At 46.1% G+C, this 144,179-nt stretch overlaps 3 protein-coding genes across 3 annotated transcripts in view; all 3 read right to left on the bottom strand.

Annotated features, from left to right (window-relative positions):
* Positions 1–30,225: 30,225 nt before the first annotated feature.
* LOC137431836 (pleckstrin homology domain-containing family A member 3) lies at positions 30,226–53,484 on the bottom strand. Its single transcript, XM_068123579.2, has 8 exons — positions 53,369–53,484; positions 44,569–44,685; positions 44,272–44,427; positions 42,497–42,633; positions 39,488–39,664; positions 39,243–39,283; positions 37,139–37,296; positions 30,226–31,358 (listed from the first exon to the last, which is right to left on the bottom strand). Exons 1-8 carry the CDS (start codon positions 53,451–53,453, stop codon positions 31,228–31,230), a joined length of 1,002 nt encoding a protein of 333 aa, XP_067979680.1. The 5' UTR covers positions 53,454–53,484; the 3' UTR covers positions 30,226–31,227.
* A 35,747-nt stretch (positions 53,485–89,231) lies between these two features.
* Positions 89,232–133,165, bottom strand: LOC137431832 (1-phosphatidylinositol 4,5-bisphosphate phosphodiesterase delta-4). The gene is made up of 12 exons (XM_068123574.2): positions 133,060–133,165; positions 127,902–128,145; positions 123,063–123,264; positions 118,931–119,075; positions 117,342–117,485; positions 114,846–114,998; positions 114,325–114,466; positions 109,663–109,779; positions 109,372–109,544; positions 108,427–108,562; positions 91,856–92,005; positions 89,232–91,644 (listed from the first exon to the last, which is right to left on the bottom strand). The coding sequence occupies exons 1-12, from the start codon at positions 133,162–133,164 to the stop codon at positions 91,556–91,558; spliced, it is 1,800 nt and encodes a 599-aa protein (XP_067979675.2). The 5' UTR covers position 133,165; the 3' UTR covers positions 89,232–91,555.
* A 7,046-nt stretch (positions 133,166–140,211) lies between these two features.
* LOC137430913 (1-phosphatidylinositol 4,5-bisphosphate phosphodiesterase delta-1-like) overlaps positions 140,212–144,179 on the bottom strand; it is a 66,894-nt gene continuing 62,926 nt past the window's right edge. The window contains exons 2-3 of the mRNA XM_068121685.1: positions 141,262–141,426; positions 140,212–140,483 (exon numbers count right to left, since the gene is read on the bottom strand). Of these exons, the coding sequence (XP_067977786.1) occupies positions 140,212–140,483; positions 141,262–141,426 (437 nt within the window). The remainder of the gene's footprint in view (positions 140,484–141,261; positions 141,427–144,179) is intronic.

The following is a 144,179-nucleotide window of genomic DNA, read 5'->3' as shown; positions in this document are numbered from 1 at the left end:
CCCCAGAATTACAGATGGGACAATTTCCCCAGAATTACAGATGAGATGATTTCCCCAGAATTACAGATGAGATAATTTCCCCAGAATTACAGATGAGATAATTTCCCCAGAATTACAGACGAGATAATTCCCCCAGAATTACAGATGAGATAATTTCCCCAGAATTACAGAAGAGATAATTCCCCCAGGATTACAGATGAGATAATTCCCCCAGGATTACAGATGAGATAATTCCCCCAGGATTACAGATGAGATAATTCCCCCAGGATTACAGATGGGATAATTCCCCCAGGATTACAGATGGGATAATTCCCCCAGGATTACAGATGAGATAATTCCCCCAGGATTACAGATGAGATAATTCCCCCAAGATTACAGATGGGATAATTTCCCCAGGATTACAGATGGGATAATTCCCCCAGGATTAGAGATGAGATAATTCCCCCAGGATTACAGATGAGATAATTCCCCCAGGATTACAGATGAGATAATTCCCCCAGGATTACAGATGAGATAATTCCCCCAGGATTACAGATGGGATAATTCCCCCAGGATTACAGATGGGATAATTCCCCCAGGATTACAGATGGGATAATTTCCCCAGGATTACAGATGGGATAATTCCCACAGGATTACAGATGGGATAATTCCCCCAGGATTACAGATGGGATAATTCCCACAGGATTACAGATGGGATAATTCCCCCAGGATTACAGATGGGATAATTCCCACAGGATTACAGATGGGATAATTCCCCCAGGATTACAGATGGGATAATTCCCACAGGATTACAGATGGGATAATTCCCCCAGGATTACAGATGGGATAATTCCCGCAGGATTACAGATGGGATAATTTCCCCAGAATTACAGATGAGAAAATTTCCACAGGATTACAGATGGGATAATTCCCCCAGGATTACAGATGGGATAATTCCCCCAGAATTACAGATGGGATAATTCCCCCAGAATTACAGATGGGACAATTTCCCCAGAATTACAGATGAGATAATTCCCCCAGGATTACAGATGAGATAATTCCCCCAGGATTACAGATGAGATAATTCCCCCAGGATTACAGATGAGATAATTCCCCCAGGATTACAGATGAGATAATTCCCCCAGGATTACAGATGAGATAATTCCCCCAGGATTACAGATGGGATAATTCCCCCAGGATTACAGATGGGATAATTCCCCCAGGATTACAGATGGGATAATTTCCCCAGGATTACAGATGGGATAATTCCCACAGGATTACAGATGGGATAATTCCCCCAGGATTACAGATGGGATAATTCCCACAGGATTACAGATGGGATAATTCCCCCAGGATTACAGATGGGATAATTCCCACAGGATTACAGATGGGATAATTCCCCCAGGATTACAGATGGGATAATTCCCACAGGATTACAGATGGGATAATTCCCGCAGGATTACAGATGGGATAATTTCCCCAGAATTACAGATGAGAAAATTTCCACAGGATTACAGATGGGATAATTCCCCCAGGATTACAGATGGGATAATTCCCCCAGAATTACAGATGGGATAATTCCCCCAGAATTACAGATGGGACAATTTCCCCAGAATTACAGATGAGATAATTTCCCCAGAATTACAGATGAGTTAATTTCCCCAGAATTACAGATGAGATAATTCCCCCAGGATTACAGATGAGATAATTCCCCCAGGATTACAGATGAGATAATTCCCCCAGGATTACAGATGAGATAATTCCCCCAGGATTACAGATGAGATAATTCCCCCAGGATTACTGATGAGATAATTCCCCCAGGATTACAGATGAGATAATTCCCCCAGGATTACAGATGAGATAATTCCCCCAGGATTACAGATGAGATAATTCCCCCAGAATTACAGATGAGATAATTCCCCCAGGATTACAGATGAGATAATTCCCCCAGGATTACAGATGAGATAATTCCCCCAGGATTACAGATGAGATAATTCCCCCAGGATTACAGATGAGATAATTCCCCCAGGATTACAGATGAGATAATTCCCCCAGAATTACAGATGAGATAATTCCCCCAGGATTACAGATGAGATAATTCCCCCAGGATTACAGATGAGATAATTCCCCCAGGATTACAGATGAGATAATTCCCCCAGGATTACAGATGGGATAATTCCCCCAGAATTACAGATGGGACAATTTCCCCAGAATTACAGATGAGATGATTTCCCCAGAATTACAGATGAGATAATTTCCCCAGAATTACAGATGAGATAATTTCCCCAGAATTACAGATGAGATAATTCCCCCAGGATTACAGATGAGATAATTCACCCAGGATTACAGATGAGATAATTCCCCCAGGATTACAGATGAGATAATTCCCCCAGGATTACAGATGAGATAATTCCCCCAGGATTACAGATGAGATAATTCCCCCAGGATTACAGATGGGATAATTCCCCCAGGATTACAGATGGGATAATTCCCCCAGGATTACAGATGGGATAATTTCCCCAGGATTACAGATGGGATAATTTCCCCAGAATTACAGATGAGATATTTCCCGCAGGATTACAGATGGGATAATTCCCCCAGGATTACAGATGGGATAATTCCCGCAGGATTACAGATGAGATAATTCCCCCAGGATTACAGATGAGATAATTCCCCCAGGATTACAGATGAGATAATTCCCCCAGGATTACAGATGAGATAATTCCCCCAGGATTACAGATGAGATAATTCCCCCAGGATTACAGATGGGATAATTCCCCCAGGATTACAGATGGGATAATTCCCCCAGGATTACAGATGAGATAATTTCCCCAGAATTGCAGATGGGATAATTCCCCCAGGATTACAGATGGGATAATTCCCCCAGAATTACAGATTGGACAATTTCCCCAGGATTACAGATGGGATAATTCCCCCAGAATTACAGATGAGATAATTTCCCCAGAATTACAGATGAGATAATTCCCCCAGGATTACAGATGAGATAATTCCCCCAGGATTACAGATGAGATAATTCCCCCAGAATTACAGATGAGATAATTCCCCCAGGATTACAAATGAGATAATTCCCCCAGAATTACAGATGGGGCAATTTCCCCAGAATTACAGATGAGATAACTTACCCAGAATTACAGATGAGATAATTTCCCCAGAATTACAGATGATAATTCCCCCAGGATTACAGATGAGATAATTCCCCCAGGATTACAGATGGGATAATTCCCCCAGGATTACAGATGGGATAATTTCCCCAGGATTATAGATGGGATAATTCCCCCAGGATTACAGATGAGATAATTCCCCCAGGATTACAGATGGGATAATTTCCCCAGGATTATAGATGGGATAATTCCCCCAGGATTACAGATGAGATGATTCCCCCAGGATTACAGATGAGATAATTCCCCAGGATTACAGATGGGATAATTCCCCAGGATTACAGATGGGATAATTCCCCCAGGATTACAGATGGGATAATTCCCCCAGGATTACAGATGGGATAATTCCCCCAGAATTACAGATGGGATATTTCCCCCAGGATTACAGATGGGATAATTCCCCCAGGATTACAGATGAGATAATTCCCCCAGAATTACAGATGGGATAATTCCCCCAGGATTACAGATGAGATAATTCCCCAGGATTACAGATGGGATAATTCCCCCAGGATTACAGATGGGATAATTCCCCAGGATTACAGATGGGATAATTCCCCAGGATTACAGATGGGATAATTCCCCCAAGATTACAGATGGGATAATTCCCCCAGGATTACAAATGGGATAATTCCCCCAGGATTACAGATGAGATAATTTCCCCAGGATTACAGATGAGATAATTTCCCCAGAATTACAGATGAGATAATTCCCCCAGGATGACAGATGAGATAATTCCCCAGGATTACAAATGGGATAATTCCCCCAGGATTACAAATGGGATAATTCCCCCAGGATTACAGATGGGATAATTCCCCCAGGATTACAGATGGGATAATTCCCCCAGGATTACAAATGGGATAATTCCCCCAGGATTACAGATGGGATAATTCCCCCAGGATTACAGATGGGATAATTCCCCCTGGATTACAGATGATAATTTCCCCAGAATTACAGATGAGATAATTCCCCCAGGATTACAGATGAGATACTTCCCCCAGGATGACAGATGAGATAATTCCCCAGGATTACAGATGGGATAATTCCCCCAGGATTACAAATGGGATAATTCCCCCAGGATTACAGATGGGATAATTCCCCCAGGATTACAAATGGGATAATTATCCCAGGATTACAGATGGGATAATTCCCCCAGGATTACAGATGGGATAATTCCCCCTGGATTACAGATGATAATTTCCCCAGAATTACAGATGAGATAATTTCCCCAGAATTACAGATGAGATAATTTCCCCAGAATTACAGATGAGATAATTCCCCCAGAATTACAGATGAGATAATTCCCCCAGGATTACAGATGGGATAATTCCCCCAGGATTACAGATGGGATAATTCCCCCAGGACGACAGATGATAATTTCCCCAGAATTACAGATGAGATAATTCCCCCAGGATTACAGATGAGATAATTCCCCCAGGATTACAGATGGGATAATTTCCCCAGAATTACAGATGAGATAATTCCCCCAGGATTACAGATGGGATAATTCCCCCAGGATTACAGATGAGATAATTCCCCCAGAATTACAGATGAGATAATTCCCCCAGGATTACAGATGGGATAATTCCCCCAGGATTACAGATGAGATAATTCCCCCAGGATTACAGATGGGATAATTCCCCCAGGATTACAGATGAGATAATTCCCCCAGAATTACAGATGAGATAATTCCCCCAGGATTACAGATGGGATAATTCCCCCAGGATTACAGATGGGATAATTCCCCCAAATTACAGATGGGATAATTCCCCCAGAATTACAGATGAGATAATTCCCCCAGGATTACAGATGGGATAATTCCCCCAAGTTTACAGATGGGATAATTCCCCCAGGATTACAGATGGGATAATTTCCCCAGAATTACAGATGAGATAATTCCCCCAGGATTACAGATGAGATAATTCCCCCAGAATTACACATGAGATAATTCCCCCAGGATTACAGATGGGATAATTCCCCCAGGATTACAGACGGGATAATTCCCCCAGAATTACAGATGAGATAATTCCCCCAGGATTACAGATGGGATAATTCCCCCAGGATTACAGATGAGATAATTTCCCCAGAATTACAGATGGGATAATTCCCCCAGGATTACAGATGGGATAATTCCCCCAGAATTACAGATGGGACAATTTCCCCAGAATTACAGATGGGATAATTCCCCCAGGATTACAGATGGGATAATTCCCCCAGAATTACAGATGAGATAATTCCCCCAGGATTACAGATGGGATAATTCCCACAGAATTACAGATGGGACAATTTCCCCAGAATTACAGATGAGATGATTTCCCCAGAATTACAGATGAGATAATTTCCCCAGAATTACAGACGAGATAATTCCCCCAGGATTACAGATGAGATAATTCCCCCAGGATTACAGATGGGATAATTCCCCCAGGATTACAGATGGGATAATTTCCCCAGGATTACAGATGGGATAATTCCCCCAGGATTACAGATGGGATAATTCCCCCAGGATTACAGATGAGATAATTCCCCCAGGATTACAGATGAGATAATTCCCCCAGGATTACAGATGAGATAATTCCCCCAGGATTACAGATGGGATAATTCCCCCAGGATTACAGATGGGATAATTTCCCCAGGATTACAGATGGGATAATTCCCCCAGGATTACAGATGGGATAATTCCCCCAGGATTACAGATGGGATAATTTCCCCAGGATTACAGATGGGATAATTTCCCCAGGATTACAGATGGGATAATTTCCCCAGAATTACAGATTAGATATTTCCCGCAGGATTACAGATGGGATAATTCCCCCAGGATTACAGATGGGATAATTCCCCCAGGATTACAGATGGGATATTTCCTGCAGGATTACAGATGGGATAATTCCCCCAGGATTACAGATGGGATAATTCCCCCAGGATTACAGATGGGATAGTTCCCACAGGATTACAGATGGGATAATTTCCCCAGAATTACAGATGAGATAATTTCCCCAGGATTACAGATGGGATAATTCCCCCAGGATTACAGATGGGATAATTCCCCCAGAATTACAGATGGGAAAATTTCCCCAGAATTACAGATGAGATAATTTCCCCAGAATTACAGATGAGATAATTTCCCCAGAATTACAGATGAGATAATTCCCCCAGGATTACAGATGAGATAATTCCCCCAGGATTACAGATGAGATAATTCCCCCAAGATTACAGATGAGATCATTTCCCCAGAATTACAGATGAGATAATTTCCCCAAATTACAGATGGGATAATTCCCCCAGAATTACAGATGAGATAATTCCCCCAGGATTACAGATGGGATAATTCCCCCAAATTACAGATGGGATAATTCCCCCAGAATTACAGATGGGATAATTCCCCCAAATTACAGATGGGATAATTCCCCCAGAATTACAGATGAGATAATTCCCCCAGGATTACAGATGGGATAATTCCCCCAAGTTTACAGATGGGATAATTCCCCCAGGATTACAGATGGGATAATTTCCCCAGAATTACAGATGAGATAATTCCCCCAGGATTACAGATGAGATAATTCCCCCAGAATTACACATGAGATAATTCCCCCAGGATTACAGATGGGATAATTCCCCCAGGATTACAGACGGGATAATTCCCCCAGAATTACAGATGAGATAATTCCCCCAGGATTACAGATGGGATAATTCCCCCAGGATTACAGATGAGATAATTTCCCCAGAATTACAGATGGGATAATTCCCCCAGGATTACAGATGGGATAATTCCCCCAGAATTACAGATGGGACAATTTCCCCAGAATTACAGATGGGATAATTCCCCCAGGATTACAGATGGGATAATTCCCCCAGAATTACAGATGAGATAATTCCCCCAGGATTACAGATGGGATAATTCCCACAGAATTACAGATGGGACAATTTCCCCAGAATTACAGATGAGATGATTTCCCCAGAATTACAGATGAGATAATTTCCCCAGAATTACAGACGAGATAATTCCCCCAGGATTACAGATGAGATAATTCCCCCAGGATTACAGATGGGATAATTCCCCCAGGATTACAGATGGGATAATTTCCCCAGGATTACAGATGGGATAATTCCCCCAGGATTACAGATGGGATAATTCCCCCAGGATTACAGATGAGATAATTCCCCCAGGATTACAGATGAGATAATTCCCCCAGGATTACAGATGAGATAATTCCCCCAGGATTACAGATGGGATAATTCCCCCAGGATTACAGATGGGATAATTTCCCCAGGATTACAGATGGGATAATTCCCCCAGGATTACAGATGGGATAATTCCCCCAGGATTACAGATGGGATAATTTCCCCAGGATTACAGATGGGATAATTTCCCCAGGATTACAGATGGGATAATTTCCCCAGAATTACAGATTAGATATTTCCCGCAGGATTACAGATGGGATAATTCCCCCAGGATTACAGATGGGATAATTCCCCCAGGATTACAGATGGGATATTTCCTGCAGGATTACAGATGGGATAATTCCCCCAGGATTACAGATGGGATAATTCCCCCAGGATTACAGATGGGATAGTTCCCACAGGATTACAGATGGGATAATTTCCCCAGAATTACAGATGAGATAATTTCCCCAGGATTACAGATGGGATAATTCCCCCAGGATTACAGATGGGATAATTCCCCCAGAATTACAGATGGGAAAATTTCCCCAGAATTACAGATGAGATAATTTCCCCAGAATTACAGATGAGATAATTTCCCCAGAATTACAGATGAGATAATTCCCCCAGGATTACAGATGAGATAATTCCCCCAGGATTACAGATGAGATAATTCCCCCAAGATTACAGATGAGATCATTTCCCCAGAATTACAGATGAGATAATTTCCCCAGAATTGCAGATGGGATAATTCCCCCAGGATTACAGATGGGACAATTTCCCCAGGATTACAGATGGGATAATTTCCCCAGAATTACAGATGAGATAATTCCCCCAGGATTACAAATGAGATAATTCCCCCAGGATTACAGATGAGATAATTCCCCCAGGATTACAAATGAGATAATTTCCCCAGAATTACAGATGAGATAATTCCCCCAGGATTACAAATGAGATAATTCCCCCAGGATTACAAATGAGATAATTCCCCCAGGATTACAGATGAGATAATTTCCCCAGAATTACAGATGCTAATTCCCCCAGGATTACAGATGAGATAATTCCCCCAGAATTACAGATGAGATAATTCCCCCAGGATTGCAGATGAGATATTTCCCCCAAGATTACAGATGAGATAATTTCCCCAGAATTGCAGATGGGATAATTCCCCCAGGATTACAGATGGGACAATTTCCCCAGGATTACAGATGGGATAATTTCCCCAGAATTACAGATGAGATAATTCCCCCAGGATTACAGATGAGATAATTCCCCCAGGATTACAAATGAGATAATTCCCCCAGAATTACAGATGAGATAATTCCTCCAGGATTACAGATGGGATAATTTCCCCAGAATTACAGATGAGATAATTTCCCCAGAATTACAGATGAGATAATTTCCCCAGAATTACAGATGATAATTCCCCCAGGATTACAGATGAGATAATTCCCCCAGAATTACAGATGAGATAATTCCCCCAGAATTACAGATGAGATAATTTCCCCAGAATTACAGATGAGATAATTTCCCCAGAATTACAGATGATAATTCCCCCAGGATTACAGATGAGATAATTCCCCCAGGATTACAGATGGGATAATTCCCCCAGGATTACAGATGGGATAATTTCCCCAGGATTATAGATGGGATAATTCCCCCAGGATTACAGATGAGATAATTCCCCCAGGATTACAGATGGGATAATTTCCCCAGGATTATAGATGGGATAATTCCCCCAGGATTACAGATGAGATAATTCCCCCAGGATTACAGATGAGATAATTCCCCCAGGATTACAGATGAGATAATTCCCCAGGATTACAGATGGGATAATTCCCCAGGATTACAGATGGGATAATTCCCCCAGGATTACAGATGGGATAATTCCCCCAGGATTACAGATGGGATAATTCCCCCAGGATTACAGATGGGATAATTCCCCCAGAATTACAGATGGGATAATTCCCCCAGGATTACAGATGGGATAATTCCCCCAGGATTACAGATGAGATAATTCCCCCAGAATTACAGATGGGATAATTCCCCCAGGATTACAGATGAGATAATTCCCCAGGATTACAGATGGGATAATTCCCCCAGGATTACAGATGGGATAATTCCCCCAGGATTACAAATGGGATAATTCCCCCAGGATTACAGATAAGATAAATCCCCCAGGATTACAGATGAGATAATTTCCCCAGGATTACAGATGAGATAATTCCCCCAGGATTACAAATGGGATAATTCCCCCAGGATTACAGATGGGATAATTCCCCAGGATTACAGATGGGATAATTCCCCAGGATTACAGATGGGATAATTCCCCCAGGATTACAGATGGGATAATTCCCCCAGGATTACAGATGGGATAATTCCCCCAGGATTACAGATGGGATAATTCCCCCAGGATTACAGATGGGATAATTCCCCCAGGATTACAGATGGGATAATTCCCCCAGGATTACAGATAAGATAAATCCCCCAGGATTACAGATGAGATAATTCCCCCAGGATTACAGATGGGATAATTCCCCCAGGATTACAGATGGGATAATTCCCCAGGATTACAGATGGGATAATTCCCCCAGGATTACAGATGGGATAATTCCCCCAGGATTACAAATGGGATAATTCCCCCAGGATTACAGATAAGATAAATCCCCCAGGATTACAGATGAGATAATTTCCCCAGGATTACAGATGAGATAATTTCCCCAGAATTACAGATGAGATAATTCCCCAGGATTACAAATGGGATAATTCCCCCAGGATTACAAATGGGATAATTCCCCCAGGATTACAAATGGGATAATTCCCCCAGGATTACAGATGGGATAATTCTCCCAGGATTACAGATGGGATAATTCCCCCAGGATTACAAATGGGATAATTCCCCCAGGATTACAGATGGGATAATTCCCCCAGGATTACAGATGGGATAATTCCCCCTGGATTACAGATGATAATTTCCCCAGAATTACAGATGAGATAATTCCCCCAGGATTACAGATGAGATAATTCCCCCAGGATGACAGATGAGATAATTCCCCAGGATTACAGATGGGATAATTCCCCCAGGATTACAAATGGGATAATTCCCCCAGGATTACAGATGGGATAATTCCCCCAGGATTACAGATGAGATAATTCCCCCAGGATTACAGATGAGATAATTCCCCCAGGATTACAGATGGGATAATTTCCTCAGAATTACAGATGAGATAATTCCCCCAGGATTACAGATGGGATAATTCCCCCAGGATTACAGATGAGATAATTCCCCCAGAATTACAGATGAGATAATTCCCCCAGGATTACAGATGGGATAATTCCCCCAGGATTACAGATGAGATAATTCCCCCAGGATTACAGATGAGATAATTCCCCCAGAATTACAGATGAGATAATTTCCCCAGAATTACAGATGAGATAATTCCCCCAGGATTACAGATGGGATAATTCCCCCAGGATTACAGATGAGATAATTCCCCCAGAATTACAGATGAGATAATTCCCCCAGGATTACAGATGGGATAATTCCCCCAGGATTACAGATGGGATAATTCCCCCAAATTACAGATGGGATAATTCCCCCAGAATTACAGATGAGATAATTCCCCCAGGATTACAGATGGGATAATTCCCCCAGGATTACAGATGGGATAATTTCCCCAGAATTACAGATGAGATAATTCCCCCAGGATTACAGATGGGATAATTCCCCCAGGATTACAGATGAGATAATTTCCCCAGAATAACAGATGGGATAATTCCCCCAGGATTACAGATGAGATAATTTCCCCAGGATTACAGATGGGATAATTTCCCCAGAATTACAGATGAGATAATTTCCCCAGAATTACAGATGGGATAATTCCCCCAGGATTACAGATGAGATAATTCCCCCAGGATTACAGATGAGATAATTCCCCCAGGATTACAGATGAGAATTCCCCCAGGATTACAGATGGGATAATTCCCCCAGGATTACAGATGATAATTCCCCCAGGATTACAGATGGGATAATTCCCCCAGGATTACAGATGGGATAATTCCCCCAGAATTACAGAAGAGATAATTCCCCCAGGATTACAGATGGGATAATTCCCCCAGGATTACAGATGGGATAATTCCCCCGGGATTACAGATGAGATAATTCCCCCAGGATTACAGATGAGATAATTCCCCCAGGATTACAGATGAGATAATTCCCCCAAAATTACAGATGGGATAATTCCTCCAGGATTACAGATGAGATAATTCCCCAGGATTACAATGGGATAATTCCCCCAGGATTACAAATGGGATAATTCCCCAGGATTACAGATGGGATAATTCCCCCAGGATTACAGATGAGATGCTGTGGATTATGGGAGCCTCTATGCCTCGATTATCTCACGAGCCTCGATGAGATGCTTGGTGCTGTCTTTCCCTCGCGGTCCCCCTGTACTGTCTTTCCCTAGCGGTCCCCCTGTACTGTCTTTCCCTCGCGGCCCCCCTGTGCTGTTCTGTCCCTCGCGGTCCCCCTGTGCTGTCTTTCCCTCGCGGTCCCCCTGTACTGTCTTTCCCTCGCGGTCCCCCTGTACTGTCTTTCCCTCGTGGTCCCCCTGTACTGTCTTTCCCTCGCGGTCCCCCTGTGCTGTCTTTCCCTCGCGGTCCCCCTGTGCTGTCTTTCCCTCGCGGTCCCCCTGTACTGTCTTTCCCTCACGGTCCCCCTGTACTGTCTTTCCCTCGCGGTCCCCCTGTGCTGTCTTTCCCTCGCGGTCCCCCTGTGCTGTCTTTCCCTCGCGGTCCCCCTGTGCTGTCTTTCCCTCGCGGTCCCCCTGTACTGTCTTTCCCTCGCGGTCCCCCTGTACTGTCTTTCCCTCGCGGTCCCCCTGTGCTGTCTTTCCCTCGCGGTCCCCCTGTGCTGTCTTTCCCTCGCGGTCCCCCTGTGCTGTCTTTCCCTCGCGGTCCCCCTGTACTGTCTTTCCCTCGCGGTCCCCCTGTACTGTCTTTCCCTCGCGGTCCCCCTGTACTGTCTTTCCCTCGCGGTCCCCCTGTGCTGTCTTTCCCTCGCGGTCCCTCTGTACTGTCTTTCCCTCGCGGTTGTCAGCTCTTTCACGAGCCTCGATTCAGTGTACAAAAAAAGAAGAAGATAATTCCCCCAGGATTACAGATGGGATAATTCCCCCAGAATTACAGATGGGATAATTCCCCCAGGATTACAGATGGGATAATTCCCCCAGGATTAGAGACGAGATAATTCCCCCAGGATTACAGATGGGATAATTCCCCCAGGATTTCAGATGAGATCCCCCAGGATTACAGATGGGATAATTCCCCAGGATTACAGATGGGATAATTCTCCAGGATTACAGATGATAATTCCCCCAGGATTACAGATGAGATAATTCCCCCAGAATTACAGATGAGATAATTCCCCCAGAATTACAGATGAGATAATTTCCCCAGAATTACAGATGAGATAATTTCCCCAGAATTACAGATGAGATAATTTCCCCAGAATTACAGACGAGATAATTCCCCCAGGATTACAGATGAGATAATTCCCCCAGGATTACAGATGAGATAATTCCCCCAAGATTACAGATGAGATAATTCCCCCAGGATTACAGATGGGATAATTCCCCCAGGATTACAGATGGGATAATTTCCCCAGGATTACAGATGGGATAATTCCCCCAGGATTACAGATGGGATAATTTCCCCAGGATTACAGATGGGATAATTTCCCCAGAATTACAGATTAGATATTTCCCGCAGGATTACAGATGGGATAATTCCCCCAGGATTACAGATGGGATAATTCCCACAGGATTACAGATGGGATAATTCCCCCAGGATTACAGATGGGATAGTTCCCACAGGATTACAGATGGGATAATTTCCCCAGAATTACAGATGAGATAATTTCCCCAGGATTACAGATGGGATAATTCCCCAGGATTACAGATGGAATATTTCCTGCAGGATTACAGATGGGATAATTCCCCCAGGATTACAGATGGGATAATTCCCACAGGATTACAGATGGGATAATTCCCCCAGGATTACAGATGGGATAGTTCCCACAGGATTACAGATGGGATAATTTCCCCAGAATTACAGATGAGATAATTTCCCCAGGATTACAGATGGGATAATTCCCCCAGGATTACAGATGGGATAATTCCCCCAGAATTACAGATGGGAAAATTTCCCCAGAATTACAGATGAGATAATTTCCCCAGAATTACAGATGAGATAATTTCCCCAGAATTACAGATGAGATAATTTCCCCAGAATTACAGATGAGATAATTCCCCCAGGATTACAGATGAGATAATTCCCCCAGGATTACAGATGAGATATTTCCCCCAAGATTACAGATGAGATCATTTCCCCAGAATTACAGATGAGATAATTTCCCCAGAATTGCAGATGGGATAATTCCCCCAGGATTACAGATGGGACAATTTCCCCAGGATTACAGATGGGATAATTCCCCCAGGATTACAGATGGGATAATTCCCACAGGATTACAGATGGGATAATTCCCCCAGGATTACAGATGGGATAGTTCCCACAGGATTACAGATGGGATAATTTCCCCAGAATTACAGATGAGATAATTTCCCCAGGATTACAGATGGGATAATTCCCCCAGGATTACAGATGGGATAATTCCCCCAGAATTACAGATGGGAAAATTTCCCCAGAATTACAGATGAGATAATTTCCCCAGAATTACAGATGAGATAATTTCCCCAGAATTACAGATGAGATAATTTCCCCAGAATTACAGATGAGATAATTCCCCCAGGATTACAGATGAGATAATTCCCCCAGGATTACAGATGAGATATTTCCCCCAAGATTACAGATGAGATAATTCCCCCAGGATTACAGATGAGATAATTCCCCCAGGATTACAAATGAGATAATTTCCCCAGAATTACAGATGAGATAATTCCCCCAGGATTATAGATGGGATAATTCCTCCAGGATTACAGATGAGATAATTTCCCCAAATTACAGATGATAATTCCCCCAGGATTACAGATGAGATAATTCCCCCAGAATTACAGATGAGATATTTCCCCCAAGATTACAGATGAGATAATTTCCCCAGAATTGCAGATGGGATAATTCCCCCAGGATTACAGATGGGATAATTCCCCAGGATTACAGATGGGATAATTCCCCCAGGATTACAAATGAGATAATTCCCCCAGGATTACAAATGAGATAATTCCCCCAGAATTACAGATGAGATAATTCCTCCAGGATTACAGATGGGATAATTTCCCCAGAATTACAGATGAGATAATTTCCCCAGAATTACAGATGAGATAATTTCCCCAGAATTACAGATGATAATTCCCCCAGGATTACAGATGAGATAATTCCCCCAGAATTACAGATGAGATATTTCCCCCAAGATTACAGATGAGATAATTTCCCCAGAATTGCAGATGGGATAATTCCCCCAGGATTACAGATGGGATGATTCCCCAGGATTACAGATGGGATAATTCCCCCAGGATTACAAATGAGATAATTCCCCCAGGATTACAAATGAGATAATTCCCCCAGAATTACAGATGAGATAATTCCTCCAGGATTACAGATGGGATAATTTCCCCAGAATTACAGATGAGATAATTTCCCCAGAATTACAGATGAGATAATTTCCCCAGAATTACAGATGATAATTCCCCCAGGATTACAGATGAGATAATTCCCCCAGAATTACAGATGAGATAATTCCCCCAGGATTACAGATGAGATATTTCCCCCAAGATTACAGATGAGATAATTTCCCCAGAATTGCAGATGGGATAATTCCCCCAGGATTACAGATGGGACAATTTCCCCAGGATTACAGATGGGATAATTTCCCCAGAATTACAGATGAGATAATTCCCCCAGGATTACAGATGAGATAATTCCCCCAGGATTACAAATGAGATAATTCCCCCAGAATTACAGATGAGATAATTCCTCCAGGATTACAGATGAGATAATTCCCCCAGGATTACAGATGAGATAATTCCCCCAGGATTACAAATGAGATAATTCCCCCAGAATTACAGATGAGATAATTCCCCCAGGATTACAAATGAGATAATTCCCCCAGAATTACAGATGAGATAATTCCTCCAGGATTACAGATGGGATAATTTCCCCAGAATTACAGATGAGATAATTCCCCCAGGATTACAGATGAGATAATTCCCCCAGGATTACAAATGAGATAATTCCCCCAGAATTACAGATGAGATAATTCCTCCAGGATTACAGATGAGATAATTCCCCCAGGATTACAGATGAGATAATTCCCCCAGAATTACAGATGAGATAATTCCTCCAGGATTACAGATGAGATAATTCCCCCAGGATTACAGATGAGATAATTCCCCCAGGATTACAGATGAGATATTTCCCCCAAGATTACAGATGAGATAATTTCCCCAGAATTGCAGATGAGATAATTCCTCCAGGATTACAGATGAGATAATTCCCCCAGGATTACAGATGAGATATTTCCCCCAAGATTACAGATGAGATAATTTCCCCAGAATTGCAGATGAGATAATTCCCCCAGGATTACAGATGAGATATTTCCCCCAAGATTACAGATGAGATAATTTCCCCAGAATTGCAGATGAGATAATTCCTCCAGGATTACAGATGAGATAATTCCTCCAGGATTACAGATGAGATAATTCCTCCAGGATTACAGATGAGATAATTCCCCCAGGATTACAGATGAGATAATTTCCCCAGGATTACAGATGAGATATTTCCCCCAAGATTACAGATGAGATATTTCCCCCAAGATTACAGATGAGATAATTCCCCCAGAATTACAGATGAGATAATTCCTCCAGGATTACAGATGGGATAATTTACCCAGAATTACAGATGAGATAATTCCCCCAGGATTACAGATGAGATAATTCCCCCAGGATTACAAATGAGATAATTCCCCCAGAATTACAGATGAGATAATTCCTCCAGGATTACAGATGAGATAATTCCCCCAGGATTACAGATGAGATAATTCCTCCAGGATTACAGATGAGATAATTCCCCCAGGATTACAGATGAGATATTTCCCCCAAGATTACAGATGAGATAATTTCCCCAGAATTGCAGATGGGATAATTCCCCCAGGATTACAGATGGGACAATTTCCCCAGGATTACAGATGGGATAATTTCCCCAGAATTACAGATGAGATAATTCCCCCAGGATTACAGATGAGATAATTCCCCCAGGATTACAAATGAGATAATTCCCCCAGAATTACAGATGAGATAATTCCTCCAGGATTACAGATGGGATAATTTCCCCAGAATTACAGATGAGATAATTTCCCCAGAATTACAGATGAGATAATTTCCCCAGAATTACAGATGATAATTCCCCCAGGATTACAGATGAGATAATTCCCCCAGAATTACAGATGAGATAATTCCCCCAGAATTACAGATGAGATAATTTCCCCAGAATTACAGATGAGATAATTTCCCCAGAATTACAGATGAGATAATTCCCCCAGGATTACAGATGAGATAATTCCCCCAGGATTACAGATGGGATAATTCCCCCAGGATTACAGATGGGATAATTTCCCCAGGATTATAGATGGGATAATTCCCCCAGGATTACAGATGAGATAATTCCCCCAGGATTACAGATGGGATAATTTCCCCAGGATTATAGATGGGATAATTCCCCCAGGATTACAGATGAGATAATTCCCCCAGGATTACAGATGAGATAATTCCCCCAGGATTACAGATGAGATAATTCCCCAGGATTACAGATGGGATAATTCCCCAGGATTACAGATGGGATAATTCCCCCAGGATTACAGATGGGATAATTCCCCCAGGATTACAGATGGGATAATTCCCCCAGGATTACAGATGGGATAATTCCCCCAGAATTACAGATGGGATAATTCCCCCAGGATTACAGATGGGATAATTCCCCCAGGATTACAGATGAGATAATTCCCCCAGAATTACAGATGGGATAATTCCCCCAGGATTACAGATGAGATAATTCCCCAGGATTACAGATGGGATAATTCCCCCAGGATTACAGATGGGATAATTCCCCCAGGATTACAAATGGGATAATTCCCCCAGGATTACAGATAAGATAAATCCCCCAGGATTACAGATGAGATAATTTCCCCAGGATTACAGATGAGATAATTCCCCAGGATTACAGATGGGATAATTCCCCAGGATTACAGATGAGATAATTTCCCCAGGATTACAGATAAGATAAATCCCCCAGGATTACAAATGGGATAATTCCCCCAGGATTACAGATGGGATAATTCCCCAGGATTACAGATGGGATAATTCCCCAGGATTACAGATGGGATAATTCCCCAGGATTACAGATGGGATAATTCCCCCAGGATTACAGATGGGATAATTCCCCCAGGATTACAGATGGGATAATTCCCCCAGGATTACAGATAAGATAAATCCCCCAGGATTACAGATGAGATAATTCCCCCAGGATTACAGATGGGATAATTCCCCCAGGATTACAGATGGGATAATTCCCCAGGATTACAGATGGGATAATTCCCCAGGATTACAGATGGGATAATTCCCCCAGGATTACAGATGGGATAATTCCCCCAGGATTACAAATGGGATAATTCCCCCAGGATTACAGATAAGATAAATCCCCCAGGATTACAGATGAGATAATTTCCCCAGAATTACAGATGAGATAATTCCCCAGGATTACAAATGGGATAATTCCCCCAGGATTACAAATGGGATAATTCCCCCAGGATTACAAATGGGATAATTCCCCCAGGATTACAAATGGGATAATTCCCCCAGGATTACAGATGGGATAATTCCCCCAGGATTACAAATGGGATAATTCCCCCAGGATTACAGATGGGATAATTCCCCCAGGATTACAGATGGGATAATTCCCCCTGGATTACAGATGATAATTTCCCCAGAATTACAGATGAGATAATTCCCCCAGGATTACAGATGAGATAATTCCCCCAGGATGACAGATGAGATAATTCCCCAGGATTACAGATGGGATAATTCCCCCAGGATTACAAATGGGATAATTCCCCCAGGATTACAGATGGGATAATTCCCCCAGGATTACAGATGAGATAATTCCCCCAGGATTACAGATGAGATAATTCCCCCAGGATTACAGATGGGATAATTTCCTCAGAATTACAGATGAGATAATTCCCCCAGGATTACAGATGGGATAATTCCCCCAGGATTACAGATGAGATAATTCCCCCAGAATTACAGATGAGATAATTCCCCCAGGATTACAGATGAGATAATTCCCCCAGGATTACAGATGAGATAATTCCCCCAGAATTACAGATGAGATAATTCCCCCAGAATTACAGATGGGATAATTCCCCCAGTATTACAGATGAGATAATTCCCCCAGGATTACAGATGAGATAATTCCCCCAGAATTACAGATGAGATAATTTCCCCAGAATTACAGATGAGATAATTCCCCCAGGATTACAGATGGGATAATTCCCCCAGGATTACAGATGAGATAATTCCCCCAGAATTACAGATGAGATAATTCCCCCAGGATTACAGATGGGATAATTCCCCCAGGATTACAGATGGGATAATTCCCCCAAATTACAGATGGGATAATTCCCCCAGAATTACAGATGAGATAATTCCCCCAGGATTACAGATGGGATAATTCCCCCAGGATTACAGATGGGATAATTTCCCCAGAATTACAGATGAGATAATTCCCCCAGGATTACAAATGAGATAATTCCCCCAGAATTACAGATGAGATAATTCCCCCAGGATTACAGATGGGATAATTCCCCCAGGATTACAGATGGGATAATTCCCCCAGAATTACAGATGAGATAATTCCCCCAGGATTACAGATGGGATAATTCCCCCAGGATTACAGATGAGATAATTTCCCCAGAATAACAGATGGGATAATTCCCCCAGGATTACAGATGAGATAATTTCCCCAGGATTACAGATGGGATAATTTCCCCAGAATTACAGATGAGATAATTTCCCCAGAATTACAGATGGGATAATTCCCCCAGGATTACAGATGAGATAATTCCCCCAGGATTACAGATGAGATAATTCCCCCAGGATTACAGATGAGAATTCCCCCAGGATTACAGATGGGATAATTCCCCCAGGATTACAGATGATAATTCCCCCAGGATTACAGATGGGATAATTCCCCCAGGATTACAGATGGGATAATTCCCCCAGAATTACAGAAGAGATAATTCCCCCAGGATTACAGATGGGATAATTCCCCCAGGATTACAGATGGGATAATTCCCCCGGGATTACAGATGAGATAATTCCCCCAGGATTACAGATGAGATAATTCCCCCAGGATTACAGATGAGATAATTCCCCCAAAATTACAGATGGGATAATTCCTCCAGGATTACAGATGAGATAATTCCCCAGGATTACAATGGGATAATTCCCCCAGGATTACAAATGGGATAATTCCCCAGGATTACAGATGGGATAATTCCCCCAGGATTACAGATGAGATGCTGTGGATTATGGGAGCCTCTATGCCTCGATTATCTCACGAGCCTCGATGAGATGCTTGGTGCTGTCTTTCCCTCGCGGTCCCCCTGTACTGTCTTTCCCTAGCGGTCCCCCTGTACTGTCTTTCCCTCGCGGTCCCCCTGTGCTGTCTTTCCCTCGCGGCCCCCCTGTGCTGTTCTGTCCCTCGCGGCCCCCCTGTGCTGTCTTTCCCTCGCGGTCCCCCTGTACTGTCTTTCCCTCGCGGTCCCCCTGTACTGTCTTTCCCTCGCGGTCCCCCTGTGCTGTCTTTCCCTCGCGGTCCCCCTGTGCTGTCTTTCCCTCGCGGTCCCCCTGTGCTGTCTTTCCCTCGCGGTCCCCCTGTACTGTCTTTCCCTCACGGTCCCCCTGTACTGTCTTTCCCTCGCGGTCCCCCTGTACTGTCTTTCCCTCGCGGTCCCCCTGTGCTGTCTTTCCCTCGCGGTCCCCCTGTGCTGTCTTTCCCTCGCGGTCCCCCTGTGCTGTCTTTCCCTCGCGGTCCCCCTGTGCTGTCTTTCCCTCGCGGTCCCCCTGTGCTGTCTTTCCCTCGCGGTCCCCCTGTGCTGTCTTTCCCTCGCGGTCCCCCTGTACTGTCTTTCCCTCGCGGTCCCCCTGTACTGTCTTTCCCTCGCGGTCCCCCTGTACTGTCTTTCCCTCGCGGTCCCCCTGTGCTGTCTTTCCCTCGCGGTCCCCCTGTACTGTCTTTCCCTCACGGTCCCCCTGTACTGTCTTTCCCTCGCGGTCCCCCTGTACTGTCTTTCCCTCGCGGTCCCCCTGTGCTGTCTTTCCCTCGCGGTCCCCCTGTGCTGTCTTTCCCTCGCGGTCCCCCTGTACTGTCTTTCCCTCGCGGTCCCCCTGTACTGTCTTTCCCTCGCGGTCCCCCTGTACTGTCTTTCCCTCGCGGTCCCCCTGTGCTGTCTTTCCCTCGCGGTCCCTCTGTACTGTCTTTCCCTCGCGGTTGTCAGCTCTTTCACGAGCCTCGATTCAGTGTACAAAAAAAGAAGAAGATAATTCCCCCAGGATTACAGATGGGATAATTCCCCCAGAATTACAGATGGGATAATTCCCCCAGGATTACAGATGGGATAATTCCCCCAGGATTAGAGACGAGATAATTCCCCCAGGATTACAGATGGGATAATTCCCCCAGGATTTCAGATGAGATCCCCCAGGATTACAGATGGGATAATCCCCCCAGGATTACAGATGAGATAATTTCCCCAGGATTACAGATGGGATAATTTCCCCAGAATTACAGATGAGATAATTTCCCCAGAATTACAGATGGGATAATTCCCCCAGGATTAGAGATGAGATAATTCCCCCAGGATTACAGATGAGATAATTCCCCCAGGATTACAGATGAGAATTCCCCCAGGATTACAGATGGGATAATTCCCCCAGGATTACAGATGATAATTCCCCCAGGATTACAGATGGGATAATTCCCCCAGGATTACAGATGGGATAATTCCCCCAGAATTACAGAAGAGATAATTCCCCCAGGATTACAGATGGGATAATTCCCCCAGGATTACAGATGGGATAATTCCCCCGGGATTACAGATGAGATAATTCCCCCAGGATTACAGATGAGATAATTCCCCCAGGATTACAGATGAGATAATTCCCCCAAAATTACAGATGGGATAATTCCTCCAGGATTACAGATGAGATAATTCCCCAGGATTACAATGGGATAATTCCCCCAGGATTACAAATGGGATAATTCCCCAGGATTACAGATGGGATAATTCCCCCAGGATTACAGATGAGATGCTGTGGATTATGGGAGCCTCTATGCCTCGATTATCTCACGAGCCTCGATGAGATGCTTGGTGCTGTCTTTCCCTCGCGGTCCCCCTGTACTGTCTTTCCCTAGCGGTCCCCCTGTACTGTCTTTCCCTCGCGGTCCCCCTGTGCTGTCTTTCCCTCGCGGCCCCCCTGTGCTGTTCTGTCCCTCGCGGCCCCCCTGTGCTGTCTTTCCCTCGCGGTCCCCCTGTACTGTCTTTCCCTCGCGGTCCCCCTGTACTGTCTTTCCCTCGCGGTCCCCCTGTGCTGTCTTTCCCTCGCGGTCCCCCTGTGCTGTCTTTCCCTCGCGGTCCCCCTGTGCTGTCTTTCCCTCGCGGTCCCCCTGTACTGTCTTTCCCTCACGGTCCCCCTGTACTGTCTTTCCCTCGCGGTCCCCCTGTACTGTCTTTCCCTCGCGGTCCCCCTGTGCTGTCTTTCCCTCGCGGTCCCCCTGTGCTGTCTTTCCCTCGCGGTCCCCCTGTGCTGTCTTTCCCTCGCGGTCCCCCTGTGCTGTCTTTCCCTCGCGGTCCCCCTGTGCTGTCTTTCCCTCGCGGTCCCCCTGTACTGTCTTTCCCTCGCGGTCCCCCTGTACTGTCTTTCCCTCGCGGTCCCCCTGTACTGTCTTTCCCTCGCGGTCCCCCTGTGCTGTCTTTCCCTCGCGGTCCCCCTGTACTGTCTTTCCCTCACGGTCCCCCTGTACTGTCTTTCCCTCGCGGTCCCCCTGTACTGTCTTTCCCTCGCGGTCCCCCTGTGCTGTCTTTCCCTCGCGGTCCCCCTGTGCTGTCTTTCCCTCGCGGTCCCCCTGTACTGTCTTTCCCTCGCGGTCCCCCTGTACTGTCTTTCCCTCGCGGTCCCCCTGTACTGTCTTTCCCTCGCGGTCCCCCTGTGCTGTCTTTCCCTCGCGGTCCCTCTGTACTGTCTTTCCCTCGCGGTTGTCAGCTCTTTCACGAGCCTCGATTCAGTGTACAAAAAAAGAAGAAGATAATTCCCCCAGGATTACAGATGGGATAATTCCCCCAGAATTACAGATGGGATAATTCCCCCAGGATTACAGATGGGATAATTCCCCCAGGATTAGAGACGAGATAATTCCCCCAGGATTACAGATGGGATAATTCCCCCAGGATTTCAGATGAGATCCCCCAGGATTACAGATGGGATAATTCCCCAGGATTACAGATGGGATAATTCTCCAGGATTACAGATGGGATAATTCTCCAGGATTACAGATGGGATAATTCCCCCAGGATTACAGATGAGATAATTTCCCCAGAATTACAGATGGGATAATTCTCCCAAATTAAGGAAGGGATAATTCCCCCAGAATTGGTGAATTTTAATTTTAAAAAAAATCGAATATAAACACCCCCAGGATTCCTGGAGTTCCCCAAGGCAGTGTTCTGGGCCCCGTGCTTTTTCTGGTCTTCATCAATGATCTCTCTGACTCTCTGGAAAATCCTCTCTATCTCTTTGCTGATGACTCCACTCTCTGCCGCTCCATTCCTCATCCCTCAGATCGGCAGCCTGCAGCCTCCTCACTTTCTGCAGACCTGGACAAAATCACAGACTGGTCAAACAAGTAGAACATGTCTTTCAATCCTGACAAATCTCACACTCTTACTATTAGTCCTTGAGCCCAGACCCCAATTTGCACATATTGGTACCACCCAGAGGGACCAAACCAAATTGCTATTTTCAGCTTGCTAGATGTCCCTAGTTTACATTTTGGTATGATAGCCTTTGTAGATGAGTAGCTTAATGGTGGTTATCACCTCATATGTAAACATAACCTGCGCAAAAAAGACGAAACACACGTTTTTCCTTGTACTTTACTCTAAGAATAACAACTTTATTAAGATAGTTAGGAAAGAGTCAAAAGTACATTTTGAGTTATTTTTCAGTAGAAAACAATCTTAAAATGTGTCTTTTTATGAACTGGGATGTTTCACACACTTGAAGGTAAATTGAAATAAATGTGTTCATACACTCAATGTCGTTACTTCTGGCAATGTCATTTCAAAGAACTTTTTATATTTACATGGATTCACACCCTTATTCTGTTTAGAAAAGCCTAAATAATAAAATAAAACCAATATGTCACTTATCATGTCATCACTTAATAACCCAAGTCAAAATTGAAATTTCTGTTACCGTGATACACACTCTCATACATGACTGTACACTGCCAAGTTAATCAGTGTCATCATCAGTGTCCGAGTCCGACAACTCTACTTCCAGCTCTTTTTCTCTGGCTTGGTTGGTGCAGGTTTGTAGTTTGCACATGTCTGTGCACTTCAAGCTATATGCCAGGCAGGTACAGTCCGGTAGTTTGCATGAGCGCACACATTTGCAGGACAACAACTGGAGCACAGCTTCTGGTGCAGGTGATCCACGCATCCACTGCACAGCAAGCTTGCCCTCTTCATCTGTGGTCCAACCACAGTCCTTGGGGTCAGGGATGAATGGGTGACTCTGCAAACATCTCCTCCAGATGGCCGCTTGATAGTTCGCACGGAGGGTATGCAGGAAGAGACAGTCCTCACAGGGAGGCAGCTGGCTAGACTCCACTTCACCACGTCTCACACAGAACAGTTGGTAGCGAAGCTTGTTGACTGTGGCAGTCTGTGCAGAAGGCATGTAGAGATGGCAGGTGACCTTTTGGAGTTTAATGAACAGCTCCCCAGATACCTCCCATGACTGACCAAGTTCAGCAAAGGCCTCCAGATAGGTCTTGTCAGACTTCATTCACTTGAAGGCAGCCAACTTGCCACGTCCAGCAAATGCGCTGACTGTATCACAGCCTGTGTAGCCATGCATACCAATCAGTGCCTCACACACCTCACCTCCCAGAGCATGGCTCAGCTTCTGGATGTCAAGGTATCTTGTCCTGGCCTTGGTTCCGCACTTCATGTGCATGGGACATGGGATGGACTTGGCAACAGCCAGGCACAGCACGAGGACATCAGTGTCTTCTGCACTGATCACAACGGACCTGATGCCAGATTCTGCTGCATGAACACCATGTAGTAAGATGCGGGTGTCAGCTTCTTCCTGTGAGGACTTTAGCTCTGTGGCCTCCTCCCAGTGCTCTTTCGACAATTTGTAACATTGATGTCCACAGGTCACATACAGTAACATGTTTTCAAGCTTCTGCCTGTGTTCTGGCCCCTTCCACGTCTGCACAAGGAACTCGATCAAGCTGGTCTTGTTAGATGAACTGGAGATGAACTTTCTCCACTGTTGAATGTTGTGCCCAGGTGCTATGGTCTTGAACTGCAATGCTGTGTCTCCTCCCCTGTTTACCCTTTCCGCATTTTTGATGGATGTGTCTCTGTAGACATCGAAGACGACATCAATGCGGTGGCTCTTTCCACCTTCGTGGAGGACTTGAGACAGTGCTGATTCTGCCAGCTGTGAGAAGGTCTTTTCATTTCCTTTCAGTTTATGGACTAGGCTCATCCCATCAATGACTGTTGCTGAGGGCTCTGGGACGACTTCTGCTGGAGAAACATTCTTTCCAACTCCCTGGCAAGGGCAGCTTTGTTGGTCTTGCGGAGAGACCCATCACCATTGGCCAGAGCCCATGGCAGGGGCCCCAGTGGATGAGCCAGCACATCACTCATGTGTAGTTTCCTGCTTTCGGCAACAAGTATCATCTGGCCAAACAGTTTCCTGTCAGCTTTGATGACTACTTCTTTGGTAGAGCTTTTACTACATGACTTCTTTCTGATGTCTGAAAACGTCTTCAGATTCTTCTTTGACATCTTGTCATGAAACGTTGTAGCTGGGGCAGCTGCTTCCAAGCGCTCTTGTTTGAATGTTTGATATGCCTCCTCTCCTACCTTGCGGGCGTCGAGAAGGTCCTTGGCAACTTCTGCTGGGGCCACCGCACCAGTTGACAGACTGACAAGCTCTCCATGGTCAAGGTTGAATGGATTCAACCAGCTGGTTTCCATCAGTGGAACCATGGACTGGATGTCAGCCTCATCTCTTCTGATTCTTGGCATCTGTAGGTCAGGATGACTGAAGTTGTCATGTTGGCCTACATGAACCATGTCCCTTAGCTGTCTCATATAAGTGCTTCGGTACTCAGATGTCAGGTAGTATCTAGCCACAGCTCCAGGTTTCAGGCTGAACCCTTTTGTGCCTCCAGGTGTCTGGGTGTCCTTGTTGACAGTCTCTTCGATCGTCTGGTCCACAGGTATCTGCCCAAAGGGATTCTTGCAGCCGATCTGCACAGAAAACCCACCTTGCATAAAGTGGGCATGGATGTCAGGATGTTCGATGGGTAGCCGAGACATTGTGGCATAGTAGTAGGTCAGGAACCGGGCGTAGTTCACCTTGTCATAGGCAAAGCACCAGGGAATCATCTCTCGAATAGCTGCCAGGTGAAGCATCCAGTTACCTTCTCGAGATGCTCGGATGAGGCCCAGCATAATCTCAACCATGTCCAGGTAAGACATCCAGAAGGCTGCAAGGCTGTTCTCATCTCTGAGGGAGTTCAGGTAGGTTTCGAACAGCTCCAAGATACGTGTGCATGATTCATCCTGAAGCAGGTCCTGGAAGGGCAAACATTGTTGTGGAACTCTCCAATGCTCTTCAGGGCTTCTTCTAGGTGTTGGCTGTCTTCAGGATGAGTGTTCTCTATCCACAGAAGGAAGCCTTTCCAGGCAAGCCTCATCAGTGCTTCATATGCAGTCTTGTGTGCTCTAACTGCCCGGTTGTACCTGCGACCTTCCATCAGCCCAGCCACAGACCCTTCTGCAATGACACCTGATTCAACAAACACATCTCTGAGTCCTGCATCTTCAAATCTCTTCCCTAGGATGGACAGGAGGTTGCAGATTGTGTGGAAGACGCCCATCCTGATGATGATGTTCTTGAATTTGTCATGTTTCCACACTATCTCAGCAGCCTTGGCAAAGAGTGCTTGGTCAAACACACAGACGATCTTGTTGAGCTGTAAGGACTGCATAATGCCAAGTGTTTGCTCCAGTATGTCATTCACAGTTGACATCTCAGTTGCAGGAGCATTGATTGTGGGAAGGTAGCTCACAGTGTCCTGGATCATTGTCACATCATTGCGGATCTGGATGTTGAACCCTGTCCAGCTGCTTATGGTCTGGTTCTCAGGATCTGACATTCAAGTTAGGAGCCATACATGGTTCTTCTTCTTTGCATCTTGAACTTCTTTGTTTGTGTCGGCATCAAGGGTCTCGGTCTTAAGTGGCCCAGTTCGCTGTCCAACATTGTAGGTTGGTAGCATCAATGGGGCAGGACTGATGCTCCTCTTCTTGGATTTGCTGACTGCAGGCAGGACCTTCTGTGGCATGGGCCCTGCAACTTTGGGTTGGACAGCAATGCCATTGACCCTGTGAGAGGTGCCTTCTCCACTCAGTGTCTCTTCAAGACGGTCAATGTTATCCCAGGCCAGGGTGGTAAACACACCAGGATGCATGTCTTCTGGCAGTGGTATGTCCTCTGCTGAGCGTTCCAGCTTCTGGACACAAAGACCTGTGTCAATCTCCTCTACTTGGGAGTAGGAAATAGCATGGCCAAGATGATTCAGACTTCGTATCAGTTCTGTGTTTCCTGTCAGTGACTTCACAGCAAATGGGAGGAGTATGTGCTTTGGTGGCTTAGTCTTGCCACAGGTGACAGCAAAGACTAGATCACTGCCAAAAGAAGCAGCAAGACGCTGGACTCTTTCAGAGGGATTTGCACATTCAGTATCCCCAGTCAGCAGGGTATACAGGAACTTTGTGACAGCTTCAGGGATGACACTTTTCTGTGTATCAGGTGGCCATGACTGTTGACATCTTGTTTCTTGATCTGTTTCCTCAGCTGTATGGCTGCTTTGGTGAGGACATCCATGGATTTGATAGACTGTGCTTCACGTAGATCTTGCTTCATGTTGTGGGCTTCCTTGACAAGGTCATCCATTGACAGGCTGTCTGGATAGAGAAGCACCCTTCCTTTCTCATTTGAGACAAAGTGAAGTGACCCTTCCAGCTCACTTTCAAGCTTGCGACGAACATGCTTCTTTGTTGAGGGTTTGATCTTGGTGATGCCATGGGAGTTCATGGATCTCTCAAGCCTGGCTGCGAGGTCTGTTAAAGGCAATATTTCAGGGTTTGGGAGGAATTCAGTCCTCACATGCATGAACAGTTCCTCATAGGCTTGTCTCTCTGTCTCCTCATAATCTGCTGCCTCACTCTCTTCCTGTTGTACTTCTGAAGAGCTGGTAGAAGACACTCTTCTTGTGTACTCTTTGTAGCACGTCTTGTGGTAATTCCCCTCTGCGGCAACTAGGTCTCTGCTCAGCAATGCAAGCACTCTTAGATCACATTTCTTTATTGCCGCCTTGTGGATGGTGTCGTCTGCTCGTAACTCAAGACACTGCATAAGAGGTACCCTTGATTTTTGTCCTTTGATGTATTTCGGCTTCTGGCAGAAGATGCAGATCTTGTCGTACAGTCTTGAAGTAGGCCTACTTGGTGCATCCCTGGTCCTGGATGATGATGATCTTCTGGAAGCAGCTTCTGTGGGTTCAGCACTGGCACCTTTGGAGAGGATCGAGTCCAAAGACTTCTTCATGGTAAACATGCTGCGGCATTTGCAATGGTACTGTACCTGAGGTACTTCCCCTTCTTTTAGTCCTTTTGCCAAGTCAAGGACTGGGGCATGCTGTCTGATCTCTGCAGCCCGGAGCAAAGCCTTCCATGAATCCAGGTCCCTCAATGTCACCAGGGAATCAGAGTCATCGTCTGAGCAATGAATAAGACAGTTTGTGCACGGCCGCTTCTTCGGCAGGGTGGTACCTTGATCCATCGACATCACTCTGATCACTGTACAACACTATCTGCAACATACAAAAAGATAATATTGGTTAAGATATTAGTTTTGAAAGAAAAGATAATATAAGTATAATTGGTGAAAAAAACCGCTTAAATCTACCTGTAATTCAAAATGTTAAGTTTCCAGCTGAAGATAAATACAATTATTGCAGGCAGTAAACACAATACAATGTAAAAAATAGTGTGAATCACATTTATTTTGCATTTTAATCAAAAGGAAATAACCTTATTTGCATTGTTTTAATCCACATTGGTGGAGATAGAAATTTGACACTGGCGTATCTTTCATTTTTTGCAAATTACACAATGGCGCTAATGACAAAAAAATGAGTTTTAAAAATTATTGACAAAGCTACCTATCTCAAAAGGCTATCATATCTTATTATATTACACTCATATCAACCCTATAAACATTTTAGTACTACTTTGGTTTGGTCCCCCCAGGTGGTACCGATATCTGCTCTGGCCCATGGACTATATGTCTCTCCGAAAAGACCGACTGGAAAACCCTCCCATCTACTTTCTCAACAATCCTCTCCAAGAAGTTCTGTCGCTCAAGCTTTTGGGTCTCACTATCTGCCATGATCTTTCTTGGGGAAAACCACATTACCAAGCTGGCATCCAAAGCCAGTCGCCGACTGGGCATCCTCCGTCGTGCGAAGTCCTTCCTTGACACACCTGAGCTCCTCACCACATGCAAGGCTTTCATCCTCAGCTCAATGGAGTACTGTTCTCCCCTCTGGGCCGGTGATCCTGCCTCACACCGAGCCCGGCTTCACGCTGTTGAAGACAAAGCTTTCAGAATCATTGGAATCTCCTGCGATGAAGCTAATTCCGAGGGCCTTTCACTCACTCACCGCAGGCAGGTTGGTGGTCTTTCTGTCTTCTACCAACTCCTCTCCGGCCTTGCTCCCCCAGCTCTCTCTGTGCTCTGTCCCCCAAATGTTCCTACAGGTAGCACAAGATCTGCCAGCAACCCTCTTATGGTTAAACTGCCAAAATCTAGGCTCTCTGCTCACCTTCACTTTTTCATTCCCGTTTTCTCCCACCTCTGGAACAAACTCCCTCACGCCCTTCAATCCCACTCCTCCCTCCAGCTCTTTAAAACAGCTGTTCGCCACCATCTCTTATCTTCACCCATCCAAAACCTTGATCTTTTCTACCCCCGCTAATTCACCCCAGATACACTTTTTTCGAAATTCCAACTTCTTTCCTGGAAGTCCTTGCAGTGTCCATATGTTTTATACCTCTCCCACCTCCGCCCAAGCCCTCTCCCTCCCACAGTTCAATCGATGTCCCTGCTCTCAAATGTTGTGTTTGTGTCCTTCCCCCTCTCCCCATCTTGTCTACCGCTCCCCTTATTTTGTGTTTTATGTGTCGGTTTGTGTCGGTTTGACTTTTTGTATGATTAATGTTGGCTCTTTCACGAGCCTCGATCTTGTATACAAAAAAAACAAAAAAAAAACGCACCAGGTGACTTGATATGATACACATTTACATATATGGAGAATTGGGGTTCTCCTCCATCCTGACATCCTGAAGTTTACTCTGGGATACATTATGTATGCACTATAGTGGATGAGAGCCTCTCCTCCAAACACTGCAACTCCCGCTGGCAAAAACAGACCATGTACGGATCAATAATCAGCACAAAAGAGATCCATGATCTTTCTTTAGAAGAAAAAAACAGTTTAATCTTAAGAATAATTACAGACCAACACAATATAAAAGTGCATTCCCAAATCCCAAAAGCTTTCCCTTTGAGACCCACCCAGATTATTTTCATGTAACACATTCCCTTATCAAAAGCACAAACATTGTGATGTATAAAGTTAAAGCATGAAAACATGTAAACTACAAACTGTAACGTAGCACAACTATTGTCATGACAATTTTGACCTCATTCCTGGGTAAATTTAACCTTCACAGAGTTCACGTTATACTTCATTGAATATTTTTTTCATACAAATAAAAATACACGCATGCATTACTACACAATCATGAAACTCATCACCATGACAACACCTCTATTGTGGACAATGGGCACTTTGAATTACTCTCAACATCACCGACTGTATTCATCGTCAACGACAGAGATGGCACGTATGAGGAAGTTGGCCTTTCTAACAAACACAGAACAAAAACCCATGTTGTATGTTAAGTTATTGCACCAGTGGTGATGAAACAGCAAAAAATAAAAACAATTTCATAAACCACATGAGCTAACCTGAAACCAGAGTGAGCAACCACAATGGAAACCACACCTTTTGCTCTTCATTTGAGACAAGGCAATCTTCACAGTTTTACAAAGATAGTATTTCAGTAACCTTAAGTAATTAGTTGCTCAAACAAAAAGCGAGCTTTCACCAGGCCGCATGCAAGAATGTGGTAATGCACACTGACCGCCAAATGTCCAGGAGTGGCGTAACACACCTTATCGTAAAGTGCATTTAAATGCACAATTGTTCCCATTACTCCCCACCTCCCCCTCCACCCGACAAACTCCCCTACCACCCCCTCCCCACCCCCAAAAAAAATGTTAGTAAAAAAATAAACGACAAAGGCACAAAAATTCTCTCTCCTTGATAATTTGTTCTGTTTCCCAGCTGGTACTGTCATAGTGTAAAAAAACAAAAAAACAAAAAAAAAAAATCCACGTCGTTAGCCTTCATACACAGCTGTGGTTGCCAAGTTAGGTGTTCGGGTCCGGTTGGGGGTCTCTTTCATGGTACGTCCGACTTTTGAAGAAAGATGCATCTGCTCCTCATGAGCAAACAAATACGCTTCTTGAGCTGAAAGAAAAACATTGAAGAGCATCACCTTGGATTCAAAAATACGAAATGACAACTTGCACAACGATGATGTAATGGAAGGTGCGCGTGAAATATGCCCTGGAGCTTTGATTTTGCCCTGTCACAGCTGGGAAACAACTTATAATGCAAGATCAAAGGCTTGGGCAATTTTGTGAGATACATTTGTGAGATACATTTTGAAATTCTGATTCAGTCTGAAAATGAAGGGTTGACCTCTTGCCATACTTTACAAGATGTAGCAAATTCAGACTGAAACTTCACAAAAAAACACATCCTGTCGTTGGAGTGGTACGTAGATGCAGGCTTGAAAATGCCCCAAAGAAAACAAAAATTAAAAAGTTGAGGATAACCGATTCTCACCACTATCAATGTTTTTTTCAGTTTAAATTCATGGACAGACAATAGAGTAAATAAATAAAGGAACCATGGAGCCTCAAATGCAACTTCGGTTGGAATTTTTTCCAATTTTCGTGGAATCTACTATGTCTTGCCTTGTTTCACTCAAAATACTTTTTCCCTAAGTTACGAAAACACAAGCACAACTAGAAAAAAGCAATCAGAGATTGTAGACCATCTTTCGGACTTGGTTTGTACGGTGCTTCATGCGGTGTATTTTGTGCGGTCTATATCGTGTGGTGTATTTCCTGTATTTTGTGTGGTGTGTAGATGATCCATCTGACGACGTATGCTTATGTTCATACATACAGCGGAAGAAAACAGGACCTTTTCGGTTTTATTGTATAGATTCACCCTCCAAATCATATTATTTTAAAGACATACTCAGATTCCAATCGTACATACTGTCTGTCGCGCAACTCCGGTTAACATCAGAGTCGCGGATAGCCTAAACGGTCTTATTTGGAGGCAACAACCCAAACACGGATTGTACTTTGTGTCGCACGGGAGGGAGAAGGAAAATGGAGGCTGTGGAAGCGCTTCACTGCAAAATGGAGATCCTGTAGGTGAAATAAACTCAAGCGGGCTCAGGTGTACAGGAAATATAAGAATAATATAAAGGGTTTATTAACAAGGGTGGTGGGTCAGGAAAACCGCGATGATAATCAACTAATGGCCGAAGTTGGGACGTCCCCACACGACAGATCTCAACCACAGACGAGGGAATATTAATACGAAAATAACACGTCTTGTCGTGTACAGTGTAAACGCTCCGACCGCCTCCGAGCACCACCAGGCTTCGCTCCAAGCTCCGATCGTTTTGCCATACACGAGGTCCGTGCACCAAGCACCACGCGTCCAACGCATGCCCGTGAGCTCCACACAAGGTCGACCCTCAACTCGAGCACGAACACAGAACGACGAAGAACGGCAAAAAGGGGAAGAGAGCGCAAGTCCACTGCACGCCAAGTGCCGCTTCGAGCCAAGTCCAAGCCAACGAAGCAACTCTCTCACAACTCTCTGCCTGTGCGAATTCAACTACTCGCCAACTCACTCACTCCACTGCGTCTCAAGACTCACTGCCAGAAGCAACTGCTTAAAATGGCGTTCGGCGCTCGCTAATATCTCCTGGCCGGTGACGTCAGCCTTGGCATGCTGCCAACCAATCAGTCCCTTCCACCGAACCTCCCAGCTTCGCTCAGGCCCACGCCCACCGCGCCTCCCAACCTCGCTCCCTACTCCGTGGTCATAGCGCATGCTATTCGAGGTGGATAGGCCCGCCGGAGGTGTAGGTGGGGGCGGCCATTATCGGCGGTGTCCCGGCCTGGTTTCCTTTTGCCGGTTCTCTTTCACAGTCATGTCAGGGAAGGGCGTTACTTAGTGTTGCGCTGAGGACCTGTCGGAATGTCTATGTGGCTGCGGTGCTAAAAGGGACAAATGTTTGGCTGACCAGGTGAGACATACAAGGGCGCTACTCTTTAATCCCTAACTCTACTTAACACGCGAACCTCCTGGTAGGTTCACAAGTACACATCTTACTGACAAAACGCCTACACATGAACTTATTACAAGGTCAGATTCCTTACCGCGACAGACGAAGCACGTTACGTATTCAGATCTATCTGCTCTACATATCACTACCCCACCAGACATAACAATACTCTATAGATGTCCACACATACTAATAGTATGTACTATATAGACGTACTCACATACTTCATCGTACCGTACGTCATCTATAGATGCACTCACATTCAAATTGTACATCATTTATAGACTGACTAAGAAAATGACTAAGACCCCGAGTAAGGTACATCATGGGAAAAAAAATGTGATCCTACGTAGGCCATGGGCTACTATAGCTGCCTGTGCATCCCCACCCCTCACCTCTCCCCCCACATACATCTGACACTATATCTTTCTAATGCCTTAGGCCTAGAGTATCCTGAAGATGAAATCGAATGTTAACATTGCATAAGTTGGGATGAACTTGTCATTTTGGCTCAATATGTAGCGGTACCCTCAAAACGCGACATTGGTCGATTCACGTCACACTAAATTCCCATGTTTCATACTTTGGTAATTTGTAGGATCATAATAGCAGTAATAATACAAATATAGTAATATCATACATATAGTTAGTGTTTCTGGGGTTCTCATAAACCATGACGCACACCAAAGATTGGCGAGAACAACACAATCCCAATATGTCAACACCACACTAAACATGGCTGACAGACAACCTCAGTGGAACAATGCATCGTGATGTACCACCTGCATAAATTCTGAAGAGCGAGAACCATGTAACAAAGGCACAAGAAGCAGTTGAGAGCTTCATCAATATGTTCATGGTTAACGACCAGGTTCATCTTCTCAGTCTTTCATCTGGAGCTACAGACATCAAAGTTATTGCAACTGACGTACTGAGGGCAGAAACAGCAGGAAGAGAGGCAAAGGAAGCTTTCATCAGAGAGAGAGACTGGAGAAGATGATGAACCTGAGAACCCTTGGTGACATGAACAAGAACATGAAAGTGACAATGGCAAATAACAAAATGGTCCAGTATAAGCAACAGGGCAATATTGCCTTCCAATCATTTGTGAAGTCCCAAAGACAAGGCTTGCAGGTGGACATGAAGGAACTGACGACATACCCATTGACCCCTGCTCCATATAGCAACGGCACAGCTGATGGATTGCTGACAGACAGACAAATCGGAATGTTTCCAGCATCTGACCAAAGAGTGTGAAGATGCTCCAGTATCATCAGTGGAGTCTACACTTGTGGTCCGTGATGGGAAAAAGAGATGATGAATGCTACATATGAAAGAGATACCACAAATTTCAGGCCGATTTGCCGCCAGATTTTTGACATTATATCAAACACAACAGACATGGTGTTCAGCAGGGATATGTACAGTATACTGCCAATTCCATCAAATCAATGGAACATGAAAGAAGAGGCTGCAGTGAGAAACTCATCGTCAAGGGTGAAAGCACAAAGATGCTCCGGGACTGCAAACTGTTCTTGACAAACAATGAGAACAAGACACGATTAATCATTCTCCTCTGTAAAGTATTGAGTCATCAGACGTATGCCAGCAAGCTCCTCGGAAGAAAAGTCGTTCTGATCTGTGAAGGGGCTGCGTACCAGATGGGGTCTGAAGATGCGACGACCACGAAGAAGATGGAAATTGAAACTCTGCGTTCAACCCAAGAGGAAACGGCCTCCAGAGTAGTTAGATACTGCATGTGTGGGAAAGACAAGGGATACAAGTACATTCGGATCAAAAGCCCGGACAGCGATGTGTTCTTCGTCCTGCTGCGCTACGCCCTCACGTTGGAAAATGTTGTCATTCTCTTCGATAGTGGCACGGGAAATAAGCAAAGACCGATCAACATCACCGAGTTCACAGAGGACGACACACGGCAGCGCTGCACAGCACTCGTGTGTCTCCACATGTACACTGGATGTGACACAAGACACAACTAGGGCCTTCAAGGGACTAGGGAAGATCAAGCCCATGAAAACCCTTACAGAAAACCCCAATGTTTGCAGCTGTACTGTCCAGGTTGGGAGAAATGTGGGACGTGGCAGAAGGCCTAATTGTTGAACTAGACGCGTTCACTTGTGCCATCTACGGTAGCGTACAAGTGCATAAGGTCAATGAACTGCAACATGTCCACATTAAGTGCCCAGGAGGACCAACTTAACCCTTCAAAGAATGTGGATCTGGGAACACTAACATATATATATATATATATGTGTACACACACACACACACACACACACACACACACACACACACACACACACACACACACACACACACACACACACACACACACACACACACACACACACACACACACACACACACACACACGGCCAAAATTATGCTGACACCCCTTCTAATTAGTGGATTCGGCTGTTTCAGCCACATCCATTGCTGACAGGTATATAAAATCACACAGCTATGCAATCCATCACTGCAACACCCCACCGATCTGGGCTTCATGGCAGAGTCGCCAGACAGAAGCCAAGCAGTTCAATCTTGGTTTCATCAGACCACAGAATCTTGTTTCTCACAGTCTCAGAGTCCTTTAGGTACTTTTTTGGAAACTCCAAGCAGGCTTTCATGTGTCTTTCACTGAGGAGAGGCTTCCGTCTGGCTACTCTGCCATAAAGCCCAGATAGGTGGAGCGTTGCAGTGATGGTTGTCCTTCTGGAAGTTTCTCCCATCTCCACACAGGATCTCTGGAGCTCAGCCAGATTGACCATCGGGTTCTTGGTCACCTCTCTTACCAAGGCCCTTCTCCCCCGATTGCTCAGTTTGGCCAGGCGGCCAGCTCGAGGAGGAGTCCAGGTTGTTCCAAACTTCTTCCATTTAAGAATTATGGAGGCCACTGTGCTCTTGGGAACCTTCAATGTGCAGCAGATATTTTTTTGGTAGGCTTCCCCAGATCTGTGCCTCGACACAATCCTGTCTCTGAGCTCTGCAGCCAGTTCCTTCGACCTCATGGCTTGATGTCTGCTCCGATATGCATTGTCAGCTGTGAGACCTTATATAGACAGGTGTGTGCCTTTCCAAATCATGTCCAATCAATTTATTTTACCACAGGTGGACTCCAATTAAGGTGTATAAACATCTCAAAGATTATCAAGAGAAATGGAAGGCACCTGAGCTAAATTACAAGTGTCATATCAAAGGGTATGAATACTTATGTAAATGTGATTTTTCAGTTTTTTTTTAAAATAAATTTGCAAAACTTTCTAAAATCCTGTTTTCTCTTTGTCGTTATGGGGTATTGAGTGTAGATTGATGAGGGAAAAAATGAATTTAAAGGATTTCAGCAAAAGGCTGCAACATAACAAAATGTGAAAAAAGTGAAGGGGTCTGAATACTTTCTGAATGCACTGTACATGGGACTTCAATGCGTGAGGCCATTCAGCCCATCAAAGCCTGCAAAATGGTTGCCAATCTATGGTTATTTATCCGTACTCTATTCTTTTTAAATGCTGAGCATCAAGCAAGGCCCATTTTTCGTCGGTCGTCATTGGTACGACTCGGGCTCAGTCGGGGTTTGAACCGCCGACCTCTCAGGCTCAAAAAGGACACAACGATTACAATACCAAGTCTAGTTTAGTTGTGACTAGCAAAGAATGGAAGAACATGTCCTTACAGATGGGTTAATACCAGGGGGAATTAACCAGTCCATACGGATGGGATTTTCGCTCGTGACAACTAATTTGCACAATAAAGCAGGAAAGCCTCTAAGAAATATAAGCAAAGCAAAAGCCATTTTAGTGAATGCTAAACTCAAGTAAAGCAATGCTGGCAGATTAAAGACGATGTGCCTTACCACCATTTTGCTGCATCGGACCATGTGCTCCGTCTTCATCCCAAAGACAGCTGTCCTGGCTGTGTACAATGGCCATGCCCATTAGGTCTCTCACAACCGTCTGTGGTCCTTGAGATTGTCTTTTCCCAGCATCCACTTGCTGCTCATTCATCCTGGCCCTAGAAAAGCATGGAAATCTTTAGTACAGGTATGCAGCAATTTCAGCAAGATGCTTTCATATACTCATGCCCTTGAGATAGCAGAGACTGGGTCAATTTTCATAAAATCTTAACCCCGAAGGCAAATCGTGTTAATTTAGGGCACACAAGGTTTTTCGGGGTATTGAGGGGGTGCTGAACTCAAATCTGCTGTATGCCCAGCTCAAAAATGGCCGATAATGCCTCAAAATTGAGAAATCCAAGATGGCCGCCACCACCAGGCTGAAATGTATTTATGCACGTATCTTTTTGACTAAACAAGGTAGAAACTTGAATGAAATGTGCTTTTGTAGGTTTTCATATATGTGGAATCCAATGCCATATTCAGTTTTGAAATAAAATATGAATAAACTGCTTGAAACTCATATTTATTTCTAAAATAGTCGTTTTTAACATTGACTAATTCGTCGACCAGATAAGATCCACAAGCCCCATCCCTCTCCCTCCCCACCAGGAATACAGACCGCCCATTTAAGCCCAGAGGTACACGACATATGACTTAAATGTTGGCAGGAAACATATTAGGGATGCAATTCCCATTTTGGCAAAGCAAAGTAAGGTACCTCAAATAACACTGATGCGCTTCGACGTAAACCAACATTTGACAAGCAATTTATTTATTTGTAACATGACAGCAATGGCAAGAATTTTTACTTAATTGTGCATGAATTGCATGAGTTGATCATATCTGCTGTCAAAGCGTTATATACAGTCCTTCATTGTGTGTACAGGTAGATGTGCCCACATGAACTTATCCCCGGTCGTCATGAGTGTTCCGGCAGTTGTCGCCAAGTTTCCTGCAGTTGCACGCCTCGATGCATTCCATGCGAATTTTCCTGCAGCTGCAGCGTTGGCTGAGGCACCCCTTGGTGGTACAACCACATGAGGTGATCTCCTTGCAAGCTTTCGGCATAGGTGGCAGAGAGAGAGTAGCCGTGGCACTAACTGACCATCCAGGTGCATCCATCCCATTTCGATCACTGGAGGAAGATCAGGTTATGGCGAGTGTGCTTGGTTCCAGACACTTGCTTGATAGTGTGAACGCATGATGTGAAACTTTGCTGCATCTGAGGTTGGTGGCAGAGTCTCTTGTGCACGACCGATACAAAACAACTTGACTCGTGCTTTGTTGCATGTATCGACCTCGGGCACGCCATATATCTTACAGATGAATTTCTCTGTTGATGTAGCTATGTTTTCGGTGAGAGGGCCCTTGCCAAGGCCAATCAGATCAGTGTGATGTTGCTGGAACACCTGCCAGGCTGTTTCCTTACCGTGGCCACTGTACTGAGACACACTATCACAGCCGGTGACGGCATGGAAGGCAAGTAGTGTGTCCACTTGATCAGCAGATAGCAACATGCGAATTTCATGTACTGGAAAATACTTTGGAGCCTTCGACGTCCCAGCTTTCATGTAGAGACGTGTACAGCCCATTCTGTCATAGTGCGCTGGAAGTAGAAGAAGCACGTCTGTATCACGCACTGACACAACTATCGTTTCCATCTGAGCATGGATGCAGTGCAAAATCAGCCGGGTATCAGCTTCTTGGTCGTCAGCCCTCAGAGAGGAGACTGCGAGATCTGGATCAGATGACTTGACAGTGGTCGCTTCGGCGAACCCCCCTGCTTCTACAACCACTGGTTCATCTGTCGGGCTGTGTTCAATCAGATGGTTTGAAAGTAGTAGAGCGAGATCAGCTTTATTTTCCTCGAGTGCCATAAAGCTAGACCAGTCTGATGAGAGAGGAACTGATGACTCGTTTTCTATTTTACGACGTACCGGTCGGTGGCACTGCTTGCGTTTGATCCTTGTGCCTGCTTTGATTGATTCGTCTTGATACCTGTCGAAGGTATCATATATAAGCAGAGTAATGTTTTGCACATCGTTTTGCCAAAATAACGTACCGTTCAGAAGATGAAGAATTTGGCTGCTGGAGTCGTCGGACCTAAGAAAAACAAGATACATCAACTCTGGAACTGACCCCGTCATTTGACTTCAAATTATTACCAGAAAAACATATGGCATGGGTCAAGAAGGACTTCAAAGCATCCAGAAGTCCGAACATTTGAACATTTCAGAACAAGGACTGAAAACGTTTCGTTGAAAGAGCAAATCCATGAATAATTACACGTGCACATGCGTAACCAACCTTATTGTTCAGACATGGGGCTGAGATTGGTGACACTGGGGAAACGGGAGAAGATGGTGGAGAAAGCTGGAAAAGTTCTGGCTTGAATGTGGAATTAGCCAAGGCCATGCACTCCTCCAAGCTCTTCAAAAAATTCCCACATGTGGAGTCAAGCACCGAGGATGCTTCACGAAATCTCTACAAAGTGTACACAGCACATGCACAGTAGAAGATCCAACAACTTGAGGAAAACCAGAAATAATATAAAAGCTGAAAAAATATTACATTAATTTTAATTACTAGGGCATGCCCGTACTATATATAAGCTAGGACGTGCCCGTACGTGGGTGCCCGTTCCTTGCCAAAAAAAAAAAAAAAAAAAAATTTGTGTAGGGGTGTGTGTGTGTAAACATCCTAGGGCGTGCCCGTATGTGGGTGCAAAAAAACATGCGTGCAAACAACAACAACAAAAAAAAACTTTGAAACCACGTGGCAGTAACGACCACAGAACCCCCCCCCCCTCTATTTACATGAATGGTTTGGTCCATTCGCAACGACCACAGAACCCCCCCCTCTATTTACATGCAATGGTTTGGTCCAAAGCGAACGGTTTGGTCCATTCGATGTGATTCGATGATTCGATGTGAATGGTTTGGTCCATTCGCAACGACCACAGAACCCCCCCCCCCCCCTCTATTTACATGAATGGTTTGGTCCATTCGCAACGCCAAAGCGAACGGCGAACGGCTAAATCGCCATAGCTCGGTAAGTACTTGTCCGATTAATTTCAAACCTTGAAAAGGCACATCCTCGGGTCCCCAGCAATATACCTGGCAAGTTTCAAGTATATCGGACCGGTAGTTGTCGAGAAACAGCGGTCACAGACAAACAGACAAACGTACAAACGTACAAACGTACAGACAGAGATTACTGGAATTATAGATAGATTATACATTATATAATATAAAAGCTCTTTCTGAAGAGTGCCTTCTTTCTGAAGGCCTCAGAGCTCTTTTGATCTAGGCATGGTGACGCCGCACACTTCAACAACAAAGAGCAAACCAAACTAAATGTCTGAGGTTTAAATAAGACAGGTTCCTCCAAGATCCTCTCTAACGATGTTCTAATCATTTGCACCTGAGCTGGTGCACCTGATTCTAATTTTAGGTATTTGAAGTAGTGATAAATGTAGGGGTGTACTTACTTTTTCCACATGCGAAATTTACATTTATGTTTATTTAAATTATACAATGGACTACAAAATGTAAATGTTTCATGATATTTGTTATATTATATCACCTTTATCTATCAATATTGTTGAAATGAAGATCAAATAGCTGTATGTTGAAATATGTTGAAAAAGTGAAAACTTTACATGGGGTGTACTTACTTTTTCACGTGACTATAATATAAAAGCTCATTCAGCATTCATTCATAAAATATTACAATGACGTCCAGAAAGGGTAGTGTATTGCAGGCCTTTGACAGAGTTTGGATTCGGGGTCTGATATCCAAGCTTTCCTCTTTCACTCTGCTCTCTCATATCGAGCTCTCTCTCAGACCACTCAATCTCCATAATTGTTGAAGGTTCAACATCTCCCTCCTTCCCTATCAACAGCGGTGTTCCTCAAGGTTCTGTCCTCTCGCCAACACTGTTCCTTCTTTTAATCAATGACCTTCTTTCTTCTGCAATTAACCAAATGCACTTGTATGCTGATGACACAACATTACATTCCTCCATGTTATTCCCATCTGCCCCATCTTTCCTCACTCGATCTACATCTCATTTGATCACAGCCACCCCTTTAAATTCAGATTTGAACAAGATTTCCCAGTGGGGCAAATGTAATCAGGTTAAGTTTACTACTTCTAAAACTCAATTTCTTCCCATCTCTCTCTCTCTAAAACTCCTCTCAACTCTCCAATCTCCTTTGAAAGCTCCACAAATACACCATGTAATAAAATAAACCTACTAGGTATTACCCTAACATCAAATTTATCCTGGAATCCACACATTACACAAACAGCTGATTCTGCCTCGAATAAACTAGGAGTCCTGTCCAGATGTCGAAGATTCTTCTTGAAGACTTTGAGTTGCTTCAACTATATAAAGGATTGATTTGTCCTTGCATAGAGTAGTGCTCTCCCACTGGTGTTGTTGCCCTGGTGTTGGGCCCCTGGTGTTGTGTCCCTGGTGTTGGGCTAGCGGCTAGGGTGCCGGCTTAGGATCCTAGGATCCTGGGTTCGAATCCCGGTCGATCGCTGAATTAACGCCAGGGGGGTTGACTCAGCCTGTCATCCTTCCGAGGTCGGCTAATTGAGTACCAGTTCACTGGTAATTCCGTGTTTGTCGTTAAAGGCGGCAAAAAGGGTTGGCGTCAGGAAGGGCATCCGGCCGTAAAACATCGCTTCAAAAAGGGGACCAAAAAACAACAACAACCACCGTTCCCGAAAAAGGCCAACCCCCGCTTTGCGGGGAAAAATGGCCTCTAAACGGTGGTTATAGAGTAGTGCTCTCACATCTGGGGAGGTTCTAGCTCCACATACTTACTGGACAGAATTGATTCCAAAGTAATCCGAAGTAATCTCCCAATCTGACCTCAAAACTCGATCAGCTCGAATTACGCTGCAAAGTTGCTCTCTTTCTCTTTTCTACAGATATGACTTCGGTTTCTGCTCCCAATAATTTGCCGCTTGTGTACTTCCGCCATTAGCGAGACCACGGAATACTCGACGAGCCACCACATCTCATGATTATTGTGTAGCCAATAGTACCTCAAGGGTGCGCCATTATGATGTTTGTTTCTTCCACTCCAGTCAAACTCTGGAACTCTTTGCTTTCCCATGCATTTCCAGACACTTTAAACCTTCCCCTTTTCAAAAAGCGGATTTTTACTTCCTCAAAAACTCTTAGACTATTCTCTCTTTCTTCACTTTTCTATCAATGCAGCTCTTTTATTCAAGGCCTGGCGTTGATGAGGACTATATAGTCCATGACTGGAGCCTTCAACATAAAAAAGTAGCACATACCTGCATGTGCGGTTCAGAATCAGACTCGGCATGCTGCAAACCCACGTGCATCAAGCCAATCTGCTTCCCTATCAGGTTGCTGTAGAGCCGCAGTTCTGACATCTTGTTCTTGAGACAATCGCTCGTTTCACTGATTTCTGGCAGTTGTGACAATAATAAAATCAGATAACGTATCAGAGAGGTTATAGCACACCTCTCTTTAATTAACACCTCACACATTGCTCAAGTTTATACGCCAATTATAATAAAATAAGAATTTTAAACATCGTTTAAAAGATTCCGGAAGTTTAGCGCTATTGAAGCAGTCTTATACACCACCCTATTTAATTTGTCCAAGTACTGCAAAACCAGAGTCTCTTACAGCAAAACAAACTATTACGGCTTAAAGCCAACGTACGGTGAAACAGCAAACCTGTCTTCCGATTCGTGTTAAAAATATAACATTCGATTTAAATAAGTTGGTCCTCAATGATAAACTGATACGACAGCCGGATGGACATGAACCTATTGATTAACCCCACTCTTTTCTTGTGCGCACGGAGTAAAAAATAAATTTCTATTCACAATAACTCGGCTCGGAAGGATTCGATTTTTATCGGGTAAAAGTTGATAAACGTCGATTTAAATTTAGAAAATGGAGATGTAAAAAAAAAAAGATGGTCAAAAACTTATTGTAGGTCCATTAATGTGTAGAAATGCAACGAGTGAAGCAGGTATTCACATTGCTGCCGGGTTATCAGGATAGTCAAGAGTTGTGGTTCTCAACCATGTAAACGAGACTCACGAACAGAGCCAAATCGGTTATGCGCCGGCTTTGAGCAAATTAAATTGCCAGATCACTACTAATTTAAGTGTGAAACGGCAGGATGGCCTAGAGATATGCACACTCACCTCTAAGCTGTCCGGCCTGGGTTTGAATCCCTCCCCAGATATAAACTGTCATCCTAGTGTTTCACAGGCAGGGTGATTCATCAATGTGCATGCCGTCCCTCAGATGGACGTTATACTGGGTGTCCGTCTGCCGGTATTTGTTGGTAGACGTTAAAGATCACACTGTCATTCTCGAAAGCCTGGTGTTGGCTTAGCGGTTAGGGTGCAGGCTTGGGATCCTAGGATCCTGAGTTCAAATCCCGGTCGATCGCTGAATTAACACCAGGGGGTTGACTCAGCCTGTCATCCTTCCGAGGTCGGCAAATTGAGTACCAGCTTGCTGGGATGAATGATCCCGGTGTGTACCCCGATTTAGAACAGGTACACCGTATCCCTGCGCATCGTAAGAGGCGACTAAGGGTTGGCGTCAGGAAGGGCATCCGGCCATAAAAACATTGCCTCAAACAGGGAACCATGATTGTCATGGGGCCCACAAGGCTAACCCCTGCTCCAGAGGGGGAAAATGGCCTTAAAACGATCATTCATATTCATTCATTCAGTGTCATTCTCAAAGATTAAGCGAGCTATCTCAGGCACCCAGGACCAAGTTCCAAATTCCTACTTTAACCTAAAGGAGCCCTAGGCACAACAAAGCCCTAGTCAATGATGCTACTTCCAGCATTGTGCTGCACACAGAAGAAGAAGAAGAAGAAGAAGAGGAAGATAAAACATATAAACTGACAAGCTTCAATTCGAAATTCCAGATTTCGTTTCTTATAACAACTATGAGTGATGGGAATGATAGTCCACCCACAATACCAGAGACAGGAGAAAATTGGCTCAAATAGATGGGCTGTTGTTCAGCCAAAATCTTGCAATTCTTTGGCACCACTTTTGGGTCGTACCTTTTTCTTTCTTGGTGCGGCTGTCATGCAGGCAGGCCTTCGCACTGCCTAAGGCCACGAGCCAGCGCTGTCTTTGCAATGCACTGGTGGCACGCACGTAGAAACACTGCTCTCCAGGTATTATCAGGTCCATACGAGTGCAATCTGCTGGATTCACTGCACACACAGCATACACATGTAACTTGGACAGCGAACAAAGGAACATACTGCAAAACTTCATGCAGGAGGAAAAAAAAAAAAAATGTAGTTGATACAAACCATGCAGTTCTGAACATTCTTGTAATCTCCTTTACCAACCTTGAATCTCACACACAGACATCTTGATGCTGCCCTTGCAACCTTTTCCCACATCTTCCTGGTATTCGTAGTATGATAAAATTCCACCATCCAGAACAAACCAGCGCGACTGCCAACCTGCCGAACACGAATCAACTCAGGATGGAGGAGGAGGAGGAAAAAGAATGAGGAAGAAGAAGAACAAGTACTTAAACAAACAAGTAAGGTTACCAATACACAACACATGAATGGTATATACAGGCATTAGCCTTTAGTCTTCAATCTTAAAAATTAACATCTTTACTTCATTACCTCCGTCACCGAAGGTAGACAGAGGTTATGTTTTCACCCCAGTCTGTTTGTCTGTCTGTCTATGAACAGGATATCTCAAAAGGTTATGGAAGGATTCAGAAGAAACTTGATGGACAGGTTGGGTGTGTCACATGGATGAATTTATCAGTTTCGGAGATTTTGGTGAATTCCGGATACCACAATTTTTAAAGTGATTCTTCACAATTGAGAGATGGGGCCAAAAACTGTGTGTGTGTGTGTGTGTGTGTGTGTGTGTGTGTGTGTGTGTGTGTGTGTGTGTGTGTGTGTGTGTGTGTGTGTGTGTGTGTGTGTGTGTGTATGTATATATATATATATATATACGTATATATATATATATATATATATATATATATATATTGCTACGGTTCTGAGATTTGTACATATGACACCATTAAAGGCTAAAGGTTTGCCCCCCATAGTTAGTCCACAAGCAACACGTAGGCCCACTTAGAGTATTAGTTATGTCATAGTATGAGTAAGAGTAGGCCATTCCCCTAGTAACATCTGCGTTGTGTAAAGAAATGAGCTTAGGTCCTTTTCATTTTGTGGCCACCCTCTAATTCCACCGATGGGCAAACTCGATCCCGCGCCCCATTTTGGCTGATCCCTCCGTGTGTTACGCTTTGGCTGCCAGCAGCATTAGCTGCCCTTTGTTTGCTCAAAACTAGCCCAGTAACACGAGGTAGGCCTAAAAAGAGGGAGGAGCGCGGGGTCGGGGTGTGGCGGCATGAAGGAGCACGTCAGAGGCGGTGACGGTAAGGGCCTCCAGCCAACCAGGGATCTGAAGGCATGGCGTGATAGGGCGTGGTGAAGAACGTCTGGTAAGTTCCAGAGAGTTCGCTGGGCAGGGCTATCTAAGCCTTCGCAAAAGCCCTTAAACAGGACTAGCGAGAGGACTGCCCTTAAAAGGACTGTATGAGGACTGGAGCCAGGCACTGGTATCGAGAGGACTCAAAGGACCGGCGTGCACACGACAGTGTCGAGAGGACTTGATTGAGAAGCGCATTGTTAGCGCCTATTCGCTTATTACGTACGTGGCCGCAGCTGCCAGTGTAGCCGCCCGAGCCAGCCCTACCGTTCGCCCCGTAATTATCCCGTGCGCGCCAACGACCCGCGGAGAGCTCCTGGCCGCTGCATTCATCTACCTCACGGTGCGAGCTGGGGACCGGAGGAAGAGCTGCCCGGACGCCATCCCTGGACGTGCTGACCTGTTCGTCTGCAAACCCCGTGTGAGTGTGTCTGAGTGTGAACGGGCCCGTTTGTCCAGGGAATAAGTTAAGACTGTGATTAAGGACTGCACTGTGTCTTCTTCTTCTGATTATTGTACAAAGTGTAAATAAATCTTGTTATTCCTTTTCTTCCCAATTCGACCGTTTCTGTGATTTCCATCATTGGGTAAGCGTGGCACCTTTTTCCACAAGGTTATTTTTATTCCTTTATACGTAAATGAAAAGCACACGAAATGTTTTTTCACAAAAAACAATGTTATGGGGACGCCCCATGTTGCACTCATAAATCAGAGATCCCACATAGCATAAAACAATCATTCACTTGAAAAACTATGACAGAGCTGCCTTTTATGGAGTGGGGAGATTTGTTTCTGTTCTTCGTCTTTCGTCAGTGTCTCGTTGTATTTTTGGATCAGGTTCATGCTCCGTTCTGCCCTGTCATTTACTACTTTCATCTGAGAGGACCGATCCCGAAGTTCATTCAAAAAAGTATCGTCAGTCCACTGTCTGGGGGGTTTCTTTAGAAAAGATTGAGATTTCGCTTTTCCCCCTTCCATCAAGACATCAAAGAAGGAACTGGTCCTTTTTGTCACAAGGTCTTCCAACTTCAGGTCTTCCACTTCATTTGTGATCTCGAGACGTCGAGGTAACTGAGAATGTTGTAGGCTCAGGACCATCATTTATGTTGTCTCCATGGTCACTCTGTCGTCGAAAAAGGCTAGAGCAACTAGGTGCTTGGAGAGAAACCAAAGATGTCTGCAAAAGGCAGCGGATGCTTTGCTGGCCACAATCTGATTGGGGTATGTCTTGAGGACAGACAGAAGTTGATGTCGTTGTAGGGGGCTCAAATTCCAAGGGCGCTTCCTGATGTAAACTGCCTGATGCCTGATGCCTGATGTAAACGAGACTCACGAACAGAGCAAAATCGGTTATGCTCCTGGCTTCTCGTGGTGTCAGATTGAATTGAGCTTGGAAAAAGTATATCTTCAATGCATAAATCCCTTTCCCCATCCATCGAGCGTAGTGTGTTGGTCCAGGAGCTAAAAATTAATCATTTCCACTTCCTCCACCAAGGAATAAGAGAGACAGGCACAAAAATTCTTCATTATGAAATTTTTATTATGGGGCGACCTCAAAATATTCACAAATCAAGCTCAAAAATTTCACACACAAGTAAATCGACCCGAGTGGACAAAAACAAAATATGTGGAGAAACAATTCGACCAACTTAGTTTTTTTTGGACCACCCTAATATATATATATATACATATATATAGATATATATTTGCGGATACGGGTTTGGGGTTTAGCAGGAGGGGAACCTCTCGGAAACCTCCTGAATCCCCCGTCCTGAGGCCACAGGATATGGATAACTCCGCATACAGCGAGTGGCTCGTCAACCATGAATGCCGATTGATACCGTCACTGGCAGGGTCCTCGCTGCTGCACACGTTACCTTCCAGGTGGCTTGGTAATAGCAATTGAAGCTCGTGCCCTTGATCTATATTTGCCTATCTAATTAATCAGTGGCAGTCGAGGGGTACTGTCAAATTCGTATCAGCTAAAGTTGATTCTTTTTGATTGATTCTTTGAAAGTTGATTCGGCAATTGATTCTTTTTATTATTATTTTTGGATACAAGATCGAGGCTCGTGTTCGAGCGAACAGTAAACACAAAAAACATACACGGACACATACAACATATAATAAAGGGAGCGGGAGACAAGATGGAGAGAGAAAGGGAAGCATACGAGCACAACAGTAGAGAACAGGGACATAAGGAGATCTGTGGAAGGGAGAGGGTGGGGAGAGGGGGGGGGGTGGGTTCACGGTATAAAACAAAATGACACTACTAGGAATTTCAGGAATTAAGTCAGAGATTGAAAGAGGTGGATTTGGGGTGTAATTAACAGGGGCAGAAAAGATCAAGGTTTTGGGTGGGGAAAGATAAGAGATGGTGGAGCGGCTGGGGAGGATGGGAGGGGTGGGACAACACATGGACACAGGCAGGGGAGACCGCTAGGAGAGAAGGAAATTATTGTTATTATATTTTCTCTATTTTTTTTTTTTGTGTTTAAGACATCAAACAAAGGGTAAGAGGGAAAAGGGGAAAGTATGGGGTGAAAAAAAGGTAATCCAGAGAATGATCGAACGTGAATAAACGGAAGACCTTACGAGGTGACTGTGCAGGCCTGGAGGCTAACCAGGCCCCAAAATATGCATGACCAAACTGACTGATTCGTACACAAATTAGCACGAAATGCAAAACACGATCGAACCAGAAACACAGTGAACGCATACACAGCAAAATAAAATACTTAACTTTGAAAAAAAATACAACTTAACTTTGATCGACGTGGACGAGCTCCGACGACACAACCTCACCTGGGGAACCGGAAGCGGAAGTCAGATTCCAGGGTAAAACTTCCTGGCTATCCCATATTAGAACTTAATCGAGTCAATATGAAAATAGACGAAACCGGCAGGTTGGAATCAAGATTTACCAAATAATTCAGCGCACAAGTATTTACAAATAATCAATAAAAGCAACACATTTATACTAAATAATAACGAATACAAGTGAAAGGCACAAACAAAGAGTTATAATGAAAAACCACAGGGTCAAAATTACAGCCTGCAAAAGTCCTATCCCCTTTAGTGCTTAACCCTTCTACAATCTTACTGACTAACATGGGCCCAGCAGAATCACACCGAGGAAATTAGAAAGGACGAAAAGAGAAGGGGGAGAGTTCAGGTTCAGGGCTGGGTTTCAACCCTTCACCCGCCGGGGCACCATAGACGGACGGGTACTGATCCTGGAACAGGTTTGGACAAGGACGGGGAGGGAAGGTCAGTGTGTTATCGTGGTGTAGGTAGGTGCCGATCCTGGAACAGGACAGTGATAAGTATCACCCATTTCTTTGGACCGAACAATGTACGAACGTAGGTCGGAGTGCTGCTGCACAATCACGGCTGATATCCAACATTTAAAATCTGGAGGAGTCTCCATTCTAAATTTGTTATTCGGATGTAATGGCGGAAGATCTTTGAGCATGTGTGATGATCATGACCAGTAGAACTTCTGTTTTGCCTTTCCAGGTCGAAGTTTTTCACAGCCTCACTGTTGTATGGCCTAAGTACCAGAAGACCGGGGGCAGTGGGAATGGTATTCTTCGGATGTCTTCCCATCAATAATAGGTGAATGCCTTCCAATGGCGTTGTGCGATAATCCAACAAGGCCAGGTACTTGTCCATCGATTTTCGCCAGAGTCGTTTGTTTGTACTGGTACAGCCATCTCGACCTTTCTATTTCAACGTGGATATCTGGGACTAGACAATCTAAGAATGATTCTGTGATCTTCTGTGGAGTCTCCCGTTCACCATGTCGACTGAACTGTGCTTTCAGTCGCTCAAGAGTTTTACTACAAAGTAAATCTTTCACTTCGTAATGAATCTGGAGTAATGATTAACCATTATTGCAATCTTAGTAGCATGCTCTGCAGTCTCATCGGAGTATAGAATAGTGGCGGCTTCCTGGGGATCATTTCCAGAGGCTTATGGTCATTGTAGACGGTGACTGTTTTCCCAAAAGTATAACAGCGAAACTTCTTGCAGGCATGGCCGATGGACAGCATCTCCTTCTCTATTGTGCATACCGCGTCTGCATCTCCGCAAGAGTGCCTGGAGCTGTATACACCGGATTGGTTCTCCTGGACGAGAACAGCACCTTCAGCTGTCATCACAGTGGATCTTGACTGATTTGTTGACTGAAGTATGCAAGTACAGGTGGATGACAGCAAAGTTCCTTCAGTCTCTCAAATGCTCTGGCTTGAGCCGGTTGCCATTGACATTCAACGTGCGATTTCAGCTGCTCTCAGAGTGGAGCTACCTCGTCATTCGACTGAGGGATGAACTTTGCCAGATACGTGATAAATCTGATGAGGTGTCTCACAGCTTCCGTATCAGTCAGAAGGAAGTTGTTTACTATAAGTGTTTACTATTAGTTTAACAATAAAATAACAACAAAAGCTAGAATGGCACTCGTTAGAGCGCAAACCTCCGCTAGGTTGAACAGTTTATGTTTTGTATTCCACTGATGTGTGAGATCTGCATCTAGACGTTAATCCAAGTCTAATCGGCTTGCTCTTGTCACCTAACGAATCATGTTTTGTCAAAACTCGTCCGCAACTTTTTGAAATATCGTGCTATATTGTGATGGTTATGCGAACCGCCTCCCCCACCCCCCACGCCCCCAGGTTAATGACATTCATGGCACATAGGTTCCCAAGGTAGTTATCTCGTTACCATTTGTATTTAGATAGCCCCCTCTATGGTTATGGAACATGGGAAATATGCGATGTGAGGGCAATAGAGAGATCTTCTTCTTTCTTCTTCTCGATCCGTTTCCCATTCCCCACTCAATGGTCTTCTTCCTCCCAGCTCCAGCACATACATGACCAAACCATCTCAACCTGTTCCTCTTCACAGCATCAATCACAGGCTCTATTCCCATCATCTTTCGCAATTCATTTTTCAATTTCAATTTCGCAATGTTTCGCATTTCGCATAAGGAAGAACGCTATTGAAAATTGGGTCGCCACGTCAAACGCCAAGATGGCCGCCACCATATATATATGTCTGAAACTTGTGAGCGAAATATCTTGAAAAATAAACGAACTAGTAACTTCTAATCTGGTGTGTGGGTGTATCTAGGCATAAGGAAGAACGCTATTGAAAATTGGGTCGCCACGTCAACATCCAATATGGCCACCACCATGTATGTCTGAACCTTGTGAGCGAAATATCTTGAAATATAAACGAACTACTAACTTCTAATCTGGTGAGTGGGTGTATCTTCGCATAAGGAAGAACGCTATTGAAAATTGGGTCGCCACGTCAAAATCCAAGATGGCCGCCTTGCGTCTTCCACTTTGTCAACTCACATCACTTCACCGACGGGGGACCGAGGCGTAACGCTTGTTGATACTGATAACGCTACCAGTGAGGTCAGTGATGGCCCAAACCATTCATCAGACGTGAAGACTCCAGCGAGCAACACTGTGTGTCCCATAAATCTGTGTGTGCCAGGCAGAGCCAGTCACCCCGCCAGCGAGTGACACCTCGTCCCGTCGATCTGCGTGAGCCAGGCATAGCCAGTCACCCCACCAGCAAGCGACACTGCGTCCCATAGATCTGTGTGAGCCGGGCACAGCCAGTCTCCCCACCAGCAAGCAACACCATGTCCCGTAGATCTGTGTGAGCCAGGCATAGCCAGTCACCCCGCCAGCGAGCGACACTGCGTCCCGTAGATCTGTGTGAGCGAGGCAGAGCCAGTCACCCCGCCAGCGAGCGACACTGTGCCCTGTAGATCTGCGTGAGCCAGGCATAGCCAGTCACCCCGCCAGCAAGCGACACTGCGTCCCCTAGATGTGTGTGTTCCAGGCAGAGCCAGTCACCCCGCCAGCAAGCAACACCATGCCCTGTATATCTGTGTGCCAGGCAGAGCCAGTCACCCCGCCAGCGAGCGACTGCGTCCCGTAGATCTGTGTGAGCCAGGCATAGCCAGTCACCCCACCAGCAAGCGACACTGCGTCCCGTAGATCTGCGTGAGCCAGGCATAGCCAGTCACCCCGCCAGCGAGCGACACTGCGTCCCATAGGTCTGTGTGAGCCAGGCAGAACCAGTAACCCCACCAGCGAGCGACACCGTGTCCTGTAGATCTGCATGAGCCCGGCAGAGCAGTCACCCCACCAGCGAGCGACACCGTGTCCTGTAGATCTGCGTGAGCCAGGCAGACCAGTCACCCCACCAGCGAGCGACACCGTGTCCTGTATATCTGTGTGCCAGGCAGAGCCAGTCACCCCGCCAGCGAGCGACTGCGTCCCGTAGATCTGTGTGAGCCAGGCATAGCCAGTCACCCCACCAGCAAGCGACACTGCGTCCCGTAGATCTGCGTGAGCCAGGCATAGCCAGTCACCCCGCCAGCGAGCGACACTGTGTCCCATAGATCTGTGTGAGCCAGGCAGCGCCAGTCACCCCACCAGCAAGCAACACCATGTCCCGTAGATCTGTGTGAGCCAGGCATAGCCAGTCACCCCACCAGCGAGCGACACTGCGTCCCGTAGATCTGTGTGAGCGAGGCAGAGCCAGTCACCCCGCCAGCGAGCGACACTGCGTCCCGTAGATCTGTGTGAGCGAGGCAGAGCCAGTCACCCCGCCAGCGAGCGACACTGTGCCCTGTAGATCTGCGTGAGCCAGGCATAGCCAGTCACCCCGCCAGCAAGCGACACTGCGTCCCGTAGATCTGTGTGTGCCAGGCAGAGCCAGTCACCCCGCCAGCGAGCAACACCATGTCCCGTAGATCTGTGTGAGCCAGGCAGAACCAGTAACCCCACCAGCGAGCGACACCGTGTCCTGTAGATCTGCATGAGCCCGGCAGAGCAGTCACCCCACCAGCGAGCGACACCGTGTCCTGTAGATCTGCGTGAGCCAGGCAGACCAGTCACCCCACCAGCGAGCGACACCGTGTCCTGTAGATCTGTGCGAGCCAGGCAGACCAGTCACCCCACCAGCCAGCGACACCGTGTCCTGTAGATCTGTGCGAGCCAGGCAGACCAGTCCCCCCCCCCACCAGCGAGCGACACCTTGTCCTGTGGATCTGCACGAGCCAGGCAGATCAGTCACCCCACCAAGAGTTGGATTTGGTTTGGACCGAGTTGGACTTTGCAAGCGATGAAGCTTCTGTTTCTTTTTACCCCACCGATTTTCATTCCATACTATTTGCTCATATAACAATAACTTGATCAGTGCTCTTTTCCATTTTGAAGGGTGAGATGTGCTGACAATTCAGCAGCAACTGTGATGGTTCTGGAGGTGGTGCTGGTGTTGGCGGTAGCGGTGGTGGTGGTGGTAGTTTCCTGTTTATGTTACAAAAACCAAATCGATTAATGCATTTTTGGTACGTATAGCTGATAAGTGTAGATAGTGCATGTTAATTACCGGAACAACCACGTGAATAGCATCATCCCACAACCATAGCAACAAAACGACATCACATCTGACTACGTCATCACTACATTTACCGACAGAGCTTGGACACTTGTTCTTAATCAATAATACACTGCCCAAAACATGCCGCACGAACCAACGCTACTAAAAATGAACAAACCGATCTTCCCTTCGCCATTTCGGCCTGCCGATCAAAACAACACCTGTGCGACACTTCCAAATGGACATTTTAAACTGCCGAGAGCATCTCACCACTCAAGTAATTGGTCCACTTGTACAGAACACCTTCCATGCTGACATCTATACAGCAGAACGTTGTTACGTCATGGAACGTCATGACGTAGAAACCATCAATCGCTCTGTAAAGGAATTAAAGGACCATATCAATATAAATTTCACAATATAATATCATTTGTACTTTTATTATATTTACATCAAAATATAGAAGCGTTTTTCGCTTATCCTTTTTTTAACTTCCGCAAATTGAAGCGTGTACTTGGAAGAAGATGAGCCCTTTAACGTGATGACGTCATTATTATGACGTCGAAGAGAGTTTTGGACAATTTGCCTTTCCTCTGCAGCTACAGCAAACAACGATATCACTCGCATCGTATCTCTTTCTTTTCAGTTCTTCACTTTACTAAACAGCAGTTCTTCTTCCTGAACGGCAAAAATTATTTCCACGTTATTGCGCGGTTAAAGGTTGGCCAAAGTCGTTCACGAACCGGCTGCCCAGGCCTGACGTTCGACTAAGGTTAAGGCAGGAATTTATAATTTGTTCAGGGTGCCGGCGATAGCTCGCCTTCTCTTCACGAAGGACACGGTGGGATCATTAACGTCCACCAACTACTCCCGGCAGACGGGACGCCCGGCTTAATGTCCATCCGAAGGCGGCAACACACATTGATGAATTACCTTGCCTGTGAAACACCAGGATGGTAGTTTATAGCTGGGTCAGGATTCGAACTCTGGCTGGACAGAGGCGAGTGTGCATCCCGGTAGTTAAACTGCATTAAATATGCAATTAATGACGTGTATGTATATATATATATATATATATATATATATATATATATATATATATATATGAGTTCAAAACACACCTGGTCACAAGTGTGCCGCACTGACCGGGTCCTCAGCATCATCCCGTTTCGGCCCTTCAACCTTGATACGGTCAGCTAAGGTGGGCCAGCAGGGGCACATACACATCCACATACACATGCAGCAACTACACCTGGATGCGTACATACCACCACCCAGTGCGAACGCAGACTACAACAACAACACCTTTAAATGGCCGAAGCCTTTTTTATTACAAAAAAAGGTTTAAAAAAAAACTCTCAAAAGCCACTCAATAAAACCATCAATCAAAAACCCAGGAAATCAAAAGCCAAGAAATCAAACAATAAATAAGAACTCAAAGAGAGAAAGCAAAGCAAAGATCAGGAAACGAAAGAAAACAAAGTTCAAAGACAAAGACGAAAATCAAATCAAACTCAATAAACCATTAATCGTTAAAAACCAAAGTCCATCGTCGCTATCCCCAAACCCCCAAAAACCCTCTCCCACCCCAGGCAACAGACATCTAACTCTAACTAACGAAAGGGGAGGGAGAAAGCAAAGAAGACCCGAGCCCCACACCCAAAACAACCAAGAAAGGGACATCTTAAAACAATAAGAATCAAGGGGCCTTTTTCCTTTACGTACCGAAATCAACAACCGGCTGCTAACTGCAGCCGGGAACATGCAGCCGCAAACACTTTGAGGGCTCGACCCACCACTGGAAATAATAATGAAAGAAAATAAAAATCAAACCAAGGCAAAATCAAGATCAAACAAAAGGAAACCCAACTGCCCCCACCCTCCCCAGGCCGCGCCAGGGAGGGCCCACCCGGAAGATGCACCACAAGGAAGGCACCGGCTCTCTGAGCTGCCCCGAGGCATGAGTGTCCCAATGAGAATCACCGCCCGACAGGGCCCGCAAGCACACTGCCGGAGCACCCCCGACCGTTTCAAGCCCGGGTGGCAAGCTCGGTCAGGGACTACGGCTGCACATGACTGCCGCCCGCACATTTGGAAATAACCTCCCGTGGGACCCCCCCCCCCCTTCACCACGGAAAAGCCCGGCCGTATTCTCCGCTCCAGGGAGGGCTTTACGACACACCTGACGCATCGTTACGGCCAGCACCCCGCCCCGTCGCCCGCATGCTGTCACCTAGCCTGTACCTCCGGAGGCAGGATAGGGCCATGCCCCATATCTGCCCAGGATCCAACCATTCCCTGGTATGGAAACCTCTGGTTCTCGCTCGCCACAAGACGGTCTTGATTGCGCAGACCGTTCTCCAGGCCTGCCTCCACTTGCGGCCAGGCACTGGTTGTGGTAGGAGCCCGCTGAACACAAAGACGTCACGTCTATCCAGGCACATAGAATTAGAGGAGACCAGCCAAGGCACATAGCATTCGAGGAGGCCAGCCGCAACAAGCGACCAGACCCCCTCAGCAACAGGGCAGTCCCAAAGGACATGCCTGACAGTTTCGTCCCCTGTGCATCGGGGTCGGGGACACTGGACCGACACCTTCAGGTCCCTCTGGAACCGAAACACCCGGACCGGAAGACACTCATGAGCAGCTTGCCACGCGACGTCCTTCTGGTCGTTGGCGAGACAGCGAGCCGAAACGTTCTCCCAAACCTTTCTCGCGGTATGTTCTGCGAGAGGGCTTCCACGAAGGATATGCACCTCCCGCAGCACCTCCCTTGGGCGCAAGTGATCCAGGACCTGCAACAACCGCCAACTGATGGGCCGATGGGTCAACAGGCCCTGCTCCCGGGCAATCCCCTCAAACATCCGAAAATGTCCTCGACACGACCCAGAAAAAGGCCAAGACAGCGGGAGGGACCGCCCTTCCAACCGCGGGACGGACGGCCCCAGAAAAAAGAACAAAAAATCCCGCGCCAGTTGGCGACCCGGGTCCTCTGACACAAACAACTCCATGAGAGTACACGCAAACGCAGACATACAGTCACGTGAAAAAGTAAGTACACCCCATGTAAAGTTTTGACTTTTTCAACATACAGCTATTTGATCTTCATGTCAACAATATTGATAGATAAAGGTGATATAATATAAGAAATATCATGAAGCATTTACATTTTGTAGTCCATTGTATAAATTAAATAAAGATAAATGCAAATTTCGCATGTGGAAAAAGTAAGTACACCCTTGGCTCTAATAGGTGGTATTGCCCCCTTTGGCAGAAAACCTCAAGTAGGCATTTCTTATAACTGTCTACCAGTCTCTGACATCGACTGGGAGAAATTTTTGCCCACTCCTCCATACAGAATTCTTTCAGCTCTGCGATGTTTGAGGGGTTTCTTGCATGCGCAGCTTGTTTCAAATCCCCCCACAAAATCTCAATGAGATTTAGATCCGGGCTTTGACTTGGCCATTCCGGAACCCTCCATTTCTTTCTTTTCAGCCATTCCTTGGTGGATTTACTGGTATGTTTAGGGTCATTGTCATGTTGCAAGGTCCACCTTCGGTTGAGCTTCAACTTTCCGACAGATGAACTCACATTATCCTCAAGCACCGTCTGGTACAATGAATAATTCATAGTGGAATCTATGATGGTGAGCTGCCCAGGCCCTGATGCAGCAAAGCTGCCCCAAACCATAATATTTCCACCACCATGCATTACAGTTGGTATCAGGTTCTTGTGGTCAAATGCTGTCTTTGGTTTTCGCCAAACATGTCTTCTGGTACTGTGGCCAAATAGCTCTACCTTTGACTCATCTGTCCAGAGCACATTGTTCCAGAAGTGCTGGTCTTTGCCGAGGTGTTCATTGGCAAATTTTAGTCTTGCCCTGATGTTCTTTCTGGACAGCAAAGGTTTCCTCCTGGCACACCTCCCATGTAGATCAAATTTGTGCAGCCTCTTTCTAATGGTAGACTCATGCACTTTGACACCAACAGTGGCAAGAGCTACCTGTAGGTCCCGTGATGACATTCTGGGGTTATTAGAGACTTCTTTCAGCATCTTGCGGTCTACTCTCGGGCTGAACTTGCTGGGGCGGCCTGGCCTGAACAAGTTCGCAGTTGTTTGGAATCTTCTCCACTTGAAGATAATCTTCCGGACAGTCGAATGATTGATTTCAAATTGTTTGGAGATCTTTTTAAATCCCTTCCCAGACTCGTAGGCATCTATAACCTTCTTTCTGAATGCCTCAGAGAGCTCTTTTGATCGAGGCATGGTGACGCCACACACTTCAACAACAAAGAGCAAACCAAACTAAATGTCTGAGGTTTAAATAAGACAGGTTCCTCCAAGATCCTCTCTAACGATGTTCTAATCATTTGCACCTGAGCTGGTGCACCTGATTCAAATTTTAGGTATTTTAAGTAGTGATAAATGTAGGGGTGTACTTACTTTTTCCACATGCGAAATTTGCATTTATGTTTATTTAAATTATACAATGGACTACAAACTGTAAATGTTTCATGATATTTGTTATATTTTATCACCTTTATCTATCAATATTGTTGAAATGAAGATCAAATAGCTGTATGTTGAAATATGTTGAAAAAGTCAAAACTTTACATGGGGTGTACTTACGTTTTCACGTGACTGTACATACAAACACCGGGCAAGGGGACACCCTTCACACCCAAAGATGGGCTCATCTTTCCTCGCAATGCTCCACGCAATGCAATGCTCGCAATGCTTCACAATGCTCCTACACCTGCGCTCTGCTCAGGTATCCCAGAAGAACGTGAAAACCAATCCCTCCAGAGCCCGTCCCACCGCAGGAGGAGGTGGGGAGATTCTAGCCAAATACACCAACTTACCAATCAAAACATTCTTGATCACTAAATTTCGCCCCTCCATAGTAAGGCGACGTGACCGCCAAGAAGCGACTTCCAATTGCATTTCCCCAATGACCCTTCACCAGTTCTCAGCGGCCACACCGCCTGGGTCAAAGCAGACCCCTAGGATCTTTAATCGATCTCTCTGCTCCATGTACGGGCAAGGGGGGGGGCAGAGCCCATCCTGTGCCGACCAAAGTGCATGCCCTCACTCTTCTGAGGATTGACTTTGGAAGAGGAGGCCAACCCAAAACACTCGCAGAGACCCACCAGTCTGCACATGGCGACTGCATCGGTGACAAACACCGACACATCGTCCATGTACAGACTCACCTTTAGGCGCTCCCCATGGGTTCCAGGAATCCACAACCCAGGGAAGGATGGGTCCGCTCACAGTGCACAAACAAACGGATCAATGCAAAGGACAAAAAGGACTGGTGACATTGGGCAGCCCTGCCTGACCCCAGAAGCGACTGGGAAGGCTCTCGAGAGATGTCCGTTGACCAAAACACCGGCTTCAACGTCCAACATTGAAGGTCCACCCAACTATACATGAGGTCCACCCAATGCATCAAATTTGGCCCAAAGCCAAAACGGTCCAAAACGGCCATCATGTATTCATGCGCCACACTGTCGAAAGCCTTCTCCTGGTCCAAACAGATGATGCTCAGTGGGAGGCCTCTCTCTCCTCCGCTAGCTGGATTGCCTCTCGAACCAGGCCCGGGCTGTCGGACACTCTGAGGCACGGAACAGCACAAGTCTGATCCGGGTGCATGAGGTCCTTCATGATACCGTGCACCCTCTTAGACAGCACCTTTGTTAGTATCTTGTAGTCGACATTCAACAAAGTGATCGGGCACCAGTTGGACAAATCCTCCCGATCACCGTTCTTGTGCACGAGGTTTACCACGCCCGGCGCATCGAATCTGGAAACCTCGCAGAGGTGCTCGCTCCCCCGCTACCTGCAGATAGTCCTCGCCAAGGTCGTGCCAAAGGCGGCGATAAAACTCCAAGGGCAGGCCGTCGTCACCCGGGGTTTTATTCGCGGCCAAATCCCTAACAGCGGAGGTCAATTCCTCCAGGCTCACCGGCTCCTCCAACTGCTCCCGCTGTTCGGGGCTCAAACGATTCCTCAGATGGCCGAGAACGTCGGCCACTGGATTTGGTCAACCGGTCGTTTTTCAAAAAGCCTGGAGTAATAGTCCTCCACTGCTTCAGTAATTTGGTCCGGATCCGAAACAAGGCCTCCCCCCACATTAATCTGGGCCAAACTGCCCCTCTGCCTGGCACATCGTTGGAAGAAGAATCTGGTACACTTTTCGTTCCCCTCCAATGCCTGCACCTTGCTCCGGAAGATGACGGCCCTCGCCCTGGCTTCGAAGAGACTAAAAATCCTCCCCTTCACCCGGCGGATTTTTTCCGACACGTCCCTCCCTTCGCAAAGTTTCTTATGCAAGTGCTGGAGGTACACCTGCATGCGCTTCAAATGCTCTCGTTTCCCCGCGGCCCTCATTCGCCCGGCCGTACGGAAAAACACTATGGTCCTACGTTTCACCTCCTCCCACCAGGCTGCCAAGGTAGGGAAGAGGCATCTAACCATTTCCCACTCCCTATACTTCCGAACGTAGGAACGCACTAAATTGTCATCCTGCAAAAGGTGACAGTTAAGCTTCCAGAGCTCAGAGCGCCGGGGACGCACCCCATTTCATTCAATACCCAGAGACAGACGACAGTGGTCTGAAAATGCCACCGCGTGAAGTACCAGGTCCGGGTCGCCAAAATTTGGTGTCACAAAGATGTAATCGATCCGAGCCCGACTGGTACCAGCCGCATCGGTCCGGGTGACCTCATTCCTTCCCGCACCCGTGTCCCTCAACCTAAAATCCTGAAGCCCTTTAAGGACCCGCGCCGATGAATCCGGGGGCAACCTGTCCAAACTTATATTAAAATCTCCCCGACGATCACGGGGCCAGAGGTGGAAAGGAGGGGCCCCAACTGGCGCAGGAGCCAGTTCCTGAGAATTCAGGAGAATTCAGGAATTCCTGAGAATTCTCTTTCTCTTTCTCTTTCTCTTTCTCCCACCGTCATAGGGGTGGGAAAGGGGTCTTTCTTCCACCGTCGTAGGGAAAGAAAATTCTTTCTCCCACCGTCGTAGGGGCATACACATTGACCAAGGTCAGTGGGGTCGACGACACCACCACCCTGAGCGCGGCCAATCACCCCGGAATAATTTCTTCTAGACTAAGGACCTCGACATTCGAGCTCTTAATAAGGAACCCAAATCCTGCCGCACTGTTCGTGTTGCTTCCGGACCAATACGACTCTCCGTACCGCCAATTTGCATGGAGGTATCCATACTCACCGTGCGGAATATGGCATTCCTGCAATAGGCAGACATCCCATTCAAAATTGCGCAGTTCTTCAAAAATAGCGATCCTCCGGACCGTGTTACGGGCTCCCCGTACGTTTAAAGACGTTAATTTAAAGCTCATAGGTGTTGGTGTATTAATCACCAACCCCAGTGCAAACCACGAAAGGGGAGTCATAGGACTTATGAAGCTCCTCCCTCCTTGCCAAGACACGACGGGCTACCATTCTTCCTCCTCCTGTGGTTCGTCCCACAGCCGGGAGCCACAAGGGTGCCTGGGAGCCAGACTCCATCTATGCAAACATTCTCCCCGGGCAGCAGGACGAGGTCCTCCTCCTCAGGGGTCAAAAAGATTACCCCCCCCCCCCCCTCACCCACCGTCCGGGGAAGAAAGGCACAAGTCCTCCGCGAACAAACCTTCACTGAAGCCCATGGCCACAGCTGCCCCCGGATGAGGGGTAAGGTCAACAGGTGGGAAACGGCTCTTGGGGGAACGGGAACGTGAGTGTTCAGGGGAAGACTGGCAGTGGGTCCTCCCCCGGTGACCTGCTGCGGCCAACCACGACTGCACCTCACCACTACCACGAGTAGGCGATCCCCCAGACGTGGATGGGTCACTTGACACACGGGGGGCTCTGTGCCCCACAGGAGTTTTTGTCTTTGCAGTTGTTGCGCTCTTGCCTGTGGGGCTTTGCCCAGAGGAGCTTTTCCTTTGTCCTGGCCCCTCCTCCGACGCTTCTTCTCTACTCTATCCATTGTCCAGAATCGCTTTGCTCATAGCCGGAGGAGCCATCACTTCCAGCCTCCGGCAGCGGGGTTTCTGGTACCGAAGTCGTTTCTCCTGACCCCGCTACCGGAGCCACCATTTCTTGTCCGTCCTCCTCTCCCACCGCAGTGGGCCCGACACCCGTCGTAGCCACATCCAGGTCCTGATCTGGAGGTGCAGGAGCTGCCTCTCCCTCCTCCTTGTTCTCCTCCCCCCTCCAATTCCCCTCCGTCCAACTCCCTCCCTTCACTTGCTGTAGGGCGGGGGGCTGACAAACACACAGACACATTAGTCCCTCCCTCCCCGACCCCAGATGCAATACCCTCCCCGGTCCCAGAGGCAGTACCCTCCCCTGTCCCTAGGGCAACACCCTCCCCTGTGCCAACACCCTGCCCGGTCCCTGGGGCCACACCGTCCCCCGTCCCTGGGGCGACACCGTCCCCCGTCCCTGGGGCCACACCGTCCCTTGTCCCTGGGGCCACACCGTCCCTTGTCCCTGGGGCCACACCGTCCCTTGTCCCTGGGGCCACACCGTCCCGTCCCTGGGGCCACACCGCACCCCTGTCCCTGGGGCCACACCGTCCTCTGTCCCTGGGGCCACACCGTCCCCTGTCCCTGGGGCCACACTGTCCCCTGTCCCTGGGGCAACACCCCCACTCCCACCCGCAGAAGCACGCATACTATTAGCGTAACTCTGTGGGCAGTAGCAGAAAGTGTGCCCCGACGCTCCACAGAGGTTGCACCGCACCACTTGGGTGCAGCGCTCCCTCAAATGTCCCAACTCGCCACACTGAGTGCAGATGTTCACTGTACACCCAGTAATAAAGTGACCAAGTTGACCGCATCGGCAGCATAATTTTGGCTGCCCCACATAAAAGACTTGTCCTCGATCCATACCCACCATAATCCCATTGGGGATGTGGGTGACTGTACCATCCTCCCTCGTCCGCAGCTTTACCCGGAACTACTGAGTTCCGGTCCAAATACTACTAACCTCAACGGTCCAAATACCGAGGCCGTTCCGGATGAGCCGTACTTGGTCTCGGATGTCCGCGTCGTGACTGAGCCAAACTTTGACATCATAGTCACCTACGCCTTCGTTGTACAGGCGGACGATCACGACTCTCTCCTGGGTTTCTGAGAGCCTCGACCGCCCAATCTGCCAGTTTCCCAGCACACTGAGCAGTAGCCCACCGGCGCCAGAACTCGGCAAGTCCCTGCCCTGTTTGAAAGGACACGTCGAAACCACGGGCGAGAGAGATCAGGCAGAAAAAGTCAGCAGCCTTGAACCCCAGCACACCCAACAAAACATCTCGACCGAATTTTTCGCGAGCTGGCACACTGCAATCCACTGCAATCAACCGAAACCGGACACAATTATGGCGCCTGCTCGCCATACCTGGGTTCTAGGGAGGGGCGGAGGACAACACTCGGGATGAGAGGGGGAGGGGAAGGGAGGGAGTGATGGGAACCAAAGGAGAGCGCAAGGCTCCCCCATGTCTGGTGGACAATGCCCCCCAAACAGGAGGAAGGCTGGGGGAGAGCAGGAAGGGAAAAGACGAACGAATATGCAGGACAAACAAGAAATAATAAGAGAAAACGAAAATGACAAAACGGGGAAATGAACACGTGCAGGACGAACACAGTAGAACACGGGGAACGAAAGCACAGGTAGAGCAAACACAATGCTGGTTCACTCTGTCCTTCACTCCAGAATCCACAGCACCAAACAAACATGATGGAACACTCAAACACCCACCTTTATACCGTTCACCACTCACCAACAAAACACACCAGATCATTCATACACACACATACACACCCATACACACATCACCAACCAACCAACCACATACCCTTACAACATACACCACTCAACATACAAAAACACAGACATGCAAAATTTCATTCATGCAAAAACAAACATCCTCACCCATTCACTCATATACACAAAATAAGAAATAATAAAGTAACAAAAAAAATAAAAAATAAAACCACACAACCAACCTACACCGTTCGACCAACTGCTCCATAAACTTCCTCAATATCCAAAATGAGCCTTTCAAGGCAACCTGGGCCACCTTGTCACACATCCTCCTTCTTTCTGTCCCACACACTCCCAGCCGAGCAAGAAATGCAGAAAAGGAATTGCCAATATACCCTCGACACCCCACCTCAAATGGCTGACAAGAAACTCGCCAACCCTTCTCCCGGCACTCTGCCTCCAGCTCAATGTACTTTCCTCTCTTCCTCTCGTGCACCTCCTCCATGTTCTCTTCCCAAGGTACCGACAATTTCCATAAGATGACCTGTCTTGTTGCACCTGACCAAATGACAATGTCAGGCCGCAACCTTGTCACAAAGATCTCCTCTGGGAATACCAATTGTGGCTTTAGGTCTGCCACCACCTGCCAATCACAAGCATCTGACAGCCCTCTTGCTTTCCACCTCCTCCTCTTTCCACCTCTTACCACTTGGCCCTCCTTGACAAACCACACCTCTCCCCCATCAGTCTCCTTCTCCACTCTTCTTTCTCTCGACCTCAGCACCTCTTGTTGCACCACCACTGCCAGCACCTGATCATGTCGCCACCTGTATTGTCCTGCTGCCAATGCGACTGAACATGCACTCAGTGCATGCTGCACCGTTCCCACACCTCCACACAAATAACATCTCTCCTCCTGCAACAACCCCCACAACCTCAATTTTACTGGTGACGGAAGCACATCATACGTTGCCCGCAACAGGAAATTCAACAATATTGGCTCCATTCTCCAAATCTCTTGCCACTTCAACATCCTCACCTGCACACCTTCCCACTTAGTCCAAGCACCTTGCTGTGCCTGACCGACTGCTTTCACATATACCCCCTCCTCCTCCTTTCTTCTCACCTCCCTCTCAACCATCTTCCTCCTCTCTTTTACACATGCCTTTCACCATCGCTCATGCTTCATCCACCCCAAGCCATGCATCACATGCTGTACCATGCCCATGACCTCTTTTACGGCCAAAAGCACACCAAGCAAAGCCTTCAATCACACGGTCTTTATTTATGGATTATCACACGAAAATGTCCTCCGACACATAAAACCAAGAAGGGAGAAAAGGGGGAAAAACCTGAGTAGGCCGGTCCGAGAGTAGGCCGGTCCGGGAGTAGGCCGGTCCGGGAGTAGGCCGGTCCGGGAGTAGGCCGGTCCGGGAGTAGGCCGGTCCGGGAGTAGGCCGGTCCGGGAGTAGGCCGGTCCGGGAGTAGGCCGGTCCGGGAGTAGGCCGGTCCGGGAGTAGGCCGGTCCGGGAGTAGGCCGGTCCGGGAGTAGGCCGGTCCGAGGGTAGGCCAGTCCGAGGGTACGCCGGTCCGAGGGTAGGCCAGTCCGAGGGTAGGCCGGTCCGAGGGTAGGCCTGTCGGAGGGTAGGCCTGTCGGAGGGTAGGCCGGTCCGAGGGTAGGCCGATCCGAGGGTAGGCCTGTCGGAGGGTAGGCCTGTCGGAGGGTAGGCCGGTCCGAGGGTAGGCCGGTCCGAGGGTAGGCCGGTCCGAGGGTAGGCCGGTCCGAGGGTAGGCCGGTCCGAGGGTAGGCCGGTCCGAGGGTAGGCCGGTCCGGGAGTAGGCCGGTCCGGGAGTAGGCCGGTCCGGGAGTAGGCCGGTCCGGGAGTAGGCCGGTCCGAGGGTAGGCCGGTCCGAGGGTAGGCCGGTCCGAGGGTAGGCCGGTCCGAGGGTAGGCCTGTCGGAGGGTAGGCCGGTCCGAGGGTAGGCCGGTCCGAGGGTAGGCCGGTCCGAGGGTAGGCCGGTCCGAGGGTAGGCCGGTCCGAGGGTAGGCCGGTCCGAGGGTAGGCCGGTCCGAGGGTAGGCCGGTCCGAGGGTAGGCCGGTCCGAGGGTAGGCCGGTCCGAGGGTAGGCCGGTCCGAGGGTAGGCCTGTCGGAGGGTAGGCCGGTCCGAGGGTAGGCCGGTCCGAGGGTAGGCCGGTCCGAGGGTAGGCCGGTCCGAGGGTAGGCCGGTCCGAGGGTAGGCCGGTCCGAGGGTAGGCCGGTCCGAGGGTAGGCCGGTCCGAGGGTAGGCCGGTCCGAGGGTAGGCCGGTCCGAGGGTAGGCCGGTCCGAGGGTAGGCCGGTCCGAGGGTAGGCCGGTCCGAGGGTAGGCCGGTCCGAGGGTAGGCCGGTCCGAGGGTAGGCCGGTCCGAGGGTAGGCCGGTCCGAGGGTAGGCCGGTCCGAGAGTAGGCCGGTCCGAGAGTAGGCCGGTCCGAGAGTAGGCCGGTCCGAGAGTAGGCCGGTCCGAGAGTAGGCCGGTCCGAGAGTAGGCCGGTCCGAGAGTAGGCCGGTCCGAGAGTAGGCCGGTCCGAGAGTAGGCAGGTCCGAGAGTAGGCAGGTCCGAGAGTAGGCAGGTCCGAGAGTAGGCAGGTCCGAGAGTAGGCAGGTCCGAGAGTAGGCAGGTCCGAGAGTAGGCAGGTCCGAGAGTAGGCAGGTCCAAGAGTAGGCAGGCCCAAGAGTAAGCAGGCCCAAGAGTAGGCAGGCCCAAGAGTAGGCAGGCCCAAGAGTAGGCAGGCCCAAGAGTAGGCCGGTCCAAGAGTAGGCCGGTCCCAGACTGGGCCGGTCCAAGAGTAGGCCGGTCCTAGACTAGGCCCCAAGGCAGGCCCAACAGTAGGCCCCACGGCAGGCCCTGTAGTAGGCCCCATGGCAAGCCCAGCACAAGAGGGTAGGAGTAAGCAAGTCCATGAGTAGGCCCCAAGGTAGGCCCAACAGTAGGCCCCAGGGCAGGCCCAACAGTAGGCCCCAAGGCAGGCCCAGCACGAGAGGGTAAGAGTATGCAATTCCACGAGTTCGATCAACGCCACCCTTCAGGTGGAGAGATTGCAGCTGGACACTCTACAAACCCCGAAAAAGCACTCTGCCATAAGCCCTCCTCCAAAATGGCCACTCACTCCTCTGAATCACCTTCCTGGCCACTCCCCTGCCCCACAGCCAATCATAGGCTTTATACACATGGACCAAACCACTTGGTCTTACTCACAGGGGGGTGTGGGGGAAGGAAGAAGAAAAAGTTCACAAACCGTAACACCCCCCGCCCCCCCCCCCCCCCCCCCATTAAAGAAGAAAACTTTATCCCAAGAAAAGTTTTCTTTTACAAAGTCAAGATAAACAGTGCAAGCATAAACTTAACCCAGCATAAACAGTGCAATAAACAAACAGCCATCTCTCCTTGTGACATTTACAGGCATCATAGCTCATATGCAGGGGCATGAAAAAAAAATCTCTTAAGCTCGAGATAGAGCATCCGCAATGACATTATCTCGACCCGAAATATATACAATTTTCAAGGGGTACGGCTGTAATAAAAGCCCCCATCGGAAAAGGCGTTGATTCGTCATCTTGAACTTTTCCAGAAAAACCAGAGGATTGTGATCAGTATATACGGTAACATCGCTTGAGCCTTTTGTTACATATATATCAAAATGCTGTAGAGCCAAAATCAGACTCAAGGCCTCTTTCTCGATCGTAGAGTAAGCCTTTTGATGTTTGTTTAGCTTTTTGGAGAAGTAACTTACTGGCTTTTCAATACCCGACGCATCATCATGAAAGAGTACAGCTCCCACACCAAGATCGCTTGCGTCTATAGCTAGTTTGAATGGCTTCCCAAAATCGGGAGCGGCCAATACTGGCTCATTGGCCAGAATAGCTTTCAATTTGTCAAAAGCCTTTTGACAGGATTCAGACCACACAAATTTTTCATTTTTCCTCAACAAGTTGGTTAGGGGTACCACGAGCGAGCTGTAATTTGCACAAAATTTCCTGTAGAACCCGGACATACCGAGATACCGAAGCAATTCTCACTTATTGGTGGGGACAGGAAAATCGGCAATCGCTTGGGTCTTGGCCTGTCGAGGGGATACTTGACCCTGACCAACAACGTGACCGAGATATGTAACCCTAGCTTTGGCAAATTCACTTTTCTTGAGGTTTACAACGAGGTTGGCATCGGTAAGTCTAACAAAGTTTTCTGAGATGTTTCAAGTGGTCTTGCCAGGTATCACTGTACAGTATGACATCATCCAGGTAAGCTACACAATTTGGAAGCCCCCTTGTAACCTGGTTCATTAACCTTTGGAAGGTCACAGGTGCATTTTTCATCCCAAACGGCATTACCTTACACTGATATAAGCCATCTGGAGTCACAAAGGCCGAGACTTCCTTTGCCCGGTCAGTCAGAGGTACTTGCCAATAACCTTTAAGCAAGTCTATTTTGCTAACATAAGCAGCCTTACCTACCCTGTCTATGCAATCTTCAATTCTTGGGATGGAATACGTATCGGTGCGGGTTACGACATTCACCTTTCGATAGTCTATACAGAATCTTGCGGAACCATCGGGCTTTGGTATGAGTACAATGGGCGAACTCCAGCTGCTCTGACTGGGTTTGATGATGTCATGCTCTTGCATATATTGTACCTCTTCACGAACCCTAGCTAACTTGTCAGGATTTAACCGATAGGGGTGTTGTTTGATGCGTCTAGCATTCCCTATCTCAACATCATGGGAAGCCAATGCAATGAGGTGCACCCAGGCTCATCGGAACAAAGATGGGCATACTCCCCAATTAGAGCAATTACATCAGATCGTTTATCCTCAGGAACATGAGCTAATTCAGAGTCCAAATGTGTCAACACCTCCGAGTTTGATAGCTTAGGCCCCAAGGGTTCTCTCTCAGGTTCTTGCAGAGCGACGCTGTCGGATACGCTAGAGTCAATATCTGGATGGTTTATATGACCTACCAACTTAGCTAGCCCAACTGGCCGACCAAGGTCGGCCTCACGCTCATAGTACCTTTTAATCATATTAACATTGCACACCCGGCGGGGTTTCCGCCTGTCATGGGTCCACACCACGTAGTTCACCTCACTCAGCTTCCTTTCGACCACATAGGGACCGCTAAACTTTGCCGATAGTGGCTCCCCAGGCAGAGGTAGTAAAACTAGCACCTTGTCTCCAGGCCTAAAATTACGAGCTATCGCCCTCTGGTCAAAATGGGCCTTCCTCACTCGCTGAGATGCTTTCAAATGCTGCTGGGCGACCTTGCAGGCGGTGGTAAGTCTTTCCCGGAAAGCACATACGTAGTCCAGAAGGTTAGGGTTCTCAGTCTCTTCGATGAATCTCTCTTTTACTACTTTTAGATGGCCCCTAACCTCATGGCCGTACACCAACTCAAATGGGCGGAAACCCATAGATTCATTCGGGGTATCCCTGGTGGCAAACAACACAAAACAGATTCCTTTGTCCCATTCTTCAGGATACTCCATACAATATGCCTTCAACATAGTTTTCATGGTCTGGTGGTATCTCTCAAGGGCTCCCTGGGACTGGGGGTGGTAGGCCGACGACTTTAACTGCCTGATCCCTAGCTGGTGTATGACTTCTTGAAATAGACCAGACATAAAATTCGAACCTTGGTCAGACTGCACCTCCTTTGGCAAACCATATCTGGTGAAAAACTGAACCAAGGCATCCACCACCACCTTAGCAGTAATCCTTTTTAAGGGGACAGCCTCAGGGAATCGAGTTGACATGTCCATTATGGTTAATAAATACCGATGCCCCGATTTAGTTCTTGGTAATGGACCAACACAATCAATCAGTACTCTACTGAAAGGCTCCTCAAAAACGGGCAGGGGTACAATGGGAGCTGGTTTCATCGAGGGCTGGGGTTTCCCTATCATTTGACAGGTATGGCAGGTTAACAGTGTACCACTATGTCCTGGTGCAACTTAGGCCAATAAAAATGCACCAGGATCTTAGCCTGAGTTTTCCTGATTCCCGCATGTCCGGCCATGGGAATTTCATGGACCAGCCGTAGAATTTCAAGACGATAACGGGGTGGTACCACTCACTACCTGGTGTACCACAGACCAATCGCCACTGGCGGGAGCACGAGGGGGTCTCCACTTTCTCATTAACACATCAGATTTCACATAGTAACAGTCTGAGACTTCCTTAGCTTCCAACTCCGTCATAGCCTTTTGTCTGAGGTCTCTTAGTACAGGATCTGCCTGCTGGTCCTTAACTAGTGAAGAATGATTCAACACGGGCACACAAGAAGCCCCATTCCCTATCCCTTCATCGCTGGTTAAATCATTGAAAAACATCTCTGCCAACCACACCTCAGAATCTGTTACAGTTGTCAACTCTATGTCAGTCTGCTTCTCTTTCTGCGTTTGGGATCTCGTCACAACACAAGCAGGGAAAATACCGGGGAACTCCTCTTGCAAATCCTCAGTCTCTTGCTGAACTATAGGATGTATGGAAACTACTGGGGAACCAACCCTATCCCCAGCCAAATCATTTCCCAAAAGGAAACTAATACCTTCTATGGGGAGAGTGGGGACTATTCCTACTGTCACGGGTCCTGTGACCAAATCAGACTTCAAGTTCACCCTATGTAAGGGGACTGGGACATAACGACCTGCAATGCCCTGGATTAAGGCACTCGCTTTCACCGAACTACTCAAAGTCAATGGTAAAATATTGGACAACATCAACGACTGAGCTGCCCCAGTATCCCTCAAAATAACGACGGACTTGACTTCCCCGTCCCAAGACACTTGGCCCTTGGACACAAAAGGTTTATAACGGTCCTGTCCGGGGCTTGTAAAGTCAGCAGTATCCTCAGCTTTAACTGAAAGGGCACAATCATGGTGACTGTCCACTTTGGTTCGAACCAATGCAATAGGTCTAGCGGAGCCTCCCTGCTTCTCCTCCCTTTGCAATTTCCAACAATTTGACTTTAGATGTCCCCTCTGTTTACAATAATAACACGTTGGGGCCATTCCCCAGCGAGATGCCTGACTCGACCACTCCAACTGTCTACTCGGAGACGGCCACACCAATGGACCCCTATGGTCGGTCCACTCCCCCTCTGACGGGTCCTCACTAACCCCCTTCTTGTTATCCCAGGTAGTACCGTAATGAGGAAAACCAAGGTCTCTCTTATGGGACGTTCATAATCATCTGCACCAACAGCAGCTTTTTTCAACTCACCAACCGTATGATCTGTAAAGTGTGTCCTAATGTCCAAGGGGATACTGTTCCTAAACTCTTCCATCAAGATACCCTCCCTTAGATTACCATAGGTCCTATCCACTTGTAGAGAACGATACCACCGATCAAAACTCATTTCCTTCACCCTCGCAAATTCAACAAATGTCTGCCCAGCCTGTCTTTTCAGGGTTCGGAACTTCTGCCGGTACGCTTCCGGAACTTGCTCATAGGCTGACAACACAGCCTTTTTAACAGCCTCATAATTCTCTGACTGATCCTCCGACAGAGCTGAATACACTTCCTGGGCTCTCCCTATGAACCCACTTTGTAGTAGCAGGGTCCAGTATTGTACGGGCCACTGAAGACGTTTTGCTATCATTTCAAAAGACAGAAAAAACGTTTCCACCTCCTCCTCGTTAAACTTGGGAACAAGCCTAATGTTTCGAGCCACATCAAAGGAACGGGGGAGATCATTTTGACCCCCACCTGAATCGATGGAAACGGGTTGGGCCGATCCCACCTGCATTTCTAATTTTCTTAACTCAAACTCTCATTGTCGTTCTTCTTTTTCTCTTTCAAACTCTCTTTGCTTTTCTTCCTTTTCTCTTTCAAACTCTCTTTGCTTTTCTTCCTTTTCTCTTTCAAACTCTCTTTCCTTTTCTTCCTTTTCTCTTTCAAACTCTCTTTCCTTTTCTTCCTTTTCTCTTTGCTGTTCTTCCTTTTCTCTTTCAAACTCTCTTTGCCGTTCCTTATCTTCTAACTTTAGTCTGAGCTGTCTTTCTTCTGATTCTATCCGGGCTAATTCCAAGGCTTCACTCCTCAATCTTACCCATGGTTCTAAACCCATGAGACTGACAATAGCCGAAACAATCTCCGCCTTTTTCATGCCAGATGTCCCACTAACCTCAAGATGATCAGCTACAGCTCGTAACTCTACCTTACGTAACAGTTCTACATCTTGCACTGATAGCCCCTTCTTCTCCAAAAATTCCTTCACTTCAAAATCCATCTCCTCAGCCATGGTTTACGACTGCAGTATAAGTACCAGCATTGCAAACAAAAGTCAAATTATCTGCCAATGAGAAAACTTACAAATGCAGGAAAAAAAAAATCCAAGACAGGTATCATATAAATCAGATCCCGGACAAGCCCCCAATTTGTTACGGCCTGAAGCACACCAAGCCAAGCCTTCAATCACACGGTCTTTATTTATGGATTATCACAGGAAAATGTCTTCCGACACATAAAACCAAGAAGGGAGAAAAGAGGGAAAAACCTGAATAGGCCAGTCCAAGAGTAGGCAGGTCCAAGAGTAGGCCGGTCCGAGAGTAGGCGGGTCCAAGAGTAGGCCGGTCCGAGAGTAGGCGGGGCCGAGAGTAGGCCGGTCCGAGAGTAGGCCGGTCCGAGAGTAGGCCGGTCCGAGAGTAGGCCGGTCCGAGAGTAGGCCGGTCCGAGAGTAGGCCGGTCCAAGAGTAGTCCGGTCCAAGAGTAGGCCGGTCCAAGAGTAGGCAGGTCCAAGAGTAGGCAGGTCCAAGAGTAGGCAGGTCCAAGAGTAGGCAGGTCCAAGAGTAGGCCGGTCCAAGAGTAGGCAGGTCCAAGAGTAGGCCGGTCCAAGACTAGGCCGGTCCAAGACTAGGCCGGTCCAAGACTAGGCCGGTCCAAGAGTAAGCCGGTCCAAGAGTAGGCCGGTCCAAGAGTAGGCCGATCCAAGAGTAGGCCGGTCAAAGAGTAGGCCGGTCCAAGACTAGGCCCCAAGGCAGGCCCAACAGTAGGCCCCAGGGCAGGCCCAGTAGTAGGCCCAGCACAAGAGGGTAGGAGTAGGCAAGTCCACGAGTAGGCCCCAAGGCAGGCCCAACAGTAGGCCCCAGGGCAGGCCCAACGGTAGGCCCCAAGGCAGGCCCAGCACGAGAGGGTAAGAGTAGGCAAGTCCACGAGTCCGATCAACGTCACCCTTCAGGTGGGGAGATTGCAGCTGGACACTCGCCAAACCCCGAAAAAGCACTCTGCCATAAGCCCTCCTCCAAAATGGCCACCCACTCCTCTGAATCACCTTTCTGGCCACTCCCCTGCCCCACAGCCAAGCATAGGCTTTATACACATGGACCAAACCACTTGGTCTAACTCACAGGCGGGTGTGGGGGTAGGAAGAAGAAAAAGTTCACAAACCGTAACACCTCCTCCTGTTGCAACCGCTCCTCCATCTCATCCACCTCTGCTCTTGTAAATCCACTTCCGACTTCCCTTTTTCTCTGGGAGAGCATTCTTTACCACTGCATCACTTGAATCCCGCAACATCATGAACTCCCGCACACTCACCACCTTAAACTCCTGGGTTAATGATGTCAAGGGAAACTGGAGTTTTCCACCCTGACCATGAAAGGCAATGTTCATCAAACAGCGTGGCACTCCCAACCACCTCCTCACAAACCCGCTCACCACAACCTCCATCCTCTCTTCATGCCCAATCGCAATATCATACATCATCAATGGCCACAATACTCGTGGCATCAATCCAAACTTCAAATAGCATACCTTCAACCTACCTGGCAAACCATATCCATCAATCCTCTTCAAACCTCTCGAAAGCTTGTTTCTGACCTCCACTCTTCCCACATCATTCAACTCCACTGTATACCATCTTCCCAAACTCTTCGCAGGGGCCTCCACCAATGATGGAACCACCTCCCCTCCCAGCTCAAACCTGTGCATGTTATCCACCACTCCTCGTCTCACGACCACACTCCTCGACTTTCTTGCTTCAAATCCCATTCTTGCCCACCGCATCAACCTTTCCAGTCGTCCCAGTACCTCTACTGCTGTATCAGCGGACTGTTGGACAACTGTCAGGTCATCCATGAAAGCAAACATTGCTGGCAACCTCTGACCAGGGGCTAGCTCCACTTCTTTCCCATGTCCACTCACCGCACATATCAACAACTCCATAACCAGCACAAACAAAATAGGGGAGATGGTACATCCCATCGGGATCCCCACTTCCAACTTCTGCCACTCTGTTACATAGGACTGTGTCGCAAACCGCATCCAAAACTGATCATAATATGCCATCAAAAAATCCCTAAATCCCTAAATCCTTTATGTAATCTTTATTTATATTAATTTAAATATAAATAAATATATATATTGGTTCACGAGTTATCAAGTGACCACTATATTCGTCATGTGTGTGTGTGTCTGTCTGTCTGTCTGTCCACAGCATAACTAACCGATGATATCATCCGATCTTGATGAAACTTGGGTGGGAGGTTGATATCATGATCTAGTTGTGTCCTGCCTAGAATGGGCGTATTGCGCCCTTTGTGGGCGGAGCCACGCCCGAAAAAGATGTCTTTTTAGGGGGTAATCGAGTTCAAGCTACATCTTCTCCGAGGGGTTTGGTGGAATCTGACAGGGGTTTCGATATTTGGTTAGGCCAATGTCATGTGTCTAGCCCCAAGGAGCTCGATTTTTCATTTTCGCCCCAAGGTCAAGGTCACGAAATTTAGAAAAGTCTATTTTTGATGGTTTTATTACATTGTTCTCTTCCTGATAGGGTGAAATGTCGTACATGATGTTATATTATCACATACATCATGAAATACAAGTTTTCCAACAAATTTCAGAATCCTCGACCTTTGACCTTTGAAGGTCACAAAGGTCAAATTTTCAAAGTTGTCGGAATCGAACCGAATTTTCGGTATTGTGTAGCTAACTAACCTCATAGCTGATTATACATTATTTTCTATCTCATTTCAAGGTCAGTAACCTTCGTTTTGACATTGCCGGGCCATGCCTGTCCTGGCCTGTTTCGGTTATAGTCCGTCCTTTGTCATTGAATACCGCTCACTCGTGAACCATCGTCGTCTCCTGACTTTTTTTGGCTTAAAATTCCAAGTCCTTGTCCACGCAGCGAAAGCCTCGACACTAACCGCAGTGGAAGAATTCGGAAGTTTAGATAAGTGTGAGGACCAGGGGAAAGATTTGGTACTCAGCCAAGTCTGAAATTAGCTTAAGGCGAGTGAGAGATCCACCAGGGTGGACGTTGATTGGCTTAGGGTGAGTGAGAGACCCACCAGGGAGGATGTTGTCATTGGCTTAAGGCGAGTGGGAGATCCACAAGGGTGGACGTTGATTGGCTTAGGGCGAGTGAGAGACCCACCAGGGAGGATGTTGTCATTGGCTTAAGGCGAGTGAGAGATCCACAAGGGAGGACGTTCATTGGCTTAGAGTGAGTGAGAGACCCACCAGGGAGGATGTTGTGATTGCCTTAGGGTGAGTGAGAGACCCACAAGGGAGGACGTTCATTGGCTTAGGATGAGTGAGAGACCCACCAGGGAGGATGTTGATTGGCTTAAGGCGAGTGAGAGACCCACAAGGGAGGGCGTTGTACCTTTTGGGGCCTGTGTGAACACCTATTGCTTGCAATGGCATACCTTGGCCCTTCATGATACCATTTTGTGTTGGAAATGGATTGAAGTCTTCTCCAACTAAGCTTCCTGGGTGGTGGTAGACTAGTAGTGACACAAATCAAAAACAATGGTCTTGGAACAAGCGCTTGGTATCCGAGGCGATGGACAGTTGAGGATAGTCTAAACTGCAGGTAAAGTTTGATGCGGTTCTATTGTGTCAATTTCGGTCGTGATGTCCAAAATTGGTGCAGGGTGTGCGACTTCTGCAGTGCTAAAAAGGGTCTAGAATGGAGGGTGAGGGCCCTGATGCAACTGTATCAGATGGAGGCTCCCATTGAGCAGGTGGCGATGTACATGTTGGGCCCATTACCTCACACCCTCACAGGGAATAGATACATCCTCGTAGTCATAGACTACTTACTATGCGACCTGAGGCCTACCCGATACCCACCTAGAAAGTTTGTAGAAAGGTCTATGACATGGTATGGAATCCTCGAGGAGCTGTACCTCCCACCAGCAAACAAAAATGTGAGGGAATTGCGAATACAAGCGTTCAGTCTCCGATATGTTAGGAAAACCCGGACACCGTTGCGACCAGTCTGATGGGATGGTGAAGTGATTTAACAAGGCCTTACTCCAACACGTGGAAATGTCCACTTCCACCCATCACGGATTTGGACTTAACATCTCCCTTACGTGTTGATGGCGTATCGAACTGCAAATGACAGTAGCTGCTGCGTCCACGCATTATTGATACTTTGTGGAGAGCTACAAACTCCTTCGGATTTGTAATGCAGCAGGCCACCAGAGAAGCAGTGTGGGCGATCCGTGAAATGGTGCGGGTGCGAGTTGGAGGGTAAGCTGCAATGGGTTTGTTTTACTCACCCAAAAGAAGGAAAGGATGATGCTAAAATTAACCTCACAAAGTAACCCATCCTTCATTCTGGCATCATACTGCAGCGACTCAACGACGTGCTGTACGAGGTTCCGATGGGACAATGGAACCTTCCGTGGAAAGTAGGAACTTTGGCTTAGGTCGGGTTAATGGGGCAAGACTTGACTTGAAATAACTTGAGATGGGAGTTCACTTCCTGCTTGAAGCCATGTGTTACATATTTATGTGAATGTATGTGAATTACCATTCAGGTCTTTGCTTATCCGTGTGTAGTATATTAAGTTGTTGTGTAGTTGTTGTGGTTGGAGGGTCAGGAGCCCTTCTGAGGGAGTGGCCGGAAACGGAAGTGACCGGAAACGGAAGAGGAAAAGACACGAGGAAAAAAAAGGACGAGTATTATTCTTCCTCGCCCCGCTCCGACAAAAGGTGGGATCGATCGACCTTGCGCGGCGTGAAACAGCGGCGTTCCGAAGCCTGTCTGGCGAGAGGAATTACCGGAACGTGTACCGGCCCGGTGGAGACGTCAAGTTGACGTGGGGCCGTGCATCGAACCCGCGTCTGGCCTCGTTCGCGGCACCGTCCCAACAGACGCGTGCGGGTCGCACGTTGGGGCCTAACGCGCCTTGCAAGCGGCGTGGGGGTGGCTTGCTCTACCGTATCCGCTTCGCGTGGCCACGAGGGGCTGCAGCCTCGGTGCCTGGTACAATACCTGCCCGGTGGAAAAACGTCCACCCGGGGTTCGTTCTACCGCCCGAGTGCGGTGACGGCGACCATCATCTTGGTCAGGAGGGGCCCAGAGACATTGTGCGGGACCGAGACCAAAAGGGTGTTGTGAGTACTCACCGGGACACACGTATATAAGATGGCCATCTTACTCATAGGAAAGTGCTTGTGAATTGGGAATTGTTGATGGTTGTATATGGTTGATTGCTCGGGGAAAATCTCCGTGGTTGTGTCATTGCAATTGTATGGTCATTCCCATTGAAATATATCCTTGAACGTCAGTTGTCTCCTGGGGTGAAATTCATATGGATTGCGTGGCGAAAGCGCATATTTAATACAGCTTTCTGGCGAAGTTCCTCTCACGGTCCGGGGGTCACCGAGACCAGGTATTCACCGAGGGGACCACGTAACAGAATTGGGGGCTCGTCCAAATTACGATTTGCGGTTTCGCAATTGGGTCTACGTCCGGGATTTAAAATTGTATAAAATAATAAAATAATATTTTTTTATTAATTAAAAATTATTAATTAATTATTAATTGGTAATATTTTTTTTTTGAGAAATTGGGGTAAAGTCTTGGGTGAAGGTTAACAGGTGTTAACGATAGGCACCATGGCGTTTGTGGCACAGAACTTTGGGGTAACCCTGAGTGAGGCACAGTTCCGAGCGTTGCTAAAGTCGGACCTCTTGAAATTGGCCAAACATTTTAACTTGGAGGTCCGAACTAATTTGAGGAAGGCAGAGTTGCAGGCCACGGTGATACAATCTATGGTGGGATTAGGAACATGGGACGAGTTAGCCTGGGAGTGGCTACCCGAAGAACCAGAAGACGTTGAGCTCCGGAAACTGGAGTTGCAATTACGGAGCCAGGAACGGATTAAAGAAGAAGAAAGGAAAGCAGAAAAGGAAAGAGCAGAAGAAGAAAGGAAAGCAGAAAAGGAAAGAGCAGAAGAAGAAAGGAAAGCAGAAGAGAGGAGGGAAGAGAAACAAGCAGAGGAAAGGAGAGTGGAACGAGAACTCCAGGAAAGGTTAGAAGACAAAAAAGCAGAGGAAAGGAGAGCTGCAAGGGACCTCGAAGCAGAGGAGAGAAAAGCGGAAAGGGAATTAAAGGAACGTGACATGGAGCTTCAGCAAGAAATCAAATTCAAGGAGCTGGAGTTAATGAGAGAACGGGGAGAGGCACCACCCTTGCTGACGGGGTCGACACCTAACCAGAAAACCTGGGATGTGGGCAGACATGTGAGGCTGGTTCCACCGTTCAGTGAAAAAGAAGTCGCGAAATTTTTTCCACACTTTGAGAAAGTGGCTCGACAATTAAACTGGCCGGAGGAGGCCTGGACCATACTCGTGCAAAGTGTGCTGGTGGGGAAAGCTCAGGAAATTTATTCGGCGCTACCAATGGACCAATGTGCAGATTATGAGGTACTGAAGAAGCACATCCTCAAGGCCTATGAGTTGGTTCCGGAAGCTTACAGGCAAAAATTCAGGAATGCCAGGAAGAGGGAGAGTGAGACCCATGTGGAGTTTGCCAGAGTGAAAGAAAACATGTTTGATCGGTGGTGTGAGTCAAAAGGAGTCGGGAAAGACTTCGAGACATTGCGGGACTTGATCCTGGTGGAGGAATTCCAGCAGTGTGTCCACGAGGACATCAAAGTGTACCTGCAGGAAAAGAAGGTACCAAAGTTGTGGGACGCAGCCACCATGGCAGATGATTATGCCTTAACCCACTGAATAGGGGTCCACGAACCTAACTCCTCGCCTAGATCTCCGCAGGGGAGGTGGGGAACAGCAGGTGCGGAGAACGACCATACATGGCGGCGGCCTCGAGATGATTATGGGGACAACTATGATACCCCACCGGTTCGAAATCAGAGGGATGCGGGCCCAAGACAAACTTATAGTTCGGGGGGCCCGAGGCAGACCCCGAGTTTTTCCTCTGGGCCTACTTGCGCGTTTTGCAAGAAACCTGGACACTTGATGTCCAGTTGTTACCTCATGAAAAGGGACAACCCAGAGCGGAGTCCGACTATTACAACTCCGAATGCGATGGCTAGCGTAAGAAATCGCCATCAAAAGGGTTACCAACCATTTATTTCAGAGGGGTTGTGTCACTGGATGGAGCCTCGACTAACCGGAGACCGGTTAGGATATTGAGGGACACAGGGGCCCATCAATCTTTAATGCTTGAAGGCATTTTGCCATGGTCCGAGGAGACGGCAACGGGGGATAGTGTTCGTTTACAGGGGATCGGGGGCGGTGTTAGTGCTCCCCTTCAGGTCATCCAGTTGGAGTCCGATTTGGTGTCAGGACCGGTCACCGTCGGTTTACAAGCCACGCTTCCTGTAGAGGGTGTATCTGTGGTTATCGGGAATGATTTGGCCGGGGGTCAAGTTTATGGTAACCTGAGGGTTGGTAAAGAGCCCAGCAGGGAAAATAACATCACACCAGCTCGGGATGGCGACCAAAGTGCCAAGTTATTTGTAGGGGGACTGAACTTCAAAACAGAGGAAGAAGTTCTGACCTCTGTCTTCAACAGATATGGGCCGCTGGTGGAAGTGCGGTTGGTAAGAGACTGGGAAACGCAACAGTCAAGAGGGTTCGGCTTTGTCACGTTTGCCAGCACAAAAGACGCCAGAGAGGCAGAGAAGAATTGGAATGGCAAGGATTTGGAGGGTCGGACCATAACAGTAGGGAAGGCATTTCGTAGGCGTCGAGAGGTCTACAGGAGAGGACAACTGGGCGGTAGTTTTGGTAGTGGCCGAGAAGGAGACCGCTATTCATGGGACTACAGGGACCAGTGGTCCCACCCTAATTATTAGGGAAGTTCTGAGAAGTTGAAGCACTGAAGGCGGCGGAGCCGCCGAGCCAAGATTCCTACACGAATTAACCGTGAACTCCACGTTCCTCAAGGCGCCCATGTAGAGAACTTTCCTGCACGGACTAACCGTGAACTCCGCGTTCCTAAAGGCATCCATGTAGTGAATACTCGGCTTGGCCTTCCGGAAAAGTGCTATCGAGTTGCTTAACTTTGGATCTTTGATCAACCCCTTAACCTTCATTCCCAAGAAACTGACGGTCAAAGTCAGAGGGTCATGAGATGGAGTTTGATTTGGCAGGGACAATGTCGTTGTTGGTACTTAGTCCAGAGGGAGTAATCTGGAGGGGTTGTGGGGAAATTTTGGTTGCTTTATTTTTAAGTGATAACTGTGCCCGGGGGGAACGGATAATGTGGGGCGGGTTGAGTTATCTGGTTTGTTTCTCCAAATTGGCCGGCAAAGAAAGTTTTCGCTGGGTTCAAACTTTCTTTCTTGAAGGGGGGGAGTGTTACATATTTATGTGAATGTATGTGAATTACCATTCAGGTGTTTGCTTATCCGTGTGTAGTATATTAAGTTGTTGTGTAGTTGTTGTGGTTGGAGGGTCAGGAGCCCTTCTGAGGGAGTGGCCGGAAACAGAAGTGACCGGAAACGGAAGAGGAAAAGACACGAGGAAAAAAAAGGACGAGTATTATTCTTCCTCGCCCCGCTCCGACAAAAGGTGGGATCGATCGACCTTGCGCGGCGTGAAACAGCGGCGTTCCGAAGCCTGTCTGGCGAGAGGAATTACCGGAACGTGTACCGGCCCGGTGGAGACGTCAAGTTGACGTGGGGCCGTGCATCGAACCCGCGTCTGGCCTCGTTCGCGGCACCGTCCCAACAGACGCGTGCGGGTCGCACGTTGGGGCCTAACGCGCCTTGCAAGCGGCGTGGGGGTGGCTTGCTCTACCGTATCCACTTCGCGTGGCCACGAGGGGCTGCAGCCTCGGTGCCTGGTACGATACCTGCCCGGTGGAAAAACGTCCACCCGGGGTTCGTTCTACCGCCCGAGTGCGGTGACGGCGACCATCATCTTGGTCAGGAGGGGCCCAGAGACATTGTGCGGGACCGAGACCAAAAGGGTGTTGTGAGTACTCACCGGGACACACGTATATAAGATGGCCATCTTACTCATAGGAAAGTGCTTGTGAATTGGGAATTGTTGATGGTTGTATATGGTTGATTGCTCGGGGAAAATCTCCGTGGTTGTGTCATTGCAATTGTATGGTCATTCCCATTGAAATATATCCTTGAACGTCAGTTGTCTCCTGGGGTGAAATTCATATGGATTGCGTGGCGAAAGCGCATATTTAATACAGCTTTCTGGCGAAGTTCCTCTCACGGTCCGGGGGTCACCGAGACCAGGTATTCACCGAGGGGACCACGTAACACATGGAATAGGAAGAGAATGGGATTGAATGGCACTGGGACGTCACCAGGAAGCCAGCACCAGGAAGCAGAAAAGAGGATCAAAAGAGTGGAGGTTTGCAGTAGGCCTTAATTTTGGGAGTTTACCAGTTGGAAGTGTCTGGAAGAACGTTGCATTCCAGAGGAGAAGGCCAGGATTCACATACATACACATTACATCTGAACAGCTGTGGGAAATTATATCCATGCAACTAACTGGGATATCCTGATTTACCTTAGCTTGCAACACCCAGGCTTTGATGTGCACTAGCTCTCCATGACAAATTCAAACAGTGCTAATAGTAAGGGCATTTTATGAGATATTTCACAAATCTGTTAACTAAATTGTTACCAAAAAATTTCTTCACCAATATGTTTGTAAAGGTGTGTAATAACATGTGTTAAAATGTTGAAGTTCAACTCCCGTGGGAAACCCAGAAAAAAAGCTGTTGAATTCGGGTACCAAAAAATTATTTTCGAGAATTTATATTTTTTTAAATCGGCCCTTAAGTAACTTATGAGGGGTCAAATAAGGGTTTTTCATGATTCTGAGTTGATTGTTAACATTTATATTTCACCACAGACACTCCTTTGTGGAAAAATAATTTCTAAATATATCTCATTTTCTACTTTGCAGGACATGGAGTCTAGCAATATGGATGAAGACGTTACTCCACCTGTGCTCAATTGCTTCATCTGTGCACGCTCGGATACACCAGCTGAAAGGCTCATACAGGCAACTCCAAAGGGATACTCAACTTTATTGAAACAAGCAGAAACTGTCGAAAATGTTACTGTTGTGGAACGTATGAAGGAGGCTCAAAAGGAAGGAAAACTGAGGTACCACCAGAAGTGTAAAAATGATCTGTACAACAACTTTGTTGCAACCACCAAGAAGTCAGCTCAAGCATCAAAGGCAGAGAAAGAGTCATCAAAGTTGAAGAGAAGACGCACTACTTGTGAGTTCAGTTCATCAACTGGCTGCAGTTCTAGAAGATCACAGTCAGTTGACCTCCTGTATAAGGATGTATGCATTCTTTGCAACCAACCAGCCCAGCTCTACAAAAATAATCCAGCACAAGCTAGAAAGAAATACAGAGTGCCAGATAATTTGACTGCAGATACACTGAAGGCAAGCTTGCTGAAGACAGCACGGAGTCGCGGGGACGTCTGTCTTGACAATCGGTCTCAAGAACATCTGAAGGCTTGCAGGAACAAGTGTCAGCTGACTATCGATGTCAGTCATACTGTGTGTGGTGGGGTATGACTTTGGACCTAAATCAATCAAGGCAATATCATTGGATATGAACTTGAGTGCCGTCTTTATGATCTGAGTCTTCTCATCTCCATGGTCAAGATTAGCATGATGCCCTCGCAGAATATTGTCGGTGCCATCTTTGAGACAGAGTACAGCTGCCCTTCTTTCCTGTGTTGTGAAATACAAGGTGTCTTCGTATTTCTCTAGAAGTTTTATCTTTAGCCAATGCTTTGAATAAGAAAGGCTCTTCTCTGGTGACTGATCAAACTCCTGCAGCTTTTCATGGACTTGGTCCATGTTCATTACCCCATGCTCTAATTCTGAGTCTAACCATTCGCAGAATTCAATAAAAACTGCCTCTCGCTCCTCATCAATACTCCTCTGTCCTCTCTTCCTTTTTCCTTCCTCATCAGTCTTGGACAAACTGTCACCTCTCGCAAACATAAGTTTGCATCGCAAATGGTACAGTGTTTCTTCTGCTACCAAGTCGTTGATCCCTTCCAGGCGTCCAGTGACTTCAGTGCCCCAGTCATCCCCGCGACTCCGTGCTGTCTTCAGCAAGCTTGCCTTCAGTGTATCTGCAGTCAAATTATCTGGCACTCTGTATTTCTTTCTAGCTTGTGCTGGATTATTTTTGTAGAGCTGGGCTGGTTGGTTGCAAAGAATGCATACATCCTTATACAGGAGGTCAACTTTACAACTTTAACTTTAACAAATTTTAACAAATCAACTTTAACAAATCAGCCAACATCACCGCTTTGCACAAAAAAGGTGCAAAAACAGATCCTAGCAACTACAGACCAATCAGCCTTCTCCCAATTATCAGCAAAGTCATGGAATCCATCATTGCTTCGGATATGAAATCTTTCCTCTTCTCCAATGGCTTGATCTCTGATCATCAATTTGGTTTCAGACCAAGTCACTCTACTCTGGACATGCTGCTTCTGCTGTCTCAACAATGGATGGAGGTCCTCAATGCCAAACAGGAAATTAGAGCTGTCTCCCTCGACATATCACGTGCCTTCGACACGGTCTGGCACCCCGCTCTGCTCACCAAACTCTCCTCCTTTGGTATCCATGGAAATCTCCACGCATGGCTGGCGGACTTCCTCTCTAGTCGTCGTCAACGTGTGGCCCTGAATGGGTTTCTCTCATCTCCTCTTCCTGTTCAGGCTGGAGTTCCCCAAGGCAGTGTTCTGGGCCCCGTGCTTTTTCTGGTCTTCATCAATGATCTCTCTGACTCTCTCGAAAATCCTCTCTATCTCTTTGCTGATGACTCCACTCTCTGCCGCTCCATTCCTCTTCCCTCAGATCAGCAGTCTGCTGCCTCCTCACTCTCTGAAGACCTGGACAAAATCACAGACTGGTCAAACAAGTGGAACATGTCTTTCAATCCTGACAAATCTCACACTCTTACTATGTCTCTCCGAAAAGATAGACTGGACAACCCTCCCATCTACTTTCTCAACAATTCTCTCCAAGAAGTTCTGTCGCTCAAGATTTTGGGTCTCACTATCTGCCATGATCTTTCTTGGGAAAACCACATTTCCAAGCTGGCCTCCAAAGCCAGTCGCCGACTGGGCATCCTCCGTCGTGCGAAGTCCTTCCTCGGCACACCTGAGCTCCTCACCACATACAAGGCTTTCATCCGCAGCTCAATGGAATACTGTTCTCCCCTATGGGCCGGTGCTCCTGCCTCACACCTAGCTCGGCTTCACGCTGTTGAAACCAAAGCTTTCAGAATTATTGGAATCTCCCGCGATGAAGCTATCTCTGAGGGCCTTTCACTCACTCACCGCAGGCAGGTAGGTGGTCTTTCTGTCTTCTACCGACTCCTCTCCGGCCTTGCACCCCCAGCTCTCTCTGTGCTCTGTCCCCCAAATATTCCTACAGGTCGCACAAGATCTGCCAGCAACCCTCTGATGGTTAAACTGCCGAAATCTCGGCTCTCTGCTCACCTTCACTCTTTCATTCCTCTTTTCTCCCGCCTCTGGAACAAACTCCCTCACTCCCTTCAATCCCACTCCTCCCTCCAGGTCTTTAAAACAGCTGTTCACCACCATCTCTTATCTTCCCCCATCCAAAACCTTGATCTTTTCTACCCCCGCTAATTCACCCCAGATCCACCTTGTTTGAAATTCCAACTTCTTTCCTGGAAGTCCTGGCAGTGTCCATATGTTTTATACCTCTCCCACCGCCCCCTTCCCATGCCCCGCCCCCAAAGCCCTCGCCCTCTCTCAGATCTCTCGATGTCTCCATGTCTCTCGGTCCCTGCTCTCAAATGTTGTGTTTGTGTCCTTCCCCCTCTCTCCCCATCTTGTCTACCGCTCCCGATGTTATATGTTTTATGTGTCGGTTTGTCTTTCTGTGTGATTAATGTTCGCTCTTTCACGAGCCTCGATCTTGTATACAAAAAAAAAAAAAAAAAAAAAAAAAAAAACTGACTGTGATCTTCTAGAACTGCAGCCAGTTGATGAACTGAACTCACAAGTAGTGCGTCTTCTCTTCAACTTTGATGACTCTTTCTCTGCCTTTGATGCTTGAGCTGACTTCTTGGTGGTTGCAACAAAGTTGTTGTACAGATCATTTTTACACTTCTGGTGGTACCTCAGTTTTCCTTCCTTTTGAGCCTCCTTCATACGTTACACAACAGTAACATTTTCGACAGTTTGTGCTTGTTTCAATAAAGTTGAGTATCCCTTTGGAGTTGCCTGTATGAGCCTTTCAGCTGGTGTATCCGAGCGTGCACAGATGAAGCAATTGAGCACAGGTGGAGTAACGTCTTCATCCATATTGCTAGACTCCATGTCCTGCAAAGTAGAAAATGAGATATATTTAGAAATTATTTTTCCACAAAGGAGTGTCTGTGGTGAAATATAAATGTTAACAATCAACTCAGAATCATGAAAAACCCTTATTTGACCCCTCATAAGTTACTTAAGGGCCGATTTAAAAATATATAAATTCTCGAAAATAATTTTTCGGTACCCGAATTCAACAGCTTTTTTCCTGGGTTTCCCACGGGAGTTGACCTTCAACATTTTAACACAAGTTATTACACACCTTTACAAACATATTGGTGAAGAAATTTTTTGGCAACAATTTAGTTAACAGATTTTCATATGTTTCCCTTACTATAACTCTGCATCGTTTCCAGAATGGGTATGAGTGCATTCTGACAAGTAAACATTGAACGGATCCCCTTCACTGCAGACCTATCAACTTACTTCCTATCATCAGCATGGTCATGGAATCCATCATCATATTTAATATGAAATCCTTCCTTTTCTCCAACGACCTCATCTCAGATCACCAATTCGGATTCAGACCAGGTCACTCCAGCTTAGATATGCTGCTTCTACTTACCTAACAATGGATGGAGGCCCTCAATATCAGACATGACTTCAGGGCCGTCTCTCTGGACATATCTCATGTTTTAGATACAGTCTGGCATCCTGCCTTGCTCTCCAAATTGTCTTCCAATGGCATCCAAGGTCAACTCCACACGTGACTTACTCAGTTCCTCTACTCTCGTAGCCAACGTGTGGCTTTTAACGGAATCCTTTCATCCCCGCTACCTGTCAATGCTGGAGTACCCCAAGGCATTGTTCTGGGCCCATTCCTATTCCTGATCTTCATAAATGATTGAACTGGCTCTCTGGAAAATCCTCTTGATCTATTTGCTGATGACTCCACCCTCTGCCATGACATCCCTCATCCTTCAGATAGGCCGGTTACAGTCTCTTTCCTCTCTTCAAACCTTGATGAAATCATAAGATGGTAAAAAAACATTTGGAATATGTCTTTCAATGCGGACAAATCTCACACTCTCACTATCTCTCTCCAAAGGAACCATCTGGCAAACCACCTATCAACCACCCATATATTTTCTTAACAATACTCTTGAGGAAGTTCCGTCACTCAATTGTGACGATGATGGAGATGATGAAGAGCTCAATGACTTTCAATGTGGCACTGTCATAGGATGCCACCTTTCCAACAAGTCAGTTCGTCAATTTTTTGCCCTGCTAGAGCTGCCGTGGTCAACTGTAAGTGCGGTTATTTTGAAGTGGAAACGTCTAGGAGCAACAACAGCTCAGCCGCGAAGTGGTAGGCCACACAAGCTCACAGAACGGGACCGCCGAGTGCTGAGACGCATAGCGTGTAAAAATCGTCTGTCCTCGGTTGCAACACTCACTACCAAGTTCCAAACTGCCTCTGGAAACAACGTCAGCACAACAACTGTTCGACGGGAGCTTCATGAAATGGGTTTCCATGGCCGAGCAGCCGCACACAAGCCTAAGATTACCATGCGCATTGCCAAGCGTCAGCTGGAGTGGTGTAAAGCTCGCCGCCATTGGACTCTGGAGCAGTGGAAACGCGTTCTCTGGAGTGATGAATCACGCTTCACCATCTGGCAGTCCGACGGACGAATCTGGGTTTGGCAGATGCCAGGAGAACGCTATCTGCCCAAATGCATAGTGCCAACTGTAAAGTTTGGTGGAGGAGGAATAATGGTCTGGGGCTGTTTTTCATGGTTCAGGCTAGGCCCCTTAGGTCCAGTGAAGGGAAATCTTAACTCGACAGCATACAATGACATTCTAGATGATAGTGTGCTTCCAACTTTGTGGCAACAGTTTGGGTAAGGCCCTTTCCTGTTTCAGCATGACAATGCCCCCGTGCACAAAGCGAAGTTCATACAGAAATGGTTTGTCGAGATCGGTGTGGAATAACTTGATTGGCCTGCACAGAGGCTTGACCTCAACCCCATGGAACACTTTTGGGATGAATTGGAACGCCGTCTGCGAGCCAGGCCTAATCGCCCAACATCAGTGCCTGACCTCACTAATGCTCTTGTGGCTGAATGGAAGCAAATCCCCGCAGCAATGTTCCAACATCTAGTGGGAAGCCTGCCCAGAAGAGTGGAGGCTGTTATAGCAGCAAAGGGGGGACAAACTCCATATTAATGCTCATGATTTTGGAATGAGATGCTCGATGAGCACATATGGGTGTGATATTCGGCTGTCCACATACTTTTGGCCATGTAGTTTATTACCAATTATGGCTGCATGGCCTAATGCTGGGTAGTGGATTAACTTATGGAAAACAATGGCTCGGATCACCCATCCAGTATAGAAACTGCCAAGATGAAGGCAATATGGGGAACCACTTCTGTACATGGCAAGAAACAATCAGGATCAGAAATCTAAGAGATAAAGCTATGGTGCCAGATGATGCCCCCCTCCCTCCCCCAGGTTTGAAAGCACCCAAATAGATACTGGGGAAGAGCAAAGTGTTTTGATGAGTGGGACCGGCCGTTATGACAGGGCTGGATCAAACCCGGAAGGAAATCTCGTCGCTGAGGACTGAAGGTTGAACTCAGCTTCTCAAGCGTTCACAAAATTACAACATGGAATGTAAGGTCAACGAATCATGGAAATTTAGATGTCATAAAGACAGAGATGGATAGGACAAGAACTTACATTTTGTGGATATGTGAACTTGAATGGACTGGTTTGGGGGAGTTTCAGTCTGAAGATTACGAAGTGTTCTTTTCTGGTCACGAAACCTATAAAAGAAATGGAGTGGCAGTGACTTGCAATAAGAAGATGGCAGGATTAGTACTGGGATCCCACCAAGTGAATGACAGGTTAATATCATGGAGGTTGAAAGGACATCCAGTAAACACCACCATCATTCAAATATGTGCTCAAACTTCTGCAGCAGATGAAGAAAATGTGGAGGAGTTTATGGAAAGTTGCCAGAATTGATAGAACAGGTGCTTAAAGAAGATGTTTTAATTATTATGACAGAGTGGAATGCAAAAGTTGGAGAAGCAGGAGCACCAGCGATTGCAGGAAAGCACTGAATTGGTATCCAAAATGAGCCAGGGGAGCAAATGCTGGAGTTCTGTGTGGAGAATGATCTCGTAATTGCAAACATGTGGTTCAAACATCCCAAGCACAGACTAAACACAGGGACTTTACTACATGGGCAACAGAAATCAGATTGACTACATTCAAAGAAATACAAGATGGAGGAGTGCTGTGCAATCTACCAAGACTCTGCCAGGTGCAGACTGTGGCACAGATCATGAATTCTTTATGGCAAACCTACGAGTCATGTTGAGAAAGGAGAAACAAAAAAAAACTCCAACCAGATATGATCTTGAAAACGTATCTTAACAATACGCAAGACAGTAACGGTAAAAAAAATAAACTGAAACTGTTTTGCAGATTCTGGACTTGGTTGACAAAATGCCACAAGTTGCTTTCCCTGGGGCCCCCACAACTCTTAATCTGGCCCTGCCCTGATTTCACAAGAAGAGCTACTATAGAGATAAAATTGCAAATTTGAGGTGGATGATGGAAAATGCAAGGGAATATCAATGCAAGGTGGATCTGATGATGTTCTCAGAGGCTCGGCATTCATAACTTCCTTCAAAATGAGGATGTTCTTTGAAGCTCAGCTTTCGTTTGAAACCTGGCCTCAGTGCGGCCATGGCCAGTGGAAGCCTGGTGTTGGGACATACATACATACATATGTCGTGGATTCCCTAATCCATTCCAGTTCTGGAAGAAGCACCTGCTCAACTCGGACCAAGTGTACAAGAGGTTTATTGAGGTGTAAGGGTAACATGCATGGTAGAAGATCGGCACATCGGCCAGTAACGCCATTTAAGGAAAACAACATCACACAGCCAGCCCCAAGATCAACTCAGGGACTTTCAACTTACATCCGTCTTTATACACTTTCTTCAAAGGACAATTCTGTCAAAACGTTTCCCCAGTTTACACAGACTGTCCCTGGGAGCAAGATCTGGCAGGCAGGGAGCTCATGTGGAAGGAATGGCGCCACAAGGTCAATTAAGGATGTTTATCAACAGCTTCTCAAATCGAGACAGTCAGACCTTAGCTTTAGCAGAGAAATGGGGTCATATTGCCCCTATTAGCCTGGGATTAGACTGAAATCCCTTACACATACACCAGATGGACAGACAAACGTGGTTCCAGATGGCATTGCCTTACAGGCTGCACTGTACAAACTTTCATTCCATCTTGACTGAAGCTGTTATCAGAAGACCATCCCCTCAACTGCATTAATTTCAACAAATACTTCAATAATGTATAATTCAAGTTTTAGAGGTGTTGCATTTATATTTTGTTTTAAACTGTCATTCATCCTGGTGCTTCACCGTTCAAAGAGGACAAAACTCAATTTCTTGTCTCCTGGTATTTACTGGTGAACATTACAGATCTCATGGTGCCTTAAATACAATTAGGCAACTTTGTGTCAGTACCAAGACAAATCCCAAAGTCCTGCCATCATCTATAGCAGTCTCTGTGAAGGAGTGGTGACCTGTCCAGGGTTGGTTCTCAACCATGAAGATGTTCACAAATTGTCATGGGTGAACCAACCCTTGGGAAATAGAATATGGTCACAGATGGATAGATGAGGAGAACAGCTGGAAACATGGAAACCCCAACCTACACATGATAATGCGCTTTCACAAATCATACCTTCAGAGAAAACTTGAAAAAAGTACAAACAAGTAATCAGCCAAATGTTTTATTCAAGAAAAACTCAGTGTATGTAAATGTGTGTGTGAGTGTATATATACATATATATATAGTATACATATGCGGGTGTCCATAACATCCTCAGCACTGATGTCCGCTGCCGCAGAGCCCTCATGCATGAGTGGAGATGCAGGCAAACAGATGCAGCCAACTGTGACTGTGGAGAAGCTCTTCAAAGAATTGAGCACATTCTAGAATGTTCCGATTACCAGAGACATTAAACCCTAAAGATGTGCGGGACTTCAACTCTCTAATCAGAGATTGTGTGGAACATTGGTGAGGGAAGGTGTAGCGATACGACAAGAAGACCATAAGTGAGAGTTACAACTTCTGCAAGAAGGCAAAAAATGTCATCTTGTGCACCTTCGAACTTTTATAACTTTTCATGCACAGGTGATAGAAAAACTATAATTGGTGCATGAAAGCGTAATTCATAAATCTTTTACTTAATACAGTTACATTTTTACGCTTCAACATAACTGCCATCTTTCGTGAAACATCGTTCAATCCGATATTCCAACTTGTTGAAAACATTCTTCAGTTGCTTCTGAATAATTTCATGAATTACATTCGTGATCGCAGCCCTAAGTTCATCCAAATAATGGGGTTTTGATTAGTAAACAACAGTTTTAAATAGCCCCCAAAAGTGTAGCCCAATGGGGACAGGTCAGGAGAATGAGGTAGCCAAGCAATTGGTCCACGTCTACCGATACACTTGTCTGGGAAGACATCATTCAAGAAACGTCGCACAGTGGCCGTGTTGCATAGTGTCTCGTCTTGCTGGTACAAGGTGATATGTGAAACATTGAATTATCGTAGTTCGGGAACTAACTTACGGTAATTGTGGCGGTGGACTTCACCAATATAAATCTTTTTGTTTCATTTATTTATTTTTGCCATAAACAAGGCTTAAAAAGCCATTAATTCATAAAGGGCTGCAAAGAAAAAGAAGAGGAAAAACTGGCAAAACTTTCACCTATTCCTGGAACAAGGGAACTTCTTCACAGGACCACGGTGCAGGAGGGGATAACTAGGCCAGGCCAAAAAAATAATTTTCCTATCCCCATTGGGTGTTTTTTAGGAGACACATTCTCTGTACTGGATGGCCGTTGACTCCCGAAGGGAGCTCATCTCGGCCCTTTAACAGGTTTTGTTTTTTGTCCTGGCAAGGTGTCACACTCATCCTCACTACTAGCAAAGCCAGTCACCAACAACCCAACAAAAGGTGGCCTCATCGGAAAACGTCATCTCATCAAGAAACCTGATGATTGTGGATTTAACAACAGTCAGAACAACATTAATAACTACAACAGCACTCGGTAGAGAGCATACTTTTGCCAGACTGAACAGTTTATGTTTTGTATCTCACCGATAGACTGGATCTGACGTGAACCAAAGTCAAGCGGCTTGTCCTTGTCACACACCCAACCTATCCATCAAGTTTAGTCCGAATCCGTCCACAACTTTTTTGAGATATCCTGCTATATATCGTGTTTTGCCCTCTCAATGGTGAAGAATTACTTAAAGAATTCTCCTATCCGGATCCATTTTCGGATCTTCACCAAAATCGAATCATTTAGTCCATGTCACATACACAACCTCTGCACCAAATCTCGCCCGAATCCGCCCACAACTCTTTGAGATATCATATTCACAAACAGACAGACAGACAGGGGTGAAAACATAACCTCCATCCACCTTAGGTGGCAGACGAAACAATATTAACATTTACAAAACTTGATGAATTCTGCTTTCATAAGCAATTTACAGTTTGTTTCTATCATATGTACATCAAATGTTATAAAAGTTCAAAGGTGTACAACGACTTTATGGACACCATATATATATATATACACACACACATACACACAAACACACACATCTTAATCGTGTTATTTTATATCAGAATTCCCCATCACCAGCTATATATTATATAGCTCACTTACGTTGTACTGCTTGCTGTAAGTAGTAAGCGAAGTAAAACCAAGTGAGTTTTGGATATTTTAAAAATCACTAGAAACATTGACATAAAAATACCTGGAAAAACCCCTAAATTCTGATGATTCAAAATGGCTTTAAAAGTTTAAAAACACATTCGTAGGTCTGTTACTTGTAAAGTCATTTGCATATTTTGGCATGCAACATCAAACTGATACAAAATAACCAGCAATCGTTTGCTGAAAAGCTGTTTTCTTTTTTCAAGATCATTAAATGAAGCTATAAATGAAAAAAAAAAAGTCATCGTAAACAATTTCATTTTGGTTTCCTTTGGGATGAAAATCAGGCGATTACGATGATTACATCTTTGTGACTGTGGAGTGAACGAACAAGGTGGAAGGGAAGAGGCTCCTGTTGTCATTTGTTCGCAAATGAACGTGACGGTAACCTGAGCAAAAAACAAGATCAAGTTAAAAAGAAAGTTGGATAAACAGAAGACCACCTCTATCCCGGAAATCACCAACGCTAAGGTCACCATGATGTTTGCACTATGAACGAGAGAGTGTCATCATCCAAGAAACAATTGCAGTTCCCATGACAAACGTACTTTTACTGATGTTTATTCAAAATAGTCTTGGCAAAGAATGAGACTTGCTCACCTGTTTTAAGGCTGTTGAATGGGAGACAAAACTGTCCCATGAAATCACTTTTGCTGACCTTGTCATAATCTTGAACAGCAAACCTGACCATTGCTAGATCAGGAACCTGCAGTTCAAAGGTGAACTCTTCATTCCACTTGGGATTTAACCCTGGGGGGAAAAAAGTGCATCTTCCAATCATGAAATGCCAAAATAATGGTATAAAAGGAGTTTTCTGTCCTCGACAACAATTTGCAGCTCTGACTTTCTGTGAAACTACCAAAGAAGCACATAAAGTCATGTTCCTTTATGGAAAAGCACTTTTTCGGGCAAATAAAAGACTTGTCAATAATCAAGATTAAATGACGCTCTTTGGGTTTCTGAAAAGTGAAGGACAAGTATCCTAAGATTTTGTGTGCGTGTGTATATATTGTTACGGGACCGCGGATAAGATGTTGTTTGCCGAGCGGAGGCGCCGCGGCCATAACAGTTACCCCGACTAACCCGATTCCTGGACGTTGGCCGAAATCGCGCCACAGATATTCAATTTGGAAACCTCTAAAGCGACCGAATGTAAAGAGGAAGAAGAAGAAGACGTACGGAGGAATAACAGGATTTATTAATTATTTTCACAAGCCAAAGCAAAAAGAGCAGTTGGTTATATACAGAAAATAGAAGGAGCAGACACACAGTGAAATCATTAGCTTACCTATACAAGCTTAATTAATAAACCCCAGGACAACGTGAAAGACAGACGGACGATAACACACGGGGAAATGCAGGCCGGAAGGAATGGCTTGGAGATGGGTGGCTTTTAGAGGCAAGGAAGGTTCAGCGGGTACTGGGCACGATCGGGCCAGAAGGCACCGCCGTCAAGAAGCCGAGCTTTGGTCCCAAACTGCGCGGGCGAAGTTCCTTTCTCCGTACTGCTGCCTCGTGCGCTCCTTGCGTTGCCCCGGTCCGCTTTTCCTGCTGCGCGGCACGTCTCACGGCGGCTCGGGCACACCTGCTCGTCTCCAGCGCATCTCCTGGACCCATCTCCATAAAAGCTCATCTCGTAAAAGCTCATCTCGGCAAAGCTCATCTCCTGGACCCATCTCCGTAAAAGCTCATCTCGTAAAAGCTCATCTGCTCATCTGCTTGGGGAGCGTCCCACGGCGGGTTATATAGGCCCCGCCCCTCAACCTTTGCGAACCTCCCCCAAGCGTTCTCGCTCCGCCCTCTCAAGCCAAACCCCTCGTTCTGGGTTGGATGAGCGGGGCCGACTTACTCCTCCCCTCTATGACGAGGTGGAGACCCGCCTTTCTTCTTCGGCGTTACCTCGTGCGTAATGGAGTCAAATGCTGCAAAGTGGATGGCAGATGAAAATGCAGCAAAGTGCCTAAAGTGTCAATTGCAACAAAGTGGCAAACCTGGCACTTGGAAGCTGCCATGGGGCGTCGGAGGGCCTACTCTTATTTAATTCGGTGCAATGAAGAGTCAAACTAGTGGGAAACACATCCTTAGCCTACACAGAGAATAAGGGACTAACTATTTAAAAGGATATATCGTGTCCTGTGTGTAGGTTTATGGAATTAACTAAGAGGACGAGCTGCGACCATTCTTTACATTACGAGGGTCAGTTACACACAACAAAACCATACTTTTCACATTCGTTACACTTTCTCAAATTCGTTACACTTCTCAAATCCGTTACACTTCTCAAATCCGTTACACTGCACCCTCCTTCCTTCAGGCCCGGGCTCGGGCCTATAAAACTTTAACTTAGTGTGACACGTAGGTGTAATTCCCTCTACAATTAACCTGACCCTGAGTGTGACAATTTTAAAACACAAATAAATATGTCCCCCTGCTGCATTGCACCCTGCCTAACAGATTTGCACCCACAGGATAACCGAATTGCGGAATTGTTTTCAAGCTATACATTTACGGTGGGTAGCATTATTTACAGTGACGTTATTTCTTATTTACAACGCAACCCAGGGCCTGTGTTTTTTTTCTTTTTTTTTCTTTTTAGGGAAACAAAGATAAGGAAATTCCTGTTGGGAGGGAGGAGACAGCACGCATTGCATCGATGCACCAGTACCAATAACACCAAAGCACCCAAAAGCACCCAAACGCACCAACCAGTGCACAGTCATTACTGTTTGCAATAAACACACAAAAAAAACAACTGGTGGTGGTCTTCTGCTTCTCTGCTGGGCCGATGTTCTTCCCGATGTCTTCTTGCTTCATGCGGCCTACTTGGAAATATAAAAAGCACAAACCGTGTCCATTTTTATTTCGGGCCACAGGGGCCAACTAAGGGTGGTCCACCTGTTTGGCATAGGTGCCACCTTACCGAGGTCCGCAAGCAAGATTCCCTGGCCACTATGGCCGGTCTCCAACAGTGGTGCCCTGCCCCAGAACCTGGGGTCCATCAAGTGGTACTCGGCCGCAGAACAGCGGTCCTTAAAGTGGTACATCAATGCAATGCATGCTGGTTGAGAGGGTCCTGGCACACAAGACGACCTCCGCACGCTCCCCTCAACACCCAGTGGCGCACAGTCCTCAGGTGGGAGACAAAAGGGGGGGGGAAAGACAGATGAGCGAGGGGTAAGGTCACAAGGGTACACATCAAACAAGGCAATGCAAGGCAAAGTGCGTACGGAGAGCGAAGTGAGAAAGCTCGTCCCTACCGTACGTCACCCCCCCCTGTCACCTACTCTACCCTTGCCCTTACCCCATATTTACAAAATCTACACCTTTACAAATCCGTCGCTACCGTCACATCTTCCCCATATTTCCCCTACACCAAATTCGTCTCCACAATCCCTCTATCCAAAATTTGCCATCACCCAATTCATCATCAACCCTCATAAGGAGGAAGAGATGGAACATCAAGGCACAATGTCACACCCACGTCATGATGCGTCTCACATTCCAAACATTTGCATCAATAAAAATAATAAAAACCACCTGGCATGGTGTGGAGTACCTGTCACCTCAGGTGAGTGGATGCAGATGGTGCAAGGAGATTTTCATCCTAACTACTTTCTAAATGACATTAACACACTTTACACTACCCGGGGTCTTTCCCTGCCAATCCATTGGCCAACTTACACTATGGGTTCTAAAAACCAATTCCCATTGACCAAACTGTGGTGCTTCTCAATTTGGGGTCTCACTCCCCCGATTCATCTCCCGGTGCCCTTGCACAATTTCTGGGCTGAGACGTGTAGCTCTCCCAGCAGGTCTACCCACCTGCACACCTCCACCACTGTAGTTGCCACCCGAGCTTACCTAGCTCCTCACCCTAACCTATCTAATTGGGGAAGGCCCCTCCTGGCTCTGTCACCCCTCGGTGCCCTCTGGCACTGGGCTACCCGGGTCCGTCCTCCAGATCCTCGGGCCACATCCACAACTACCGGCTCCCAGAGCCCACCTGCGGCCTCACCTGGCCGACATCCTCACAGTGGTGGAGTGCCCAAACCAACTACACACACTAACAGGCTACACGCCCAGCCATTTCCACAACACTAATGCACCCATCCAAATACCATTCTTTCACCCGCACCACAGATGCCAATATCCAACCACAATTTACCTATACCCTCTACGTAACACTTACACTACCCTCCCCGGGTATTCGTGATGGGGGTCCATTCTTCCCCCATTCACACCTCCACACCATCCACTCCACTCCACATAGTCCGGCAGCTAAGCTAAATATACCATAACAATTGTGCATTTTGTGAGGAAAGCACCAAATTTGGCACACTAGTAGACCATCATATTATGAAAAGATCTGGATATTGGGCCATCTCAGATTCAGAGATTTGATTTTTGCAAGATTTGCAGATTTGCAAGCTGAGATTGCAACGCCCGGGACGGCCGACTCCTTCCTGCGAGCTGCCCACGTCACCCGCACAAGAAGAACTCATCAAATCACTGCAGCGGCACTGCACATCCTGCAACACCGTGCGTATGAACGCCACTGTATGACATATGCTGATGATGCAGAAGACATGCCTGAGTTCGAAGACGGGTGTCACCAGAGAGGGGAAGACATTCCCAACTTTCAGTACTGGGCAACTGTGCTGGAACTAGAGATGTTGGTACTGGTCTACGTGCGTTCTCTGCGGCAGGCTTCATTCACGATGTACCTTGATGTCCTGACGGAACTGGTCCCATGGTTCCATGCCTTAGACCACACACACTATGCCAGGTGGGTCCCTGTTCACCTGAGGGACATGGTTGCACTCCCAATGAAGCACCCAGATGTAGCCAGAGAATTCAGGGCTGGCAACTTCACTGTACAGAAGACGAAGAAGGTGTTCTCTTCGATCCCAATCGAATCGAAATCTTGCAAAAATCAAATCTCTGAATCTGAGATGGCCCAATATCCAGATCTTTTCATAATATGATAGTCTACTAGTGTGCCAAATGTGGTGCTTTCCTCACAAAATGCACAATTGTTATGCTAAGTTGCCCCACTAACAGTTTTCATCCTACTCACTCCACGACCATCCATTCCAATACTCCATATATTCCATACTCCATGTATTTCACACGACCATTCTCCATTCACCTGTTGTTGCACACCTGTGCAATCACACCTGGTGCCACCTGCACTCTCCTTCCTTCCTGGACCATTTGGTCAGCACAACTCACAATCACCTTCTCTCACTCATACACTGCTCCATACCCCTGTTCAGTTGCACACCTGTGCAATCACACCTGTTCACCATACACACGGCATCATCTAATCTACCTGGTGCCCTGCTAACTTAGTGCTCCCCGTCTTCCCTTTAAACTAAGCACATACCACGTCATTATCATCCACTCTAACCTACCTGCGTCCCCACATTCCAGGTATCATTGTCACTACCTAATCTTACCGTTACCTAAGGTCATCTTCTAGGTCCCTACACATTATCCAAACCCTCCCTCGGCGAGCTTACACTGCCATAAACCCCATAAATCTAGTGCTCCTTTGCCCCCGCTGTGAGGGATGACAGAGTTGCCATCCCACCACATCGGGCATCTCTCACTATAAATTTTGCACATCAAATTTCAGCCAATCAAAAATTTGCCAATCACTACCATCATCTGCCAATCCTTACTGCCAATCCTCACTCTGCCAATCATCAATTTTTGTTTCTCAATTTCGGGTTCAAACCACTATCCTCGTCATCACAGTCTACTTACTAGTGCCTCTCGGTGTGCCAATTCACTTCCAAAGCTCGGCTTCGTAAAGCCGAGCAATGAATGCGGGTTGTTTGGTGCCGGCGGCTGGATGCGTCCGACACTCGGTGAAGGGAAGGAGGTTTACTCGGGCCGAGATCCCACGCACCACCTCGGCACGGGGCCATCCAATGGCCCGATCTCGACCTGCCGGAACACCTCAACAAAAAGGGGTCGCCATGACGACCCTTCCTATCGGGCTGCCCGCTCCGCCTAGTGGAGCACGGACGCGGCCGTTCAAAGCGAGGCCCAGCGTGGATCGCGTACGGCGGTTCTTTCGAAACCGCCGTGGTTCGGATCCCCGCTGGTCCTCGCGGCACGCGAAGCTGCCCGACGCGCACCGAGGGCCTGATTCGGCTATACGTCGCTCTAACCGCTAACCCGGTTACCGTTGATGCCTCACCTGCATGCTTACACCCCGCAGCCCGTTCCTTGCTCATACATCCAGCTGTTCCCATGCTCCTCGTCATTGCACCTTCTCTTACACACCCAGGTACACTCATTCCACTCACAGACTTGGTCACACACCTGACCACCGAACACCTTTGCACACACTCGTCGTTCGCACACCTCACCAACACACCTCTTCGCGCCCCCTCCTTGGTCACCTCCTCTGTGACAATCACAGGTGTGCTCTCACTCGCACACCCAACCATGTGCCTCACTACCAACTCTAGCGTGCATTCCCATACGCGTTCTACCATTCCAGGTGTGCATCCCTCCATTCCAGGTGTACATCCTCTCTCACCTGTCACAGCCAACTCACGCTCCGTGTCACTCTCACTACTTTCCCCACCACTCTTGACAGCGCACTCACCCTTATTCTCGACAGCGCACTCTTTCCTCATGCACCTGTCCGTTACACACCTTTCTCACGCACACTCTTGCGCACACTCTCCCGTTACTTCCTCCGTAACACTCACCACAGGCGTGCATCCTCCCTTACTCTTGACAGCGCACTCTTTCCCCATGCACCCGTCCGTTACACACCTTTCTCGCGCATCCTCTTGCGCACACTCTCCCGTTACTTCCTCCGTAACACTCCCCACTACGCGCTTCCATGTGCTCCCTCGCACACGCACAACAACCAACTCATTCTCGACGGCACACTCACTCCTCGGCGCGCACTTTTTCCTCACACACCCCAGAGTCGGACATTCTCGCACACTTCCTCCTTCGCACACCGTACCTGTCGCACACTTCACCAACGGCCTCTCACGAACACCCGGGTCCAAAGCAACCCCCAAGCCGACTGAAGCTCCCCTCACATCATATACATTTCCTCGTATATCGCCACTCACCTTGGCACCTCGTCTCCGCACCTCCTTCACCACCTGCAAACTCTTTATTTGGTTAGCGAGCACATCATCACGATTTGAGCACCGACCTTGTACATATTCCATCACCTCCTCCTGTATTTCTCTCTTAGTTTCTGTCCGTCTCTTCTTAATTTCACTCACCCCCTCTTCCACCTCCTTTAACTTTTGCTTCACCTCTTTTATCTCCCGGTGCGTCTCCTCAATCTCGTCCTCTAAGGCTACCTTGACCGTCTCTATGTGCGTCCTCACCTCCCGGTCCTTCGTCTCCATTACTTCTGTCACCTCGTCCAACCTCGTTGTCAGTCCCTCACGTACCATCTGACATTGCCTCTGTGTCGCTATTAAGTCATTTTTAATGTCGTTTTGTGTCGCTTTTAACCCTCCTAGTACCGCAGTGTTCCTTTGAACCTGCTCCGTTAGTTCTTTTTGTCCCTCCGTCAGCTGTTCCACCTCCTGCGTCAGGACCTCTATGCCCCCCTGTAACTTTACAGTCCCCTTTCTCACCTCCTTCTCCATGTGCTCCTTACAGTGCCTCACCTCCTCGCGCACTCCTCCGACCTCCTCACTCACTCCTCTTCTGATCTCCTCTCCCATCACTTGCATCTCCTGCCCAGATGCCACCCTCATCTGCTCCATTTCCTCCCTGTGAGCATCCAATTTGGTTTCTACCCCGATTTTCACCTCCTCTATCTGCTCTCCCATTTGTTTAATTTCTCGGGCGGATTGCTCCCCTATTTCCCGCAATTTGCCTTCCATTCTATCTTCTAGCCCCCTTAACCCATTTTTCACCCCTTCTATCTGATTCTCCTGGGCAGCCATTCTATTTTCCACCCCCGTTAACCCATGTTTCACCACTTCTATCCCATTGTCTAACCCCTCAAATTTCTTGTCTAACCCCTCAAATTTCTTGTCTAACCCCTTAAAATTATTGTCCAACTCCTCAAATTTCTTGTCTAACCCCTCAAATTTCTTGTCTAACCCCTTAAAATTATTGTCTAACTCCTCAAATTTCTTGTCTAACCCCTCACCGGTACCCCTCGCTTCGTCCCTCATTGCCCCCATTTGGCCCTCCAATCGCTCACTCATTTCTCCCATTTTGGCTTCTAGCCGCTCCCCCATTCTGTTTTCCCTTTTTTCCATTTCCCTGCCTCTTTTTTCGTTGTCGCACTTCGACTCTGCCATGTATTCGCCGAACCGTGCCATGAACTGCTGCATGTCAAACGGCTGCATGTTAAAGCCCGCTGATACAGCGGGCTCGGCTACCGCGCGCTCGTACGAGGCGCCATTTTGCGCCTCTTCAACCACGTGCGAGCCACCATTTTGGGTCCCTTCAACCACGTGCACGAGGGCTCCATTTTGCGTGCTTGAAACCCCCTCAACCACATTGCCATTGTTCTCCTCCTCCCTTTCCTCCACATACATTTCCCCGAGGTCCTGGGTCGATTCTACCCCGTCTATCTCTCCCACCGGCATCCCGTCGCCTTGACCAGCCATGGCGCGACTTTCAAATTTAGGATTTTATAAAATACAATTTTTGGGCCACTCGTAATTTGAGCGCGCGAAGCGCTTCAGGTCCGAATCCGACACTTCTGACACCAATTGTTACGGGACCGCGGATAAGATGTTGTTTGCCGAGCGGAGGCCCCGCGGCCATAACAGTTACCCCGACTAACCCGATTCCTGGACGTTGGCCGAAATCGCGCCACAGATATTCAATCTGGAAACCTCTAAAGCGACCGAATGTAAAGAGGAAGAAGAAGAAGACGTACGGAGGAATAACAGGATTTATTAATTATTTTCACAAGCCAAAGCAAAGAGAGCAGTTGGTTATATACAGAAAATGGAATGAGCAGAAACACAGTGAAATCATTAGCTTACCTATACAAGCTTAATTAATAAACCCCAGGACAACGTGAAAGACAGACGGACGATCACACTTACACGGGGAAATGCAGGCTGGAAGGAATGGCTTGGAGATGGGTGGCTTTTAGAGGCAAGGAAGGTTCAGCGGGTACTGGGCATGGTCGGGCCAGAAGGCACCGCCGTCAAGAAGCCGAGCTTTGGTCCCAAACTGCGCGGGCGAAGTTCCTTTCTCCGTACTGCTGCCTCGTGCGCTCCTTGCGTTGCCCCGGTCCACTTTTCCTGCAGCGCGGCACGTCTCACGGCAGCTCGGTCACACCTGCTCGTCTCCAGCGCATCTCCTGGACCCATCTCCGTAAAAGCTCATCTCGTAAAAGCTCATCTCGTCAAAGCTCATCTCCTGAACCCATCTCCGTAAAAGCTCATCTCGTAAAAGCTCATCTGCTCATCTGCTTGGGGAGCATCCCGCGGCGGGTTATATAGGCCCCGCCCCTCAACCTTTGCGAACCTCCCCCAAGCGTTCTCGCTCCGCCCTCTCAAGCCAAATCCCTCGTTCTGGGTTGGATGAGCGGGGCCGACTTACTCCTCCCCTCTATGATGAGGTGGAGACCCGCCTTTCTTCTTCGGCGTTACCTCGTGCGTAATGGAGTCAAATGCTGCAAAGTGGACGGCAGATGAAAATGCAGCAAAGTGCCTAAAGTGTCAATTGCAACAAAGTGGCAAACCTGGCACTTGGAAGCTGCCATGGGGCGTCGGAGGGCCTACTCTTATTTAATTCGGTGCAATGAAGAGTCAAACTAGTGGGAAACACATCCTTAGCCTACAGAGAATAAGGGACTAACTATTTAAAAGGATATATCGTGTCCTGTGTGTAGGTTTATGGAATTAACTAAGAGGACGAGCTGCGACCATTCTTTACATTACGAGGGTCAGTTACACACAACAAAACCATACTTTTCACATTCGTTACACTTTCTCAAATTCGTTACACTTCTCAAATCCGTTACACTTCTCAAATCCGTTACAATATATATATATACTAGAATATAAGACCCGCGCTTCGCTGACGGAAATACCAATCTTTGCTGCGATGGCTAATCTATGAGGGAAGAAAAAAAAGGATTCCTGGGAGATCCTGCCCTCCATGCAGGGATAACCAGCACCAAAAGTTGGCATTTGCAGTTTCCACACACGTGCCCAGGTACCCATGAAAAAAAAATTTGCATCACAAATCTTTCCAGGAGTTCCCTGAAGTCACTGTAGTTTAATTGATTGAAATCCGTTAAACTGTTCTCAAGTTATAACATGACAAATGAACAAACAGACAGACAGACAGAGTAAACTTGTTCCCTATGGCGGCAGCAGGAATGGTATTCTGCTCTGGGTTATATAGATTCCAGTATATCTCCGGTCTGGCCTCAAGAACACTGGGGCTTGGGGGTGTATTCATTTACCAAGTTTCTTGTGGAGCGCTCGCCAAGTGGCTTAATATTCAAGCAAGCACTCCATTCAAAACCGTTAAGGAATGGCTGGCTTGGCAAGCACTAGCTAGCTGCTAATAACTGAACTCACCCTGGGTTTTTTCCCTTTCAGTTTAGTGTCAAACAGCAGTAGGGACTGTTTCAAAAGCTAATCAAACGTGTTTGTGGTTAATAATAGTTTTGCTTCTGGTACAGGTAGGGGTCGTTGCTCGCACAGAACGGCACGATAAGCTATTTATAAATGTTAACACGGTGCTTGTTGAAGGAGGAAATACCCCTTGAGGAGGCGGGATATTATTTTACTATAATTCACCAAATGTCCGTCTGTCTGTCCGTCTTTTCCCAGGCACCACAAAAACGGCTGAACCGATCGCAACGAAATTTAGGGTGGGTAATCTTGGGACCCCCTAGAGCAGGGGTCGGCAAGTAAGTTTGGCCTCTGGCCAATTTTTTTCTAAGCCACTAGGTGGCGGGCCAGAACATAAATAATGGCTAATTTAAGAAATTGATTGATAAAAAAATGTAACTGGAACTTGGTTACAGACCACCTTATAAGACACGCATGTGTGGGAGATGCAAAGATTGGATTTCCATATTGTAAATAATAAATGTGTATCATTTTTATTTTGAGGACTGACTGCTTCTCTGTTACGCATGACACATCATCACCTGGACTGACCATTTAGCGGAGCCAGCTTATTCTAATAATTGTTTGGCATACTTTTACCCTCAGTATTATTCACTGTAAAATGTGAGTGTTAATTTAATTCTGAGAGTGAACAAATGGACCCTCTCGCCTCTCGGGTCCATTTGTTCACTCTCAGAGTTAAATTAACAATCGGATTTTACTGTGTTCATTGGCCTCAGTGACCCCGCTCCTCCCACACGAACAACGTAGCATTTTTTTTTTTTTTTTTTTTAAATACAGGATCGAGGCTCGTGAAAGAGCTAATATTATTGTTTTGATTGTTTGCGCACTGAGGGTACGCTATTACGTTGTTTGCAGCCTACTTGAGTGTGAAGTTAGCTAAACATTTAACCTGGTAGCTAGCAAAAGAAAAATGTGTGAGGACTTCTGTCTGATCGCTTTTATATGTGTTTGTTGTTCTGTCTGGTGAGGTGTGTGAGTGAGTGTGGTGTGACCACGTGTGTTTGTTTATGTTTCTGTCACGATGTGCGTCTTGGCTCCGCCTAACTCTGTTTCTCCTGTCATTGCAGGTTGGCTACTCCCACATTCCTTTCAATCTCCCCCGTGCAATTCCTTTCAATCTTCCCCATGCATTCCATGTCCAATCACACGTCTGTCTCTCATTTGTTAATTGTTTGGTCTCAGCTATTTATGTACCCTCATTCTGTCTGTTCCTTTGATTTATTGACTTCCTTGAATTTTTCCTGACAAAATGTCGTTATCCAAAAGTCTAAAGAAGAAAGTTGACAGTGAAAACAGGACATTCAAAGAAGAATGGAAAGAGAGCTATGCGTTCATCCTACCTAGTTTCGTCAATGCTAAGCCGTTGTGTCTTATCTGCAACGAAGTTGTCGCTGCTTGCAAGGAATATAACATTAAACGGCACCACGAGATGAAGCATGGCACCTTCAAAGTGGCTTTTCCGCTCCAGTCAGTCACGAAAGCGCAACATTGATGCACTGACAGCAAGCTATGCGCACAGCAGCCTGATACTAGTGCGAAGCCTCACATCCCAACAGAAAGTGACAAGTGCGCCCCTAAGGGCGTCTTGGGTGCTCGCACAGCACAACAGGCCGTTCACTGATGCAGAGGTTTTCAAGGAGGTTATGGTGACAGTTTTGGAGGAACTGACAACCGACAAGTCAATGGATGGTATCATTGCCTCAGTGAAACAGGTGCCCCTCTTTGCGGGGTCTGCTACCCGCCGCATAGAGGCACTGTCGGATGCTGTGCAGGGAGTTATTTTCGAGGGTCTCAGTCAGGCCAATTACTTTTCCCTAGCCATTGACGAGAGCACTGACAACACAGATGTAGCCCAGTTGTGCATCTATGTTAGATATTTTGATGGAAAAGTGTTCAGGGAAGAGCTGCTGTTTCTTATCCCATTATCTGTCTCTTATCCCCCCCCCCCCCCTTCCCACGCCTCCTCCCCCCAAGCCCTCTCCCTTCCACACATCTCCCTGCTCTCAAATGTTGTGTTTGTGTGCTTCCCCTTCTCTCCCCATCTTGTTTTCCGCTCCCTCTTTTTGTGTGTTTTGTTTGTCTGGTTGATTTGTTTGTGAAGTAAATGTTAGCTCTTTCACGAGCCTCGATTCAGTATACAAAAAAAAAAAGAAAAAAAAAAAGAAGGGCACAGCGGCACACCACTGGGGACATTATATTTACTAAACTGGATGAGTTGTTTAGGCTTCATTCATTGGCATTTGAGAAGATTAACCTGATCGTGACAGATGGGGCTCCTGCTATGGTGGGAAAGCGCAGATGTCTTGTGAGCAGGTTGAAGGAGCTCGCCCCCCAAATGCATGGGCTGCATTGCCTCATCCACCAGTGTCTTTTGCGCCAGACTCAGTGGTGAGCTAAAGGAAGTTATGGATAAAGTGATGCGTGTCATTAATTTTGTCAGGGGTATATCAAGCACCCAGCATTGCCTTTTCCGACAACTTGTGGCTGAGTCAGAAGAGGCCACCCACGATGACCTGCTGCGACATAATTATGTGCGCTGGTTGAGTGAAGGTAAAGCGTTGGACCGCTTCTGTGCGCTACTGGATGAGGTCAAGGCGTTCCTTAAATTGAGCAAGATTAGGGCAGCAGCTGACCACCTTGCCCTTTTGGGAGAGGAAAAGTTCATGTCCAATCTTGCCTTTTTAACGGATATATTTCGCCACCTAAACAAGCTTAACCTACAGCTACAGGGGAGAGGCAAAACCATAGTCGACATGGTTGAAAAGCTCGAATCATTCACGAGGAAGCTGGAGTTGTTAGAGTCAGACATATCAACTGGCAGGCTCCTACATTTCAGTACACTGAAAACACAGGCACCGGGACAAGTGGCAGAGTTGATGGTGGACTTCATCAAGCAGCTACAGGTCAACTTCACTTCGAGGTTTGAGGACGACTCTATCCCAAAGGACATCATTGCCTTTGTACGTGACCCTCTCACAGTCCGACCAAGTGGAGACTTCTCCTCCCTGGCGAAAAAAATTATACCCTCTTTGGATGAGGCTGCATTACAAATGGAGTTAATTGATTTCCAAACAACCTCCCTGGTCAGCGATGTGCTCAGAAATGCGGAGTCGGCGAGTGCCTTTTGGGTGGCATGCTCAGAGGAGTACAGCATGATCAAGAGACTCGCATTTTATGTGCTCACAATGTTCCCTTCCACCTATACATGTGAGTCGTCCTTTTCATCAATGAATGCGATAAAGACGCACGAGAGGAATCGACTGACGAATAAAAACCTGGAGAACTGCCTGTGGATCAAAGTGACGTCCATATCACCAGACATCCAAAAAAGATAACTGAGAAGGAAGTTGAGGAAGCGATAAAAGCAATGAAGGGTAGAAAAGCGGGAGGGCCGACGGGAGTTGTGGGAGATATGTTGAAGGCAGCAGGAAGTTGGGGTGTGAAGAGAATGACAGAGATCTGTAATCTGGTGGTGAAAGAAGGCCGCATTCCAGTGGATTGGGAACTGAGTACCCTCGTCCCTCTATACAAGGGGAAAGGCGACCCTATGGAGTGTGGCTCGTACCGAGCGATAAAGTTATTGGAGCATGGAATGAAGGTATTGGAAAGGGTGTTGGAGAGGAGGACAAGGAAGAAAGTGAAGATCGACGAAATGCAGTTTGGATTTATGCCAGGAAGAGGAATGACAGATGCGCTTTTCATTGTGAGGCAGTTGCAGGAGAAGTACATGGAGAAGAGGAAGAAGTTGTTTCTTGGGTTTGTTGATCTGGAGAAAGCATTCGATCGGGTTCCACGCAAAGTATTGACATGGGCATTGAGGAAGTTAGGAGTGGAGGAATGGTTGATCAGAGTAGTGATGGCAATGTACAAAAGAGCGCGCACAGCTGTAAGGACGAAGGACGGGAACAGTGGTGAGTTTGAGGTGAAGGTGGGAGTGCATCAGGGGTCGGTACTAAGTCCACTACTATTTGTAGCTGTGATGGAGGTGCTGGCTCAGAACGTAAAGGAGGGTTTACCGTGGGAGTTGTTGTATGCAGATGATCTGGTGTTGATTGCGGAAAGTATGGATGGACTGAAGGAAAAGATGAACACATGGAAGGAATGTATGGAGACAAAAGGTCTGAAGGTGAATATCGGAAAGACGAAGGTGATGGCAAGTGGTAAAGCATGTGGTGAGGTGGAAAGAACTGGGAAGTGGCCCTGTGCTGTGTGTAGGAAGGGTGTCGGAGTGAACTCCATTCAGTGTACAACGTGCGCTGAGTGGGTTCATCAAAAATGTAGTGGTCTGAGAGGGTCATTAACCAGTGTGGCAGCTACATTCAAATGTAAGGTGTGCATAGAGGGAGCTGCAGATGGAGGAAATGTTGAGTTGGATCTTGGAGACGGCGTGAAGCTGGAAGGTGTGAAAACATTTTGCTACCTCGGAGACATGCTGAATGGAGAAGGTGGATCAGACTCGGCAACGGTTGCTCGAGTGAGATGTGCATGGAAGAAGTTTCGGGAATTGAGTGGCATGCTGATGATGAAGGGAGTGTCGTTGAAGCTGAAGGGAAAGGTGTATGCTGCATGTGTGAGAAGTGTTATGATTTATGGGAGCGAGACATGGGTAATGAACGGGGAGCAGCAACGAGAGTTGGAAAGGGTGGAAATGCGAATGGTTCGACGGATGTGCGGAGTATCGTTGAGAGAGAGGAAGACAAATGATGAATTGCGAAAGATGATGGGAATAGAGCCTGTGATTGATGCTGTGAAGAGGAACAGGTTGAGATGGTTTGGTCATGTGTTGAGGAAGGATGAAAGTGACTGGTTGAGAAGAGTGATGGAAATGAATGTAGAAGGAAGTAGAAGACGGGGAAGACCGAGAAAGACTTGGCTAAAGATGGTGGAAGAAGAAATGCGGGCAAGGGGGTTAACAAGGAGAGATGCAGAAAATATGGCAAAATGGAGAAGATTGTCATGGGGACCGCAAGGCTAACCCCCGCTCTAGCAGGGAAAATGGCCTTTAAAATGCATGTTGTTGTTGTATCCAAAAAATCGTGACCGATGGAAGATGCCAGTTTTCACATCAAGTGAGTTGTCATTGGGTTGTGTATTTAATAGCCACGTTGTATTTTGAATTTAGTTAATGAATGGCTCATTCTAATTCGTATCCCTAATGTTTGAATTTTATATCCTAAAATTTTTTCATATAAAATTTGTATCCTAAAAATAAAGTTTGAATGATTAACTGAACTGGTGTTATTTTTTTCATACCACACACCGCATGTCTGCTATTTCAGTACCAGGCACTGTCCACATCCTACTTAATGACTCCACTATGAGGGGTTCAGCGTCACAGTGCAGCCCTCTGCCCGTTTCGTGATTGTCTGTGCCTGTCATTCGTATAATAAGCATTTTTCAGGTGGGGGTAGAATCTCTATTTGGACATATATAGCCTATATGTGGGACTGTCCAATATTGTAAAAAAAAATTATATATATATATATATATTTCAGATTGTCAAAATAATCTGCTGGGCCAGATATTATTGTTGGCGGGCCAGTTCTGGCCCGCGGGCCGCCTGTTGCCGACCTGTGCCCGAAAGTAAAATAGGCTATATTGTTTTTCCAATTTTCCAATTTTCCAGTTTTTCCAAGCATGATGGAATAATATTTACAGATATGAACAGTGATGTGGCTTTTATTGAAATTCTACAAATACTGTTTAGATTTTGATGATTTGTGTGTGATATGATTTAACGGATGTTTATATAAATGGTTTTTTAATTAAAAAAAGCCTTCAATGTCTGATATTTTGCCTTTTCATTTGGGCCTCCCAATTGAAACCCTGCCAATAGGGCACGTACCGTTGCTAGTTAGTATTAATATTGTTTTGTTATAACATTAATATTATGCTATTGCCCTTGCGTCAGGTGTGGTTACATCTTTTTTTATTTATTAGGCATCGTACAGATGTAAATGAACACTCGGTTTACTCTGTGAGCGTTGCGCATCACGTGCAGCGAATTTCACCTCCCTGCACCTTGTATTTATTGTTATTTAAAAAAAAACACTTCTGTGCACCGCCCTTGAGGTTCGGTTTACAAGCCACCGTCTACAATTCCAATAGAAGAGACATACTTAGTCTTATGGAAATTGTTTTTCGAGTTTGTTTTATCCTCAAAAATATACCATAGTGAACACACATTCTGGTTTAAAGATTGGCCTTTAAAACTTAACCGTATGAAGGGGGACAGACATCTGTACAAACACATAAACTGACATTGTGTTTTTATGGTAGAAACTGCACACAGAATTCGTATTACCAAAAGGCAAACTAGGAAAAAAAATACTGAAAAATTATCAACACAATATAATAATTTTCTTTAAGAAGGAAATTTTGATAATTAAAAGAATGAATACTTCATTGTGAAGTTGTATCACGCATCTCTCCAAATGTATTATATTACTAATGCCAAATTTGGTACAAAACCACATCCATGTATGAATGTCCTCAAGCTATATGTGGTAGAGAATCGCTAGCTGGTCATTGAGATCGATGTTGTGTAACACCCACCGTTGTTTTCCTTCGGTTGTGTCTGTGCTTTGCAGTTATCTCCTGGCACACCATGAATTTCAATTGATACACATGGATCTACAATGGATCCTCTCCGACCTCCTTCAACCGTGGGGAGCTTGGAGCCACTGATAACCTGACCATACCGACAAAGAAAACACGTTATCACAGCACCATAGACCATGCAATGTTATTGCTGAAATGTTCAACATTATTGCTGAGATAATGCAAAGAGATACCAAAATTATGGCCATCACACACACACACATACACACTTGTTCCTTATATGACTCCAAACCCCTGACATTTTACTAAAGTCTTGGAATCAACTTCTTGACATTTTACTAAAACACGACCTGATTTTGATGGAGTGATCCAACTTGTCAAAAAATTTGCTTCCATTAGTCTTGTAAGCTTTTGAAAAAAAAAGAAGATTTTTTTATATGTTTAAAAAATAGAAAAAAGATGTTTTTTTAAAAAAGTATTACATTATCCAACGCCCACCCATTCAAAGCCACAGGTAAAGCAATCTGGTGACCAATATAAGCTGTTGTGATATTTTTCATCGAGCCACATTTTTATGTCTAATTTTAGTGCCCATGTCAAGTTGCCCTGAGAAGGCACTGAATCAACTACAGAGGCTGCACTCATGTAACATGCAGGCCAGACCATGTGGAGCATGCAGATTGCCCTCCAAGTGTATGGATGAGTACGCTTGGTTTATGTAAACAATCCCATAACAATTTGGCAATTTCTCCTTTGACCAATTCTAGTTCTCGGAACTTAGAATCAAAATTATTGACATTGCGGTCTTCAGCAGGAATGGTTTTAAAATTGGAGTTTAAAGGGTCTGATGACTACACAACAACTCCCACCAACCAGAAGTCAGTCCCTGCCAAAAACATCCCATAAATCAATAGAAACTGCAGTGTGGGGTACATTTACTTTCAATGTGAGTTTGACTGGGGAGGATTTGGTTTGAGGATCATTTGGCGAAAACGTGCTGGAAGGGTTTCTCAAGAAATCTGGTTTGAGTACGAATCCACAGCATCCATTCTGTCTGAATCGTCCTTCGTACAGCTCCATCTCTTCACCAACTGTCTGCAGGTTTAAGGCCACTGTGGCAACATGAGCAGAAGTCATGGCACAGCAAGTTATAACAAAATAAACATTGTTGTCCTCTAATGAATATTACATCATCATATTATAGTACAAAGGCAGTGGGGTTTCACCTACCAATCTGGCAACCCACATTCCACATCTCTTGCGGATTGTAGTTCCCTGATAAGACTCGCCCACCATAAGGGTAAGTGCGACTCATGTGTGCAGCATTGTGCTGCACAAAATCAACGTCTGCAATAAAAAAAACATGGGAAATAGCAGCAGTAAATAAGGATGGTTGAGAATAAGCACTTTGATATTTTGCTCCTAATGAAAATCGCTTGAGTATAACTGGGAACATCACTAGATTATGGGAGTAAAATGATGTAACGCATGTTGTGTAACATATATCAGAGGAAATGGCCATCGACCGGATGTAGGTACAACAAAGTACAGACTTGGCAAAATACCATAACGAATTAACGACGTGACATTAAAAACCTATCATAGCTAGAGAGTTCATAGAAAACCTTGCCCTGCACAGTGTTCAGGTATATCATTCAAATGAAATAAAATAATGATTTTAAAGATCGTTTAAAAAAAAATTCCGGATGTTTAACGCTATTGAATCAGTCTTATGCACCGACTTATTTAACATATCCCAATACTGCAAAACTGCAGCTTCTTGGAAGTAATGAGAAGGTGATTCATGTTATTTAGTGTTCAAGTATATAATTAAATTAAAATAAAATAAATATTGTAAATATCGTATTAAAAAAACAATTCCAGAAGTTTACCGTTGTTGACGCAGCGTCTATTACACCACCCTATCTAACACGTGGCATTAGTTATTCGTGCCTGTTGTTTGTGTCTTTTATAACATCCTAAAAACAGTAAGTTTCCTGTTTGGAATGATTTAAAATTTTGATTCACTTCCAGACAGACAAAGTAAAAAATATTTATCTCTTAATCGCCTCTGCACATGTGTGATCCCGATGAATTCTGGGACAAAATACTGCTAAACTGCAAGTTCATTTTCCGATTCATATTCCAATTCCTGTTCAAAATGTAACATTCAATTTAAATTAACTTGCTCCCCGATCATAAACTGACATTTGTAGACAAACAGACAGAAGGACGGAGGGATCTGAACCAATTGCTTATCCCCACTTTTCGCTTTGCACGTGCGCGGGGTAATAAAGCCGTGAAGTAAAGTGGTTGTTTGCAGTTAAGTACTGACACTTAGTTCGGTGATTAAAGAGATCTGGGCCCTGTTTTGATTTTGCAAAGGCAATTTTAGAATACACCTAACAACTAATGACAGAAATCCTCTTCAACGTGGCGGATTTGTAAGTATGCATTATCCTTTAGGGTCAATGGGTTAGGATTGACAGGGGTGCTGGGGAGCGTTGAGCCACTCCCTATCCATGAAATTCCCCATATAGTCAGCGTCTCTTATAGCCTCTCCTAACCAAACTCATACTGCCTAGTTTCTCTTGCTGACCCAAGTTTTCAACAGATGGCAGAGGTGTTAAAGGTGGGTTTCTGGCGCCTTAAAACCAGATTGCTCCGGGCGGGTGGAGCCTGCCAGCCTTGGATGGCAACCCACCTAGCAGAAAAACAACTCTGATTTTATATCCACAGCTATGGATTAAATAACCTGTTAAATTTAATAACCTTGAAATAAGAATTAAATTAAAATAACCTGGAATAAATAACCTTCAAGCGATGCCTTGAGCCACTCATTGGCGGATGAATTCCTTTCGGGATCAACGGCAATGTCTGACATAGATGGAGGAACATTACTCAAATTTATGAAGACCTGGCTTTGTCCGCTGTGCTTCCCGTTCCCCCTGTCCAAAGGGAACAAAGTATTAAGGGTCAACTCCCTTCACTGTATTCGGAAGACGGACAGTTATGGGGATCGCTACGTCCCTTATTCGGGCATGCGGATTAGTAGTAGCAGTAGTAGTAGTAGCCCCCCCCTCTTCCCATGCCTCTTCCCCCCAAACCCACTCCCTCCCACAGATCTCCCGATGTCCCTGTTCTCTGCTGTTGTACTTGTGTGCTTCCCTCTCTCTCTTGTCTCCCGCTTCCTTTATTATATGTTTTATGTGTCAGTTTGTTTTTATGTGATTAATGTTAGCTCTTACACGTGCCTCGATCTTGTATAAAAAAAATAAATAGTAGTAGTAGTAGTAGTAGTAGTAGTAGTAGTAGTAGTAGTAGTAGTAGTATCCTTCACAACACATGTCGGAAATTGTGTTCTGGAATGGCTACAAAAATATATATATATATATGTGGCCTGCTGGCCCACCTTAGCTGACCGTATCGAGGTTGAAGGGCCGAAACGGGGATGATGCTGAGGACCTCGACTGAGGACCCGGTCAGTGCGGCACACTTGTGACCAGGTGTGTTTTGAACTTATTATATATATATATATATATATATATATATATCTATATATATATATATATATATATATATATATATATATATATATATATATATATATACAGTCACGTGAAAAAGTAAGTACACCCCATGTAAAGTTTTGACTTTTTCAACATATTTCAACATACAGCTATTTGATCTTCATTTCAACAATATTGATAAAGGTGATATAATATAACAAATTTCATGAAACATTTACATTTTGGAGTCCATTGTATAATTTAAATAAACATAGATGCAAATTTCGCGTGTGGAAAAAGTAAGTACAATGAAATAAACAATTTGGTCGGGCAGTCAGCTCTAGGAAGAGTCTGGGTAGTTCCATATTTTTCCATTTCCTAGTTATGGAGCTCTGTCCATAATGGAGTCTGTATGGAGTCTGTATGGAGTCTGTAATGGAGTCTGTATGGATAATTATGGAGTCTGTGCTCTTGGGAACTTCCAAAACTCCAGAAATTGTTTATACCCTTCCCCAGATCTGTGCCTTCTCATAATTCTATCTCGGAGTTCTACTGACAGTTCCTTGGACTTCATGGTCGAGTTTCTGCTCTGACATGCACTATCAACTGTGGGACCTTATGTAGAAAGGTGTGTTTCTTTTTAAATAATGTCCAACCAATTGAATTGGCCACAGGTGGACTCCAATCAAGTTGTAGACATCAAGGATGATAAAAATAAATTGGATGCACCTGAGTTCAATTTGGAGTGTCATAGCATAGGAGTTGAATACTTATTAGCTCAAGACATTTCAGCGTTTCATTTTGAATTATTTTATAAAAATTTCTAAAATAATCAAATCCACTCTGACATTATGGGTTATTATTTGTACATCTGTGACCAAAAAAATCGAATTTTAATCCATTTTAAATTCAGGCTGTAACACAACAAAATTCACAGGGTATGAATACTTTCTCAGGGCACTGCAGCTCGCCTACTCTTCATAAAGGACATTGTGGGATCTTTAATGTCCACCAACGAATGCTGGCCGACGGGATGTACATCCATTTGAGGGACGGTATGCACACTGATGAATCACCCTGCCGGGATGACAGTTTATAGCTGTGTTGGGATTCAAACCCAGGCGAGACAGCTTAAAGGTGATTGAACGTACCTCTAGGCCATCCTGTCAGCCCCAAACATTGACTGAGGGAAGATCGTTTACATTCCCTGTTCACATGAAGCTTAATGTTTCTGCTTTCTTTGCTGTTCATTTTGCTTTTTAAATACAATTCCAAAGTCATATTTGCATTTTTAACATATAAATCACTGGTAGTAGTACCCGGCGTTGCCGAGGAGGGGCGGGGGAGCAGGAGGGGGAGGGGAGAGGGAGGGGAAATATATATTACATATACATCTTTGGGGGGGGGGAGGGGAGGACAGGACTTTGACAGGCCCCTCCGTTTTGGGGGGAGGAGAGGTGGGAAGAGAAGAAAGAAAATTTTACCCATGCAAAGAGTCCTTCATAACCTCAGTGTTGCACAGGTAAAAAAGGAAATTGTAATACCCTCTGCCACAATCACCAGGTGGCGCTACACGGTACACATTTACATTTACGCCCCTCTCCCGGTCCCCCGCACCCCCGAATGAGGCCGTGGCCACATCGCCTATATTTACCCCCAGGCAAAGTTGTATTTGTATTTGTACCCCGAGTAAAGTATATAAGTGTTTATAGCTGGAGTACCCGGCATTGCTCAAGGAAATAAGAAACATTAGCATATTTGAAATGAGGGCAAATATAATGGAAAAGCAATTACATCCAAATCAGAATCCATCACAAACGTCAAATCATAATTTTACCTTTTTGTTGAATATCTGCTGCTGAATGTGCCGTTCATCACGTTTCTGAGTTAAGTATGATGACGTTCAGGAAGAAGAAGAAGCCTTACCAACAACTTCGGCCGCTTCCGGAATAGTTTGATTATTTGTGTTCAAATGTCTGGTGATTGTTTTGTATTTATTTATGCGAATGTGTACTTGTATATAACTGTCATTAATCAAAAAGGCTTAGGTGCTATAGAGCGATTTTTTTTTAAATCCCCCAAAAATTCACTCACAATTATTTTTATTTTTTTGGGCCTAAAACACTCCCAGGCACTCACTGATGAATCTCTGAAAGTTTGACGAAGATCCGTTCAGCCATCTCTGAGAAAAATGGCGACACACACACCAACATCTCTCTTATATAGTAGGTTAGTTGCGCCTTTATAATCTGCATAATCTATATAGCTTAATATGACTTAATTTGCCGTAAATATGCAAATGCTAATTAGTCATTAATCATTTTTTCACAAATTACATTTACCTTAAGAACCAATTCAAAAGACGATGGGAAATATTATTTACCACTTTCCTCCGCAAGATGTTTCACTTTGGATTCTGAATACGAGATCATCTCTTCTGGCTTCTGACAGTCTTTAGAATGTTTGAAACTCTCAAACTTGACGCTCTTCAGGTACGCAATTTCCAGAAGTTCTGGCACCGTTCTCTATTCCGTGTACAAAACAGTATGTGCAGACAACATGAGCTTTCACAAAACCTTGTTCAATGAAAAAAACAAGTTGCCTTTCATCTTGAGTTGCAATAATTTGTACTCTCACGGTATTTGTACTTTTTTTTTAAAGCATTAGAATCACAAAAATCAATTGTCATCGCTCCGCTGTTTCCATCCATCAAAATTTCCCATCTTTTTTCTGGAGGCTTTTAACCCATTATGGAGCCAAGCACAGTAACCAGAGAGATGCTGAAATGCAAATTAGTCCACAACTTATTGGAAAAAAAGTCATATTTGGTAGGAGAAATATAATACAGGTAAATCATTTAAAAACCGAAAACAAATCAGAAACAAGCCTGACTGGGTATTTCACCTTTTTTGGCAACTTCGTGTCACTTGATGATGGTTTGGCCTCTTCTTCATCATCATCATCATCGCTATCGATCTCAGATTCGCCCACACTGCTTTCAGTCGGGATATTTGATTTGCGCTTTTTTACTTTCAGTAAAAATTTGCCTTTGGCCTCCTGTAGAGAAGATAGTGCAACCTTTAGAAAACTGCTATTAGGATAATGCAACATGATTCACCATTTAATAATTTTAAGACGAAACAGGTGAAGACTAATGGTAGCATAAAATAAAACGTTTAGTAGGTCATTGCATGTGTGAGCTCGTTGTGTGAGGCCGGTGTCCTCATTGTTGTCAATCACCAATAGAATGTGCTGTTTGATTTTAAGAATGGAAAAAATCAACACAGTGTGAGATTTGAGCTCAGAATCCAATTACTATAAAGCATTTGAAAATGCAAAGCCCATCTGGGTCCGCTTTGTGTTCAGACTTCTTCATCCTTATGATAAACATGACAAAAACAGCTAAATAAATACAATAAATAGACGATTGTAGGCGATCTTGACCTTTTGGCCTCAGGAGTGATATGCTTATTGACCCAATAAGCAAACCATGCTCAAATGTCGTCAATCGGATGAAAATTGACGATTTTATGCAACCTTGACCTTTGAGCTTTTGATCTAAAAAAATAATTGGCTTCTAGATTTTGATTGGTTAACCAATCCAGTGACCAAATATGCAAATTCTTAAAATTTCAGATCAATCAGATGAAAATTGATTATTTTACACAACCTTGACCTTTGACTTTTGATCTAAAAAATAAGTCGGCTTCTAGCTTTTTATTGCTGAACCAATTCAGTGACCCAATATGCAAATTCTTAAAATTTCAGATCAATAAGATGAAAATTGATAATTTAATGTGATGCTGACCTTTGACCTTTTGATCTAAAAAAAACCCGTCAGCTTCTAGCTTTTTATTTCTGAACCAATTCAGTCACCCAATATGCAAATTCTTAAAATTTCAGATCAATCAGATGAAAATTGATTATTTTACGCAACCTTGACCTTTGACTTTTGATCTAAAAAATAAGTCGGCTTCTAGCTTTTTATTGCTGAACCAATTCAGTGACCCAATATGCAAATTCTTCAAATTTCAGATCAATAAGATGAAAATTGATAATTTAATGTGATGCTGACCTTTGACCTTTTGATCTAAAAAAAACCCGTCAGCTTCTAGCTTTTTATTGCTGAACCATTTCAGTGACCCAATATGCAAATTCTTAAAATTTCAGATCAATCAGATGAAAATTGATTATTTTATGCAACCTTGACCTTTGACTTTTGATCTAAAAAATTAGTCGGCTTCTACCTTTTTATAGCTGAACCAATTCAGTGACTGAATATGCAAATTCTTAAAATTTCAGATCAATCAGATGAAATTTGATTATTTTACACAACCTTGACCTTTGACTTTTGATCTAAAAAATTAAGTCGGCTTCTAGCTTATTATTTCTGAACCAATTCAGTGACCCAATATCCAAATTCTTAAAATTCAAGGTCAATCAGATGAAAATTGACGATGTAATGTGACCTCATTAGCAGGATGGGCTAATGAGGTATGTGGTCAGAAAAGAAACACCAAACACCACAGATAGAACAACAAGCATCCATTGTCGCTTGCTTTTGTCTACACCTGCCACGTGTGCCATACTGCCCCAAGCCACCTGTGTTCAGACTCTTTGACTCAATTCTCATCTTGCGTTCTTTAATTTCATTATCCGATCTGTATCAAGTTTGATTGAAATCCCTTCAACTGTTTTAGAGTATCACATTTTACCTGACATGACCTCTGACATATGACCTCTTGCTGCCAAAATATAATCAGTTCATTTTTGCATCATAATATATTCTTATACCAAGTTTGGTCAAAATCCCATCGCTGGTTCAAAAGTTAGAGCGGTAACAAAATTTATACCTCATGTGACCAGTGACCTTTGACCTCTTGACCTCCAGAATCTAATCAGTTCATTTTTGCATCATAATATATTCTTATACCAAGTTTGGTCAAAATCCCATTGCTGGTTCAAAAGTTAGATCGGTAACAGAATTTATACCTCATGGGACCAGTGACCTTTTGACCTCTTGCTGCCAAAATCTAGTCAGTTCATTTTTGCATCATAGTATATTCTTATACCAAGTTTGGTCAAAATCCCATCACTGGTTCAAAAGTTAGATCGGTAACAGAATTTATACCTCATGGGACCAGTGACCTTTGACCTCTTGACCCCAGAATCTAATCAGTTAACTTTTGCATCATTATATTTGCATCATTATACATACTTGTACCAAGTTTGACTCGGATCCCTTCAGCCATTCTTGAGTTTTCACTGTAATGAAAACTTATCACGGACGGACGGACAGCCGGACGGACAACATGCCTCCGTCGACGAACATAAAAAATGCACGTATGATTAATCACATTATTGGTGGAGCACTTTATCACGTCAAACGCTGTCACTCACTTTTGGTGAAGGGAGGCAAGTAATATTCTCAGGAGGAATAAGAAGTTTATCTCCCAGGATTTGGCGCATTTGAGTAGCCATGACCTTCTGTTGTTCCATCCCACAGTGATTCTCAATGGATATGATCACTGGGTAATCACATTTCTGGAAAGCAAGCACAAGAACATTCACCACAAATAGGGCAGGTGGTCTTTCTGTCTTCTACCGACTCCTCTCCGGCCTTGCCCCCCCCAGCTCTCTCTGTGCCCTGTCTCCCAAATATTCCTGCCGGACGCACAAGATCTGCCAGCAACCCTCTTATGGTTAAACTGCCAAAATCAAGACTCTCTATTCACCTTCACTCCTTCATTCCTCTTTTCTCGCACCTCTGGAACAAACTCCCTCGCTCTCTTCAATCTCCCTCCTCCCTCCAGGTTTTTAAAACAGCTGTTCACCACCATCTCTTATCTTCCCCCATCCAAAACCTTGATATTTTCTACCGACTCCTCTCCGGCCTTGCTCCCCCTGCTCTGTCTGTGCTCTGCCCCCCAAATATTCCTGCCGGACACACAAGATCTGCCAGCAACCCTCTTATGGTTAAACTGCCAAAATCAAGACTCTCTATTCACCTTCACTCCTTCATTCCTCTTTTCTCGCACCTCTGGAACAAACTCCCTCGCTCTCTTCAATCCCACTCCTCCCTCCAGGTCTTTAAAACAGCTGTTCACCACCATCTCTTATCTTCCCCCATCCAAAACCTTGATATTTTCTACCCCCGTTAAAATACTCCAAATCTGCCTCTTTCAAACCCCCAACTTCATTACTGAAATTCCTAGAAGTGTTCATTTGCTTTATACCATGTATGCCCTCCCTCCTCCCCAGCCCTCCCCCTTCCACAGATCTCCCGATGTCCTTGTTCTCGACTGTTGTTGTGCTTGTGTGCTTCCCTCTCTCTCCCCCTCCTGTCTCCCGCTCCCTTCATTCCATGTTGTATGTGTCTGTGCATGTTTTCATGTACAATGTGTTAGCTCTTACACGAGCCTCGATTCTGTATACAAAAAAAAAAAAGATGAAGGGGGAAGCAACAATGTCAGAGCAGGATTTTAAAACATGGGCACTGGTGCCATCTGGGCCCATTGCCGAAGCAAGGTCAAGGCTGGACAGAAATGTCTCGACCTTCTCGAGTGAGGATACAAAGTGGAGTAGGTATGACGGGGTTGGATGGGGGACATAACGGGATGCGTTGGGTACATGAGATTTGGAGGCAATTCTAAGCACTGATTTAGAAAAACAAAACTCAATTATAAAGATACAATAAAATGTATATGCAGCATTTTGTTTGTCTAAATAAACTTTTTTTGCTTTTTTGTGAGTTTTAGTTTGTTGGTATGATACCTACTCAACGTTCACATCGACAATTTTTTGTCGCACAATTAACTGGCCAATCAGAAGCAATGAAATTTGGACTATGTACGCCTTCGCTGTCATTGTCGGCATTGGCAGAAAGGAAAGTTGAGAGCATTTTATTAATTACTCTTGTGTGAATAAATGTTCCCCATCGAGTTATAGTCACTTTGAGTGTTGCAAACACAGTGAGAAAAACAATTCACCCTGAAAGCCTCTTGGGTGATGATTTCCAAGACAGCCTTGAAAGGCACTTCCGTAGTGAAGGTGCCGCCATGATAAATGACAGGCTCACCATCCTTGCCATCCTGACAATCGAGCTCCACACAACGGCATCCTGCATGGAATGCCCTGTTTAGGAGAAGTCAAAAAACATTTAATAATTATATTTGAATTTTTTTTTGTATACTGAATCGAGGCTCGTGAAATAGCTAACATTTATTTCACAAACAAATCAACCAGACAAACAAAATATACAAAAAGAGGGAGCGGAAGACAAGATGGGGAGAGAAGGGGAAGCACACAACCACAACATTTGAGAGCAGGGAGAAGTGTGGGAGGGAGAGGGCTTGGGGGCAGGAGGCGTGTGAAGGGGAGGGGGGGGGGCGGGGGGGGGGAGAGGTATAAAACACAATAAACCTCTCGAAGATCATCAACAGGGTCGATGTGGACGTGAGATTATTCCCCATAACACATGATTTCTGATTGAAGCTTTAATCTGCTAAGGCTGAAAGCAACATTGCCAACCTGATGATGTTAGTGTCATGTTGATGCATCTTTTAAAATTCACTTTCGTCGGACAAAATCAGATTCAATGACTAACTCCTCCACCTAAGATGGACAGAGGTTACATTTCACCCCTGTTTGTTTTTTACACCCCTGTTTGTTTGTTACACCCCTGTTTGTTTGTTACGCCCCTGTTTGTTTGTTACGCCCCTGTTTGTTTGTTACGCCCCTGTTTGTTTGTTACGCCCCTGTTTGTTTGTTACGCCCCTGTTTGTTTGTTACGCCCCTGTTTGTTTGTTACGCCCCTGTTTGTTTGTTACACCCCTGTTTGTTTGTTACACCCATGTTTGTTTGTTACACCCCTGTTTGTTTGTTACACCCCTGTTTGTTTGTTACACCCCTGTTTGTTTGTTACACCCGTTTGTTTGTTACACCCCTGTTTGTTTGTTACACCCCAGTTTGCTTGTTACACCCCTGTTTGCTTGTTACACCCCTGTTTGCTTGTTACACCCCTGTTTGCTTGTCACAGCCCTGTTTGCTTGTTACACCCCCTGTTTGTTTAATACACCCCTGTTTCTTTGTTACACCCCTGTTTGTTTGTTACACCCCTGTTTGTTTGTTACACCCCTGTTTGCTTGTTACACCCCTGCTTGCTTGTTACACCCCTGTTTGCTTGTTACACCCATGTTTGCTTGTTACACCCCTGTTTGCTTGTTACACCCCTGTTTGCTTGTTACACCCCTGTTTGCTTGTTACACCCCTGTTTGCTTGTTACACCCCTGTTTGCTTGTTACACCCCTGTTTGCTTGTTACACCCCTGTTTGCTTGTTACACCCCTGTTTGCTTGTTACACCCCTGTTTGGTTGTTACACCCCTGTTTGCTTGTTACACCCCTGTTTGCTTGTTACACCCCTGTTTGCTTGTTACACCCCTGTTTGCTTGTTACACCCCTGTTTGTTTATTACAACCCTGTTTGTTTTTTACATCTGTTTGTTTGTTACACCCCTGTTTGCTTGTTACACCCCTGTTTGCTTGTTACAACCCTGTTTGTTTGTTACAGCCTTGTTTGTTTGTTACACCCCTGTTTGTTTGTTACACCCGTTTGTTTGTTACACCCCCGTTTGTTTGTTACACCCCTGTTTGTTTGTTACACCCCTGTTTGTTTGTTACACCCCTGTTTGTTTGTTACACCCCTATTTGTTTGTTACACCCCTGTTTGTTTATTACACCCCTATTTGTTTGTTACACCCCTGTTTGTTTTGAAATCGAAGATGTTTCAAGTATATTGGTTTGTGTGCGTTATTTCTTGTGCGTTATTCTGTCTGTTTCTGGCTGTTTTTACGTCATTCGCCTACATGTCGCAATTTTAAACCGATCTTCAAGAAACTTCACAAAATGGTAGAGTTGGTCATAAGCAAGAAACCTATTTATTTTGAGGTCAAAAGATAAACATAGGCCAAAGGTCAACAAGTTTGTCAAATTTCTAAAATCATCAATTTTCATCCAATTTACTTGAAATTTGAAGAGGATTTGCACATCAGGTCTGCAAATGTAACCACCATTTATTCTTTCGGTCAACATAGGCCAAAAGCTCAACATAGGCCAAAAGCTCAACATAGGCCAAAAGCCCACAATTATATTTCAGGTCTGAACGTCAAAATGTCAACATGGACAAAATTTGTAGAATTGTGAATTTTCATCTGATTGACTTGAAATTTGAACAAGATTTGCTTGTCATGTAACTGAATTCAACCACCAATTATTTTTTGAGATCAACATAGGCCAAAGGTCAACAACTTATTTTAGGGATATCGCAAGTATAGTACTGTGCATGCCATATTTCTTGTTTGTTTTTCTGTTTGTTTTTGAGCAGGATGTCTCATAATTATGGAAGGATTCAGAGGAAATTTAGTGGACAGGTTGGGTGAATGACAAGGACAAATTGATTTGATTTTAGCAAAGATCTGGATCCGGACACTATAATTTTTTTAGATTCTTCACCATTGAGAGATAGGGCCAAAGACGATATATAGCATTATATTACAAAACACTGTGGACGGATTTTGCTTGTGTGTGTGTGTGTGTGTGTGTCTGTATGTGTGTCTGCCACCTAAGATGGACAGGGTTACATTTCACCCCTGTTTGTTTGTTAGTTTGTTTCACCCCTGTTTGTTTGTTTGTTCCACTCCTGTTTGTTTGTGTGTGTGTGTATGTGTATGTGTGTGTGTGTGTGTCTGTGTCCTTGTGTGTGTGTGTGTGTGTGTGTGTGTGTGTGTGTGTGTGTGTGTGTGTCTGTATGTGTGTCTGCCACCTAAGATGGACAGGGTTACATTTCACCCCTGTTTGTTTGTTAGTTTGTTTCACCCCTGTTTGTTTGTTTGTTCCACTCCTGTTTGTTTGTGTGTGTGTGTATGTGTATGTGTGTGTGTGTGTGTCTGTGTCCTTGTGTGTGTGTGTGTGTGTGTGTGTCTGTGTCCTTGTGTGAGTGTGTGTGTGTATGTGTGTGTGTGTGTTTATGTGTGTATGTGTGGGTATGTGTGTGTCCGTGTGTGTGTGTGTGTGTCCTTGTGTGTGTGTGTGTGTGTGTGTGTGCGTGTGTGTGTGTGTGTGCGTGTGTGTGTGTGTGCGTGTGTGTGTTGTATCCACTGGAGCTGTTCGCTTGTGCTATCAGGAAATGTTACACACCCGACACCTCTCATCCACAGATCTTTCTCGTATTTCCTATATTTCCGTGAATCTGATTTCCATTTAGGAATAGAACAGTTATGGTTAATAACTGTCATGTATGATGGTGCAAGTATTCCCCGTTTTATCCCGACACCGTGACCGCGGGTTTATTTCCGTTTCCGTAAGTTACGGCCCAGCTCGGATGGCGCTGGGGTGAATCGGGCCTAATACCTGCAGAGTCAATAAATATGCAACAATCGATCGTTGTCTGTCGAGATACCTTACAATAACCATTTCTGAAAATGATGTTTAAAAAACAATTTAAATGACAGATTTATTGCGATCAACGGCAGGTTAAAAGTGCCCATTTAGTAGAACCTTGCCGGTTTAAACACACACACACACACACACACACACACACACACACACACACACACACACACGCACACACGGTCTCATTTAGCATTCATACGTCATTGCGCAATTTGCATATTGACAGAAAAAATTCTGCAGAAGTGCCGCAAATGGCAAGTTTATCTTTTATTGAGGGAGGTTAGGAATGCTCTCACCTCTTACTTCAAAAAGTTTAATCTTCGGGTCCACGAAGAATGAAAAAGTATAAATTTGCAGTAAGTATTTCAAAAGGTACCAACATTAATTAGTTCTCAAATTAAAAATCATGTTAATTGGAAGGAAATTTCCTTATCACTGAGTATTTCGTATCATAAGACATTCTATTAGGTAGAACCATGATGAAAACCACCGGTGAACAGCTTGTTATTAAATACATATAACATGCCAGGATAGCAAAATAAATGTGAAAATAAATTAAAACGATCAATAAATAAATGCAATAAATAATGTGATAATCATTGGATTAGATAAAAAATAAACACAAACAGTGAGAAATTATTAAATGCATAAAAATGCAAGAATGATACAAACTTCAAGTAGGCATCGGTGCGACTGCTTCCCATGAGCTGGCCTTCCATCAGGTAGGTGTTATGAGAGGAGAAGATGAAGTAGTGATTTAGAGGTTGGGTCATGTCCTGGTAGACATTGGCATGTTCCACGTTGAATACCGACCCATCGGGTGACAGGAGGTATCCAATAAATGCATCCAGTGAAAAAATATGGTTTTGCTTTGCTGTGACACATTAAGAGAGTGCAATGATGATTTTTAATTTATAATCCCTGACATTACAAAGTAGTGCAAAAATAATTTACTTATTAAATATCCTAATAATCAATCAATATAATCGATAAAGCTAGGGATAATGGCAATGTATGTTACATAATCGGGTGCATCGGTGATACGGGTATATGGGCCATAATAGTAGTGGTCCCTCATAGTAGTTCAGTTAACGATGGTATTTGTTCAAAAGGAGGTGAGACTATGTGCTCTACGAGTGCCATTCTAGTTTTCAATTTTATTTAACCACACTTTTTGCTTCATGTACGCGGGGTGATAAAGTGTCCCCTCCCCAACTTTTGCCTACAACCCAACGGTGGGAAAAATCTTTTCAGAAAATTGCTGAAATCTTTTCATATATTTTCTGCAATCATTAAAATATTTTCTGCAATATTTGCAGAAAAAGGTGTAAAAAGGAAATAGTTATGTATCATGCTTGTAGATAAAAGTAACTGATGACAAAACAAGAAAATGACAAGAAAGAGAAATAAAAGATTCCAGACTCTCGTCAGGACGTGTTTGTATGGTTTTGTCCTTAGGATCCTCGGAGTATTTTGTGTATTTTGGGTCTTATCGGTCTTTTTGGACTTCTGGGTCCTTTCAGACTTTTGGGATCTTCAACAGTCTTCAGGGTATTTTGGGTCAATGAAGTCTTCGAAATGTTTAAGGGTCTTCACAGTATCTTGGGTCTTTAATGGTCTTCTGGGTATTATGGGTCTTTTGCATCTCTGGGTATTTTTGGGGTTTTTTGGGTCATCAAGGTATTTTGGATTTTCGGGGTTCTAAAGGGTCTAATTTTTTTTTTTTAAGGGTCTAATGGGATTTAGGGTTCAAAAGGGTCTTATATTGTCTGATGGTTCTAAAAGGTCTAATATAATTAATAAACGTACTCACGTTCTGTGCAGACAAGCAAACAGATGAACAAACAAAGAAGAAGACGTCATACAGAGAACGATACTTACTTGCAAAATCCACCCCTCCCCCCCCCCCCCCCCCCCAAAAGTTGCCATGGATACATCAAATTGTCCATTTCATTAAGATTAAAATTGACGATCTTAATCAAACTCAGGTCAATCGGATTAAAATTGATGTTTTTTCAGATAAAAATTGATGATATTAGAAGTTTGACCTTGAGTTGACCTTTGACCTTTTGACCTTAAAATAGATGGTTTCCCAATTCAGACTAATTGTTGTTTAATTGCTGTTTAATTTTCAAGTTAATCGGCTGAAAATTAAAGATTGTTCAGATGAAAATTGATGATTTATAAGCTTGACCTTGAGTTGACCTTTGACCTTTTGACCTTGAAATAGATGGTTTCCCAATTCAGATGGTTTCCCAATTCAGACTATGCAATTGCTGTTTAATTTTCAAGTTCATCGGCTGAAAATTAAAGATTGTTCAGATGAAAATTGATGATTTATAAGCTTGACCTTGAGTTGACCTTTGATCCTTTGACCTTAAAATAGTTGGTTTCCTAATTCACTGCTGCACTATGCATTGCTGTTTCATTTTCAAGTGAATCAGATGAAAAGTGATTATTTTTTAGATGAAAATTTATGATTTTAGAAGTTTGATTCTGAGTTGACCTTTGACATTATGACCCTAAAAATGGTTGGTTTTCCAATTCACTGCTGCACTGTGCAATTGCTGTTTAATTGTCAAGTCAATTGCATGAAAATTGATGATTTTTCAGATGAAAATGGATGATTTTTCAGATGAAAATTGATGATTTTTGAGATGAAAATTGATGATTTTTCAGATGAAAATTGATGATTTTGGAAGGTTCACCTTTGACCTTTTCACCTCAAAAATAGTTTGTTTTCCAAATTTAGTGACTCAATATGCAAATGCTGTTAAATTTTCAAGTCAACCGGATGAAAAATGACAATTTTAGGAATTTGACCTGTGACGTCAAAATCAATAGGCTTCCTTGTGACCAACTCTACCATCTGGTGAAGTTTCCTGAAGATTGGTTTGAAATTGTGACCTGTAGGCGATTGACATACGGACAAAATAAAGCACAAGACCAAACAATACTTGAAAAACCATTTTGCAAGTAACAAACTGACAAACGAACCCAAATGCAATACCCTCTCCTCTAGCGAGGTTAAAAATTAATTTACAACTTCTATGAAAATGCTTTAAAGTTAACCTGCTGGTAGCAAAACATCCCACAAGCTCAGCATTCACTTTCAAAATGATGGGAGAACAGGCATGAATAATGTTGATACCAAATTTTATTTCGCAAGCAGGATATTCCAAACGCGTTTTAGACAAATTGAAACCTCACTGCCCGATTGTTGCACCACCATTTTGCAGTGGGTGTGAAAAGTAGCTCAGAGCTTCGGTTCAGAATGAAGCCAACAGTGCAACACAATTAACCTTTTCAAAGTCTATGAAATAATTTAAATTTGATAGATTAACTTAAACTTTTCCCATAATTAGGGACAGGTATTAAGAAAATGTTATATACATTTTTTATATATGATTGTTTGTTAAGATATTTAATGGCCACCTTTTTGCACATTAAGGCAATTTTTTAATAAAAAAATATTTTACACCATTCATTTAGGGAATCCGTTTGTATATAGAAATTGCAGCAATTGCATTTGTAGAACTGTGACAGTTACATTTGTAGAACTGTGACAGTTACATTTGTAGAACTGTGACAGTTACATTTGTAGAACTGTGACAGTTACATTTGTAGAAATGCATCAGTTACATTTGTAGAAATGCATCAGTTACATTTGTAGAACTGTGACAGTTACATTTGTAGAACTGTGACAGTTATATTTGTAGAACTGTGACAGTTACATTTGTCGAACTGTGACAGTTACATTTGTAGAACTGTGACAGTTACATTTGTAGAAATGCTGCAGTTACATTTGTAGAAATGCATCAGTTACATTTGTAGAAATGCATCAGTTACATTTGTAGAACTGTGACAGTTACATTTGTAGAACTGTGACAGTTATATTTGTAGAACTGTGACAGTTACATTTGTAGAAATGCATAAGTTACATTTGTGGAAATGCATCAGTTACATTTGTAGAAATGCATCAGTTACATTTGTAGAAATGCAGCAGTTACATTTGTAGAAATGCATCAGTTACATTTGTAGAAATGCATCAGTTACATTTGTAGAAATGCATCAGTTACATTTGTAGAAATGCAGCAGTTACATTTGTAGAAATGCATCAGTTACATTTGTAGAAATGCATCAGTTACATTTGTAGAAATGCATCAGTTACATTTGTAGAAATGCAGCAGTTACATTTGTAGAACTGTGACAGTTACATTTGGAGAAATGCATCAGTTACATTTGTAGAAATGCATCAGTTACATTTGTAGAACTGTGACAGTTACATTTGTAGAACTGTGACAGTTACATTTGTAGAACTGTGACAGTTACATTTGTAGAACTGTGACAGTTACATTTGTAGAAATGCATCAGTTACATTTGTAGAAATGCATCAGTTACATTTGTAGAACTGTGACAGTTACATTTGTCGAACTGTGACAGTTACATTTGTAGAACTGTGACAGTTACATTTGTAGAAATGCTGCAGTTACATTTGTAGAAATGCATCAGTTACATTTGTAGAAATGCATCAGTTACATTTGTAGAACTGTGACAGTTACATTTGTAGAACTGTGACAGTTACATTTGTAGAACTGTGACAGTTATATTTGTAGAACTGTGACAGTTACATTTGTAGAAATGCATAAGTTACATTTGTGGAAATGCATCAGTTACATTTGTAGAAATGCATCAGTTACATTTGTAGAAATGCAGCAGTTACATTTGTAGAAATGCATCAGTTACATTTGTAGAAATGCATCAGTTACATTTGTAGAAATGCATCAGTTACATTTGTAGAAATGCAGCAGTTACATTTGTAGAACTGTGACAGTTACATTTGGAGAAATGCATCAGTTACATTTGTAGAAATGCATCAGTTACATTTGTAGAACTGTGACAGTTACATTTGTAGAACTGTGACAGTTACATTTGTAGAACTGTGACAGTTACATTTGTAGAAATGCTGCAGTTACATTGGTAGAAATGCATCAGTTACATTTGTAGAAATGCAGCAGTTACATTTGTAGAAATGCATCAGTTACATTTGTAGAAATGCAGCAGTTACATTTGTAGAAATGCAGCAGTTACATTTGTAGAAATGCAGCAGTTACATTTGTAGAACTGTGACAGTTACATTTGTAGAAATGCAGCAGTTACATTTGTAGAAATGCATTAGTTACATTTGTAGAAATGCATCAGTTACATTTGTAGTAATGCAGCAGTTACATTTGTGGAAATGCATCAGTTACATTTTTGTAGAAATGCATCAGTTACATTTGTAGAAATGCAGCAGTTACATTTGTAGAAATATCGTCCAAATTGTATAAATTTTGTGATTGGCAAGAGGTTCGAAGTTGTACCTGTACGAGGAGGTAACTATATTTTGCTAGACTAAAAATGAAGGCATGCGAAGGGAATCAGTGGCTGAGAGTATTAGGTTTTCTTGATATACAGGTATTCAGTAAATTACCAAAGCTTATTGGTGCCAGGTATCCAGGTAAAGCTCACCATTCTCAAAGGACTCGTACTTCTCTACCATTCTTGTTCCAAACTCGGTTCCTCCAGATTCCTCTCCCTGCTCCTCTTTGAGGAATCTTGAAAACTCTTCACAGCTCATGTTGTTTTGTTCCACACCTGTATTTTTACTGAAGCCAGCAAACAGCTCTTCTAGGTCTTCTCGCCTTTTCAACTCTTTGAACAGGTCATTAAACTGTTTTTTCTTGAGTGTTCCCCTTTGTGTATTGTCAAATTTCTCAGGGAAGAGAGGGGAAGGTAAGATTTAAAAGATTGCAGGTAGACAGGAAGCACCAACGCAATTTCAAATGGCATTTTAAATGTTACAACAAGAGTTACAACAAAACAGAAAGTTTCCAATTAAGAATCTTCCAGAAAAAACAATTATGTGGAACCTAGGGATGAGATCAGTTTTGCAGAATAATATTCCCCAAATCTGATCAATACATCTTTTTTGAAAAAAGACATTGCGAAGGTCAATCATCAGATAAGCGCTGGCGACTTTTTTTTTCTTTTCTTTTTTTTGGATACAAGATCGAGGCTCGTGAAAGAGCTAACATTAATCACACAAAAAGTCAAACCGACACACAAGATACAAAAACAAGGGGAGCGGCAGACAAGATGGGGAGAGAGGGGGAAGGACACAAACACAACATTTGAGAGCAGGGACATCGGGAGAAATGTGGGAGGGGGAGGGCGTGGGCGGAGGTGGGAGAGGTATAAAACATATGAACACTGCAAGGGCTCTGGGGTGAATTAGCGGGGGTAGAAAAGATCAAGGTTTTGGATGGGGGAAGATAAGAGATGGTGGTGAACAGCTGTTTTAAAGACCTGGAGGGAGGAGTGGGATTGAAGAGAGTGGGGGACTTTGTTCCAGACGCGGGAGAAAAGGGGAATGAAAGAGTGAAGGTGAGCAGAGAGCCGAGATTTTGGCAGTTTAACCATAAGAGGGTTGCAGGCAGATCTTGTGCGACCTGAAGGAATATTGGGGGAACAGAGCACAGAGAGAGCTGGGGGAGCAAGGCCGGAGAGGCGTGGGTAGAAGACAGAAAGACCACCAACCTGCCTGCGGTGAGTGAGTGAAAGGCCCTTGGAGTTAACTTCATCGCAGGAGCACCAGCCCAGAGGGGAGAGCAGTATTCCGTTGAGCTGCGGATGAAAGCCTTGTATGTGGTGAGGAGCTCAAGTGTGCCAAGGAAGGACTTCGCACGACGGAGGATGCCCAGTCGGCGACTGGCTTTGGAGGCCAGCTTGGAAATGTGGTTTTCCCAAGAAAGATCATGGCAGATAGTGAGACCCAAAAGCTTGAGCGACAGAACTTCTTGGAGAGGATTGTTGAGAAAGTAGATGGGAGGGTTTTCCAGTCAGTCCTTTCGGAGAGACATTGTAAGAGTGTGAGATTTGTCAGGATTGAAAGACATGTTCCACTTGTTTGACCAGTCTGTGATTTTGTCCAGGTCTGCAAAGAGTGAGGAGGCTGCAGACTGCCGATCTGAGGGATGAGGAATGGAGCGGCAGATAGGGGAGTCATCAGCAAAGTGATAGAGAGGATTTTCCAGAGAGTCGGAGAGATCATTGATGAAGATCAGAAATAGCACAGGGCCCAGAACACTACCTTGGGGAACTCCAGCCAGAACAGAAAGGGGAGATGAGAGAAATCCATTCAGGGCCACACATTGCCTACGACCAGAGAGGAAGTCTGCAAGCCATGAGTGGAGATTTCCATGGATACCATAGGAGGAGAGTTTGGTGAGCAGAGCTGGGTGCCAGACCGTATCGAAGGCACGAGATATGTCAAGTGAGACAGCTCTGATTTCCTGTTTGGCATTGAGGACCTCCATCCATTGTTGAGACAGCAGAAGCAACATGTCCAGAGTGGAATGACATGGTCTGAATCCAAATTGATGATCAGAGATCAAGCCATTGGAGAAGAGGAAGGATTTGATATCCGAAGCAATGATGGATTCCATGATTTTGCTGATAATTGGAAGCAGGCTGATTGGGCTGTAGTTGCAAGGATCTGTTTTTGCACCTTTTTTGTGTAAAGCGGTAATGTTTGCTGATTTCCAAGATGCCGGCAGATGACCTTGAGCAAAAGAGAGGGTAAAAAGAACAGAGAGAGGGTGAGATAGAGTAGCAGAGCAGGATTTTAGGACCCGTGGGCTGATGCCGTCTGGTCCAGTTGCAGAATCAGAGTCGAGGTTTGATAAAAAAAACTTCTCTACCTTGTGAGGAGAGAAGGACACAGAGTCCAGGAGCAGTTGGGTCCGACTGGGAAAGGTGGGAACAGAGAGAGATGGGTTTGGGACACAAGATTTTGAGGCAAACACAGAGTTGAGGCATTCGGCTTTGTCACGTGCGGTGTCAACTGTGTAGCCATTTGAGGTAAGGGAGGGGATGGAGGGGGAACAAACACCAGAAACGGATTTGACCAGATGCCACCAGGATTTGGAGGAAGGAGACAGGTTTGAGAGTTCAATCTTGAGTGTGGAGAGATTGTGCTTCCTGGCACTCCTGAGGGTAGACACACATTTGTTTCGAGCTTGGTGGAAGGAACTGAGATTGCCTTCAGTTGGATTTGCCTTCCAAGAGGGCAACTGCCTCACCACAAGATTCAGTGTACCATGGATGGGAGGAAGGGTAAGACAACTGAAGATGAGATGGGATAAATCTGTGCATGAGAGAGAGCAGTTTGCTTTGGAAGAATTCCCAGGAAGAATTGATGTCAGAGGCAGTGGAGATCGGAGACCAGTCCAGGTGATTGATGGCTGCTTGCAGCCCGTGCCAGTCGGCCTGAGTGAAATGCCAGACTCGTCAGCGCTGGGGAGGCTCTCTGAGAATGGCCAGAGAGATGTCCACTTTAACAAGCACATGATCAGAAGAACCGATTGGAGCAGAAAAAGAGCAGCAGACATTTGCAGGGAAGTTAGTCATAACCAAGTCCAGAAGAGAAGATACTCCATTGACTGAGATCCGGGTCGGGAAATTGACAGATTGTGTCAGTCCCAATGAGTCGCAGAAGTCCTTTGCTGAGGTGCCATGGCTGGTGAGAGATGAACCCACACCCAGCCAGTTGGCATGATGACAGTTGAAGTCACCACATATGAGGAAGAGAGAGTTTGGATGAGTTGATAGAAGTTGGTCCATGATGTCTGATAGCGAAATGTAAATGGAGTCATCACTGTTTGGAGGACGGTACAGAACACATATGAACAAAAGGTGGGAGCAGAGAGGAAGCCGTAGCCAGAGATACTCCTGGGGGTGGGGTGGAGAGAGGGCAGTGCAAGGAGAGTGAGGAAGAGAGTTTTTGATAAAGATAGCCACCCCACCACCAGGACGAGGCTGAGGTCTATCGTACCGGAGGAGGGAGTAACCAGGAAGAGATATTAAGGAATCAGAGACATCTTGAAGGAGGAAAGTTTCTGTTAAGCAGATCAAGTCTGGATTGTCAGAAGCAACCTGAATGGAGAGATCAATCAGGTTTGAGCGAAGGCGCCAGATGTTTGAGGTCCATACCGTTAATGAGGAGAGAGGGGGAGCATCGGGTGCAGGACAGGGGAGGGGAGGGGTAGGGTCAGATGAAGGGTGAGAGGGGGAGGTAGGAAGAGCAGTTGATAGTGTGTCAGAGATTACAGAAGAGTTACAAGAAAGGGAAGGATGAGGAGGACGAAAGGTTTGATGGTGATGGGATGAGGCACAATGAGGGGTTGTTTGAGGGGGGGCAGAGGACAAGTAGAAGGTTGGGGGAGGTGGAGGTATGAGATCGATGGGAGAAGAAGTGGGGAGGAGGGAGCTTTGAGAAGGAGGTGGGAGGAGGGAGAATTTGGGAGGGATGGTTGGGGGGGAGATTTGAAGGGGAGGGGTTGGGGGAGTTTTGAATGGGAGGGGCAAGATGGGAGTTTAGGAGGGGAGGGGCAAGGGGGGAGTTTAGGAGGGGAGGGGCAAGGGGGGAGATTTGGAGGGGAGGGGCAAGGGGGGAGATTTGGAGGGGAGGGGCAAGGGGGGAGATTTGGAGGGTAGGGGCAAGGGGGGAGATTTGGAGGGGAGGGGCAAGGGGGAGATTTGGAGGGGAGGGGCAAGGGGGAGTTTAGGAGGGGAGGGGCAATGGGGGAGTTTAGGAGGGGAGGGGCAAGGGGGGAGTTTAGGAGGGGAGGGGCAAGGGGGGAGTTTAGGAGGGGAGGGGCAAGGGGGAGATTTGGAGGGGAGGGGCAAGGGGGGAGATTTGGAGGGGAGGGGAAAGGGGGGGAGTTTAGAAAGTGGATGATCAATGAAAGATGAACATTTATAGCAAATTGGGTTTGTTGTGATTTTCAAGTTAGCGATCCGTTTAAGAACGATGGAGGAGGGGTGGAATGAATGAGTATTTAGAGCATGCAGTGAGAAATAATTATAAGAGACTGAATATTTTTTTGAAATGGAATGAGTTGAAGAGGAAATTGAAAGGAGCCTTTTAATTAGGAAGAAAAACAGCGTGTTGTAATATACGACTGAATAAAACACTGAAGGGGAAAGTTTAAACATATTTAAACAGAACCGTGAAGAACAATCTTATATTCATAAAAATACCAATGGGGAGAGGAAGCCTAGAGGGACGACCACGAGTCACTTGAACAGGGCAAAAGGTGCAAGGCAAGGGGATAATGGGGGCGGGGTGAGACAGCGCACGTGGGCAGAGGCAAAAGCACACGATGGGACAAAAGCACACGAGGAGAAAAGGAAATAAAAGTCTTTTTGGGGTTGGGGGGGAGGGTGGGGGTTACAATGTTCGACAAAGAGTAGATGTTCGGTGAAGTTTGGGGGAGAAGGGAAAATCAAAAACCTAGCAAAACCAGCGAAGGAAGAAACAAACTTCGACAGGGGAAGCCTGAGGCTGCAAGGCCTCACACGCGCGGCAAACAGAAACGAATAATTTATGAAAGATAAACACCGAGAAACATCCAAGAGACACACTATAAGTTCACACACCGAAAGATAAAATACAGTTTCGATAAAATACAATTGTGAACAGACTTAACTTTGAAAACGTGGAGACCGTGTGGAGCTTCGAAAATCCGTGACGTCGTCTCCAGATCTCGCGAGCGAGGGGACTTACCGAGAGCGAGACTTACCGTTTGTAATCACCTATAATACTCCAAGACACAAAGAGCCTTACCTGGAATAGAGTCCATGTCTGCTCCTTGTCAGCACTCAGAAACTTCAAAGCTTTCTGAACATCCTCAAAGTTCATTTCCTCTTTATCTCCAACATTAGGAGACATGAATAAATGGTCAAAGAAAACAATGAAATAGGAACAATGATGTTAAGCATCCGTTTCAATGAGCAAACCCACAGCACCAGCCCCACTTTTTGTTGCAATGTTTGTAGCTCTAACTTTTTTTTAGCTCACCTCGAACGAAGTTCAGGGGGGCTCATGCGATGACGCATCGTCAGTCCGTCCGTAAACACTTGAAACTTTTTCTTCGAAACCGCTGATGAGATTGTGACCAAATTTGGCACAAATTATATTTGTTGTGTTGTGACTAAAGTTTGTTCACTGCATTTAAAAAAAATCGGTGTCTAAGGGGGTTTACCGGGGGTCAAAGTGCATCCAGGTTTGACCCCCCAAAATAAGAATTTGCTTTTTCCTCTGAAACTACGCACAATATTTCGATGAAACTTGACCACAACATTCATCATACCTGTGATGTACAAAAGATTGTTCATGGCAGTAAGAAAATCGAAGTCTAAGGGAATCTACAGGGGGTTAAATTGGGTCTGGGTTTGACCCCGCAAAATAGGTATTTGCTTTCTTCTCTGAAACTACACACACGATTTTGATGAAACTTTACCACAACCTTCATCACCCGTGATGTACCAAAGTTTATTCATGGCATGAAATAAATCTGCCCCCTTTGGGGGTCCACGGGGTGATTGCTCCACAAAATAGGTATTTTTTGTTTGTTTGTTTAAAGTCTTATGATTATGTTAGTATGATTCTACATGCTATTTACATTCTACATGTTTCTACATGCTAGTATGATTCTACTGGAAGCGGTGAAAGTTGGTGGTAAGGCTTCTTCTTCTTCCTGAACGTCATCATACTTAACTCAGAAACGTGATGAATGGTACATTCAGCAGCAGATATTCAACGAAAAGGTAAAATGATTATTTGACATTTGTGATGGATTCTGATTTGGTTGTAATTCCTTTTCCATTATATTTGCCCTTATTTAAAATATGTTAATGTGAAGGAACTGCGCTCCAACGCGAGTCGAAAGAATTGACGCGACCAAAGACGGAATTCGTCCGAGTTGCTTTATTGAAACAAAACAGCTCAGGTATTCTCACAAGCCCGTTTATCGGGCAGCAATATATATACACATTTATGTCGGGAAGTTTGCCCGGCAAAAGCTATACCGGGCATGCCCGGGTGTCAAGGGCGAGCCTTGGAAAGGCGAGTCTGGACCTGCCCGGGCGTGTTTGGCTGCGGCCTGGCAAGTCGAGGCTGGGCGTGCCCGGGCGCTCTGGACGAGCACTGGAAAAGCGAGAGCGGGCATGCCTGGACGCTCTGGGCGAGCCCTGGAGAGGCGATAGCAGGCATGCCCGGACGCTCTGGGCGAGCCCTGGAAAGGCGATAGCGGGCATGCCCGGACGCTCTGGGCGAGCCCTGAAAAGGTGATAGCGGGCATGCCCGGACGCTCTGGGCGAGCCCTGGAAAGGCGAGAGCGGGCATGCCCGGGAAAGACGAGACCGGGCGTGCCCGGGAGGTTCGGGCGTGCCCGGGAACAGTGAGTCCGGGCATGCCCGGGAGAGGCGCGTCTGGCCGTGTTCTGGCCGGTGCAAGGCGATTGTGTGCATCCAGCGGTAACCGCTACACACGCCCCTCCAGAATCGACCTGCACCGGCAGGGTCAATTTAAGGGGGGTCCGGATGACCCGGCTGAAGCGACCCCTGGAGGGTCGTGGGGAGGGGTCCGACGTGGTGGTGGGTGGTCGAGCGGGGGGAACTGTGGACGGGGGGCGGCCTCGCCGTGGAGGAAGGGCAAACCGTGGTGGTCGGTCGACGTCCATGTGCGCCGGTTTGAGGCGGTCCACAGAAATCCGGTCCGGCCGGCCGCCGAAGTCGACGATGAAAGACTTGTCGCCCCGTCGCAGGACCCGGAAGGGCCCGTCGTACGGCGGCCGGAGTGGCCCCCGGTGCGCGTCATGATGCACAAAGACGTACTCTGCTGTGCGAAGCGCTGGGGGGACGTAGGACTGGGGGCCACCGTGGCGGGACGTCGGCACGGGGGCAAATCGTCGGGCGGCCTCCTGGAGGTCCTAGCGCTGGCGAGCGGCGGACCAGGGACTGGTAGCGTCGGGCACGAATTCGCCCGGGACGCGGAGCGGCTGGCCGTAGACGAGCTCGGCGGCGGATGCCTGGAGGTCTTCCTTGGGGGCCGTGCGAAGGCCCAAAAGGACCCACGGCAGCCGGTCGGCCCAACCGTCGTCCTGAAGGCCGGCCATGAGTGCGGCCTTCATGGAGCGGTGAAACCGCTCACACAACCCGTTGGCTTGGGGGTGGTAGGCCGTGGTGCGGTGCAGCGTGACCCCCAACGAACGGGCGACCGCGCCCCAAAGCTCAGACGTGAACTGTGGGCCGCGGTCGGACGAGATGTCCGCTGGTGCGCCGAAGCGCGCGACCCAGGTGGCGATGAATGCCTGCGCCACATCGGCGGTGGTGGTGGAGGTGAGGGGCACGGCCTCCGGCCACCTGGTGGTCCTGTCCACCATGGTGAGCAGGTGGGTGAACCCCCGTGAGGGGGGCAGGGGACCCACCAGGTCCACGTGGACGTGGTCGAAACGCCGTTCAGGCACGGCGAAAGGTGCCAGCGAGGCCTGGGTGTGGCGGTGGACCTTGACCCGCTGGCAGGCCGTGCAGGCGTTGGCCCAGTCGTGGATGTTTCGTCGAAGGCTGTGCCAGACGAAACGCGCCGACACCAGCTTCTGAGAAGCTTTCCCGCCCGGGTGAGAAAGGCCGTGGATGGAGGCGAAGATGCGGCGCTGCCAGGAAACGGGCACGATGGGGCGAGGCTGGCCCTGGGAGACGTCGCAGAGCAGGACGGTGCCCGCGAAGGGAATGTCGGCCAGGCGGAGGCCCGTGTCCGCCGCACGGAGTGCCTGCACCGAGGCGTCGGTGGTCTGGTCGGCCGCCATGAGCGCGAAGTCCACGCCGAGGTGGACCGCGTTCGCGCTGGCCCGAGAAAGACAGTCGGCCACGGCGTTGTCTTTGCCGGCGACGTGCCGGATGTCCGTGGTGAACTCCGACACGGCGGAGAGGTGGCGCTGCTGGCGGGCCGACCACGGCTCCATGACCTTCGCCATTGCGTAGACCAACGGCTTGTGGTCGACGAAAGCCGTGAACGGGCGGCCCTCCAGGAGGTGTCGGAAATGGGGAACGGCCAGGAATAGCCCGAGCAGCTCGCGGTCGAACGTGCTGTAGTTTAACTCGTTCGGCCGGAGTTGCCGGCTGAAAAAAGCGAGTGGCTGCCAAACCCCGTCCACCCATTGCTCATGGACGGCGCCCACCGCGTAGTTGGAGGCGTCCGTAGTGAGGGCGATGGGCGCGTTGAGCACCGGGTGAGCCAGCAGCGTTGCGTCGGCGAGGGCCCGTTTGGCGCTGGCGAAGGCCGCGTCCATGGCCGCGGACCAAACAATGTCATGCTTGGCCGGCTTGCCCCGGAGGGCCTCGTAAAGGGGCCGCATGAGCTGAGCAGCGCGGGGCACGAATCGGTGATAAAAATTCACCATGCCGAGGAACTCTTGGAGGGCCTTGATGGAACGGGGACGCGGGAACGTGGTGATGGCCTCGACCTTGGTCGGCAGTGGCACGGCCCCGGTCTTGGTGATGCGGTGGCCCAAAAAGTCAACGGTCATCGCGCCGAAGTGGCATTTGACCGGGTTGACAATTAAGCCATGCTCGCTGAGGCGACCGAACAGTGTTCGGAGGTGGAGGAGATGCTCGGCACGGGACATGCTGGCGACGAGGATATCGTCCAGATAGACGAAAAGAAACGGCAGGTCGCGCAGCATGCCGTCCATCAAGCGCTGGAACGCCTGGGCCGCGTTCTTGAGGCCAAACGGCATCCGCAAAAATTCGAACAGGCCGAACGGCGTGATGACGGCCGTCTTCGGGACGTCGGCTGCCCGGACAGGTACCTGGTGGTAGCCCCGTATCAGGTCAATTTTCGAAAAGATGACCCGTCCCGCCAAACGGGCGGAAAAGTCCTGAATATGCGGGATTGGGTACCTGTCGTGGGTGGTAGCGTCGTTGAGACGGCGGTAGTCACCACATGGGCGCCATCCACCCCCCGGCTTTGGCACGATGTGCAGTGGCGAGGCCCACGCGCTATTGGAGCGCCGCACGATGCCGAGGTGCTCCAACACGTCGAACTCGGCCTTCGCCACGGCGAGCTTGGCCGGGTCGAGGCGGCGGGCCCTGGCGTAGACCGGCGGGCCCGTAGTGGGTATGTGGTGCTCGATCCCGTGCCGCACCGCGACGGCCGAAAACATCGGCCGCGTGAGGGCCGGGAATCCCGCGAGCAGGCGAGCGAACTCGTTCGCTGCCGGGAGGGCGCACGCCAGTTCGGTCGGCGCGGAGCTGCTCATCGTGCACGCCAGGGAGCTGAAGGTCTCGGCGTTGACAAGGCGACGATGTTTGACGTCGACCAGCAGCCCGTGCGCGCAGAGGAAGTCGGCGCCCAGCAAAGCCATGGGAACGCAGGCGGTCACAAAAGTCCATTGAAAACGCTGGCTGCCGAAGCAGAGGGTGACGACGCGTGGGCCGAAAGTGCGTATGGCCGAGCCATTAGCAGCGACCAAAGAGGGGCCGCAAACGGCGTCCCGCCTGTCCTGCTCGGAGGCGGGTATGACGCTCAGTTGGGCGCCGGTGTCACACAGGAAACGCCACCCAGAAGCTTTGTCCCGAATAAACAGCAAGTTGCCCGAGTGGCCGGCGCTCATGGCTGGGAATGAACGCCGGCCCGGCCGTTTCCCGACCTGCCGAAAGTGCACGGGGGCCGGCACGTCCGAGCCTTGTGTCCGAACCTGGCGTGGTAATAACACCACGCCCGGTCAGGTGGAGGCCCCGGCCGTCGTGTCGGAAGCGGGCGGTGCGGCGTGGCGGCCGCCAGTTGCACCGGCAGTTCGGCCTCCAACCGCGCAGGGCGCTCGGGTGTCGTGGGCGTCGCCTCGGACGGCGGCGGGCTCCAGGTAACCGCGCCGATGTGCTGGCCCGCCGAGGAGATCTTATCGGCTTCCCTGGCGAGGGCGCGGGAATCCGTGATCAACGTGCCAGCCAGGGCGAGGCGTACCGGGTGAGGCAGCTGGCGAAGGAACAGCTCGCGGAACAGAAAATCCGGAGAGTGCTCACCGAGCAATGAGAGCATATAGTCCATGCGCTCGGACGGGCGCGTGTCGCCGAGCTCGGGCAGAGCGAGCAGGCGCCGTGCGCGTGCTGCCGGTGAGAGGGCGAAAGTGTCGAGGAGGAGTGTCTTCAGCACGTCGTATTTGTCAGCAGCCGGCGGGTGCTCGAGGAGGCTCAAGGCGCGGGCCGCGGTGGCGGAACCGAGCGCCGCCACAACATGGTGGAAGCGGGTGTCGTCCGCGGTGATGCCTCGCAGGGCGAAATGAGAGTCCGCCTGAGCGAACCAAACAGCCGCGTGAGCCTCCCAGAAGGTAGGCAGTTTAAGCGTCACTGCCGTATCCATGTCGGTAGGTCACCAATGAAGGAACTGCGCTCCAACGCGAGTCGAAAGAATTGACGTGACCAAAGACGGAATTCGTCCGAGTTGCTTTATTGAAACAAAACAGCTCAGGTATTCTCACAAGCCCGTTTATCGGGCAGCAATATATATACACATTTATGTCGGGAAGTTTGCCCGGCAAAAGCTATACCGGGCATGCTCGGGTGTCAAGGGCGAGCCTTGGAAAGGCGAGTCTGGACCTGCCCGGGCGTGTTTGGCTGCGGCCTAGCAAGTCGAGGCTGGGCGTGCCCGGGCGCTCTGGACGAGCACTGGAAAAGCGAGAGCGGGCATGCCCGGACGCTCTGGGCGAGCCCTGGAGAGGCGATAGCGGGCATGCCCGGACGCTCTGGGCGAGCCCTGGAAAGGCGATAGCGGGCATACCCGGACGCTCTGGGCGAGCCCTGAAAAGGCGATAGCGGGCATGCCCGGACGCTCTGGGCGAGCCCTGGAAAGGCGAGAGCGGGCATGCCCGGGAAAGACGAGACCGGGCGTGCCCGGGAGGTTCGGGCGTGCCCGGGAACAGTGAGTCTGGACATGCCCGGGAGAGGCGCGTCTGGCCGTGTTCTGGCCGGTGCAAGGCGATTGTGAGCATCCAGCGGTAACCGCTACAAATGTTGTTTTTTTTCACTTGAGCAATGTCGGGTCCTCCAGCTATAAATGCTTCCATACTTTACTCGCTACTCGGGGTACAAATACAAATACAACTTCGTCTGGGGGTAACATAGACTACATGGCCGCGGCCTCATTCAGGGTTGTCGGGGACCAGGAGAGAGGCGTAAATTCTCTATGTAAATGTGTACCTTGTAGCGCCACCTGGTGATGGTGGCAGAGGGTATTACATTTTCCTTTTTTACCTGGGCAACACTGAGGTTAAAGCATTCTTTGCATGGGTAAATTTTCCCTTGTTCCATTCCCTCCCTCCCACAAAACGGAAGGGCCTGTCAAAGCCACTCCCCCCCAACCCCCCCCCCCCAAAAATATGTATATGTAGTACATCTTTCCCGTCCCTCTCCCCTCACGTCACCCTCCCCTCTCCCTTCCACTGCCTTCCACTCCCTTCCTCACCCCTCCCTCTCCTGCCACTCCTGCAAAATATTGGCTCACAAATCAAATTGGTGACGTTAATCCTGCACGCGATTAATTTGCAAATTGCAAATTTTACAAATATGCAAAATTTGCAATTCAAAACAAAATTGCAATTTGCAAATTTGCAAAATAACCACCAAATTTGCCTTCACGCTCAAGTTCGCGCTTCACGCTCTATTTGGTGAAATGTAACTCCTTAACTCCAGCATAACCAGGTCAAGACCCCTTAGGACCCGATCCGGCCGCGTTACAATACTCTTTTGGACTATTATAGCATCATACATACAATACAGTAGCTGACAATGTTAAGTGTTTGGTTGTCTATAATAATCAATCAAATGCACATCATCACAATTGTGATTTGACATCACTGGGTTGATAACATGACTTCGTGTAACCAATAAAAGGTGCAATCAAAACTCTTTCAAAATCGTATTCTACACACTTCAACATATTCTAATATGGGTTAAGGTGTGGATACGATTCTGTCAGAGCAGAGTTTTGCTGGATCGTTCCAGAAAGACAACGCAGGCCGTTTACCCAGTGTTGGGCATCTTCCTTCGAAGTGGCAACCACGCTGAGTGCTTCCTGGTTCCCACTAAAGATCAATGAAAAGGCCCTATCATCCAGTGCTGATTCCTTCCCTTTTCCACTGTTTTTCTCGACAAGCTGGCGCAATGAATCTGTCTGGCACCCATCCTGCACATCGATCAAGTCCTGAATCCTGACTGATACATACAAGAAACAGCATCGAAGTTTGAACATGACATTACACGATGTAACAGAAGTCTGAACATGAATCGAAACAATCCCAAAGAACCAATTGTTACCTTTTCTTTAGCAAAAATTAATCCATGCTTCCCCCTCCAACAAGAAAACACAACATAACATATCAGACCCAATGTACTTAAAAATTAGGCTGTGATGACATTACCTCGACATGCAAAAATCTGCATAATCGACTCCTACCTTTTGATTGTTGAATCAATTCAGTGACCCGATATGCAAAATCTTAAAATTTCAGGTCAATCGGATGAAAATTGACAATTTTATGTGATGCTGACCTTTGCCCTTTTGACCAAATTATGAATTTACCTTCTCTATTTTCTCATAATAAAGCTTTTTGGAAAATTTGATGACAAAACCCAAATGGTAAATTGAAATTTCATGTCATTTGGATGAAAATTCATGATTTTAGGTGATGCTGACCTTTAACCTTTAACCTTTCGATAAAATTATTAATTTGTCTTCTCCATTTGATCATAATAAAGCTTTGGTGAAAATGTGATGGCAATAACTCAAATGTGAAAAAAGTTACAGTCCAGACAGACAGACAGACAGACACAGACACACACACACACACACACACACACACACACACACACACACACACACACACACACACACACACACACACACACACACACACATACACACACAGAAGTTATTGCAAAAGAAAACCCGGCTCCTGCTGTCAGCAAGGAAGGATAGGCTAATAATACTTACAGGTTGTGATTTTGGGACCAAACAGCTTTCTGGAGCTGCAGCAGATATTACAACAATCCTCGGATAAGTACAGATTTCGCTCCTTGGTCCATCCATTAAGGCGCACCTTGTTAAAGGTTGCACCATGCAGCAGCATTTTCACATCCGCATTGGCATTGTCCACACCTAAATCATGCACACACAGAGCAAGAAATGTTAAAATTTTCAATTAATCTCTGATATGTTGGACATTGTATTTCCCTACGTTGGTTTGAGCCATCTGTTGTTTGAAATTGTGGCTTGTGCTCGCACTTCCGGCTCCCTATTATTTGGTATTCCTGGTGATGTCACCATGTTCTGACATTAACACCCAGATATTCTGTTGTCCATACCATATATGTATAAATAGTTTAGCAAATCAAACCACAGGCACAATGACATTAAGGCAGGAGGGAAAGGGTGAACCCCGTCGTGGCAAAAAAACAACAAAGAGTAAATTAAGATAGTTAATATGGCGGCCTTTGGGTTTCTCTACTGAATAACAAAGAACTGTCCACAATAATTTATCTATTTGTAATATATATTCAATAAGCAAGAAGTAAATTCCTGTATAGGGCTAGTATGAGGGTATTCTGACTCAACCACAGGACTCGAACCCACGAACCTCATCACTTATGCAGTCACAGCCCACTGAGCTATTGAGTCTCCAGGATAGCCTCAGAGATTTCTCACATGAACACTGCGAGCTTTATAATGGTCGATGTCTTACATGCCTGCTAGGCAGACCCCAATAATTTATCTTTTTGTAATACATATCTATATATATCTATATATATATATATATATATATATATATATATATATATATATATATATATATATATATATATATATATACGTATATATATATATATATATATATATATATATACGTATATATATATATATATATATATATATATATATATATATATATATATATATATCTATCTATCTATCTATCTATCTATATATATATATATATATATATATATATATATATATATATATATATATATATATATATATATATATTGTTGCGGATATGAGGACTGTATATTTTTTGATTGTGTATTATTATTATTATTGTTTATTCTGCGCCCCCCTGCCTCCGGAGCTGTGTAAAGGTGAAAGGGCATCCCATAATTAGTCCACAAGCATACACGTCAGCCAAATAATAGAATACCTCTGTTTGATAGTTATCTCTTATTATGTGTTTTTAGAGTAAGGCTGTGTCTCCCATTAATTGAAATACTCCATTGCACCAGTGAAAGAGATAGATTCCCTTCATTCCCACTCCCCAACACTTCCATTCCCCCCTTTCCGTCAATTGCAATTCGCATTGCCAACTGCATGTTGGGCGGTTTTCCCTTCATCCGCCATTGACCACGAGGCAGGGTTGGGGGAAGGAAGGCGGGTCCCCACCTCGTCAGAGAGGGGAAGAGTGAGCCAGCCCCACTCGACCAACCATGAACAAGGGGTTTGGCTTGAGAGGGCGGGGGAGAGAACGTTTGGGGGAGGTTCGAAAAGGTTAAGGGGCGGGGCCTATATAACCCACGGCGGGGGTGTTCCCAGGAGAGATGCACTTTGAGTTGGTCACAAAGAGTCGGTTGCCAGTAGAGGGTCCGTGAAGAGTTTGGTCTGAGTTGGTTGAGAGTCGGTCGTCAAGTGGAGAGTGGTGAAGAGTCAGTCAGTGGAGTCGGTTGCCAGAGAGAGTTGGTCACAAAGAGTTGGTCGTAAAGAAAGAGAAGGAGAGAGAACCCGTCACACCAAGGCTCCCCAAGCTCCGCGTTGGCTCCACCAAGCGTTCACCTCCACCAAGGCTCCACCAAGCTCCGCGTTGGCTCCACCAAGCGTTCACGTCCACCAAAGCTCCACCAAGCTCAGTGTTGGCTCCACCAAGCGTTCACCTCCAGCCATCCACCTCCTGCCATTCCTGTCATTCCCCGCGTGAGTCTGTCTTTTGTTTGTTCTGTCCCTGGGTATTTAATTAAGTCTGTAGGTAAGCTAAAATTTGCACTGTGTCACCTGCGTCTTATGTGTTGTAAATAAACCTTGATTGCTCCTTTTTGCTTGTGTAAATAATAAATCCAATTACTCTTCTGTCCATCTATTCGTTTTATTCCTTTTCCTCTTTGCATTCGTCGTTTTAGTCTTTTCCCCTCATTGAGCAGCTGCGGCGCGATCCGGCCAAAGTCCTGGGTGAATCGGGTGAGTCAGGGATCCTGTAACGGTCGCGGCAATACCACCGCTCGGTAAATAACATCTTAATCCGCGATCAGTAACAATATATATATATATATATATATATATATATATATATATATATATATATATATATATATATATATATATATATATATATATATATATATATATATATATTGTTACGGATCTTGGGGGTCGGCACTCCCCTTATCAAAGGGGGATTAATCCCCTTGTCCTTTAAGCTGGCCGTCCCGAGTCCTGGAGCTATGACGTCACTTCCGGTCAGTGCTGAATAGGGTGGTAGGCCGAATTGTTCCTATTACCCAAGTACCAGCACCTTCCGGGAAGTGAGGAAATGAGCCCTGCCCGAGCCGCCACGTTAGTGGACACGCCGAGCGAAGCGAGCCACGACTCAGGCCGTTAACAATGACTAACCCGATTCTGAGCGGTTCCTAATCGTGCCACAGGTACTCAATTGAAAGAAAGGACGGATTCGATTGGATTAGGGAAAACCAAGAAAGAACAAGGTAATTTATTTACAAACCAAAAAGAAGAGGAAAGGAAAGAATGTACAGGAAGAAGAAGAAGAAGCAGGACACAGGGCAGGCTTAACTACAGTCTTAACTTACGACCCCAGACAAACATACGCACTCACACGGGGATTGTAGCTGGTAGGGTGGAAGGTACAGGTG

This window comes from Myxine glutinosa, chromosome 7 (assembly GCF_964187855.1).
Source record: "Myxine glutinosa chromosome 7, kmMyxGlut1.1, whole genome shotgun sequence".
Lineage (NCBI taxonomy): Eukaryota > Metazoa > Chordata > Myxini > Myxiniformes > Myxinidae > Myxine > Myxine glutinosa.
The sequence above is the reverse complement of the archived record's forward strand: the minus strand, read 5'-3'. Positions and strand labels throughout refer to the sequence as shown.

Excerpts from the sequence above, each read along its gene's own strand:
- LOC137431836 (XM_068123579.2), bottom strand. The coding sequence starts at position 53,453 with ATGACGTTCCATGACGTAACAACGTTCTGCTGTATAGATGTCAGCATG. Across the intron at positions 42,634-44,271 it reads CCGCACCAAGAAAGAAAAAG|AAATCAGTGAAACGAGCGAT; the intron begins GTACGACCCAAA and ends CACAACTGCCAG. Across the intron at positions 39,284-39,487 it reads CCCCATGTCTGAACAATAAG|GTCCGACGACTCCAGCAGCC; the intron begins GTTGGTTACGCA and ends TGTTTTTCTTAG.
- LOC137431832 (XM_068123574.2), bottom strand. The coding sequence starts at position 133,164 with ATGTCTCCTAATGTTGGAGATAAAGAGGAAATGAACTTTGAGGATGTT. Across the intron at positions 109,545-109,662 it reads GAATGTGGGTTGCCAGATTG|TGGCCTTAAACCTGCAGACA; the intron begins GTAGGTGAAACC and ends ATGTTGCCACAG. Across the intron at positions 91,645-91,855 it reads ATTCAACAGCCTTAAAACAG|GTTACCGTCACGTTCATTTG; the intron begins GTGAGCAAGTCT and ends TTTTTTGCTCAG.